The following is a 144,179-nucleotide window of genomic DNA, read 5'->3' on the forward strand; positions in this document are numbered from 1 at the left end:
ATAATAAAATATTACAACAACCTGTGTCTTTATTTCATTAAAATACTTTTAAATAATGTGTGTTTTATTAACCATTTTGTACTATTGGATTAATAATGGATAGGTGTCATAATTGACGCCTCTCCATTATTAATCTGGCTTAATGTCACCTTACAATAGCAAGGTGACATTAACCCTTCATTACCCCATATCCCACCGCTACACGGGAGTGGGAAGAGAGTGGCCAAGTGCCAGAATAGGCGCATCTTCCAGATGTGCCTTTTCTGGGGTGGCTGGGGGCAGATGTTTGTAGCCAGGGGGGGCCAATAACTATGGACCCTCTCTAGGCTATTAATATCTGCTCTCAGTCACTGGCTTTACCACTCTGGTGGAGAAAATTGCGCGGGAGCCCACGCCATTTTTTTCCGCGATTTAACCCTTTATTTAACAAGCTACAGCGCCCAAATTTTGCACATACACACTACTAACATTAGTAGTGCGGAATATGCAAAAAAAAAAAAAAGGGCTATGAGATGGTTTACTGTATGTAAACCATGTCTCATATCATGTCGGGTTTGTGAAGGAGAAATGAAAAGCCGGCAATTGAATTGCCGGCTTTTCTATAGAACACTGCTGCGTATTTCTCGCAAGTCACACTGCTGGTCCGTGTGTAATCCGTATTTTTCTCGCCCCCATAGACTTTCATTGGCGATTTTTTGGCGCAATACGGTGACAAACGCAGCATGCTGCGATTTTGTACGGCCGTAGAAGACCGTATAATACGGATCCGTAAAATACGGCTGATAGGAGCTGGGCCATAGAGAATCATTGGGCCATGTGTTATGCATATTTTACGGGTGTATTTTCTGCGCTCATACGTCCGTAAAACTCGCCAGTGTGACGCTGGCCTTACTGGGGCACTGTGGATGGGGCGCAGGCTATTACTGGGGGCACTGTGGATGGAGCGCAGGCCATTACTGGGGGCACTGTGGATGGAGCGCAGGCTATTACTGGGGCACTGTGGATGGTGCGCAGGCTATTACTGGGGGCACTGTGGATGGGACGCAGGCTATTACTGGGGCACTGTGGATGGTGCGCAGGCTATTACTGGGGGCACTGTGGATGGGGCGCAGGCTGTTACTGGGGGCACTGTGGATGGTGCACAGGCCATTACTGGGGCACTGTGGATGGTGCGCAGGCTATTACTGGGGCACTGTGGATGGTGCGCAGGCCATTACTGGGGGCACGGTGGATGGGGCGCAGGCTATTACTGGGGCACTGTGGATGGTGCGCAGGCTATTACTGGAGGCACTGTGGATGGTGCGCAGGCCATTACTGGGGGCACTGTGAATGGGGCGCAGGCCATTACTGGGGCACTGTGGATGGTGCGCAGGCTATTACTGGGGGCACTGTGGATGGTGCACAGGCCATTACTGGGGCACTGTGGATGGTGCGCAGGCCATTACTGGGGGCACTGTGGATGGGGCGCAGGCCATTACTGGGGGCACTGTGGATGGTGCGCAGGCTATTACTGGGGGCACTGTGGATGGTGCGCAGGCCATTACTGGGGCACTGTGGATGGTGCGCAGGCCATTAGTGGGGGCACTGTGGATGGGGCGCAGGCTATTACTGGGGCACTGTGGATGGGGCGCAGGCTATTACTGGGGCACTGTGGATGGGGCGCAGGCCATTACTGGGGGCACTGTGGATGGGGCGCAGGCTATTACTGGGGGGCACTGTGGATGGGAAGCAGGCTATTACTGGGGCACTGTGGATGGTGCGCAGGCTATTACTGGGGGCACTGTGGATGGTGCACAGCTTATTACTGGGGGCACTGTGGATGGGGCGCAGGCTATTACTGGGGCACTGTGGATGGGGCGCAGGCTATTACTGGGGGGCACTGTGGATGGGAAGCAGGCTATTACTGGGGCACTGTGGATGGGGCGCAGGCCATTACTGGGGGCACTGTGAATGGGGCACAGGCTATTACTGGGGGCACTGTGGATGGGGCGCAGGCTATTACTGGGGGCACTGTGGATGGGGCGCAGGCCATTACTGGGGGCACTGTGGATGGGGCGCAGGCTATTACTGGGGCACTGTGGATGGGGCGCAGGCTATTACTGGGGGCACTGTGGATGGGGCGCAGGCAGGCCATTACTGGGGGCACTGTGGATGGGGCGCAGGCTATTACTGGGGGCACTGTGGATGGTGCACAGGCCATTACTGGGGCACTGTGGATGGTGCGCAGGCCATTACTGGGGGCACTGTGGATGGGGCGCAGGCCATTACTGGGGGCACTGTGGATGGTGCGCAGGCTATTACTGGGGGCACTGTGGATGGTGCGCAGGCCATTACTGGGGCACTGTGGATGGTGCGCAGGCCATTAGTGGGGGCACTGTGGATGGGGCGCAGGCTATTACTGGGGCACTGTGGATGGGGCGCAGGCTATTACTGGGGCACTGTGGATGGGGCGCAGGCCATTACTGGGGGCACTGTGGATGGGGCGCAGGCTATTACTGGGGGGCACTGTGGATGGGAAGCAGGCTATTACTGGGGCACTGTGGATGGTGCGCAGGCTATTACTGGGGGCACTGTGGATGGTGCACAGCTTATTACTGGGGGCACTGTGGATGGGGCGCAGGCTATTACTGGGGCACTGTGGATGGGGCGCAGGCTATTACTGGGGGGCACTGTGGATGGGAAGCAGGCTATTACTGGGGCACTGTGGATGGGGCGCAGGCCATTACTGGGGGCACAGGCTATTACTGGGGGCACTGTGGATGGGGCGCAGGCTATTACTGGGGGCACTGTGGATGGGGCGCAGGCCATTACTGGGGGCACTGTGGATGGGGCGCAGGCTATTACTGGGGCACTGTGGATGGGGCGCAGGCTATTACTGGGGCACTGTGGATGGGGCGCAGGCCATTACTGGGGGCACTGTGGATGGGGCGCAGGCTATTACTGGGGCACTGTGGATGGGGTGCAGGCCATTACTGGGAACGCTGTGGATGGTGCGCAGGCTAGTACTGGGGGTACTCTGGATGGGGCGCAGGCTAGTACTGGGGGCACCGTGGGTGGTACTCGGGTCACTACTAGGGGGCACCGTGGGTGGCACTAAGGCTTTTAGTGGGGGCACCGTGGGTGGTGCTCAGGACACCGTGGGTGGTGCTCAGGCCATCACTGCATATGTTCGGCCTATTGAGCGGTCCGGTGGCTCCGGTCACGAACAGACAGCGCCGAGCACCGGACTCCAGGACCAGACTGTCTCCATCTCTTCCATGCGCGCCCCCGCAGCGGCCTCCACTCCCGGCAGGCGCGCCCCCGTCGCTCGCAGTGGGAGGGGTCAGAGCGGGTCACGTGGGTGGACGTCTGTCTCCACGTCTAGTCCTCAGGTTTGAACTGTTAAAAAAAAAAAAAAAAAAAAAAGTGCGGCGGCGGTGTCGCCCGGGCCTGTGTGTGCGGAGCGGCCCCAAGCAGGTGAGTGCCGCAGTTGTCTGCCCCCACCTCTTCTTATGGCCGCCGCTTAACCCTTTGTGCGCGCATGTCTCGCACACTGACGGGTTGCCCACACACCGGCGGCCTCCCGCGGTCACTGGGTCGCGCACACTCATTCCTGCGGGATGAGCTGGTCAGCAGTTGACGCATTTTGGCCAGACGGGGCAACATGGCGGCCTCAGGAGCCGAGCAGCTGGCGGCGGAGGGGAGCGGCGGTCCCGGCTTTCCCTCCCGGCGGAGTCTCCGGGGAGCCCGGGCTCCCATCCGGGGCCTCTCGCCACAAAGCGGCGGCCGCAATTATCTGTGGACAAAGGGTTCATTTTAGGTTTAGCTGTGACGGTTTTGTTTAATCACGTGACGCGGCGCAGCCAATCCGCATGCACGCTGGGAAAGAAGGGCAGAAATACCAGGCGGACGGGGAGCCAGGCTGCCGCCATTGCTGCATATATTTGGGGGGGACGTCTGGGGACGAGAAGTAAGTGCTGAGTGTGAGTGTGGCGCGGTGTGACGTGTCGCGGGCCTGGAGCGCCAGCCCGGGCCCCGGCACCGCTCGTCCCCGTAGCTGTGAGTGCGGCCTAGTGCGTGTGGACAAGCCAGCAGAGGGGAGGATTAGGGCTGGTGACATTGTGCTGGCCTGCAGCAGCCATGGCTGAGCCCGAGCATGGGCCGGGCCACTGTCCTGGCCCCCACTGAGTGCCGGCACTGGGCACCATGGCTCCCACTGCTCCTCCCATTGTCTCCTGCTCACACCCTACGCCAGGGACCTGTCCACACATGGCTGTCAGGATGGCTGTGGGCTCAGGGATGGCAGCACCTCCTGGCCACACTCCATCACAGATCACAACGAATGGCTGCTACCAGAGAACAATAGAGCACATTCCTCTTACTAATAAACTCATGTGCTGGTTACATTATATCTGGTGGCCTGACCCCCTGGAAGACCAACTTGTGATCTCTTCTATTTTAGTATTTTGGGGTCATCACATGGGTGCAGTAGTAGACAACAAGTTCCCATACGGCATCCCAACTTCAAAAGGATATCATCGCTGAGAAAATCTGCCACCAGGTTGTTGCTGCTCCACCTCAGATCATAATAGGGACAAAGACCCTTATTTAGGCGATATATCACTTACAGAGCTGTTTGGTTAAAATTCCCGTTTTTCTGCCACAGATCTACCCCGCCCACACCCCCGATTGGCAGCTTTCTGCCTATGCACAGTGCAGACTAAAAGCTACCAATCAGTGGTGGGGTCATACAGAGCTCATGAATAATGAGGACTACATGACAGCAGATGTTCTAGTTTTCTAGTGATAATCTGTTGAGATTTTATCAAAGCTACAACAAACTGCTCAGTAAGTGAGAGCTCCTGGAATCAGGGTCTTTGCCCATACATCATCCTGCTCTCGGACTAGGTAGCAAAAACCTGGCGTCACCTGTCAGCAGGATTGTGCCGAGTAACCTACAGACACTGTCATGTCAGCGCCGTTATACTGATTAGAATGATAACCTGGTGATTAAATCCATCTTGTGATTGTTTAGTCTTTATTTTCAGTTTTCAGTTAATGATATGCTCGTGCTCTGGGGCAGGGCTGTGGGGGTCTTCATGTGGTGCTCTGATTAGCTATTCATATGTGTGGCTTCTGACAGGTCACTGATCCCTCAGTGACCTGATTGATAGATATATCTCTCACTGGCAGCTGTGCTGTAGCATGATCGCATGTGTAATGTGCAGCTCATTTTTTTTTTTTTTTTTATATCCTGCCATAAATAAATCAGGAAAAAAATGTCTGAAAATGGTGCTGGCACAGTAGCAGCTATCGGCGATGCTAGAGAGAGAGAAAAAAAAGTCCTTTAAGGAATTTTATTTTTCACTAGCAAGATCACCGATAGCTGCTACTGCTGGGTAGGTCCTGCCGGCACCATTTTCAGACACTTTTTTCTGATTTTTTTTATAGCAGGATATAAATAAAAATGAACTGCACATTACACATGTGATCATGCTGCAGCACAAGTGATTTTTTTCTTTACAATATAGTATTATGTAAACTATGGGGTAGGTCAGTGAGGGATCAGTGACCTGCCAGAAACCATACTGGTGAATACCTAATCAGAGAACCATATGAAGACCCCCCCCCCCACAGGCCGCCTCGGAGCACGGGCATATCATTAACTGAAAATCAGAACAACCACAAGATGGATTTAATCAACCAAGATTTCATTTTAATCAGTATAATGGCACCGATCTGACGCGGTCTATAGATTACTTTGCACAATCCTGCTGACAGGTTCGCTTTAAGTCTTTATGTAAATCGGGCTACAAGTGCACAGAGGGCAGGGTGATTCCTGATGAGTGCACAGATCCTTGTCGCCACACCCATGTACTGGATTGACCTCATCTGTGCTGAGGATGTAGCGGCCCTGAGCAAGCAGCAATAAAGCACATAAGTAGGTGCAGAACGATACTGCCTAGAAATGGCCCACCCGCAGTGCACGCTGTGTGGAGTCAGGGTTTGTGCACACGTGGATTTGGCCCTGCGGATTCGCAGCTGTTTTCCATGCTGTGTACAGTACCATGTAAATCTATGGAAAACCAAATCCACAGTGGCCATGGTGTGGAAAATACAGCGTGGAAAAGCTGCGGTTTATTTTCCTCAGCATGTCAATTCTTTGTGCGGATTCCACAGCGTTTTTCACCTGTTCAATAATTGGAATCTGCAGGTGAAATCCACACGAAATCCGCAGGGTGTTTTACCTGCTGATTTTTCAAAGTCTGTGCAGAAAAATCCGCACACGAATCCGCAACGTGTGCACATACCCTCAGACTTCAGTAAGACGCAGTCTCTACCATCGCCTAAGCGCGTTTAGAAAATGTTCCAAATTAAAGGCTTTTTTTTCCCCCCCCCATCACGTGTTCTAATAGTAAGTTGGTGTAAAGCTAGACAGTGTGTAGGAATGTGCCAAACTTACCATTCAGCATAGGGCACAGTTCACACAGAGTTCTCGAGCCTCTCGCTGCCACACATGACTACTTCCATGTGCATCTCTGTGCTCCCTTCTGCATCATGGAGGAGGTAATAGGCTGAGTGCCATTGAAACTAGCACTGTCATGTCTGCAAAACTGGAGTCTCGTGCATGCTGTGATTTTATATTTTTCCCCCCCATACACGCTAAGGCTACTTTCACACTAGCGTTAACTGCATTCCGTCACAATGCGTCGTTTTGCCAAAAAAACGCATCCTGCAAAAGTGTTTGCAGGATGCGTTTTTCACCATTGATTTACATTAAGCGACGCATTGTGACGGATTGCCACACGTCGCACCCGTCGTGCGACGGATGCGTCGTGCAGTGGCGGACCGTCGGGAGCAAAAAACGCTACATGTAACGTTTTTTGCTCACAACGGTCCACTTTTTCCGACCGCGCATGCGCGGCCGGAACTCCGCCCCCACCTCCCCGCACCTCACAATGGGGCAGCGGATGCGCTGGAAAAATGCATCCGCTGCCCCCGTTGTGCGGCGGAGACAACGCTAGCGTCGGGAACGTCGGCCCGACGCACAGCGACGGGCCGAGCCCGACGCTAGTGTGAAAGTAGCCTAAGCTTACAATGTTTAAAAGCCCCTTAACATTAGATAAGTCAACTATTCGCTAATTCCAACAGGATGGCAAGCTTAACTGTTAAAAGGCTTAGCAAATTTACCTCCTGCCAGTTTTTTTTCATTGTGTTGGTGTAGAAATTTCTCCTGCAAATATTTAATGTGCGCTCATACCGGCTTCTTCCCAGCAATGCTCTGGGTTTTGTCTGCAACTCAGCTGATCTGAGTCCTGTGAGAGCTGACGTAATGTTAAGGGGTGGAGACTCATTCAATGCTTGACCTCCTAACAGGAAGTAGTGGTGTGTGCTGCTAACTAAGAGGAGCAATGTGCTGCAGGATGGGGCTGTATATCGAAGGGCTGAAAGAAATGATACACTGCAGGATAGGGTGTATATAGTGGGGCTGAGAGTAGTGATGAACTGCAGGATAGGGTGTATATAGAAGGGTTGAGAGGAAAGATGCAAGATGGGGCTGTATATAGAAGGGTTGAGAGGAAAGTTGCTGCAAGATGGGGCTGTATATAGAAGGGTTGAGAGGAAAGTTGCTGCAAGATGGGGCTGTATATAGAGGGGCTGATAGAAATGATGCACTCTTGTACATAGGAGGCTGAGAGGTGTGATATGCTACTGGATGGGGCTGTATATAGGGATATGAGAAACTTTATGTAATGCAGGATGAGGCTGTATATAGGGGGCGGAAAGGGATTATGTACTTCAGGATGGGGCTGTATATAGGGGACTGAGGAGTGATGTACTGCAGGATGGGGCTGTATATAGGGGACTGAGAGGAGTGATGTGAAACTCCAAATGTGGCTTTGTTGATGCATATGGAAGAAGACTGAGGCCGGCGTCACACTAGAGTTTTACAGACGTATGAGAGGCGCAAAATCAATGCATTGCACACCGACTAATGTTTCTCTATGGGGCAGCTCCTATCTGTTGTATATTTCGCATCCGTATTTTACGGGCGTAGAAAATCGCAGCATGCTGCATTTGTCAGTATATTGCGCAAAAAATCCGCCAATGAAAGTCTATGGGGGCGAGAAAAATACGGATTACACACGGACCATCACTGTGACTTGCGAGAAATGCGTACCGGTGTTCTATAGAAAAGCCGGCAATTCAGTGCAGTGTACAGTAAAATCACACTGACGTGTTAGAATAGAGAAAATAAATGTCTACACATACAGCGCTAGATAGTATAAAAGCCGGTAATTCAATTGCCGGCTTTTGCTATCTCTTTATCAAACCCGACAGGATATGAGACATGGTTTACATACAGTAAACCATTTTAGATCCCTTTTTTTGGCATATTCCTCACTAATAATGTTAGTAGAGTGTGTGCGCAAAATTTGTGGGCTCTAGCTGTTAGAATAAAGGGTTAAATCACGGAAAAAACTGGGATGGGCTCCCGCGCAATTTTCTCCGCCAGAGTGGGAAAGCCAGTGACTGAGGGCGGATATTAATAGCCTAGAGAGGGACCATGGTTATTAGCCCCCCCCCCCCCCCCTGGTTAAAAACATCTGCCCCCAGCCACCCCAGAAAAGGCACATCTGTAAGATGCACCTATTCTGGCACTTAGCCTCTCTCTTCCCACTCCCGTGTAGTGGTGGGATATGGGGTAATAAAGGGTTAATGTCACCTTGCTAATGTAAGGTGACATTAAGCCTGGTTAATAATGGAGAGGTGTCATTAAGACACCTATCCATCATTAATCCTATATTGATAAAGAGTTAATAATACACACACACATTGTGCATACAGTATTTTAATGAAATAAATACACAAGTTGTTGTAACCCATGTCTTCTGTAAAAAAGGTAAAAAAACAAACAACAATAACCCATACCTCTCCGTCGGTACAGTCATGTCCCACGCTGTAAATCCATCAGAAGGGGTTAAATAATTTTACATCCAGATAATGCAGCTGTGCTCCTGGCTGTAAAAACTGGGGAATGAATGGAAAGCAGGGGAACGTAGCTACCTAGACTTGCGGTGCTGCACCTCCTGCTGGCACAACCTCATATGAACTCGAGCGTGAGAAAATATTCTCAAAAATTCCTACCCTCGAGTTCATATGAGGTTATGCCAGCAGGGTGCGCAGCACCGCAAGTCTAGGTAGCTACGTACCTCGGCTTTCCATTCATTCCCCAGTTTTTACAGCCAGGAGCACAGCTGCATCAGCAGGCTCCTGGATGTAAAATTATTTAACCCTTCTGATGGATTTACAGCCTGGGACATGACTAACGACGGAGAGGTATGGGATATTGTTGTTTGTTTTGTTTGTTTACAGAAGACATGGGTCATAATTTGGATTGAGCGTGTAATAAACATATTACAACAACTTGTGTATTTATTTCATTAACATACTTTATTCACACTGTGTGTATTATTAACCCTTTATTAACACAGGATTAATGATGGATAGGTGTCTTATTGACACCTCTCCATTATTAACCAGGCTTAATGTCACCTTACATTAGCAAGGTGACATTAACCCTTTATTACCCCATATTCTACCGCTACTCGGGAGTGGGAAGAGAGAGGCTAAGTGCCAGAACAGGCGCATCTTACAGATGCGCCTTTTCTTGGGTGGCTGGGGGCAGATGTTTTTAGCCAGGGGGGCCAATAACCATGGTCCCTCTCTAGGCTATTAATATCTGCCCTCAGTCACTGGCTTTACCACTCTAGCGGAGAAAACGCCATTTTTTTCCGTGATTTAACCCTTTATTTTAGCACCTAGAGCCCCCAAGTTTTGCACACACACTCTTCTAACATTATTAGTGAGGAATATGCAAAAAAAAAGGGATATGAAATGGTTTACTGTATGTAAACCATGTCTCATATCCTGTCGGGTTTGATAAGGAGGTAGCAAAAGGCGGCAATTGAATTACCGGCTTTTATGCTATCTAGCGCTGTATGAGAATATATGTGTGTCTCACTGACATATATATAATATATACTGTATGTATGTTTTCACGAATATTTGAGCCCATGGATCCATTATATGTCCATTTTGCAAGGTTGCGAGAAAAAAACGCAGTACGGATGCCATACGGATTACATACGGAGGTTTACATGCGTAAAATACGCTGCTACACCCTGCCTACGGATGACATACGGATCACTGTTTTTGAATCATTTCTGCGTATTATGCCTGTAAAAAAAAACGGACCGTATTTTCATACGCCAAGTGTGACGCCGGCCTGAGGTTGAGGCTTGTAAGAATTATACGAGGGAGGGGTCTTCAGCATTGAGGAGTGGCAAGTGCTGTTGGGAAATGTAGTTTTAGCTGTGTAAGAATAGGACCGCCCATTTTGCTACGTGAAGCTGGTTGTACAGGATAGTTAGAGATGAAAAAAGACACAAATGGTACACTAAAAAAAAAAAGTTCTGATGGGCATAGTTTGTATATTAACATAAGTATGTGTTTAGTGTGCTATGTGAAAACTGTGATTATGGAATAACCCTTTTAAAGGGAGTCAATCATCGCCAAAATACATTTTAAATGCCCTTATACAGTGTTGTAGGATACTTAGCCCCTATATCAACCATACAAGCACTGAACCAGTTACTGGTACAATGCCTGAGAAAATAACTACGGTAAATATATATGCAGATGAGTAGATTTTTGTGCACCCTTGGAGTGGCTTAGAGTTTGGCACACTGTTACGCCTCCTCATTTGCATACAAATTCAGTTATTTTCTTAGGCCCTTTACCAGTAACAGGTGCGATTTGTGGCTGCCTGCATTATAACTTTAAGGCTGTGTACCCACATTGCGTTTTTATGCGTTTTTGCTGCAGCAGAAACGCTTAAAAAAACCTCATTCCCATGCAATCCTATGGGATTCCGCAGTTGCTGTGCCCATGCTGCAGATTTTCCCGCTGCGGAATCGCATAGCAGTAAAATCCGCAGCATGCTCATTATTTCTGCGGAATCACGGCTATTCCGTTACCATAGGATTGCATTGAAATGCTCACATTTTACGCATGTGGCTATGCCCACCATGCGTAAAGTGAGCGCTTCATGTGTGGATGATACCCAGGGTCTGGAGGAGAGGAGACTCTCCTTCAGGCCCTGGGATCCATATTCATGTAAAAAAAAGAATTAAACTTAAAAATAGGGATATACTAATCATCTGATGGCCCCCGGAGTCCTCCCGCCTCTCAGCGGTGCACGTGGCGGCTTCTGTTCCCAGGGATGCATTGGACGAAGGACCTGGGATGACGTCGCGGTCACACGACCGTGACGTCACAAAGGTCCTTCGCGCAAAGCATCCCTGGGAACAGAACGTACGGGGAGCACCGCTGAGGAGATAGGGGACTGTCGGAAGGTGAGAGTAACCATATTTTTTATTATTTTTAAGATTCTATCTTTTACTAATGATGCTGCATAGGCAGCATCAATAGTAAAAAGTTGGTCACACTTGTCAGGCACTATGCTTCACAAGTGTGACCAACCTGTCAATCACTTTTCCAAGCAATGCTTCAAATCTCTTGTAAAAGCGCAAGCATTCTGCAAGCTAAAAATGCTTGTGTTTTGCGGGAAAACGCATGCGAATTCTGCATGCATTTTGCCCGTGGCAGGGAGTTGCAGAAATGCGGACATTTCCACAGCATTTCTGCAACGTGGGCTCATAAGCCTAAAGAAGTAGAAAGTGGCTATTGTAAAGTGACTGCTCTGATCATATTTCTTTCTACTCAAAGATAATCTTATAAAAGATGTATACAATAGTCTTGTGAGAATAATAGGCTTCAGCATAGTGGTGCTCAACAGGTGAAAACTGCAGTGCCCAGCATGCTCAACCACAGTGCAGACCACCAGTGGGAAGGGTCAGACGGTGCTGCTGGCCGCATGTGGTAGAAACTCTGCCCACTGCTATTACCAATTGCTGTGTGATTATGTTTTACATTAGTGTGGCCTTTATCCCACTGTGGGGTGACCGCACTGGGATAAGCTCCTGCAATCTTGCAGCAGTGGGTCAGGTGTCCAACAGGCAGGACACAGCCGGGGCCCCAGGGAAATATTGCTTCTGGTTTTTATATTGCTGGTTACACAGCCCAATGAGCACTAAGTAATGAACAAAAGCATCGGCACTGATGGCGCTCCTGTAGGCCCTGACCATCACGTGATCGCCGGATGCCTGCTGGCATGACAAAGCTCCAGGGTAGACCCAGATCACCTGTACCAGTGACTTTTATAACCTCAGTGGGCTGTTTAACCCAGTAAGTAGAGCTACCGTGGATGATTTGGTCACAGCGTAAAAAAAAATAAAAGATCAATAAAGGAATAAAATGTTCCCCAGAGATCTTTGATGATCTCGGGTAGGGGGACAAATTTAGTTAAAAAAAAGTCATAACATTTATACCGTTTACACACAAATAAAAGATCTGCAAAAAATATAAAATGTGCAAAGTCCTCACCTAAAAAAATACTTTTGTTTTGCAAATAAAAATACATTCAATACTTGTATTCATTTAGCTTAAAAAACAAAACAAATACCGTATATACTCGAGTATAAGCCGACCCCCCCTAATTTTGCCACAAAAAACTGGGAAAACTTAATGACTCGAGTATAAGCCTAGGGTGGAAAATGTAGCAGCTACTGGTAAATTTGAAAAATAAAAATAGATACCAATAAAAGTAAAATTAATTGAGACATCAGTAGGTTGTGTTTTTGAATATCCATATTGAATCAGGAGCCCCATATAATGCTCCATACAGTTTATGATTGGCTCCATAAGATGCTCCATGTTAAAATATGCCCCATATAATGCTGCACAAATGCTGATTATGACCCCATGTGCCCCGTATGATGCTCCACAGATGTGGATTATGGCCCCATACAGATATTTGTCCCCATATCATGTTGCACATGGCCACATAAGATGCCCCATACAGATATTTGCCCCCATATCATGCTGCACATGGCCCCATACAGATATTTGCCCCCATATCATGCTGCACATGGACACATACAGATATTTGCCCCCATATCATGCTGCACATGGCCACATAAGATGCTCCATACAGATATTTGCCCCATTTGCTGTTGCTGCGATTAAAAAAATTAAAAAATTACATACCTCTCCGGCACTTGCTATAGTCACCTGCTCGCCGTTCCACCGCTGACCGCCGCTGTGTCTTCCCCGTCCTCTGCACCGACGTTCAGGAAGAGGGCGGCGCGCACTAATCGCGTCACCGCGCCCTCTGACCTGAGCGTCACTGCGGAAGACAGCGGCGCCGACGGTGGAACGAGGACCAGGTGAATATCGCGCACTGCCCCGCCATACTCACCTGCTCCCGGCGAGGTCCCTTCACGTCTGTTCCCCGGCGCCGCATTTTCTTCCTGTACTGAGCGGTCACCGTTACCGCTCATTAGAGTAATGAATATGCGGCTCCACCCCTATGGGAGGTGGAGCCGCATATTCATTACTGTAATGAGCGGTACCATGTGACCGCTCACTACAGGAAGAAACTGCAGCACCGGGAAGCAGGGACCGCGCCAGGAGCAGGTGAGTATTATTAGACAGCCCCCACTCCCCCTCCCCTGCCGACCCCTGGGTATGACTCGAGTATAAGCCGAGAGGGGGACTTTCAGCCCAAAAAAGTGGGCTGAAAATCTCGGCTTATACTCAAGTATATATGGTACATTTGATGTCAACACAGCTGTAATTACCTTGAGTTAATGCAATAGGTTAAAACAGAACTAAAAACTGCTTTATTTCCATATTTGTGTTGCAAATAAAATATTCTATGTACCGGTATATATCTTTAAATCCACCATATGGTTCCAGAGATATGGGTGTTTTTTTAGTGCTAATTTTTGGGGGTTTTACACGGGGCACTGCTCAAAGGATTCCCTGGGGTGTGGTCTTTAGTTTGCTCTGCATTATTACCTTGTGAGGTTGGTAAAGACCTGCACAATTAGCAGTAGATAAAAAGGACCACATTTCTGGAACTGTATGGCGGATTTTCCATAAACAAAAAATAAATTAGTGGAGCAGCAGGATTATATAAACATTTTTTTTTAATTATTTTTTTTAATTTACCAATGTTTAGGCCAAAGTGAAATATTAAGTACACCCCATGAATCAGGAGCTTGTAGAACCACATTTAGCAATAATTTGATGTAATAGTTATGCGTATGACTGTCAGTCTCTGACATTATTGTGAAAGAATTTCGGATGCCCCTTCTTAACCCCTTCATGACCTTGACGTTTTTTGCAATTCTGACCAGTGTCCCTTTATGAGGTAATAACTCAGGAACGCTTCAACGGATCCTAGCGATTCTGAGATTGTTTTTTCGTGACATATTGGGCTTCATGTTAGTGGTAAATTTAGGTCGATAATTTCTGAGTTTATTTGTGAAAAAAACGGAAATTTGGCAAAAATTTTGAAAATTTCTCAATTTTCACATTTTGAATTTTTATTCTGTTAAACCAGAGAGTTATGTGACACAAAATAGTTAATAAATAACATTTCCCACATGTCTACTTTACATCAGCACAATTTTGGAAACAAATTTTTTTTTTGCTAGGAAGTTATAAGGGTTAAAATTTGACCAGTGATTTCTCATTTTTACAACAAAATTTACAAAACCATTTTTTTTAGGGATCACCTCACATTTGAAGTCAGTTTGAGGGTTCTATATGGCTGAAAATACCCAAAAGTGACACCATTCTAAAAACAGCACCCCTCAAGGTGCTCAAAACCACATTCAAGAAGTTTATTAACCCTTCAGGTGTTTCACAGCAGCAGAAGCAACATGGAAGTAAAAAATGAACATTTAACTTTTTAGTCACAAAAATGATATTTTAGCAAACATTTTTTTATTTTCCCAAGGGTAAAAGGAGAAACTGGACCACGGACGTTGTTGTCCAATTTGTCCTGAGTACGCTGATACCTCATATGTGGGGGTAAACCACTGTTTGGGCGCACGGCAGGGCTCGGAAGGGAAGGAGCGCCATTTGACTTTTTCAATGAAAAATTGGCTCCAATCTTTAGCGGACACCATGTCGCGTTTGGAGAGCCCCCGTGTGCCTAAACATTGGAGCTCCCCCACAAGTGACCCCATTTTGGAAACTAGACCCCCCAAGGAACTTATCTAGAAGCATAGTGAGCACTTTAAACCCCCAGGTGCTTCACAAATTGATCCGTAAAAATGAAAAAGTACTTTTTTTTCACGAAAAAATTATTTTAGCCTCAATTTTTTCATTTTCACATGGGCAACAGGATAAAATGGATCCTAAAATTAGTTGGGCAATTTCTCCTGAGTATGCCGATACCTCATATGTGGGGGTAAACCACTGTTTGGGTGCACGGCAAGGCTCGGAAGGGGAGGCGTGCCATTTGACTTTTTGAATGGAAAATTAGCTCCAATCGTTAGCGGACACCATGTCGCGTTTGGAGAGCCCCTGTGTGCCTAAACATTGGAGCTCCCCTACAAGTGACCCCATTTTGGAAACTAGACCCCCCAAGGAACTTATCTAGATGCATAGTAAACACTTATAACCCCCAGGTGCTTCACAGAAGTTTATAACGCAGAGCCGTGAAAATAAAAAAATAATTTTTCTTTCCTCAAAAATGATTTTTAGCCCAGAATTTTTTATTTTCCCAAGGGTAATAGGAGAAATTGGACCCCAAATGTTGTTGTCCAGTTTGTCCTGAGTACGATGATACCCCATATGTGGGGGTAAACCACTGTTTGGGCGCACGGCAGGGCTCGGAAGGGAAGGCACGCCATTTGGCTTTTTGAATGGAAAATTAGCTCCAATCATTAGCGGACACCATGTCGCGTTTGGAGAGCCCCTGTGTGCCTAAACATTGGAGCTCCCGCACAAGTGGCCCCATTTTGGAAACTAGACCTCCCAAGGAACTAATCTAGATGTGTGGTGAGCACTTTGAACCCCCAAGTGCTTCACAGAAGTTTATAACGCAGAGCCATGAAAATAAAAAATAATTTTTCTTTTCTCAAAAATGATTTTTTAGCCCACAATTTTTTATTTTCCCAAGGGTAATAGGAGAAATTGGACCCCAAAAGTTGTTTTCCAGTTTCTCCTGAGTACGATGATACCCCATATGTGGGGGTAAACCACTGTTTTGGCACACGTCGGGGTTCGGAAGGGAAGTAGTGACGTTTTGAAATGCAGACTTTGATGGAATGCTCTGCGGGCGTCAGGTTGCGTTTGCAGAGCCCCTGATGTGCCTAAACAGTAGGAACTCCCCACAATTGACTCCATTTTGGAAACTAGACCCCCAAGGGAACTTATCTAGATGTGTAGTGAGCACTTTGAACCCCCAAGTGCTTCACAGAAGTTTATAACGCAGAGCCGTGAAAATAAAAAATGTGTTTCCTTTCCTCAAAAATATTTTTTTAGCCCAGAATTTTTTTATTTTTGCAAGAGTAACAGGAGAAATTGGACCCCAAAAGTTGTTGTCCAGTTTCTCCTGAGTACGCTGATACCCCATATGTGGGGGTAAACCACTGTTTTGGCACACGTCGGGGTTCGGAAGGGAAGTAGTGACGTTTTGAAATGCAGACTTTGATGGAATGCTCTGCGGGCATCATGTTACGTTTGCAGAGCCCCTGATATGCCTAAACAGTAGAAACCCCCCACAAGTGACCCCATTTTGGAAACTAGACCCCCCAAGGAACTTATCTAGATATGTGGTGAGCACGTTCAACCCCCAAGTGCTTCACAGAAGTTTACAACGCAGAGCCGTGAAAATAAAAAATCATTTTTCTTTCCTCAAAAAAGATGTTTTAGCAAGCAATTTTTTATTTTCACAAGGGTAACAGGAGAATTTGGACCCCAATATTTGTTGCCCAGTTTGTTGTGAGTACGCTGATACCCCATATGTGGGGGTAAACCACTGTTTGGGCACACGTCAGGGCTCGGAAGGGAAGTAGTGACATTTTAAATGCAGACTTTGATGGAATGGTCTGCGGGCGTCACATTGCATTTGCAGAGCCCCTGATGTGCCTAAACAGTAGAAACACCCCACAAGTGACCCCATTTTGGAAACTAGACCCCCGAAGGAACTTATCTAGATGTGTGGTGAGCACTTTCAACCCCCAAGTGCTTCACAGAAGTTTATAACGCAGAGCCGTGAAAATAAAAAATAATTGTTCTTTCCTCAAAAATTATGTTTTAGCAAGTAATTTTTTATTTTTGCAAGGGTAACAGGAGAAATTGGACCCCAACAGTTGTTGCCCAGTTTGTCCTGAGTACGCTGGTACCCCAAATGTGGGGGTAAACCACTGTTTGGGCGCACGTCGGGGCTTGGAAGGGCGGGAGCACCATTTGACTTTTTGAACGCAAGATTGGCTGGAATCAATGGTGGCGCCATGTTGCGTTTGGAGACCCCTGATGTGCCTAAAACAGTGGAAACCCCTCAATTCTAACTTCAACACTTACCCCAACACACCCCTAATCCTAATCCCAACTGTAGCCATAACCCTAATCACAACCCTAACCCCAACACACCCCTAACCACAACCCTAACCGCAACACAACCGTAACCCTAATTCCAACCCTAATCCTAACCCTAATCCCAACCGTAACCCTAATCCCAACCCTAACCACAACTGTAACCCCAACACACCCCTAACCCTATCCGTAACCCTAACCACAAGCCTATTCTTAACCCTATTTCCAACCCTAGCCCTAATTCCAACCCTAACTCTAAGGGTATGTGCCCACGTTGCGGATTCGTGTGAGATTTTTCCGCACGATTTTTGAAAAATCTGCAGGTAAAAGGCACTGCGTTTTGCCTGCGGATTTACAGCAGATTTCCAGTGTTTTTTTGTGCGGATTTCACCTGCGGATTCCTATTGAGGAACAGGTGTAAACCGCTGCGGAATCCGCACAAAGAATTGACATGCTGCGGAAAATACAATGCAGCGTTTCTGCACGGAATTTTCCGCACCATGGGCACAGCAGATTTGGTTTTCCTTAGGTGTACATGGTACTGTAAACCTGATGGAAAACTGCTTCGAATTCGCAGCGGCCAATCCGCTGCGGATCCGCGGCCAATCCGCTGCCAATCCGCTGCGGATCCGCGGCCAATCCGCTGCGGATCCGCGGCCAATCCGCTGCGGATCCGCTGCGGATCCGCGGCCAATCCGCTGCCAATCCGCTGCGGATCCGCGGCCAATCCGCTGCCAATCCGCTGCAGATCCGCGGCCAATCCGCTGCCGATCCGCTGCCGATCCGCTGCGAATCCGCGGCCGATCCGCTGACAATCTGCTGCGGATCCGCTGCGGATCCGCGGCCAATCCGCTGCCAATCCGCTGCAGATCCGCGGCCAATCCGCTGCGGATCCACTGCGGATCCGCTGCGGATCCGCGGCCGATCCGCTGCGGATCCGCGGCCGATCCGCTCTGTGTGCACATGCCATAACCCTACCCCTAACCCTACCCGTAACCCTAACCCTACCCCTAACCCTACCCCTAGTTCTAACCCTAACCCTAGTGGTAAAAGAAAAAAAAATATTTTCTTTATTTTATTATTGTCCCTACCTATGGGGGTGATAAAGGGGGGGGTTTATTTATTATTTTTTTATTTTGATCGCTGTGGTAGAACCTACCACAGCGATCAAAATGTACCTGTAACGAATCTGCCAGCCTGCAGATTCGGCGGGCGTACTGAGCATGCGCCCGCCATTTTCCAAGATGGCGGCGCCCAGCGAGGAGACGGCCGGACACCGGGAGGATCGGTAAGTATGAGGGGGTGGTGGGGGGGTGGATCGGAGCACAGGGGGGGGGATCGGAGGACGGGGGGAGCGGACAGGAGCACGGGGGAGCGGACAGGAGCACGGGGGAGCGAACAGGGGGACGGAGGGGGGTACCTGACAGAACGGACGACTGGGGAGGAGATCGGGGGCGGTGGGGGGGGCCAGTACATGATTTCCAGCCATGGCAGATGCTATTGCAGCATCGGCCATGGCTGGATTGCAATATTTCACAATTTTCATAGGTGAAATATTGCAAATTGCTCTGATTGGCTGTTGCACTTTCAACAGCCAATCAGAGCGATCGTAGCCACGTGGGGGCAAAGCCACCCCCCCTAGGCTGAAGTACAACTCCCCCTCTCCCTGCAGATCGGGTAAAATAGGAATTAACCCTTTCACCCGATGTGCAGGGATGCGATCATTCCATGACGCCGCATAGGCGTCATGGGTCGGGAAGGGGTTAAAGGGAACCTGTCACCCCGTTTTTTCGGTATGAGATAAAAATACTGTTAAATAGGGCCTGAGCTGAGCATTACAATAGTGTAGTTTGTGGACCCCGATTCCCCACCTATGCTGCCGAAATACGTTACCAAAGTAGTCGTTTTCGCCTGTCAATCAGGCTGGTCTGGTCAAAAGGGCGTGTTGTCTTCCCCCAGATTTTGCGTAGTTTTCCGTTGGTGGCGTAGTGGTGTGCGCATGCCCAAGGTCCCGAATCCTCTGCCAGGGGATTTAAAAGAGCGCGCTGTTCGTTATTTCATTGGTGATCGGTGGGCGCGGCCATCTTCCTTTGGCCGCGCGTGCGCAGAAGCGGCGCTCTGCTGGCCGCGGCGCTCTGCTGGCCGCGGCTTCAGGAAAATGGCCGCCGCGATATCCATCTGCGCACGCGCGGCATCCCGCGGCCATTTTCCTGAAGCCGCGGCCAGCAGAGCGTCGCGGCCAGCAGAGCGTCGCGGCCAGCAGAGCGCCGGTTCTGCGCACGCGCGGCCAAAGGAAGATGGCCGCGCCCACCGATCACCAATGAAATAACGAACAGCGCGCTCTTTTAAATCCCCTGGCAGAGGATTCTGGACCTTGGGCATGCGCACACCACTACGCTACCAACGGAAAACTACGCAAAATCTGGGGGAAGACAACACGCCCTTTTGACCAGACCAGCCTGATTGACAGGCGAAAACGACTACTTTGGTAACGTATTTCGGCAGCATAGGTGGGGAATCGGGGTCCACAAACTACACTATTGTAATGCTCAGCTCAGGCCCTATTTAACAGTATTTTTATCTCATACCGAAAAAACGGGGTGACAGGTTCCCTTTAAGGCCTCATTCACAAGTTAGTTTTTCACAGATGGCACACTTACCTGTGATAATTTATGGGGCTGTTCACATCTCCGTGACTTTTTTGCAGAATGAGTGGTCTGTGCAAAATCACAAAGGCGTGCCTGATATTGATCCAACTAAAAATAACTGATGAAAATCACTGATGAAGCCCTGTGTGTTTTTTCTCATACAGGAGAAAAACTGACATCTGAATGAGGCCTTGGCTGAGTTCCCTTCATGAGTTTTTTTTTTTTATGCAGCATATTTTTGAAAATAATCAAGTAACCTATTTTACTTAATGGGTGTAGGAAAGGTGCGAAAATCGGCAACAACAAAAACTCACCCAAAGCTCATTGTGGGAACGTAGCCTTACAGTATTGTTCCACTACTTTTATATTGATGCACTGTGAGCTGTTAGGCCGGGTGCAGACAATCCGGAAGCAGCAGCGCTTTGGGCACGGTGTATGTTCACTGCGTCCAAAGCGCTGCCGCCTATTGAACGCAAGTGAATTTGCACGTGTTCACTGAACCGTGTGGATTCACCGCGTTCAATCCATTGTATGGGTGACATTTCTCTTGCGGAGACTAACGTCCCCGCAAGACAAATAGACCACCTGCGGTCTGGAGTGTCGCGCCACATGTCAGTGTCGAGGCTGTTTTGCAGGCGTCTGTGGACATGGAATTTCTTGACATCCCATCCACTATACTGTAACATCTGGCTGTTGTGGGTTTGACGCTGCATAAGTATGCAGCGGCAAACCCGCAGCAACTCTAGATCGTGTGCACATACCCTGGAAGTCCTGGGCCGTGCTTACAGCGCAGCTCACTGTGTGCTGAGTGGTGACTGAAGCCACACTTCTGTGACTGAACGCCCTCGGCTCCTGCGAGGCATAAAGTTAATTTTCTCCTGGTAGCCGTGTAATCAGTACAGTGGCCGGATAACATCGGTACGCTGTTCACCCTATATCTGCAGGTTATTTGGGGACATCAGAAGTCTCTTTAAAGGGAATCTGTCACCTCATTTTTCGCATATAAGCTGCGGCCACCGCCATTAGGGGCTTATCTACAGCATTCTGTAATGCTGTAGATAAGCCCCCGATGTAACCTGAAAGATAAGAAAATCAAGTTAGATTTTGCTCACCCAGGGGCGGTTCGGTACGGCCCGGGTCCTATGGGTGTCGCAGGTCCAGCGCCTCCAATCTTCATGTGATGACTTCCTCTTCCTTGACTCTGTCGCAGCTCCTGCCCAGGGGTACTGATTTGCCCTGTTGAGGGCAGAGCAAAGTACTGCAGTGCGCAGGCGCCAGGGAAAGGTTGGAGAGGCCCAGCGCCTGCGCACTGCAGTACTTTACGCTGTCCTCAACAGGGCAAATCAGTAGGCCTGCGCATGAGCCACGACACGAAGCGGACGTCATTGCATGAAGATGGGAGGCGCCGGACCCGTGACACCCATTGGACCGGACCGCCCCCTGGGTGAGTATAATATAACTTGTTTTTCTTATCTTTCAGGTTACATCGGGGGCTTATCTACAGCATTACAGAATGCTGTAGATAAGCCCCTAATGACGGTGGACGCAGCTTATATGCGAAAAATGAGGTGACAGATTCCCTTTTAAGATCATTGAGGTTTGTGGGCATTAGTTTATACACAGCTCTTTTAAAGAGAACTTGTCACTCAATCCACGATCATCAAACTGTGGGTAGCATGATCCAGAACCTAGCTGGGTGATTGCAGCCAGGTATGTCCCACTTTGCAGTTCTTCAGGATTTTGGAGAAAACAGTTTGATAAGGTCCCCAGCTGGCTTCTCCTCACCCTGCTCCATGTGATTGACAGGTCTCTGGTCATGTATATACATCAGTGACACCTGTTGGCCAACCGGGGCAGTGAAGATCCAGCTTGGGACCGCATCAGACTCATCCCGTCTTTGCCATACCGACTGCAGCCCTGTAACCAGTTTCTGAATCCTGCTGCCCGAGGTTTGGTCAACATAAATTGAGTGAAAAGTTCCCTTTAACCCCTTCCTTACTGACATAATGTACCGTTACGTCATGTCAACTCACTGATGTCGGCTTAGTTTCTGAGCCTTCATCTTTGCTGGCAGATGATGTCTGTTATTCAGCCATCATCTGCGTCTAATAGACACATGTGGAGTGAACCGTGGCTGATAACCTGCTAAATGCCACTATCAATCTCAGACTGTGGCATTTACAGCACATGTTTTGGAGGGTGCGCCATTTTAACCTCCCATCGACGCTCCCGCAACGCAGTTGCACTTTGCAGGGCACTGACGGGTTGCGAGTCAGCCAGAGGTCTGCTGAAGACACTCACGCTTGTCATGATGGTACTCCTGTGATAGTCAGCCTGTGGATTGCATTCATAGAAGACTGTTATTTTTGCTATACACATGTACTGTACATGTGTACTGCTATAAATAGCACAATTGATCAACATATCACACGTTCAAGTCCCCTAAGAGGATTTATAGAAAGGGCTTTGGCGTCTGAGTCGTGGAGGTGGAGTCAGATAAAGTAGACCAACTCCTTAAAATATATAATAATTGGGTACAGTAGTACAATGCGAGATGTGCTGTAAATGTTTTCATAATTTAGGAAAGTTATGAAATGTCCTATAAATGTCTGTTCTGTTCATGATCTTAGGATCTCTGCTTTTAGTTGAGATGAATCTGTGCTGCACTTTATGTACATGCTCAGTAGTGACCAGGGCTGGGGGGCCAGCATTGAGATGAATCTGTGCTGCACTTTATGTACATGCGCAGTAGTGACCAGGGCTGGGGGTCGGAGGAGAGATGAATCTGTGCTGCACTTTATGTACATGCTCAGTAGTGACCAGGGCTGGGGGTCGGAGGAGAGATGAATCTGTGCTGCACTTTATGTACATGCTAAGTAGTGACCAGGGCTGTGGGGTCGGAGTTGAGATGAATCTGTGCCGCACGTTATGTACATGCTAAGTAGTGACCAGGGCTGTGGGGTCGGAGTTGAGATGAATCTGTGCCGCACTTTATGTACATGCTAAGTAGTGACCAGGGCTCTGGGGTCAGAGTTGAGAGGAATCTGTGCTGCACTTTATGTACATGCTCAGTAGTGACCAGGACTGTGGGGTCGGAGTCTGGGAAATTGAGTCGTTGGAGGTTTTTTAAATAAAAAAACTAAAAACACAGTATTGCAATATTTGTAAAAGTCCTATCAAAATATACAAATAACTCAATCAGTAAATTGTGTAACAAGAAAGAAAATCAAAACACCAGAATAGGTGTTTTTCAGGTTCCGCAACAGCGCAAAAATGCAGTAAAGGCCCCGTCTCACATAGCGAGGTCGCTAGCGAGATCGCTGCTGAGTCACAAGTTTTGTGACGCAACAGCGACCTCAGTAGCGATCTCGCTATGTTTGACACGTACCAGCGACCAGGCCCCTGCTGTGAGATCGCTGGTCGTGTCGGAATGGCCTGGACCTTTTTTTGGTCGTTGAGGTCCCGCTGACATCGCTGAATCGGTGTGTGTGACACGGATTCAGCGATGTCTTCACTGGTAACCAGGGTAAACATCGGGTTACTAAGCGCAGGGCCGCGCTTAGTAACCCGATGTTTACCCTGGTTACCATCGTAAATGTAAAAAAAAAAAAACACTACATACTCACATTCCGGTGTCCGTCAGGTCCCTTGCCGTCCGCTTCCTGCACTCACTGACTCCCGGCCGTAAAGTCAAAGCACAGCACAGCGGTGACGTCACCGCTCTGCTGTTAGGGCCGGCGCTCAGTCAGTGCAGGAAGCGGACGGCGGGAGACGCGAAGGTGAGTATGTACTGTTTGTTATTTTACATTTTACGCGGCCCTGCGCTTAGCAACCCGATGTTTACCCTGGTTACCCGGGGACCTCGGCATCGTTGGTCGCTGGAGAGCGGTCTGTGTGACAGCTCTCCAGCGACCACACAGCGACAAAACAGCGACGCTGCAGCGATCAGCATCGTTGTCTGTATCGCTGCAGCGTCGCTGTGTGTGACGGGGCCTTAAGATCAAAACATCATATCTTTCCTGAAATATCAGTAAAAATGTCTGCTCAGAAAAGCCCTCACTGTCCCAACAGGCACAAATTGAAAAAGTTATGGCTATCAGAAAATGGCATTGCAGGCAATATATATATATATATATATATATATATAATTTTAATTCCTGAATTTGTTTTTGACACTTACAAAAATATTCCTGTTCAGTATCGAACCAATTGTGCAGATCTAGAGAATGATATTGGCAGGTCCTTTTTACCTTATAATGAACTCTGTAAATAAACACAAAAGACAATTGCAGAATAGTGTTTTTTCCTCTATTTTGGTGTGCTTGGAATTTTTGTTCCCTTTTCGACGTGCATAACATGATAAAATGAATGGCACCATTCAAAACCACAACACGTCCCACAAAAAAACACGTCATATGGCTATGTCGTCGGAAAACTAAAAAGGTTTGGCTCTTGGAAGAAGGGGAGAAAATAAGTGTAAGCTCATGAATGGAATATTGCTTGGTCAAGAAAGGGTTAAGGTCTGGATTCTTGAGTCATTGCAACACCTTAATTTCTCAGCCGTGCTAATATAGGTTTGCTGGTGTGTTTGAGACCATTGTTCTTTTTTGTGACCCAGTTTCGGCCAAGCTTTAGCTTTTTGCTGGCCTCACATTTGCACGGTTGAGTGTGACTGCAAAACAAGCCCAAATAGTTGGCCCTGAACCATCATGCTTGGTACGAGGTGTCTGTACTGATTTTTGTGCTTGGCTTACCCAAAATGTGGTGCAGGGTATTTTGGATAAATATAGACGCTTTGATCTCGTCTGTTTAAAACACATTGAGCCCGATTCATCAAAGTTTTCACACCAGAATTCTGGTGTAAAAGCTTTGAAAATTCGCAAAATTTGGTGCAACTCGAGAGTTTTCTCGTCTTCATGCCAAAATGGGCAGAGCTGTGACTGGGCCGGGACACCACAGCCCTTCTAATTCATGATGAGCTGTGGTTTTTCTTACCCCAGAAATATCACTCTAGTCCCTGATTGGAGTGAGATATCTTGCATAGCGCCTGGAGAACACCACTCTTCAAGACGCCCCAGGTTCATGAAGAGTCGTGCACCACTTTATGAATCAGGAGCGTCTCATCCAAGCACGCCCCCTCACCAAGACCAGCATGAACAACACTGGTGTTGATGAAGCAGGGCCCATTGTTCCAGAAGTCTTGTGGCTTGTTCAGATGCAACTTTGCAAGCTTTATTAGCCATGGTGTCTAGTGGAGAGCGAACGTGCTCGGATAAGGTGTTATTGGAGCATGCTCATGTGCTAACAGAGTGTCTTGCGCGTTCTCTAATATTATGTTTGAGTCCCCGCGCCTGCAAATCTTGCTGCTGTTGGACATTCACAGCACATGCAGGGATTGCTTAATAAACAGGCACTCTTCTGCATGTGTTGTGACTGTCGAACAGCCGCAAGATATGCAGGTGCGGGGACGCAAACATATTATTTGAGCATTACTCCGTTAGCACACGAGCATGCTTAGATAACACCTTATCCGAGCACGTTCACTCATCACTAATGGTGCCATGTTATTTTTAGAAAGAGTCTTTCTCCTGGCAACCTCTCCAAGCAAGCCATACTTGTTCACTCTTTGCAATTGCACGGTCAGTTTTAACATGCTGACTAAGCCTTTTGGCTGCATTCACACATCTTTCACACATCCTAGTGCTGGCTGTTTTTTTTCTTGGACAGCACACTGACCCATAGAGTTTCATTGAGCCATAAACACATCTGTTTTAAAAACGGTTCCTTGTCTCCAGACTCAGATCACATACTATTCTCATCAGTTTTGCGGATTAGACTCTGCTGTAAAACCGATAACAGACTGTTCTTCAGCGATCCATCAAAGTTTCATCTGTTTTTTAACTCAATTACAAAGTTAATAGATAATAAGTTCAGATAGTCTACTTGCTTCAGTGGAGAAAAAAAATGCAACTAGGATGATGCCAAGCAATCAAATTGGACTTTTTCTCTCCTTGAGAAGAGTGACATGCCAGTGTAAGGAGACTTATAGGCAATGCAACGCTCCTCTTGAAAATTTTAAAGGGATTTTCCAGTCAAAACCAATAAGTTTTCAGTAATTCTGACTGCAGATTTATGAATCTTCCCCTCAGTGCACTCACTGTGTGCTGCGGGGATTTGCCGGTTTCAGACACAGGACCGGAGGGTATGTATGAGTTATACATGTCAGTGGGCATTGCTTCACTCCATACACTTGCATTGAGCCGAGGCAGCACACTGTCAAGCGTATGGAGAGCGAGGCTATGCCCACTGTCTGCGAGTATGTATAAGGCCAGAGTCACAGTAGTGTATAGCATCCAATGCGATATGCTAATGACCCTCGGCTCCTGCTCTGCTGCAAGCGGGAGCCAAGTGTCAGTGCTCCGTCTGACAGGATCGGAGCACAGCTGCGGAGGAGATGGAGAAAGTAATTTCTCCATCTCTTCTGCTGCTGGCGTTGGTGGGAATTGCACTACATTTGGGTGATATCCGAGTGCAGTTCGGTGTTTCACTTGTACCCATAGACTTGTATGGATGCGAGGTAGCGGAGTCTCACTGCCAATCGCTAGTTCTCTCATTCTGAATTGGCATGAGAAAATAATTGCAGATCTGAGCTGTCCCTTAGAATAAGGCCGGCGTCACACTGGCGAGTTTTACGGACGCATGAGCGCAGAAAATACACCCGTAAAATACGCATAACACACAGCCCAATGATTCCCTATGTCCCAGCTCCTATCAGCCGTATTTTACGGATCCATATTATACGGTCTTCTACGGCCGTACAAAATCGCAGCATGCTGTTTTTGTCACCGTATTGCGCAAAAAAATCGCCAATGAAAGTCTATGGGGGCAAGAAAAATACGGATTACACACGGACCAGCAGTGTGACTTGCGAGAAATACGCAGCAGTGTTCTATAGAAAAGCCGGTAATTCAATTGCCTTCTTTTCATTTCTCCTTTACAAACCCGACATGATATGAGACATGGTTTACATACAGTAAACCATCTCATATCCCTTTTTTTTTTTTGCATATTCCACACTACTAATGTTAGTAGTGTGTATGTGCAAAATTTTGGCACTGTAGCTTGTAAAATAAAGGGTTAAATCGCGGAAAAAATTGGCGTGGGCTCCCACACAATTTTCTCCGCCAGAGTGGTAAAGCCAGTGACTGAGGGCAGATATTAATAGCCTAGAGAGGGTCCATGGTTATTGGCCCCCCCTGGTTAAAAACATCTGCCCCCAGCCACCCCAGAAAAGGCACATCTGGAAGATGCACCTATTCTGGCACTTGGCCACTCTCTTCCGTGTAGCGGTGGGATATGGGGTAATGAAGGGTTAATGTCACCTTGATATTGTAAGGTGACATTAAGCCAGATTAATAGTGGAGAGGCGTCAATTATGACACCTATCCATTATTAATCCAATAGTACAAAATGGTTAATAAAACACACACACATGATTACAAAGTATTTTAATGAAAGAAAGACACATGTTGTTGTAATATTTTATTATACTGGTAATCCACCTGATGACCCTCGTTCTGTAACAAAGGAAAAAAAAACAAAAACTATCTCATACCTTCCGACGCTCAGGTCAAGTCCCACGAAGTAAATCCATCTGAAAGGGGTTAAATCATTTTACAGCCAGGAGCTGTGCTAAAGCAGTGCTCGTGGCTGTAAAACCCCCGGGAATGAATGGATTGCAGGGGAGTGACCTGTAGTTACCTTGAGTTGCTGTGAGGCGCCCTCTGCTGGATGTCCTCATATGAACTCGAGCGTGTGAACTTTTACCAGGCTCCAGTTCATGCCTAAATCACAGCAACAAGTATTAGACACCAGCTGTATGATTCGAGCCAGGTATTTGACTCAAATGCTTTGGTGATTCAGAGAGAAACATACTTTAAAAGCCACCGGGGACCATCCAGCATGGTAGACTCGTCAGGCAGGCGGGTGCCCAGTGGCTTCTCGTAGCCCGCTCCCTTGGAGTGACAGGTCTCTCCCTATACACACAAAGCATGTGGTTCAGGCAGCATGTATCAACTGTAGGGTTGTCCAGGCTTGGGATAAAAGTCTGCAGTCACTCTGTGACATCAGGATTCTCCAGCATTGCTGGTGAGAGTGGGCTGTCACGTGACAGAAATTTGCATACTTGCAGTCACGTGCTGACTAGACATGCTCGTCCTCATTAGAAATGCACAGAGATGACGAGCATGTCTAGTTGGAATGTGAGCGGACGTATTCAAATGCATATATATTGCCACATGATCGTACAGCCACATGATCTCCTGCTCACAGAGTAACTAGACTTTCATCTCAGGCCTGGACAACCCCTTTAAAAATTGTATTGAAATGTGTTTTTTTTCTCTCTGGCTTCTATGGGGAGAACGAAAATAAAAACGTAGAAAAAACGTTATGTAATATGTGAATAAAGAAAGGGAAAAACAGTAAAAAAAAAAAAAAATTCTTCAAAAAATCGCAATAATCAAAGAAGATTGTTGTTGCGTGTTTTTGTTTCGACACCTGCACAAAGCAGACAAGGACCCCATAGCATTACACTATGTGTGGACACAACCTTAGAGCTGGGCTGTAGCGCTCAGGTTCCTGGCAATCTCTGAGCATGTTCCAGTCTGACCTTGGTGTGAATCTGCTGGGATGTGTCCACTCTTGGGAAGATTGGCAACGGTTTTGAATGTTTTCCACTTATGAATAATATTTCTCACTGTACAATAACTTCCTCCAAATTATTTGGAAATGACCTTATAAACTTTCCTTGATTGATGAACATCAACAACTGCTTCTCTAAGTTCATTGCTGCTGTTTTTCCTCCTTTGTGCTGTGTGAACACATAGCTGAATGCTACAGACTAGCAAACTCCCCAAGCCTCAGCTTTTATAGAGGTGGTATCACTTCCTGATGAACAATTTATTAAGGACATTTGATTAGCAGCATCTGGCAGCCACTTAACCCCTTCATGACCAGGCTGTTTTCTATTTTTTTACTCTTTCTTTTTTTCCTCCCCTTCTTCCAAGAGCCATAACTTTTGTATTTTTCTGTCTACTTAGCCATTCGAGGGCTTACTTTTTGTGGGACAAGTTGTACTTTTAAATGACACCATTAATTTTATCCTGTGATGCACTGGAAAGTGGGAACATTTTTTCAAGTGAAAAAAGTGCAATTCCACTTTTATTAAATTTACCCTTTATGGTAAAACTGACTGGGGAAATATGATTCTCCATGTCAGTACGATTGTGCAGATACCCAAGATGTATACCGTATATATTTCTTTTAATTGAAAAGGAATTCGGAAATGAAAAAAAAAAATTGCTTACAAGTGTCGCTATTTTCCAAGACCTGTAACATTGCCTTTTTAGAGTAGATTCAATGTTTTGATTGCCTCTTATTTCACAATGTTGCAGCAGCCAAAAAAACTGTAATTCTGGCATTTTTAATTTTCTCGTTACGCCGTTTACCGATCAAATCAGTTTTATATTTTGATAGATTGGGCATTTCCAAACACATCGATACCAGATAGGTGTATTTTTTATTTCTTTATTTTAATGGAATTTTGCTTTAATGGGACAAATGGGGAGTGATTTTAACATTTGTATTTTTTTATTATTATTATTCATATTTTTTACAACTTTGTTTCCACTTACTATATTTGTTAGTCCCCTTAGGGGACTTGAAGCTGCAATCATTTAATTTCTTGTACTATATGTAGGCACTGCATAGTGAAAATCACGATCTATGATCTGCAGCTGAACTCTGGCTTTCACTGGAGAATTGTAATGACAACGAGATCTTCAGCGGACCCCTGGCTGTCATGGAAACTCAAGGGCCGATGAACTCATGGAATGACGTGCACCCCTGTTGGCGCAAGTTAAAGGAACCTGCCCCCAGGCGTTTGTAACTAAAAGAGCCACCTTGTGCTGCACTAATGCTGCATTCTGACAAGGTGGCTCTTTTAGTTCTTGTTTCTGCTACTGCTGAAAGAATCGTTTATCAAATTTGTCCCTCATACCTTGAAATCATCCCGGGGGGCAGGTCTTTCCCCCCTAACACAGACGCACCACGGCCGTCACTCAGGGCCTCTGCGCGCCTGGCTCTGCCGCCTCATCCTTCATTAGCGTCCCCGGCGCCTGCGCTGTAAGTTCGAAGAGCAGCGCAACTGCACATGCCCGAAAAAAAAACTTGGATATGTGTACATAGCCGGAAAGTATGCAGAAATTTCCTGAGAAAATCCTGAGGTTTTCTGCAGGAATTCTGCATGCGTTTTTATCGCGTATTTTGTGAGGTTTTTTGTGCGGATTTTTCGTGTTTTTTCCCGGAGGTTCCCAATGCAATAATATAGTGGGAAATCCACTTAAAATCTTCAAAATTAATGAACATGCTGCGTATTTTTCCGCATGTTTTTTTTTTGTGGAAAAATACGCAACATGTGCACAAAAATTGTGGAAAATTGCGGCAACCGTTATAGATGATTTTTTAAGTGTTTTGGTTGCGGAATCACGTGTAAAAAATGCGAAAAATCCGTAACGTGTGCACACAGCCTTACAGCGCAGGCGCCGGGGACGCTAATAAAGGAAGAGGAGGTGGCGTGCAGAGGCCCTGAGTGACGGCCGTGGTGCGTCTGTGTTAGGGGGAAAGAGCTGCCCCCCTGGACGATTTCAAGGTATAAGGCTACTTTCACACTAGCGTCGTACTCGGCCTGTCGCAGTGCGTTAGGCCGACGTACCGATGCTAGCGTTGTATACGCCGCACAACGGGGGCAGCGGATGCATTTTTCCAGCGCATCCGCCGCCCCATTGTGAGGTGGGGGCGGAGTTCTGGCCGCGCATGCGCGGTCGGAAATGGCAGTCCGTCGGGAGCAAAAAAGTTACATGTAACGTTTTTTGCAGCCGACGGTCCGCCACAACACGGCGCAACCGTCGCATGACGGTTGCGACCTGTGGCAATGCATCACAAATGCGTCGCTAATGTTAGTCAATGGTGAAAAAACGCATCCTGCAAGCACTTTTGCAGGATGCGTTTTTTCGCCAAAACGACGCATTGCGATGTATTGCAAAAAACGCTAGTGTGAAAGTAGCCTAAGGGACAAATTTGATAAACGATTCCTTTAGCAGTGGCAGAAACAAAAACTAAAAGAGCCACCTTGTCAGAATGCAGCATTAGTGCAGCACAAGATGGTTTTTTTAGTTACAAACGCCGGGGGCGGGGGGGGGGGGGGGGGTGACAGGTTCCCTTTAAGGCTATGTGCACACGTTGCGGATTCTCTGTGGATCAGCAGCGCTTTTTGCGGGTCCGCAGCAGTTTCCCATGAGTTTACATTACAATGTAAACCTATGGGAAACAAAAAACGCTGTGCACATGCTGCGGAAAAAAACGCGCGGAAACGCAGCGGTTTACATTCCACAGCATGTCACTTCTTTCTGTGGATTCCGCAGCGGTTTTACAGCTGCTCCAATAGAAAACCGCAGTGAAATCCGCAGAAAAACCGCGGTAAATCCGCGATAAATCTGCAACAAAAATGCAACGTTTTTGCCCTGCAGATTTATCAAACCCACTGCGGAAAAATCCGCAGTGGACCATTCTACGTGTGCACATACCCTTTAAAGAAGTAGCATGTCACTTCTTTTTTGCGGATCTGCAGCGTTTTTGTACCCATTCCATTATAGAAATCCGCAGGGGTAAAAAAACGTAGCAAAAATGCACAAAAAACGCTGCGGATCTGCACAAAAAACGCGACAAATCCGCAGCTGCGTTTTTTGCCAGGAGAGGCAGAATCCACACCAGAAATTCCTAAGGCTAATCCGCAACGTTTGCACATAGCCTCAATATTGCTCACAGAGATAGACAGCAGTATTTAACATGTCAACAGCCATCTGCAGCTATAAGGGGATGTGCCCACCATCAGGAATAGCAGCGGTTTCCAAAATGCTGCGCTGTACGATACAAGCACAGTGGATGGCATTTATAGAAATCCTATGCCCTCTGTGCTTCTATTTGACGCTGTGTAAAGTCACCCGCGGCACGGGTTCACAAGTTGCAGCATGGCCGTATCTGTTGCGGAGACTAAAGGCCCCGTCACACTTAGCGACGCTAAAGCGATCCCGACAACGATACGACCTGTCAGGGATCGTTGCTGCGTCGCTATGTGGTCGCTGGTGAGATGTCAAACAGTGAGATCTTCCCAACGACGCAGCAGCGATGTAGCGACCTGTACAACGATGTCACATGGCAGCTATTATGACGATTCAGACCTCGATGAGGGTATTCCTGTGTGACGTTGTAGTCAACGAGGTCGTTGGTAAGGTGTCAAACACAGCGATGTGTGCTACCCAGCGGGACCTCAGCGATCAAAAAAAGGTCCAGGCCATTCCGACACGTCCAGCGATCTCACAGCAGGGGCCTGGTCGCTGCTACGTGTCAAACATAGCGAGATTGCTACTGAGGTCGCTGTTGCGTCACAAAACTTGTGACTCAGCAGCGATCTCGCTAGCGACCTCGCTTAGTGTGACGGGGGCTTTACATCTCCGCAACAGAAATTTACACAAAATGGATTGGATGCGGTAGATCTGCATCGTTTAATAAACACCTGCGGATTTAACTGCGTGATTGAACACAGCACAAATACGCTACTTCCAAAGCGCTGCTATTTCCTGATCGTGGGCACATACCCTTAGACCGGTTTCACACGTCAGTGGCTCCGGTACGTGAGGTGACAGTTTCCTCACGTACCGGAGCCACTGACACACGTAGACACATTGAAATCAATGCATCTGTGCAGATGTCATTGATTTTTTGCGGACCGTGTCTCCGTGTGCCAAAAACGGAGACATGTCAGTGTTCGTGGGAGCGCACGGATTACACGGACCCATTAAAGTCAATGGGTCCGTGTAAAACACGAACCGCACACGGACGTTGTCCGTGTGCCGTGCAGGAGACAGCGCTACAGTAAGCGCGGTCCCCCCCACATGGTGCTGAAGCCGCCATTCATATCTTCTCTGCAGCAGCGTTTGCTGTAGAGAAGATATGAATAATCCTTTTTTTTGTTTGTTTCCCGTGTTTAACATAAAGATCCATGTCCCCACCCCCTGTGTGCCCACCCGCTGTTATTAAAATACTCACACGCCTCCCTCGCAGTGTCCTGTCCTGGCCTCAGCTTCTACTGTATGATCGGTCACGTGGCGCCGCCCATTACAGAAATGAATATGCGGCTCCACCCCTATGGGAGGTGGAGCCGCATATTCATGACTGTAATTGACGGCCCCACTTGACCGCTCATACAGTAGAAGGTGCGGCCAGGACAGGAAGCAGCGCCAGCGAGGGAGCCGGGTGAGTATTTTAATAACAGCGAGCGGGCGGGCGCACAGGGGGTGGGGACATGGATCTTTATGTTAAACACGAGAAACAAACAAAAAAAAGGATTATTCATATCTTCTCTACAGCAAACGCTGCTGCAGAGAAGATATGAATGGCGGCTTCAGCACCACGTGGGGGGACAGCGCTTATCTCTAGCGCTGTCTCCTGCACGGTGCGTGTGGTACCCAGTCGGCACACGGGCAGCACACGTGTGCCACACTGATGTGCCACAGAAACGCACGGGCACACGGACACGGATAATTCCGGTACCGATTTTGCCGGTACCGGAATTATCTGGACGTGTGGGACTGCCCTTAGAGAAAGATGATGGCTGAATAATTCAGCCATCCTCTGCCGGGAAAGATGTAGGCTCGATAATGGCATGAAACCTAAGTGACTGTGTAAATTATGCCTTGCCATACATAGGAGACACAGTCACAGTTTAAGAAATGTAACAGATTGGATTGCCTTCAAAATGACAAGCCAGAAGTACTTTACTTGTGGTCTGTATAGGAGACTTCCCTGCAAGAGTATGAGGTTACAGATGCTGCACAAGCAGGGCTGTGGATTCGGAGTCGGTATATGGACTGACTCCTAAAATATATAATAAATTGGGTTCAGTAGTACAATGCAGGATGTGCTGTAAATTTGGGGAGGTTATGAAATGTCCTATAAATGTCTGTTCTATCCCTGATCTGTGCTGCTCTTTATGTACATGCTCAGTAGTGACCAGAGCTGTGGGGTCGGTGTCCATTTTGCTGCAGTGGGAGTTGGTATAAAATGGACCAACTCCTAAAATACATAATAAATTGAGTACAGTAGTACAATGCAGGATGTGCTGTAAATTTTTATAAGAATTTGGGAAAGTTATTAAATGTCCCATGAATGTCTGTTCTTTTCCTGATCTAAGGATCTGGGCTTTTTAGTTGAGATCAATCTGTGCTGCACTTTATGCACATGCTCAGTAGTGACCAGTGCTGTGGAGTCAGTCTGGGAAATTGAGGCGTCGGAGTCGGAGGTTTGGCTAATGACTCCACAACCCTGTGCAAAAGACACATCGGGCCAATTTATCAAATCTTTTAACACCAGAAAACTAGTGAAAAACCTTTGAAAAGTCGCCTCAAAAATGTGGCATCTCTTGGCATTTCCAAAACCAGTTTGAATCGGTTTCACTAAAATGGGGAGGAGCCACATAAAGTTCAACAAATTTGGAGACATTTTCGACTGTTGCAGTAGGTTGAAGATCGCAATGCAGCACCATAGGAAATAATTAGACTGAGATGTTGCAATGCGACCCTGCGATCTCAGTATGGAGTGACACGTCTCGCTGTCGCCATAATCGTCTCCTTACAGGACCGAGGCACCAAACCCTCCCAATAACACCCCAGCTCCTCGCCGCAGTTGCTTTACACCAGATGTTGGTTGAATTTCACATGGAAATCTCTATGTAGAACCTGGTCTTAAGCAGCGAGTGATTGTCCTGAAGGCTTTATTATACAAATGGGTTGTTACTCTGGGAAGGTGTTTTTTTTCCTTACTCTTCGCACAGATTGATTGACCTGTCTCCATATCACTGTCAGGCCATGAATACTGACCCACAGGGGTTGTCCTGGATTAGAAAAAGAAAAACCTTTCCAGAAGCACTTTTCCTTCTCTTAATTCTGGACAATTGCCTAAACTAAGGTCAGTGATTTTTTAGATGTTACTGTGAGGCTTTTTTATTTTTCTGGGCTTTCAGGATAAACTATGACTAAATTCTTGTAGTCGTTTTTGTTGGCCAGCAGTTCCTGGAAATACGTGACACTGCTCCAAGTCATCTTTGTTAGGGGATAAAGCTCTCGCTGATGTTGATGAGGTCCCGGAAACTTGTCACTTGCTTTGCAAGCTTTTCTAAAACTGTTCTTTTCTTACCACTACTGTTATTAAAGGGGTTGATTTATCACAACATCTTTACTTCGGAACATTAAGACCACCCCAACAAGTTAGCGACTGGTTTATTTATCCGTTTCTGGAATTAGAAAAAAAAACCTAATAAAAAGTTCCCAAGCTTCTTGTAACAGTGAAAAAATGCTACACTGATGGCATCTGTGTTTTTTTTAACCTATTAACTTAGTGTTATTTCCACAATTCAAATGCAGAGAAAAAAAATCCGTTTTCAAGTGTCCTATAAAAACTGGAATTTATTGTCAAAATTTAAAAAAAGGAATAATAGCATAAATGTTACAACTCCATGGAAGGAGGGAAATTGTTTCAGACCAGACCAGATGCAGTGACTAAGGACCCTGTGGTCTGAAAATCGTCTGCTAGACAATTTCCATCCTTCCATGCCGTTGTGACATTTATGCTATTGTTCCTTATTTTTAACAATAAATTCCAGTTTTTATAGGATCCTTTTAGCTGGATTTTTTTTTTCTCTGCATTTGATTCGCATTCCTGCTGCACTGCTTGTTCTCCGAGCTTTTGATCCTTCTATGGGTGAGCTGACTTATTTTGCACTTTTTACTTATTTCCATCACAGTAAATTCATACTTATTTTTAACCCCTTAATCCCATATGACGTACTATACCGTCGAGGTGGGGTGGGCCTTAATTCCCACCGACGGTATAGTACGTCATACGCGATCGGCCGCGCTCACGGGGGGAGCGCGGCCGATCGCGGCCGGGTGTCGGCTGCATATCGCAGCTGACATCCGGCACTATGTGCCAGGAGCGGTCACGGACCGCCCCCGGCACATTAACCCCCGGCACACCGCGATCAAACATGATCGCGGTGTACCGGCGGTACAGGGAAGCATCGCGCAGGGAGGGGGCTCCCTGCGGGCTTCCCTGAGACGATCGGTACAAGGTGATGTACTCACCTCGTACCGAACGTCTTCTCCCTGCAGGCCCCGGATCCAAAATGGCCGAGGGGCTGTATCCGGGTCCTGCAGGGAGCACTTCCGGGTCGGAGCAGGCTACAGATGAAAGCTGCAGCCTGCTCCGATGAAAGTATGATCGCAGATCTGATAGAGTGCTGTGCACACTATCAGATCTGCGATCTGTGATGTCCCCCCCTGGGACAAAGTAAAAAAGTAAAAAAAAAAATTTCCACATGTGTAAAAAAAAAAAAAAAAAAAATTCCTAAATAAATAATAATAAAAAAAAAAATATTATTCCCATAAATACATTTCTTTATCTAAAAAAACCAAACAAAAACAATAAAAGTACACATATTTAGTATCGCCGCGTCCGTAACGACCCAACCTATAAAACTGGCCCACTAGTTAACCCCTTCAGTAAACACCGTAAGAAAAAAAAAAAAAAAACGAGGCAAAAAACAACGCTTTATTACCATACCGCCGAACAATAAGTGGAATAACACGCGATCAAAAAGACGGATATAAATAACCATGTTACCGCTGAAAACGTCATCTTGTCCCGCAAAAAACAAGCCGCCATACAGCATCATCAGCAAAAAAATAAAAAAGTTATAGTCCTCAGAATAAAGCGATGCCAAAATAATTATTTTTTCTATAAAATAGTTTTTATCGTATAAAAGCGTCAAAACATAAAAAAATGATATAAATGAGGTATCGCTGTAATCGTACTGACCCGACGAATAAAACTGCTTTATCAATTTTACCAAGCGCAGAACGGTATAAACGCCTCTCCCAAAAGAAATTCATGAATAGCTGGTTTTTGGTTATTCTGCCTCACAAAAATCGGAATAAAAAGTGATAAAAAATGGTCACGTGTCCGAAAATGTTACCAATAAAAACGTCAACTCGTCCCGCAAAAAACAAGACCTCACATGACTCTGTGGACCAAAATGTGGAAAAATTATAGGTCTCAAAATGTGGAGACGCAAAAACTTTTTTGCTATAAAAAGCGTCTTTTAGTCTGGTTTCACACTTGCGTTTTTATCTGCATGCGTTTTTTAAAAAAACCGCATGTGTGAAAAAATGCATGTAAACGCGGTAAAACGCATGCGTTTTTATAGAAAAACACAAGAAAACAAGAAAAAAACAAAAAACCCTAACCCTACCCCTAACCCTACCCCTAACCTGAAATACGTGGCACTGAAATACGTGGCACTGAAATATACGTTTATATACGTATATACGTATATAAGTGCCACGATATTTCAGTGGCCACGTATTTAAGTGCCACGTATTTAAGTGCCACGTATTTAAGTGCCACGTATTTAAGTGCCACGTATTTAAGTGCCACGTATTTAAGTGCCACGTATTTACGTGCCACGTATTTACGTGCCACGTATTTTTCAGTGCCTGAAATACGTGGCACTGAAATACGTGGCACTGAAATACGTGGCACTGAAATATCGTGGCACTGAAATATCGTGGCACTGAAGTATTTACGTGCCACGTATTTCAGTGCCTGAAATACGTGGCACTGAAATACGTGGCACTGAAATACGTGGCACTGAAATACGTGGCACTGAAATAAGTGGCACTGAAATAAGTGGCACTGAAATACGTGGCACTTAAATACGTGGCACTTAAATACGTGGCACTGAAATACGTGGCACTTAAATACGTGGCACTTAAATACGTGGCACTTAAATACGTGGCACTTATATACGTGGCACTTATATACGTGGCACTTATATACGTGGCACTTATATACGTGGCACTTATGACTGTCAGAAAATGTTCAGTAAACGGTTAGGGGTAGGGTTTCAGGTAGAATTGGGGAGTTTCCACTGTTTCGGCACATCAGGGGCTCTCCAAACGCGACATGGCGTCCAATCTCAATTCCAGCCAATTCTGCGTTGAAAAAGTAAAACAGTGCTCCTTCCCTTCCGAGCTCTCCCGTGCGTCCAAAAAGGGGTTTACCCCAACATATGGGGTATCAGCGTACTAGGGACAAATTGAACAACAACTTCTGGGGTCCAAGTTCTCTTGTTATCCTTGGGAAAATAAAAATTTGGGGGGCTAAAAATCATTTTTGTGGGAAAAAAAATATGTTTTATTTTCACGGCTCTGCGTTGTAAACTGTAGTGAAACACTTGGGGGTTCAAAGTTCTCACAACACATCTAGATAAGTTCCTTGGGGGGTCTAGTTTCCAATATGGGGTCACTTGTGGGGGGTTTGTACTATTTGGGTACATCAGGGGCTCTGCAAATGCAACGTGACGCCTGCAGACCAATCCATTTAAGTCTGCATTCCAAATGGCGCTCCTTCCCTTCCGAGCTCTGTCATGCGCCCAAACAGTGGTTCCCCCCCACATAGGGGGTATCAGCGTACTCAGGACAAATTGGACAACAACTTTTAGGGTCCAATTTATCCTGATACCCTTGTGAAAATACAAAACTGGGGGCTAAAAAATAATTTTTGTGAAAAAAAAAATAATTTTTATTTTCACGGCTCTGCGTTATAAACTGTAGTGAAACACTTGGGGGTTCAAAGCTCTCAAAACACATCTAGATAAGTTCCTTAGGGGGTCTACTTTCCAAAATGGTGTCACTTGTGGGGGGGGTTTAATGTTTAGGCACATCAGGGGCTCTCCAAACGCAACATGGCATCCCATCTTAATTCCAGTCAATTTTGCATTGAAAAGTAAAATAGCGCTTCTTCCCTTCTGAGCTCTGCTATGCGCCCAAACAGTGGTTTACCCCCACATATGGGGTATCGTCGTACTCAGGACAAATTGCACAACAACTTTTGTGGTCTAATTTCTTCTCTTACCCTTGGGGAAATAAAAAAAATGGGGGTGAAAAGATCATTTTTGTGAAAAAATATGATTTTTTATTTTTACGGCTCTGCATTATAAACTTCTGTGAAGCACTTGTTGGGTCAAAGTGCTCAACACACATCTAGATAAGTTCCTTAAGGGGTCTACTTTCCAAAATGGTGTCACTCGTGGGGGGTTTCAATGTTTAGGCACATTAGGGGCTCTCCAAACGCAACATGGCGTCCCATCTCAATTCCAGTCAATTTTGCATTGAAAAGTCAAATGGCGCTCCTTCCCTTCTGAGCTCTGCCCTGCGCCCAAACAATGGTTTACACCCACATATGGGGTATCAGTGTACTCAGGACAAATTGCACAACAATTTTTGGGGTCCAATTTCTTCTCTTACCCTTGGGAAAATAAAAAAATTGGGGGTGAAAAGATCATTTTTGTGAAAAAATATGATTTTTTATTTTTACGGCTCTGCATTATAAACTTCTGTAAAGCACTTGTTGGGTCAAAGTGCTCACCACACATCTAGATAAGTTCCTTAGGGGGTCTACTTTCCAAAATGGTGTCACTTGTTAGGGGTTTCAATGTTTAGGCACATCAAGGGCTCTCTAAATGCAACATGGCGTCCCATCTCAATTCCAGTCAATTTTGCATTGAAAAGTCAAATGGCGCTCCTTCCCTTCCGAGCTCTGCCCTGCGCCCAAACAATGGTTTACACCCACATATGGGGTATCAGCGTACTCAGGACAAATTGCACAACAATTTTTGGGGTCCAATTTCTTTTCTCACCCTTGGGAAAATAAAAAATTGGGGGTGAAAAGATAATTTTTGTGAAAAAATATGATTTTTTATTTTTACGGCTCTGCATTATAAACTTCTGTAAAGCACTTGTTGGGTCAAAGTGCTCACCACACATCTAGATAAGTTCCTTAGGGGGTCTACTTTCCAAAATGGTGTCACTTGTGGGGGGTTTCAATGTTTAGGCACATCAGGGGCTCTCCAAATGCAACATGGCGTCCCATCTCAATTCCAGTCAATTTTGCATTGAAAAGTCAAATGGCGCTCCTTTGCTTCCAAGCTCTGCCATGCGCCCAAACTGTGGTTTACCCCCACATATGGGGTATCAGCGTACTCAGGACAAATTGTGCAACAACTTTTGGGGTCTATTTTCTCCTGTTACCCTTGGTAAAATAAAACAAATTGGAGCTGAAATAAATTTTGTGTGAAAAAAAGTTAAATGTTCATTTTTATTTAAACATTCCAAAAATTCCTGTGAAACACCTGAAGGGTTAATAAACTTCTTGAAAGTGGTTTTGAGTACCTTGAGGGGTGCAGTTTTTAGAATGGTGTCACACTTGGGTATTTTCTATCATATAGACCCCTCAAAATGACTTCAAATGAGATGTGGTCCCTAAAAAAAAATGGTGTTGTAAAAATGAGAAATTGCTGGTCAACTTTTAACCCTTATAACTCCGTCACAAAAAAAAATTTTGGTTCCAAAATTGTGCTGATGTAAAGTAGACATGTGGGAAATGTTATTTATTAAGTATTTTGTGTGACATATGTCTGTGAATTAAGGGCATAAAAATTCAAAGTTGGAAAATTGCGAAATTTTCAAAATTTTCGCCAAATATTCGTTTTTTTCACAAATAAACGCAAGTTATATCGAAGAAATTTTACCACTAACATGAAGTACAATATGTCACGAGAAAACAATGTCAGAATCGCCAAGATCCGTTGAAGCGTTCCAGAGTTATAACCTCATAAAGGGTCAGTGGTCAGAATTGTAAAAATTGGCCCGGTCATTAACGTGCAAACCACCCTCGGGGCTTAAGGGGTTAATATAGAAACTGACATAAAGTTTCTTAATTGGACCTCTGTCTTTTTTTCATCTCTACATGCCCCTCGGTGCATCCAGCTTCACATAGCAGGGCAGTCCCATTCTCAGGTTATGTTCACACGTAGCATTTTTGCTATTTTTTTTTTTCCACAGGCAAAACCCTGCTCACTTGGCAGTGAAGAAGCTGCTTACAAAAAGCAGGTTTTGCTGCGTTTTTGTTGTCTCTTGTGCATGCTGATAAAGTTTAGTTCCCCCCAAAAATCATGATGCAACATAATTAGGGTATGTGCACACTTTGCGGATTTGGCTGCGGATCCGCAGCAGTTTTCCATGGGGTGTACAGTACCATGTAAACCTATGGAAAACCAAATCCGCTGTGCACATGCTGCGGAAAATAAACCGCTGCGTTTCTGCCCGGATTTTTCCGCAGCATGACAATTTTGTGCGGAATCCGCAGGGTTTTACACCTATTCCATTATAGGAATCCGCAGGTATAAAAACGCAGGCGAAATCCGCACAAAATCTGCACAAAATCCGCAGAAAACCCGCAGCTAAAATGGAGGTTATTTTACCTGCAGATTCTGCAGAATCCACGCGGAAAAATCTGCAATGGAATCCGCAACGTGTGCACATCCCCTTAAGGTTTTTGCACCAAAATGCAGCAATACCTGACACCTGTGTTTTTTCCTGCATTTTTGCACTTACCTATTACTTTCTATGGGTGAAAAAACGCTGAAAGAAGTGACATGCTGCAGTTTTTAAAAATGCATCAGTTTTCCAAATCAGTAGGAGAAAAAAAACGTGTTGTGTGCATGAGATTTCTGAAATTTCATAGCTTTTGCTGGTACTGTAAAACCCAGCTTAAAATTTGGATAAAAAAGCAAAAACGCAAAACATGTGAACATAGCCTTACACTGCTAAAACTACATTTCCCAGCAGCACCTTGCTTCTCCTCAGTGCTGCAGATCCCTCGCTCCCTCTCCTTTGATGACTCAGCTGCATCCATCACAGATATTTAGCTTATATATGTGTATAATTCACCTATGTTTCTATTTACGGTATTTTCCTGTACACATCTCTGCCAACCCAATGTTACTTTTTGCCATTTACATCAGCATCGCTGCTTATGTGGTTTTACATAATTGCGCTGTAAGGCTATGCTCACACACAACTTTTATTTTAGGCATTTTCTCGAATGGGTCCGCTCAAAAAAAACAAAAAAAAACTAAACCCGCCAAAAAAGACCTCAGAAAACAGGTGAAAACTACATGGTGTACATATATATTCAGGCTTTTCGGAGACGTAACCACTTCAACTTTCCAAAAAATGCCAAACGGTTAACAGAAGTGACCTGACCATTCTTCTTCTGGTGTTTTTCATTAGGATAAAGCTCTATACTCTTTACCACAGAATTCAGTGGGAAGACTAGATAGACGCCCATGTGTTTTGTAAGCGTTTCCACTCTAAAAAAGAAAAAAAAAAGTCCCAAAAACCAGGCTAAAAATTAGCTTAAAAAAAAATCTCCAAAAATGTTAACATAAAATGCCAATAAAAACGTTAAAACACTTCAGGAATCATTTACAAAACCGCATGAAGTTGGAAAGGAAACTTTGTTGTGTTTGCTTTCCTTTAAAAGCAGGTGGTGTGAGCATACACTTAGCTGGTTTCCAGCAGAGCTCAGTTGCCCTGCACTCCTCCACAGCAGAGCTCACACAAGCCAAGTTCAGCTGTGTTTGTTGCCTGCATCAATTTTGCCAATTTCTGAGTTTAAGGCCGGCCTCACACTTGGCGTAAGACAATACGCCACGTATTATACGTCCGTACTACGGCCGTAATACAGAGAAATGTTCCCAAAATATTGATCCGTAGTCAGGGTGTTTCAGCGTATTTTGCGCATGGCATCCTCCGTATGTAATCCGTATGGCATCCGTACTGCGAGATTTTCGCGCAGGCTTGCAAAACCGACATCTAATGGATTTATGTGCTCAAATGTTCGGGAAAACATATATACAGTATATATATATATATATATATATATATATATATATATATATATATATATATATATATATATATATATGTCATTGAGACACATATATATATATTCTGTATTTAGATTTCATTCAGCGCGATATCTGTGAACAGCCGGTAATTCAATTGCCGGCTTTTCATTTCTCCTGCACAAACCCGACATGATATGAGACATGGTTTACATACAGTAAACCATCTCATATCCCACTTTTTTTTGCATATTCCACACTACTAATGTTAGTAGTGTGTATGTGCCAAATTTCAGCGCTGTAGCTGCTGAAATAAAGGGTTAAATGGCGGAAAAAATTGGCGTGGGCTCCCGCGCAATTTTCTCCGCCAGAATGGTAAAGCCAGTGACTGAGGGCAGATATTAATAGCCAGGAGAGGGTCCATGGTTATTGGCCCCCCCGTGGCTAAAAACATCTGCCCCCAGCCACCCCAGAAAAGGCACATCTGGAAGATGCGCCTATTCTGGCACTTGGCCACTCTCTTCCCACTCCCTATAGCGGTGGGATATGGGGTAATGAAGGGTTAATGCCACCTTGCTATTGGAAGGTGACATTAAGCCAGATTAATAATGGAGAGGCGTCAATTATGACACCTATCCATTATTAATCCAATTGTTGGAAAGGGTTAAAAAACACACACACATGATTTAAAAGTATTTTAATGAAATAAACAGCGGTTGTTGTAATAATTTATTGCTCTCTCATTCCATTTTCAGACCCTCGCTTGGCAAAACAATAAACGCACAAGATACATACCTTCTGGTGAACCGTCTCGTCCCACGAAGTAATCCATCTGAAGGGGTTAACTAATATTACAGGCACAGCTGCGATAATCCACTCGCTCGTGCCTGTAATCCCCGGGTGCTGAAAGGAAAGCAGTGATCTATACTTACATTGAGTCGCGGTGATGCGCCCCTGCTGGATGTTCTCATGAACTGCAGCCTGGGAACTTTTTCCCACGCTCCAGGTCATATGAGGACATCCACCAGGGGGCGCATCACCGCGACTGAAGGAAATGTAGGTCAATGACCTATAGTTACCTTCAGTCGCGGTGATGCGCCCCCTGGTGGATGTCCTCATATGACCTGGAGCATGGGAAAAAGTTCCCAGGCTGCAGTTCATGAGAACATCCAGCAGGGGCGCATCACCGCGACTCAATGTAAGTATAGATCACTGCTTTCCTTTCAGCACCCGGGGATTACAGGCACGAGCGAGTGGTTTATCGCAGCTCTGCCTGTAATATTAGTTAACCCCTTCAGATGGATTACTTCGTGGGACGTGACAGTTCATCAGAGAGGGTATGTATCTTGTGTGTTTATTGTTTTGCCAAGCGAGGGTCTGAAAATGGAATGAGAGAGCAATAAATTATTACAACAACCGCTGTGTTTATTTCATTAAAATACTTTTAAATCATGTGTGTGTGTGTTTTTTAACCCTTTCCAACAATTGGATTAATAATGGATAGGTGTCATAATTGATGCCTCTCCATTATTAATCTGGCTTAATGTCACCTTCCAATAGCAAGGTGGCATTAACCCTTCATTACCCCATATCCCACCGCTACAGGGAGTGGGAAGAGAGTGGCCAAGTGCCAGAATTGGCGCATCTTCCAGATGTGCCTTTTCTGGGGTGCCTGGGGGCAGATGTTTTTAGCCACGGGGGGGCCAATAACCATGGACCCTCTCCTGGCTATTAATATCTGCCCTCAGTCACTGGCTTTACCACTCTGGCGGAGAAAATTGCGCGGGAGCCCACGCCAATTGTTTCCGCCATTTAACCCTTTATTTCAGCAGCTACAGCGCTGAAATTTTGCACATACACACTACTATCATTAGTAGTGTGGAATATGCAAAAAAAAGGGGATATGAGATGGTTTACTGTATGTAAACCATGTCTCATATCCTGTCGGGTTTGTGCAGGAGAAATGAAAAGCCGGCAATTGAATTACCGACTTTTCACTAACAGCGCTGCGTATTTCTCGCAAGTCACACTGCAGGTCCGTGTGGAATCCGTATTTTTCTCGCCCCCATAGACTTTCATTAGCGATTTTTTTGCGCAATACGCTGACAAACGCAGCATGCTGCGATTTTGTACGGCCGTAGAAAGCCGTATAATACTGAACCGTAATATACGGCTAATAGGAGCAGCCCCATTGAGAATAATTGTGCCGTTTATTTTGCGAGTTTTACGGACGTAATTTCTGCGCTCTTACGTCCGTAAAACTCGCTAGTGTGAGGCCGGCCTAAGACGACCCCTTTAAAAAGAGCTGTTAACGACATAAAAAAACAAAGATAAAAAAGTAGCAAATTATGCAGTCAATAAGGTGTCATCAATAATTTTTTATGCCAGTTTTCTGTAGCAGGTGCTAAGTCCCCAAAGTATCAGTGTGCTGTCAGTAAGGCTACTTTCACACTAGCGTCGTACGACGAATTGCGTCGTTGCGACGTACCGACACAAGCAGTGAAAGCGCCGCACAACGGGGGCAGCGGATGCTGTTTTTCAACGCATCTGCTGCCCCATTGTGATGTGCGGGGAGGCGGGGGCGTCGGAAAAGACGGTCTCGACGCACCAAAAAACGTTACATGCAACGTTTTTTCGTGGCGACGCAACCGTCGCACGACGGTTGCGACATGTGGCAATGCGTCGCACTGCGTCGCTAATGCAAGTCTATGGAGAAAAAAGCATCTGCAAGCACTTTTGCAGGATGCGTTTTTTCTACAAAACGACGCATAGCGACGTGCAGTGCATGACGCTAGTGTGAAAAAAGCCTAAAAAAAACCCATTGACTGCATGCATACGACAAATGGTGGGCTTACCCTACTGCCATGGTCACCTATCGGCGCACTGCCATCGCATATGAGCGGATAAATCGTGTCTTCAATGCCTTTGTCAATTATTGACAATGGAGGGGTTAAACAACAGCAATCGGCGCAAGCTCCAGTTGCTCCTATTACACAGGTCTACAAAAACAAAAATGTTTTTTTCAGGTGCCAAGGTTTTTTGAATGCATTTAGTGTATTTTGAAGGTGCTGAATTAAAAAATCTCATTACTTTTTCTGAATTGTTTTTTTGTTTTTGACATACGGTCATTCAACCATAAAAATAATGCATTCCCCCAATGCTACTTGTGTGTGATAACAAATGCAATAGCGTTTGGTCTGTCTTTTGTCTTTGTAGCAGTGTCTTGGGCAGTGAAATATTCCATATAATTATTTCGTATTTCAATCTGTAAGCGTACAAAGCAATAAAAGCGACTTTTTGAAGGCAGAATTCTGCTATAATGAATTATTACCGTAAATATCTCAGAAACTAGATCGAATCTGGCAAAAACAAATTCATATTCTTAATTCGCACCATAAACTTAATATAAAACCATTCAGACATCGTTGGCGCCAAAATGGCTGTATACCAGTGTTATCTGTGGGTGTCGACTATGTAACACGGCCTACTCCGTACACCTGCACCCGACCTAGGACGTACTGTTTCGTCCTATGTCAGGAAGGAGTTCCCAACATGAAGTCATCAACTATCCAAGATAGGTCATACCTTGCAGTTTGATTGGGTCTAACCACTGAGACCCTCTGCGATTCTGATAATGGTGCACTGGAATAGAGCGATGGCAGCCCATGTAAAGGCAGAGTCTGTCAGAGGCCGCACAGTCCAGGCTGCTGCCACACTGGGCTTTTAGGGTTCATGTACTTGTCGAGCTTTTACCTTTGTTCATACTTATAGACTCCAGTTCTCGCCATTCATGCATATGACCTTTGCTGTTACCAGTGGACTAGAAAACTCACATTGGCTCCGTGTGTGGACTGATTGGCTCATCTGTGTGACCCTGGTTGTACAGGGTGGGCCATTTATCTGGATAAACCTAACTAAAATGGGAATGGTTGGTGATATCAACTTCCTGTTTGTGGCACATTAGTATATGGGAGGGGGAAAACTTTTCAAGATGGGTGGTGACCATGGCGGCCATTTTGAAGTTGGCCATTTTGGATCCAACTTTATAAATGGCCTACCCAGGTGTATTCATATAAATGGCCCACCCTGTATATGCATAGTGAATGTACTTGATAGGGTGTCGGCGTGCTATGTACTATTATGCACATACATCTATCTTACATTACAGTCCTATCCACATACAATTCAACTTTTTGCAGCACCAGGTTGGCTTAATGTTAGCCCTTAGTTTAGAAGTTATGGAGATATACAAGGGCTTGTCACTAAATTAGAATATCATCAAAAAGTTAATTTATTTCAGTTCTTTAATACAGAAAGTGAAACTCATATATTATATAGAGTCATTGCAAACAGGGTGATCTATTTCAAGTGTTTATTTCTGTTAATGTTGATGATTATGGCTTACAGCCAATGAAAACCCAAAAGTCATTATCTCAGTAAATTAGAATACTTTTTAACACCAGCTGAAAAATGATTTTAAAATCAGAAATGTTGGTCTACTGTAATGTATGTTCAGTAAATGCACTCAGTACTTGGCCGAGGCTCCTTTTGCATCAATTACTGCATCAATGTGGTGTGGCATGGAGGCGATCAGCCTGTGGCACTGCTGAGGTGTTATGGAAGCCCAGGTTGCTTTGATAGCAGCCTCCAGCTCATCAGCATTGTTGGGTCTGGTATCTTTCATCTTCCTGATAATACTCCATAGATTCTCTGTGGGGTTAACTGGCAGTGTGGACAGGTGCCAAGTCCTGCTGGAGAATGACATTTTCATCTCCAAAAATCTTGTTGACAGAGGGAAAAATTTAAGTGCTCTAAAATTTCCTGGTAGAAGGCTTCTCTGACTTTGCTCTTGATAAAACACAGTGGACCTACACCAGCAGATGACATGGCTCCCCAAACCATCCTTGATTGTGGAAACTTCACACTAGACCTCCAGTAGCTTGGATTGTGGCCTCTCCACTCTTCCTCCAGACTCTGGGACCTTTATTTCCAAATGAAATGCAAAATTTACTTTCATCTGAAAACAATACCTTGGACCACTGAGCAACAGTGTAGTTCTTTTTCTCCTTGGCCCAGGTAGGACTCTACTGGCGTTGTCTATTGATCATGAGTGCCATAACACAAGGAATGTGACACTTGTAGCCCGTGGCCTGGATACGTCTGTGTGTGGTGGCTCTTGAAGCAATGAGTCTAGCAGCAGTCCACTCCTTGTGAATCTCCTGCAAATTTTTGAATGGCCTTTTCTTAACAATCCTTTCAAGGCTGCGGTTATCCCGGTTGCTTGTGCACCTTTTTCTGCCACACTTTTTTCTTCCACTCAACTGTACATTAATATGCTTGGATACAGCCAGCTTCTTTAGCAATGACTTTTTGTGGACTGTCAGTGACTGCCTTCTGGACATCTGTCAAGTCCGCAGTCTTCCCCATGATTGTGGAGCCTACTGAAACAGACTAAGGGACCTTTTTTAAACACCTAGGAAGCCTTTGCAGGTGTTTTTTGTTAATTATTCTAATTTACTGAGATAATGACTTTTGGGTTTTCATTGGCTGTAAGCCATAATCATCAACATTAACAGAAATAAACACTTGGAATAGATCACTCTATTTGTAATGACTGTATATAATATGAGTTTCACTTTTTGTATTGCAGAACTGAAATAAATTACCTTTTTGATGATTTTCTATTTTAGTGAGACACAATTGTATGTATATAGTGTTTACTGCGCATCTATGGGTCTAATAGTATGCCAACTTAACAGGAAAATTGACTAACAAGAATATCTTCAAGCTTCTCTTAAATCGCAATCATGATTTGTTTCTAAGCAACCGTTCCCTCACATGATGGTATTGCACAGCACGATTGCATTGTGTCAGACCTGTTGTAAGTAACGTACGATGGATGTTCAGATCTCGTTTGTACTTTCTGCTTTCTACGGTCAAGATTTTACTTATTGAATTATATATTGATCTATTGATGTAAACGCTTTCCTTTGGACCCGCTGTGAAATAGCCATGCTTGGGAATATTGAGCCCTTGTTTTTATATCCAAGACTGGCCATTAATTACTTATGTTAATGTTTGTTTATTGGAAAATCTAACCGTGTAATGCCATGTACTAACCTGGTGGTACTACCCATACAGCCTGCTTCCATGCGCTTCTTAAGGGCATACAGTGGGGGAAATAAGTACTTGATCCCTTGCTGATTTTGTAAGTTTGCCCACTGACCGACATGAACAGTCTATAATTTTAAGGGTAGGTTAATTTTAACATTGAGAGATAGAATATCAAAAATAAAATCCAGAAAGTCACATTGTATAAATTATATAAATGTATTTGCATTTTGCAGTGAGACATAAGTGTTTGATCCCTCTGGCAAACAAGACTCAATACTTTGTGGCAAAACCCTTGTTGGCAGGCACAGCAGTCAGACGCTTTTTGTAGTTGATGATGAGGTTTGCGCACATGTCAGGAGGAATTTTGGTCCACTCCTCTTTGCAGATCATTTCTAAATCGTTAAGATTTTGAGGCTGTCGCTTGGCAACTCGGAGCTTCAACTCCCTCCATAAGTTTTCTATGAGATTAAAGGGAAGGTGCCACCAGTTTTCTTGTAGTTTGTTTTTTTGTGAAATTAAGCTTAAAATAGTAAATAAAATGTATTAATGCAATGTTTGCACTGTTTGCAAACATTTCTATATGAAAAATATTATATATTTTCTTACAAATATATATATTGACCACTAGGGGGAGCATTTTCCGTTTTAGACCTCAAGCAGCTATAGTGAGACTTACCAGCTTTACTGATAGCTGGAAAATCTGGGCAGTAACTGCTGACATCACCATTTCCCTCCCTTTTGGGTGGTCTAATATCCCTGGGGAAGAATGAAGAGCAGCATCACAGGGCAGAGCCATTTTGTGTGTGACTGCCCTGTGATCTGCTATCACCAGCAGTTACTGCATCAGAAGCACAGTTAGTTTATGTGGTGTGTATGGAGCAGCATTGTCTGTGCAGAGCTGTCTGTGACTCATCCCTCAGTAAGATAAGAAGGAGCTCCAGGTCTGCAGTGAATGGCCAGGCATTGTGGAGGGAGGGGAGAGATACATTGTATGGCACAGAGAGGTGTCAGATGTCACCTCTCCCTGCAGGCTGGGAATGCAGCTTAATGGAGTGAATGGAGCTCCTGTGATAGAGAGTAAGTGGAGCTCCGCAGAGAGCACTGGGCTATAATAAAATGGCTGCTAGTCACACCTACAGCAGTGAGTTGTGCAGCCCACAGAGGCGTGCCCAGCTCACTGCTAACACCTCTCCAATGCTATAGATAGGGTCAGCGCCGGTCTATTATCTCCTATGTCCATGGGGTGCTGTAAAATGACACTGTTAGTGCCCTGCTACTGCTGCAAAACCAAGATGTCAGCCCCCAGTTCCTTCTTTAAACACATATAACACACGAAATCTGTTTCACATGCATTTAAAACTTGGTTATAGCAGCATGTTATGCTACATTACAGTGATTTATTAATGATCTACAAACGCGGTACCTTACCTTTAAGGTCTGGAGACTGGCTAGGCCACTCCATGACCTTAATGTGCTTCAGTGACCTACTGAAGGTCCCTAGGTATGCCATCTTTCCAGGGCTTTATTCACCCTAATCCCTATGGACATCCCGCTGCAAAAAAAACCTGGAGCAAAAAGTTTCAAACTTGTTACAAAAATGCCAGCACTTGAGTGCTGCCTTTGACTTTTCGTTTAGTAGTTACATTGTTGGTATCTCCACCTCCTACTGTTTCTTGGACTTGTCACATCTTTGCAGGATAACATGCTGGAAGGGCCTTGATCGAAATGGTTATTTCAGTTTGCTTTAACTTCTTGTTGGACTTTTTCGAGTACTGATCATCTGAGCGAAGGAATATCTCACCCTGTGAAGACACCTCAATATAAAATCCAGATGTTTAGATTCTTTCCGGGGCTTCTTTCTATACTTGGTCCTCACCACTCATCCCATGCCTAATAAGGTTGGTCCTTTCTCCTTCATATCAACAGCACTGAGTTCATAGAGCGAGCATCAACTGTACATATAGTACATGCGATCACAGAAGCAATACATGGCCCCAATCTACTTGCTTTCATTTTTTTTATGTTATCAAATGAATTACAGACAGTCCCTGTGTTGCAAGCTAGATAGGTTCTTCTGGTTTGTTTGTATGCAAGTTAGAACAAGTATAGGGCCACAAAATATATATATATTTACCAATACTTGCTTCATCGCTCACCTCTTCGGCTGCTTGCTGCCCACTGGTCCTCTCCACCATCTCACGCCACATTTCAGTCGCTCGTCCTGACGTTACAGCCTTACAACATGCAATGACCTCCGGGCCGTGTATGTGACCAGAAGTGCTGTCCGATAGTGAAGAGGCTGGAGATGCGGCGCGCAATGGGGAAAATAAGAGAACCAGACACCAAGCAATAGGGTGGCCGATGAGGTGAGTATTAGTTTTTTCTTTGTTTTGTTTTTATGTTTTACTTTCATAACTACATAAGTGCTTCATAGTCGTACGTAAGTCTTACGTTCATAATTCTGAGATGTTCCTAACTCGGGGACTGCATGTATTCCCCTCTAGAGGACCCCGTACAGATTAAAGTCAGCAGGACATGTTGAACTCCTAATATTTATAGGTGCCGCCAGACTGTCACCTGACGGATGAGGTAGAGCGAGTTGGATCGAGCTTGTTGATTTACAGCACTCCATGTTTTTGTTTTACCTGGCAATGTCACCTGCAGTCTTATCAGCGGCTTACTGCCGATATAGAGGATTGTGCATGTGCATAGGGTGCTCAGATGAAGGCTGGACTGCTATATCAGGTGTACGATGAGCACCTTTAGGGTGGAAATGCTGCCAAAGTGCTGGCTATCAGAGATCCAGTGATCTATTAATTCATGGATTTCATATGGCCAGGCTTATGCTAAAACTGTGTATTTTGGGCGAATGTTTTGGTAATGTGTATTGGCCAAGCCTTATCTCTCTTTATATTAAAGGGACCTGTCAGGCGATTCATTCTGCCCAAACCGTCAGCAGCATGAATCGCTGCCTGGCTGCTGCACAATTGCAGTCGGGTACATTATTTTCTGAAACCCTACTCGGGATAGAAGAGGGGCTCAGACTTTCACACTTCTGCTCAGTGGCCTGCAGAGTCTTTTTTGAGCCAATAGGTAGGGGTCCGGGTCCTGACACAACCCCACTATCTCCTGCATGTTATAGGAAGGTATTAGACATTAAATACCAATATAAAACAAAAGATTGGTTTGTTTGAGTTATAATGAGCAGCTCTGTCGTGATTTTTTCATTTTGATTTTCATTCAGGACAATTTATACTGTGGCAAGGTAGACATCTGCATACGCTCTAAATTACAGGTGACTGAGTCCAGTGATATTGGCAAGTTTAAAGGGAATCTGTCAGCAGGTTCTTGCTACCTAATCTGACAGCAGCAGGATGTAGGGGCAGAGACACTGATTCCAGCGATGTGCCGCTTAGTTTTCTGGGTGCAGCAGTTCTGACACAATCGGAGTTCGTAGATGTATTGTGTAGCAGAGCTGGGAAAGCTGCCCCCGCCCACACCACACTCTATATGTACATTGTCTATAGACAGTAAGGTGCTGTCAGAGGAGGTGGCATGGACAGATGGCAGCTAGTCACAGCAATGATAATGTCCTGGTGATAAAACTTTCACTGACAGTAAAAAACAGCATACATCATAAGTGACACATCGCTGAAATCCGTGTTTTTGTGTATTAACCCCTAACTCATCCTGTCCTGAGATTACATAGAAAAACCTACTGACAGATTCTCCTTAAATGGCCATCTAATAATTATTGGGGTCTCCTGCCTTTACTTTGATAGATGGGTGACAGGAGGGTCAGAACTCCCCAGTATCTTTTTAAGGAAAAAAAAAAAAGCTGTTGAATACAGTCTTGTGTACCCCTAAATGATGCCATTTTAAAGTAAACTTGTCGTCGTGGTTTAATCATATAAACACCGTGCTTGAATGAGTGCCAGTGGTCTCAGACTGGTCCAGGTATAGGGCAGCCTGGGATTAAGCTTTATTTTTATAGCCTGTGATTGGCTGCTGCGGGCAGGTGACTTCAGCAGCATGTCATCAGAAAAACATCTGATTATTCACTGCTCAAGTCAGCTGACCTCTGCAGCTAATCACAGGCCGCAGCGATCCTGCTGCTGGTGGATCGGTGACCTCTCCTCTTCATTTGTCGGCACAGACTACTGACCAACCTGTGCTGGATGCAGGTGAGCAAGCACCAATTAGTTTGTTATTTTTTACAGATCCTAGCCTCTAGGAACGTTTTCTTTTCATCTGGGGAACCTCTTTAAACTGTAAAGGGGTTGTCCCATCTGAGACGCTCCTGGCACATCCCCAGGATACGTCTTAAGTGTACAATAGACGCAGTCCCACCTCTGATACCTGTAAGGCTGGGGGTCACACTTGGCGTAAGACAATACGCCACGTATTATACGTCTGTACTACGGCCGTAATACGGAGAAATGTTCCCAAAATATTGATCCGTAGTCAGGGTGTGTCAGCGTATTTTGCGCATGGCATCCTCCGTATGTAATCCGTATGGCATCCGTACTGCGAGATTTTCGCGCAGGCTTGCAAAACCGACATCTAATGGATTTATGTGCTCAGATGTTCGGGAAAACATATATACAGTATATATATATATATATATATATATATATATATATATATATATATATATATATATATATATATATATATATATATGTAATATGTCATTGAGACACATATATATATATATATTCTGTATTTAGATTTCATTCAGCGCGATATATGTGAACTGCCGGTAATTCAATTGCCGGCTTTTCATTTCTCCTGCACAAACCCGACAGGATATGAGACATGGTTTACATATAGTAAACCATCTCGTATCCCCATTTTTTTTGCATATTCCACACTACTAATGTTACTAGTGTGTATGTGCAAAATTTCAGCGCTGTAGCTGCTAAAATAAAGGGTTAAATGGCGGAAAAAATTGGCGTGGGCTCCCGCGCAATTTTCTCCGCCAGAGTGGTAAAGCCAGTGACTGAGGGCAGATATTAATAGCCAGGAGAGGGTCCATGGTTATTGCCCCCCCCCCGTGGCTAAAAACATCTGCCCCCAGCCACCCCAGAAAAGGCACATCTGGAAGATGCGTCTGTTCTGGCACTTGGCCACTCTCTTCCCACTCCCTGTAGCGGTGGGATATGGGGTAATGAAGCGTTAATGCCACCTTGCTATTGTAAGGTGACATTAAGCCAGATTAATAATGGAGAAGCGTCAATTATGACACCTATCCATTATTAATCCAATTGTTTGAAAGGGTTAAAACACACACACACATGATTTAAAAGTATTTTAATGAAATAAACACAGCGGTTGTTTTAATAATTTATTGCTCTCTCAATCCATTTGCAGACCCTTGCTTGGCAAAATAATAAACGCACAAGATACATATCCTCTGTTGAACCGTCACGTCCCACGAGGTAATCCATCTGAAGGGGTTAAAATATTTTACAGGCAGGAGCCCTGCTAATGCAGCTGTGCTTGTGCTTGTAATTCCACGGCGAATGAAGGAAATGTAGGTCATTGACCTACATTTCCTTCAGTCGCGGTGATGCGCCCCCTGGTGGATGTCCTCATATGACCTGGAGCGTGGGAAAAAGTTCCCAGGCTGCAGTTCATGAGAACATCCAGCAGGGGCGCATCACCGCGACTCAATGTAAGTACAGATCCAGCTTTCCTTTCAGCACCCGGGGATTACAGGCACGAGCGAGTGGTTTATCGCAGCTCGTGCCTGTAATATTAGTTAACCCCTTCAGATGGATTACCTCGTTGGACATGATAGGACATCAGAAGGTATGTATCTTGTGCGTTTATTATTTTGCCAAGCGAGGGCCTGCAAATGGATTGAGAGAGCAATAAATTATTAAAACAACCGCTGTGTTTATTTCATTAAAATACTTTTAAATCGTGTGTGTGTGTGTGTTTTAACCCTTTCAAACAATTGGATTAATAATGGATAGGTGTCATCATTGACGCCTCTCCATTATTAATCTGGCTTAATGTCCCCTTACAATAGCAAGGTGGCATTAACCCTTCATTACCCCATATCCCACCGCTACAGGGAGTGGGAAGAGAGTGGCCAAGTGCCAGAATAGGCGCATCTTCCAGATGTGCCTTTTCTGGGGTGGCTGGGGGCAGATGTTTTTAGCCACGGGGGGGCCAATAACCATGGACCCTCTCCTGGCTATTAATATCTGCCCTCAGTCACTGGCTTTACCATTCTGGCGGAGAAAATTGCGCGGGAGCCCACGCCAATTTTTTCCGCCATTTAACCCTTTATTTTAGCAGCTACAGCGCTGAAATTTTGCACATACACACTACTAACATTAGTAGTGTGGAATATGCAAAAAAAATGGGGATATGAGATGGTTTACTGTATGTAAACCATGTCTCATATCCTGTTGGGTTTGTGCAGGAGAAATGAAAAGCCGGCAATTGAATTACCGACTTTTCACTAACACCGCTGCGTATTTCTCGCAAGTCACACTGCTGGTCCGTGTGGAATCCGTATTTTTCTTGCCCCCATAGACTTTCATTGGCGTTTTTTTTTGCGCAATACGCTGACAAACGCAGCATGCTGCGATTTTCTACGCCCGTACAACGCCGTATATTACGGATCCGTAATATACGCCTGATAGGACTAGACCCATTGAGAATCATTGTGCCGTATGTAATGCGAGTTTTACGGACGTAGTTTCTGTGCTCTTACGTCCGTAAAACACGCATGTGTGACCCCGGCCTAAGAGTGACCGGGCATGCAACGCTTTCTCCATTTATTCCTATGAGAGCTCTGAGACTGCCAAGCACCGATCAGCTCTATCATTTCTATATAATTATGTATTTGGTTGTGTTTCTTATCTTTATATGCTGCTCAGTCAAGTAAGTAAATCTTTGCTACGAGAGGGCCAGATCTTTTTTTTTTTTATATGGACACTACTTAATATTGCTGTTTTTTTTTGTTTTGTTTTCAGGTTCTGTGAGCAGCCATCTGAATTTGGTTGACTTCAAAAGTAAACCATTGTAAGTAAAGTTTATTCAGAATTTGCCTTTGCAACATATTTTACAGTTTAAAGGGAGTCGGTCAGGTGTGAAATCTGCATCATCCACTTTGGGAGTAAGAGATGACAAAAGGAACCCGTCATACTTCCTGAGAGCCCAGAATCCATACAGATCCAGCTTAATCTTACAGTAGACATCCATGGCAAGAGAAAAAGGCCCGTGTTGCAATGTACATTTTTTAAATTATGTAATATTTTGGACCAGTCCTCATCATAATTGGCAGAACGCAGTCACTCATTGTTTTAGGGAGCTTCCTGGGACTGGAGGTGTACAAGAAGCTTGTCACCTTCCTGAACATGAATACTGATTTCGCAGATATCCATGACCATAAGTGTACGATAGGGGAAGTATGGAATGCCATTTAATTTACAACCCTGGATAGGTTCATCTCCTTGTTCTGCAAAAGCTGTAGGCAGTATCTCTCACCCTCTTCCTTCAGACAACTAAAATTCCACTGTATGTAGTTGCTGTCAAACCCTCTAATCAGCTATGACACACAGCTTTTTTTTTCTAAGTATCAATGGCGTGCACCACAATGCATCGTACTTTAGACCAGAGGTGCACAACCTGCAGCCTGGGATACATGCTGCCTGTAATACCAGTCTGTGCTCCCCTCCCAGCCATGTCTTTGTGCGGTATCATAAGGTATGGTGATCGGTGCAATCATCATATGGTTATATGGACTCCTTTTTTCTTAAGTGCCAAATAGATGGAGCGATGAACCTTCTTTGTATACAATAGTGGAATGTTTAGTACCGTTGATATACAGCTCTGGCAAAAACTAAGAGACCACTGCAAAATGTTCAGCTTGTCTGATTTTTCTCTTTATAGGTATATTAGATGGTGGCCCGATTCTAACGCATCGGGTATTCTAGAATATGTATGTCGTTTATTTATGAAGATTTCAGAATAATGCAATGAATACACAGGATTCGGCCGGACGTGACCAATTAGCGAAGTGTGGTTCAAATCCTGCGCCAATTCGCGGCCGGACTGCATCTGTCGCTGATTGTTCGCGGCCGGACGCGACCAATCAGTGAAGCCAGGGCCGGCTCCAGGTTTTTGAGGGCCCCGGGCGAAAGAGTCTCGCAGCCCATGTAGCATATAACACAGCCCACGTAGTATATAGCGCAGCCACGTAGTATATAACACAGCCACGTAGTATATAACACAGCCACGTAGTATATAACACAGCCACGTAGTATATAGCACAGCCACGTAGTATATAGCACAGCCCACGTAGTATATAGCACAGCCCATGTAGTATATAGCACAGGCACGTAGTATATAGCACAGGCACGTAGTATATAGCACAGGCACGTAGTATATAGCACAGCCACGTAGTATATAGCACAGCCCACGTAGTATATTGCACAGCCCACGTAGTATATTGCACAGCCACGTAGTGTATTGCACAGCCACGTAGTTTATTGCACAGCCACGTAGTATATTGCACAGCCACATAGTATATTGCACAGCCCACATAGTATATAGCACAGCCCATGTAGTATATTGCACAGCCACATATTATATAGCACAGCCCACGTAGTAAATAGCACAGGCCACGCAGTATATAACACAGCCCACGCAGTATATAGCACAGCCACGTAGTATATAGCACAGCCACGTAGTATATAGCACAGCCACGTAGTATATAGCACAGCCACGTAGTATATAGCACAGCCCACGTAGTATATAGCACAGCCCACGTAGTATATAACACAGCCATGTAGTATATAGCACAACCACGTAGTATATAGCACAGCCACGTAGTATATGGCACAGCCCACGTAGTATATGGCACAGCCCACGTAGTATATAGCACAGCCCACGCAGTATATAACACAGCCACGTGTATAGCACAGCCACGTAGTATATAGCACAGCCACGTAGTATACAACAGCCCACGCAGTATATAGCACAGCCACGTAGTATATAGCACAGCCACGTAGTATATAGCACAGCCACGTAGTATAGAACACAGCCCACGCAGTATAGAACACAGCCCACGCAGTATAGAACACAGCCCACGCAGTATAGAACACAGCCCACGCAGTAAATAACAGCCCACGTAGTATATAGCAATGTGGGCACCATATCCGTGTTAAAAAAAAAAATTAAAATAAAAATTAGTTATATACTCACCTTCCGGCGGCCCCCGGATCCAGCCCAGGCCTTTAGCGATGCGTTGCATTGCGAGGAGCCGGAAAAGCTGCCGCGGAAGGTAAGAATACAATGATTTTTTTTTATTATTATTATTATTATTTTTAACATTATATGTTTTTACTATTGATGCTGCATAGGCAACATCAATAGTAAAATGTTGGTCATACTTACATGGTTAATGGCAGTGTTAACGGACTGCGTTATGTTGCGGTGTAACGCAGTCCGTTAACGCTATGTGGGCGCTGACTGGAGGGGAGTAGGGAGGGGCGAATTCGCAGCCGCGACCAATTAGCGACGCGGGATTTCCGTGACAAACAAACAGACGGAAGTGGACCTTAGACAATTATATAGATAGATTTTTAAGTAAAATAAATTGTTTTTTTAGTCTACAAACTTCTGACAACATGTCTCCGAATTTCCAAGCAATACATTTTGTTTTGTTTTTTTCTGAAAAGGAGAAATGGTCAAAAAAACAAAATAAAACAGTGCTTTCAGACCTCAAATAATGCAAAGAAAACAGATTCATGATAATTTAGAAACAACAATACTAATGTTTTAACTCAGGAAGAGTTCAGAAATCAATATTTTGTGGAATAACCATGATTTTTAATCACAGCTTTTATGCGTCTTGGCATGCTTTCCACCAGTCTTTCACACTGCTTCTGGCGCAAAAATGTAAGCAGTTCTTCTTTGTTTGATGGCTTGTGACTATCCATCATCCTCTTGATTACATTCCAGAGGTTTTCAGTGGGGTTCAGGTCTGGAGATTGGGCTGCCCATGACAGGGTTTTTGCCAGAGTTGTGTGTATGTGTATATATATATATATATATATATATATATATATATATATATATATACATACATACATACATACATACATACATACATACATACATACATACATACATACATATATATAATGTGTGTGTGTGTATATGTATGTATGTATGGGTGTGCTAAAGGCATTGATGTGGTGGTCTCTTAATTTTTGCCAGAGCTGTATATACCTTAGATCTGATGACCCCTTTAAATTTTATGCTGCCCATGTGAGTGGTGGAATCACTTCATTTAGCACTTAGACCAAAAAAAGGTTGTGCCTCTCGGCTTTAGGGCAGAGACAGACTGCCGTATTTCTCGTGCGAGAATTGCATGGTAAACCTCATACTGGCTGTCGGCTCTCCTGTCCTGAGCTTGACAGCTGCATAGAAATACGTCATACAGTCTTGCTCAGGTCAGAAGAGGTGCCGGCCAGTGCGTGCAGTGCGATGCAATCCTCGCTCGAGTTATGCGGCAGTCTGAGTCAGCCCTTAGACCAAGTATCTAGATGAGGTAACTTTCATTGAAGGGGTACTGCAGCTTGCTGAATCGTGTGCTATGCATACTGTTGGGATTAGGCTCTGCTTGCTGGGTTGACCGGATGTCACATGACCCTCATGTGATTTGTATATTTGCAGTAACATGTTGACTAACTTCTTCTTCTTAGTGTTCCATTAAAGGTACCTTCACACTAAACGACTTTGCAACGAGAACGAAACGATCCGTGACGTTGCAGCGTCCTGGATAGCGATATCGTTGTGTTTGACACGCAGCAGCGATCTGGATCCTGCTGTGATATCGCTGGTCGTTGCTGAAAGTCCAGAACTTTATTTGGTCGTCCGATCGGCGTGTATCGTCGTGTTTGACAGCAAAAGCAACGATGCCAGCAATGTTTTACAATGGTAACCAGGGTAAATATCGGGTTACTAAGCGCAGGGCCGCGCTTAGTAACCCGATATTTACCCTGTTTACCATTGTAAAAGTAAAAAAAAAAACACTACATACTCACCCTCTGATGTCTGTCACGTCCCCCGGCGTCCGCGCTGCTGCTCAGAGCTTCCTGCACTGAATGTGTCAGTGCCGGCCGTAAAGCAAAGCACAGCGGTGACGTCACCGCTCTGCTTTAGGGCCGGCGCTTACACAGTGCAGGGAAGCTGAAGGCAGGGGACGCGACAGACACGGCAATGTAAGTATGTAGTGTTTGGTTTTTTTTACATTCACACTGGTAACCAGGGTAAACATCGGGTTACTAAGCGCGGCCCTGCGCTTAGTAACCCGATGTTTACCCTGGTTACCCGGGGACTTCGGCATCGTTGGTCGCTGGAGAGCGGTCTGTGTGACAGCTCTCCAGCGACCATACAACGACGAAACAGCGACGCTGCAGCGATTGGCATCGTTGTCGATATCGCTGCAGCGTCGCTTAATGTGACGGTACCTTTAGGCTGTGTTCACACGTTGCAGATTATTCGCGGTTTTTTTCCTATAAAAACGCTATAAAACCGCAAATAATCTGCTTATATTATGCATCCTATCATTTTTAATGAATTCTGCACTTTTTGTACACATGATGCGTTTTTTTCCGCGGTAAAAACGCATCGCGGTAAAAAACGCAGCATGTTCATTAATTTTGCGGTTTTTTTTGCGGATTTCCCACTTAAAATGCATTGGGAAGTGTCCGGAAAAAAACGCGGCAAAATCGCGGCAAAAACGCACGCGGTTTTCTTGCGGATTTCTTGCAGAAAATGTCCGGAATTCTCCAGAATTTTCTGCAAGAAATCCTGAACGTGTGCACATAGCCTAAGAGACGTAGGAGGAGTAGCTAATCCCCACAAGTATGCTAATCTCATATGAGTGGCAAACAGTGGAAGTGTGCATATTGCAGACTGTCAGGATTCGGCAAGCTGCAGTGAGATAAGCTGTTGGAAAACATGCCTGTCCTCTCAGGTGAGGATACCAAGACATTACGGTTTAAACTTGGGAAAATCTAAAAAATAAATGGGTTTCACATACTGCTGTGCCTGTTTTTTCACTAAAAACACAGCAAATCCTGATACCTGCGTTTTTTGCTACATTTTATACTTACCGTATATTTTGGATCATAAGACGCACCCCAAATTTTCAAAAGGAAATTAGGGGAAAAAAATGTGTCACATGGGGGTACGTCTTACAGTCAGAATTCAGCTTACGGGGAGGCACAGGTGCAGGAGTGGTCACGGGTTGTTCGGTGGTTCAGGCTGGTGCGGTGGCCTCCGGGAAATCCCATCCAAGGCTGGTGCGGCAGCAGTGCTCTTTGCTGTGGTGGCGGTGCTCTATGCTGTGGCGGCAGTGCTCTGCGCTGCGGTGGTGGCGCTCTGTGCTGTGGCGGCGGTGCTGTGGTGGCGGTGCTTTGGGCTGTGGTGGCGGTGCTCTGGGCTGTGGTGGCGGTGCTGTGGCGGCGGTGCTCTGTGCTGCGGTGGTGGCGCTCTGTGCTGTGGCGGCGGTGCTGTGGTGGCGGTGCTTTGGGCTGTGGTGGCGGTGCTCTGGGCTGTGGTGGCGGTGCTGTGGCGGCGGTGCTCTGTGCTGCGGTGGTGGCGCTCTGTGCTGTGACTGCAGGGGTCCTCTGTGCTGGGGGCGGCAACGCTCTTCTCAGTGCCGAGATCTCAATCTCAGTATACGCCACCCCCAGCGGCCATTTTCCCGGAGGCCACCGCATCGCAGCAATGGAGCTGCGGGGGCCTCTGGGCTTTGACAAAATGCCGGCGGAGCCCCCCCACCTCCCCCCCACCGCTGCCGCACCATTTGTAAGTATATTCTGACTATAAGACGCACCCCCATTTCCCCAAAAAAAATTTTTGGGAAAAAAGTGTGTCTTATAGTCCAAAAAATATGGTACTTATTGCTTTCTATAGATGAAAAGATGCTGTAATTTGCATAAATTTTGTATAAAAAAGGCAGTAAAAATGTAACGTCTGAACATAGCCTAAGGGTTTGCTCACATCTGCGTACATAAAATCGCTGAGATTCTCAGCCAGAAATGGTGAGTTTCTTGCTGCGGTCTTTCTGTATGTCATGCATTTTTTTTTTCCCATCTAGTATCCGTATGCAATGCATTTTTAACATAATCTTTTATATACTATAATAATAATACTAAAATAATAATAATAAACTAAAGCTAGTTGTCATAAATAATAAAGCAACCTAATATAATATAATTATATAGATAGATGATAGAAGGATATTAGACACCATATTTTTTGGACCGTAAGATGCACTGGACCTGATATATATGATCCTTATCCTGGTATACATGGCCCACTCATCCTCATCCTGGTATACATGGCCCCCTCATCCCCATCCTGGTGTACATGGCCCACTCATCCCCATCCTGGTATACATGGCCCACTCATCCTTGTATACATGGCCCACTCATCCTCATCCTGGTATACATGGTCCCCTCATCTCCATCCTGGTATACATGGTCCCCTCATCCCCATCCTGGTATACATGGTCCCCTCATCCCCATCCTGGTATACATGGTCCCCTCATCCCCATCCTGGTATACATGGTCCCCCCATCCCCATCCTGGTATACATGGTCCCCTCATCCTGGTATACATGGTCCCATCATCCCCATCCTTGTATACATGGTCCCATCATCCCCATTCCTCACATTAAAACCTACCAACTGCAGACCAATGACGGATGGTAGGCAAAGGTTCTGATGCTAACACAAAAATGTGCGTTGTAAAAAAAGACCCTATCTTGGTCGAGATCAAAAAAGTGAATTGAACCGCATAAAACCTTATAGAATTTCTTTATTGGACGGCTGGAAATAGCTGAGCGCTCTACTCAGTATCTTCTGCAGTCCCATAGAGATGTCAAGTGAATTTGTCACCCATCCAATCTGGAAGCAGATAAAAATAAGGGCAGAGACCCTGATTCCAACGATGTGTCTCTTACTGGCTGCTGCTTGATGTAGTTGTTATAACATCACTGTTTTATGCGCTGTAGATTTGGTAGTCCTGTGATGAGCTCTGTCTCCCCTCCCTTCCCCATCACTGACTGACAGCTTTCTGCCTATACTGCTAGAAAGCTGCTAGTTGGTGGTGCAGGGCAGGGATAGCCAGAGGTCATGAACATTGCAGAAGCTCCTCACTGAGAGGACTAACAGAGCTGCAGCAGTTGCACTTAGACAAGAAGCCGAGTAAGTGACACTCTGCCGGAATCGGGGTCTGTTATTCTCAGATGGGGCAACAAAAACCTGATGAGTTCTCTTTATATAGTGGCAGTGCACACATGAGATTATTGCTCCATTCAAGCTAGACACACCAGTAAAGTCCCCAGTTCTGGAAATTGGTGGGGGTCTCCGTGGCTGGGACCCCACTAGTGATCTAGTAGTTATCACATATCCTTGTGTGTAGCTGACAACTGAATATCTCTAGAGCTGGTTTCACTTGGTTCATGTTCACGTGACTTAGTGGTCGAATACGGTTAGTTCAGGTGTGAAGATCTGGTGGTCCGGCCCAGTATTCCGATCTGAGCATGGTCTGTGTTTCATGGATGTGTTAACCCAACCTAAGTGGTTAGGGTCTGTTAGTTGGTGCTCCCTATTATCTCCTTAAAGGGAATCTATCAGCATGTTTTTTGCTATTTAATCTAAGAGCATGAGTTAGGTGCAGAGAGCCTGATTCCAGGGTTGTTACTTGCTCAGCAGCTTTCTGTTCTTTCAATAGAATCAGTGATTTATCAGCAGGAGATTATCACTGCAGGACTAGGTGTCATGTGCCAGGCAGTCCAGCTAATCTGTGTAACCCGCCCCCACCACTGATTGGCAGCTAGCTGACAATGTACAGTGGACACAGGAATCTGCCAATCAGGGGTGTGGGCGGGGTTATACACAGCTCTTCATTCATAGCACTGCTACATCTACAGCAGCGAAAGCAGGGATTCTATCAAAACAGCACCATGGAGCCCTGTAAGTGATGAATTCCTGGAATCAGGCTTTCTGCCCCTGTTTCATGCTCCTCTCAGATTCCAAAAACCTTCTGACAGATTCCTTTAACAAATGAACCTGTACAACCGTTTCCCTGCCCCTTCCTTTTTGAGTTTGGAAATTTCCATATTTTAAAATTATCAACAGAAACTATATAGCAGTTGAAGAGTAGCCAAACCGTTGTGATTTTATTTTAAATGTTTGACAGATACTTTAATTGCCTGCAGATCGGGGCGGTTCCTAGTCCTGAGACCCCCACTGATCCCTCAAAAGACCCCCAAGCAGTGTGCAGCTCATCAGACAGGAGCGCACAGCACTGAGTGGACTGCGGAGTTAATAGACAGCACAGACTGGCGGATAATTAAAGTGCCTGCCATATATGATAAAAACATACTCAATGATTAGTTACGGTACTCTTTAAACATCCATGGTGGTGCCAAGGGGATCTATTTTCCTGGCCCCCTATTAATGATATCTCGTGATGAAAAGTTGTTATAATCTGTGAACATTTATTACCAGCATATTAAATGTTTGTTAAAAAAACTTTTAAAGTTTCATGTTGGACTAGAGAGCACTGATATTATACTGTGCAATATTTCTAGTTTTATTAGGGTCGCACACATCTGTACTTTGAGGCAAGTATTTTATTTAGAGTAGAACTCTGTTGTATTTTGCGTTGTCCACCGGGTGGCAGTGTAGTCCACGATATGTGTAAGTCTTCCTGTACCTGAGATTGATTGTCACATTCCGCCTTTAAACTGTCAGACGCTAGATGTCTGGTTATCAGGCTCCGTTCACAACACTTGTGCTGGATCTGTGGCATGACAGACCCCAGCTGCTCACAATACCATTGACCATAATGGTTATGATTCGTTAAACAGTTTGTGCCAAAAAAGTGGCTTAAAACCGTTGCAAATGGCACAGAATTTTTGCGCATCTTGCAGCTGCTCAACATTTTGCATATATTAGCATTTGTATACCAGCTCTGCAAACTTTTTGAAAAGTGGACGTAAATTAGTTTGAGGGGCTTGTTTGTGCGCAGAACAAAACATTTTTTTTTTTGCATTTTTATTTGTGAGTTGCCTTTGTCAACGACACCATTTTTTGGGGTACATATAAGGCGTGGCTATTAAACACTGGGAAAATGATGCAAGTACCGTTTCCATAGTTTTCAATGAGATCACTCACATTCATCCAGGGCATCAACTGTTGCTACCCTTCAAGGAGTTGGATTAGAAAGCAAGAAAGCTGATCCTGATGGTGCGGATATAAGGTTTTAGGCAGGTATGGTAAAAATGCTGCAAAACTAAGGCCTCCTTAATACATCAGTGTTTTCCCTGTGCGAGAACAACGGCCAAGTTTTATCAGTGACTTTCATCAGTTTCCTCCAAGTTTAGTCCCAACGTTTTTTCTCATACGTTAAATTGAAAAAAGTCTCCATATTCTCCTATGTAACTATCCCTGAAAATCAGACCACACTCGGCTGTTACCTAAGTGCTGTCTAATTATTTTCACAGATCCATAGACTTGCATTACAGATTTTGGTCTAACACTCAGATCAAAGTTGGACACGTCCCGTGAACACTTGGTTTGTGAAAAATCACAGACCTGCCAATGCTAAAATACAGATAGTACTCACACGTGAAAAACGGATGTCTGAATGAGGTCTAGAAATTCTTTCAAAACCGTTATTTATTTATTTTTTTCTTCTAGTGTTATCAATCAGTAATTTGTGTTTGTAGTTTGTGCATTAAAATACTTTCCGGTTGCTTTCTTCTGCCACTTTTTTTCTTTCTTAATGTAAGTCTTTGAAAGGCTTGCACAGGGTCTCTAAACTTACTATAAACTTACATTGAGAAAGCGACTTCTGACCACACAGGAGATGATGTATGAACCAGCAGAGGACAGGAGCAGCGCTGCAAACTGCAGAGAACACACGCTACTGATTGGTAAGGGAGTGAAATATATATATATATATGTATAAAAATCACCAGAGTGGTACTTTAACAGTTCACTTTCATCATGTAACAAAATGCAAAGTGGAAAAACAAAACCGAAACCTAAATAAAATCAGTATTGCTCTAGATACAGTTGTGCTCAAAAGTTTACATACCCCAGCAGAATTTTTGCTTTCTTGGCCTTTTTTCAGAGAATATGAATGATAACACCAAAACTTTCTCTCCACTCATGGTTAGTGGTTGGGTGAAGCCATTTATTGTCAAACTACTGTGTTTTCTCTCTATACATCATAATGACAACCCAAAACATCCAAATGACCCTGATCAAAGTTCGCATACCCTGGTGATTTTGGCCTGATAACATGCACAGAAGTTGACACATCCTCACCTGTGACCTGATTGCTTGTAATCAGTGTGTGCATAATAGCTGAGTGAGTTTCTGGGATTCAGACAGACTCTTGTATCTTTAATCCAGCCACTGACGTTTCTGGATTGTGAGTCATAAGGCCCCGTCTCACTAAGCGATTTACCAACGATCACGACCAGCGATACGACCTGGCCGTGATCGTTGGTAAGTCGCTGTGTGGTCGCTGGGGAGCTGTCACACAGACCGCTCTCCCCAGCGACCAACGATCAGGGGAACGACTTCGGCATCGTTGAAACTGTCATCAACGATGCCGAAGTCCCCCTGCAGCACCCGGTAACCAGGGTAAACATCGGGTTACTAAGCGCAGGGCCGCGCTTAGTAACCCGATGTTTACCCTGGTTACCAAAAAAAACAAACAGTACATACTCGCCTTTCGGTGTCCAGGTCCCTTGCCGTCTGCTTCCTGCTCTGACTGAGCCGCCGTACACTGAGAGCGCAGCGGTGACGTCACTGCTGTGCTCTCACTTCTCACTGTACGGCCGGCAGTCAGTGAGAGCAGGAAGCAGACGGCAAGGGACCTGACGGACATCAGAAGGCGAGTATGTAGTGTTTGTTTTTTTTTACATTTACGCTGGTAACCAGGGTAAACATCGGGTTACTAAGCGCGGCCCTGCGCTTAGTAACCCGATGTTTACCCTGGTTACCAGTGAAGACATCGCTGGATCGGTGTCACACACACCGATTCAGCAATGTCAGCGGGGCCTCAACGACCAAAAAAAGGTCCAGGCCATTCCGACACGACCAGCGATCTCGCAGCAGGGGCCTGATCGCTGGTACGTGTCACACATAGCGAGATCGCTATGGAGGTCGCTGTTGCGTCACAAAACTAGTGACTCAGCAGCGATCTCGCTAGCGATCTCGCTATGTGAGACGGGGCCTATAGGGAAGCAAAAGAATTGTCAAAGGATCTATGGGAAAAGGTAGTTGAACTGTGTAAAACGGGAAAGGGATACAAAAAGATATCCAAGGAATTGATAATGCCAGTCAGCAGCGTTCAAACTTTGATTAACAAATGGAAAATCAGGGGCTCTAAAAAGACAAAACCACGTTCAGGTAGACCAATAAAAATGTCATCCAAAACTGCCAGGAAAATTGGATGCAAAACCCCCCCCCCACAAATAATAGCTGAAATACTGGACTCTCTGAAAACTAGCGGTGTGGCTGTTTCAAAATGCACAGTAAGGAGGCACTTGAAGAAAAATGGGCTGCATGGTCGAGTCGCCAGAAGAAAGTCCTTACTACTCAAATGGAGCAAAGTATCTCGCCTACAATACGCAAAAAAGCACAGAGACAAGCCTCAAAACTTCTGGAATAAGGTAATTTGCAGTGATGAGACCAAAATTGAACTTTTTTGGCCACAGCCATAAACGTTACATTTGGAGAGAGGTCAACAAGGCCTATGATGAAAGGAACACCATTCCTACTGTAAAGCACGGAGGTTGATCGCTGATGTTTTAGGGATGTGTGAGATACTAAGGCATAGGAAACTTGGTCAAAGTTGAAGGAAAGATGAATGCAGCATGTTATCGGCAAATACTCGTTATCAGCAAATAATGGAGGAAAATTTGCACTCATCAGCCCGGAAGCTGTGCATGGGACGTACTTGGACGTTCCAACATGACAACGATCCAAAACACAAGGCCAAGTCAACCTGTCATTGGCAACAACAGAACAAAGTGAAGGTTCTGGAATGGCCATCTCAGTCTCTTCACCTCAATATCATTGAGCCACTCTGGGGATATCTCAAGCACGCAATTCATGCTAGACAGCCCGGAAATTTACAGGAACTGGAGGCTTTTTGCCAAGAAGAGTGGGCAGCTTTACCATCTGAGAAAATGAACCTCATCCACAACTACCACAAAAGACTAAAAGCTGTCATTGATGTTAGAGGGGGCAAAACACACGGTATTAAGAAATGGGGTATGTGAACTTTTGATCAGGATCATTTTGATGTTTTGGGTTGTCATTATGATTTAAAAAGAGAAAACACAGTAGTTTGACAATAAATGGCTTCACCCAACCACTAACCATGAGTGGACAAAAAGTTTTGGTGTTGCTGTAACATCTGGATGCTGCAGGTTGCACAAATATACAGTGTCCAACCTGCAGCGTTTACCGATTGTCTGCACATTCCCTGACAGCAAAGATGAATAATAATAATAAAAAAAAACTCAATTTTTTCTTTTTTAATCCTTATTTTTTACATCATTAAAGGCATTGTCCAATAGTAAAATGATTATTTTTTAGGCCTGGGGTTAATTAAAAATAATAAATGACTGGATACTCCCCTTACAACCTCTTATCTAGCACAGCTTGCTCTAGAGGTCTATAACCGCCCTGGGAGTGGTGTCACATCACCAGTACAGCCTGTGATTGGCTGCAGAGAGTTATCGGTGCGCTCTTCTGGTCACGTGACCACTGCAGCCAGTTATAGGCTGCAGCAATGATGTGACTTCCGAACAGTAAAGTCACCGCTTCCAGAGCTAGTATAGACCTCCTGAGCGTATTGCGCTGGATTCCTGGGGGGTACTGGAAGGTGAGTGTGCCTAATTTTTAACCCCTTCTAGGCCGGGTGATTTTCTGCTTTTATTCTTTAGTATCTTCCTCCTCTTCTTTCAAGAGTCATAATTTTTCCTCCTTCAATATTTTCTAAGGGCTTAAAAAATAAAAACATTCCCAGTTCAGTGAAATTGTGCAAACCTCAATTTCTCAAATTTTTTTTTTGGGGGGTGTATGAGCTGCTGGCAACATGATTCTTCAGGTCAGTATGATTAACACAACACCAAACTTGTTTGTGTATACATACCGTATATACTCGAGTATAAGCCGACCCGAGTATAAGCCGACCCCCCTAATTTTGCAACAAAAAACTGGGAAAACTTATTGACTCGAGTATAAGCCTAGGGTGGAAAATGCAGCAGCTACCGGTATATGTCAAAAATAAAAATAGATACCAATCAAAGTAAAATTAATTGAGATATCAGTAGGTTAAGTGTTTTTGAATATCCATATTGAATCAGGAGCCCCATATAATGCTCCATGCAGTTATGGCCCCATAGATGCCCCATATAATGCTCCATACAGTTATGGCCCTATATAATGCTCCATGCAGTTATGGCCCCATAGATGCCCCATATAATGCTCCATACAGTTATGGCCCCATATAATGCTCCATACAGTTATGGCCCCATATAATGCTCCATACAGTTATGGCCCCATAGATGCCCCATATAATGCTCCATGCAGTTATGGCCCCATAGATGCTCCATATAATGCTGCATGCAATTCTTTATGGCCCCATAGACGCTCTATATAGCATTGTGCCACATGTAATGCTGCTGCAATAAAAAAAAAAATCACATACTCACCTCTCGTCGCTGCCCGCTGCTCCTCAGCGTCCCGTCTCTCCGCACTGACTGTTCAGGCAGAGGGCGGCTCGCACACTAATACGTCATCGCGCCCTCTGACCTGCACAGTCACTGCAAGAGGACGGGAAGACTGAGCGGCGCCCGGCGGATGGAACGCGGACAGGTGAATATGAAATACTCACCTGGTCCTGGCGCTCCTGACGCTGTCCCTGCCTGTCCCATGGTACCGCAGCTTCTTCCTGTAATGAGCGGTCACCGGTACCGCTCATTACAGGAATGAATATGCGGCTCCGCCCCTATGGGAGTGGAGTCCATATTCATTACTTTAATGAGCGGTACCACGTGACCGCTGAATAGAGGAAGAGCTGCAGCGAGGGAGACCATGGGACAGGCTGGGACAGCGTTAGGAGCACCGGGACCAGGTGAGTATGCGACACTTCTCTCTCCCCCTCACCCGCCGACCATGACTCGAGTATAAGCCGAGAGGGGCACTTTCAGCCCAAAAATTTGGGCTGAAAATCTCGGCTTATACTCGAGTATATACGGTATATAGTTTTTCATGTCCCGTAATGCTTATGCTGTTTATTGATCTCTTCAATGAATGTTATATTTTAATTGGCTGGACTTTTACATGGGGATGTGGAGTCAGTAAGCCAAACCACCCACTCCAGCTCTGACTCCATAGCACTGGTCACCACGGCTGTGGAGTTGGAGCCCATTTTGGTGGAGTCGGTGTCATGGAAATTGAGGAGTCAGAGGTTTGGCTTACCGACTCCATAGTTCTGCTGGTCACTACTGAGCATGTACATGAAGTGCAGCACAGATTTATCTTCACTAAAAGCTGACATTTATAGGACATTTCATAAGTTTCCCAATTATTCTGAAAAGTTTTAACAACACACCCTACATTGAACTACTATACACAAATTACTATATATTTTAGGAGTCGGTCCATTTTATACCGACTAACTCTACAGCCGTAGTCACTACTGAGCATGTACATAAAGTGCAGCTCAGATTCTTCTCAACTAAAAGCCCAGATCCTAAGATCAGGAACAGAACAGATATTTATAGGACAGTTCATAACTTTCCCAAGTTATTATGAAAACATTTACAGCACATCCTGCATTGTACTACTGTACCCAATTTACTATATATTTTAGGAGTCTGAGTCGGTCCATTTTATACAGACTCCAACTCCACCAAAATGGAGGCACGACTCCAAACCACAGCCCTGCTTTTACTGATGCCATGATAACAATATGTCTATTTTAAAAAATATATATACATTTCTCTATTTTTAATGGGGTATAAGAGTGGAGAGGTGTTTTTTTAAATGTATGTGTATATAATATACAATTATTTATTATTTTTAACATTTTTCTGTGTTTTACTACTTGCCTGTTCTACCCAGCGCTGGCACAGAGCGGTCACCAACTGCTCTTGCTGGTGATTTAGTTACTCCACACCAACAGAGCAGCCCATCTTCTTCCAGGCTGTTCTAATGATTGGGTGTGACTTCTGACATCATGCTGATTGACAGCCTTTTGCCGGATGTGATGCCTCGTCAATAGAGCAGAGCGTAAGAGAAGCCGCTGCTCTGTCAACATGATGCAGAGGAAACTGCTGAATCTCCTGCTGGAGTAGTCAGTGACCCCTCTGATCCGGTACAGATTGGCGACGGGCGCAACAGGCAGGTAGTTAGCAACTATTTGCATGTTCATTTTTAGGCCCATCGTTAAAAAAAATTATATAGTTCTGGATAATTTTTCTTTAAACCATGCCTAAAAAAATATATTACTGTATGACAACCCATTTAGTCATGAAGTAAATTTGAAGTATGCACTTTATTTTCTGTGTTGATAAAATTATAGCGATAACCACATTATATCTGAGTGGCATATGATTTTTACAGATACAGTTTCCTTTGTTTATAATAAAGTATTTGATTGTGTACATTTTTTTAATATACGTAATAGAAAATGAATCTCACAAGAGCATAAAAACAGAACACGAGAATGTAAAAAAAGTCTGGACACACGAATGTAACAAGGACATAAAAAACGGACACAAGAACATAACAAGGACGTAAAAAAACACACAAACGTCACAAGGATGTAAAAAACGGACACACAAACGTCAAAGGGACGTAAAAAACACATGAACGTCACAAGGATGTAAAAAGCACACACGAAGGTCACAAGGACATAAAAAAACACACGAACGTCACAGGGACGTAGAAAATTAACAGACGAGTGTCACAAGGACATAAAAATTGGGCACAAACGTCACAAGGACGTAAAAAGCACATACGAATGTCACAAGGACGTAAATAGCACACGGACATCACGGACGTAAAAAAAAACTGCTCGGACACATGAATGACACAAAGATGTGAAAAATGGACACACACACACGAACCTCACAATGACACAGATGAAAATTGTGCGGATTTTATGATTGAAACGCACGGAATTTTTCATATGCTTATCTTCAGCCCGTCTTAGACTGACAAGCAGCCTACTAGGTTCTTCCTTTGGCAAGACCAAATATGCTTCCTAAGTACTTGGCAAACACAGAGACGATTTATTAGTCCTGCTACTGCCATAGCAACCTGTCATCAGCCTGCTGCGCTCAGCCGATGGGTAGCAGAAGGAGTGATCGCCCTCTGTCAGACTCTTCAGATGCTATGATCGTTGTTCACTGTTGAATCTAAGGAGTCCAATGGCCTGGACCTGTACAGAGCTGCGATTCTGGGCACTGCAGTCGGAGCCCAATTCTGTATCAGCTGGGTCTTGCTGCCGATGGCATGGGCACAGCCGCCAATGCTCGATCCATGACTGTGACGTATAGGTACATCAGGATGCGGTAAATAACACTTCACCACAAATGTACATGTACGAATGGGTTAAAAGAGTTGTCCAACTTTGTGGTTTGTTTTTTAAGCAGTTCACTACTGGTGCTCCTTTTGAAATGCCACCTATGGTGCAACACACCGAAAGGGTTAACATGGCTAAAAAAAAATCTTTGCAATTTTGTGGCGACACACGACCTTTTAAACAAATGTGTGATTTGGTAATTATTGAAGTGTATTCTTAACGGATGTCTCCGCGCTGGTAAATGTAACTTTAAAATTGAGTAGTAATAAGCAAAAACTTGTTAGCAGCTTTAATGAGTGTTGAATCACAGCTAGAGGAAACCGCTAGTTATTTGCAACTGCAAAAATGTATTCGTTTGGTAAGATGTGATAGAAAAAAATGCATACTAATGATTCAGATTCAGCGTAAATGTTTGTTTTCAAAACTTTTAGGCTTGTAAAAATCCGCTTTAACAAATTCTAATTTTATGACATTACATATTGGGTTTTAGACGTTATAATAACGGGAGATGTGTTTTTAATTTCAACACGCAAAAGCAATTTGCTGGAAAGTATTAAGTCAGTAATGCCCAAAATGAGTACAAAAAAATCATAGCAAGTAAAAAAAAAAATACTTTAAGAGGATGCCCGGCTGGCATTTTCAGCTCTCTAAACCCATGCTATAATACATGACACGTTCAGAGATGCCCCTGTTTATACTTGTAAATGCAGCAGCAGCATCTCCCTCTCCCCGTCGTAAATGTGTTCCTACATTTCCAGGAAGAGTAACAAAGGAATTGCACAACATAGTGACTAAACAGATTCTCCAGAATTGATATTTTATGGGGAATGCAAGTACTAAAACGGGCAACTCAAGAGTTGTCAGGCTTTCTTTAAGCTAGTCATAGATTTCACCTCCAAACTTGGGTTCAAGTCTGCAGTCACCTTGTGTGAATCCTCACAGCTTGCACACTGTGCGCTGTCAGTATTCTTTGGTTCCGGGAGCGGGCATGCGCGTGACTGCAAGTATTCAATTTGAATACATGCAGTTACAGGCCAACTAGACATGCTTTAACGCCAGTGTATTTAGTTAGGCTGGACATATGTAGTTGAAAAGTGGCTGACAGTGTGCAAATCACATACGGTACTTGCGGTCACATCATCTCTCTTGTACTGTGTTAGCTCTCCTGTACTGTGTTAGCTCTCCTGTACTGCGTTGGCTCTTCTGTGCTGTGTTAGCTCTCCTATACTGTGCTGGCTCTCCTGTTCTGTGCTGGCTCTCCTGTACTTTGCTGGCTCTCCTGTGCTGTGTTGGCTCTCCTGTGCTGTGTTGGCTCTCCTGTACTGTGTTGGCTCTCCTGTGCTGTGTTGGCTCTCCTGTGCTGTGTTGGCTCTCCTGTGCTGTGTTGGCTCTGCACATCTGTGTTGGCTCTCCTGTGCTGTGTTGGCTCTCCTGTGCTGTGTTGGCTCTCCTGTACTGTGTTGGCTCTCCTGTACTGTGTTGACTCTCCTGTACTGTGTTGGCTCTCTTGTACTGTGTTGGCTCTCCTGTACTGTGTTGACTCTCTTGTACTGTGTTGGCTCTCCTGTACTGTGTTGGCTCTCCTGTACTGTGTTGGCTCTCCTGTACTGTGTTGGCTCTCCTGTACTGTGTTGGCTCTCCTGTACTGTGTTGACTCTCCTGTACTGTGTTGGCTCTCCTGTACTGTGTTGACTCTCCTGTACTGTGTTGACTCTCCTGTCCTGTGCTGGCTCTCCTGTACTTTGCTGGCTCTCCTGTACTGTGTTGGCTCTCCTGTACTGTGTTGACTCTCCTGTACTGTGTTGACTCTCCTGTACTGTGTTGGCTCTCCTGTACTGTGTTGGCTCTCCTGTACTGTGTTGGCTCTCCTGTACTGTGTTGGCTCTCCTGTACTGTGTTGGCTCTCCTGTACTGTGTTGGCTCTCCTGTACTGTGTTGGCTCTCCTGTACTGTGTTGGCTCTCCTGTACTGTGTTGGCTCTCCTGTACTGTGTTGGCTCTCCTGTACTGTGTTGGCTCTCCTGTACTGTGTTGGCTCTCCTGTACTGTGTTGGCTCTCCTGTACTGTGTTGGCTCTCCTGTACTGTGTTGGCTCTCCTGTACTGTGTTGGCTCTCCTGTACTGTGTTGGCTCTCCTGTACTGTGTTGGCTCTCCTGTACTGTGTTGGCTCTCCTGTACTGTGTTGGCTCTCCTGTACTGTGTTGACTCTCCTGTACTGTGTTGACTCTCCTGTCCTGTGCTGGCTCTCCTGTACTTTGCTGGCTCTCCTGTACTGTGTTGGCTCTCCTGTACTGTGTTGACTCTCCTGTACTGTGTTGACTCTCCTGTACTGTGTTGGCTCTCCTGTACTGTGTTGGCTCTCCTGTACTGTGTTGGCTCTCCTGTACTGTGTTGGCTCTCCTGTACTGTGTTGGCTCTCCTGTACTGTGTTGGCTCTCCTGTACTGTGTTGGCTCTCCTGTACTGTGTTGGCTCTCCTGTACTGTGTTGGCTCTCCTGTACTGTGTTGGCTCTCCTGTACTGTGTTGGCTCTCCTGTACTGTGTTGGCTCTCCTGTACTGTGTTGGCTCTCCTGTACTGTGTTGGCTCTCCTGTACTGTGTTGGCTCTGCTGTACTGTGTTGGCTCTCGTGTGCTGTGTTGGCTCTCCTGTGCTGTGTTGGCTCTCCTGTGCTGTGTTGGCTCTCCTGTGCTGTGTTGGCTCTCCTGTGCTGTGTTGGCTCTCCTGTGCTGTGTTGGCTCTCCTGTACTGTGTTGGCTCTCCTGTACTGTGTTGGCTCTCCTGTACTGTGTTGGCTCTCCTGTGCTGTGTTGGCTCGGCTCGCCTGTGCTGTGTTGGTTCTGCTCTACTGTGTTGGCTCTGTTCTACTGTGTTGGCTCTGTTCTACTGTGTTAGCAGGTTAATATGCCTTACTAACCTGCCCAGCACCCACACTAAACCAAACGCTATGGGGAGAAAATTAACTTTATTTCCTCCGCAGCATTCTAGTTGCAGTGACGGGGGCGGTGCCAGCGTGATTCAGTCACCGCTCTGATTATACCAGGCGGTGGCTGTAACCACACCACCACCCTGACAGACACTCACTCTGCATTGGGGCCGGCTCTCAGTTAGGACCAGGGGCACCGTTACAGACGTTGTTCTGTATACTTAGAGCATGGGTCCCCAACCTGCAGCTCGGGAGCCACATGTGGCTCGCGGTCCCATGAATTGTGGCTCGTGGCTGTCTGCCAGCTTGGTGCATTAGCTGCAGATTTAGTAAACTGGTATGAGGAGCACATCTCAAAATGGTGAACTTTGTGAGTAGCCCTGCACAGAAGAGCAGATCTGGGTGCTCATCTACAGGTCTTGGGGGTTTAGAGATAATTTAAGTATGGTATGCTGGAGACAAGATGATACTACCGTTCAGAGAAGATGCTTGAAGCTGGATGTGACTGTGTTGGGATTGTGTGATGGGAGAATGCTGAATGGGGGTTTGGTGGAAACCCCTGGATCTTGGTATACTGCTTCAGGGTGATTTGTGTAGAAAATCTTTGGTTATCATTATATCCGTAATGGTGGCTTTGGTTGCCACTACTGTGAGGTGGGACAGGAGCTGGATGTGGCTCACGACCCTCTTGCAGAGCTGAATGTGGCTCTCGGTCAGAAAGGTTGGGGACCACTGGCTTAGAGCAATGAGACTGAACCTGCGCTGGCGCCGCCCCGTGACTGAAACCGGGACGCTGCAGGGGGGATGGGGGTGATAAAATTTATTTTCTCCTGGCAGTGTTTGGCAGGCGCCGGACAGGTTAGTAACACCATATCTGCAGGTTAATAGTGTTTTTTCTGCTGATAGGTTCCCTTTAATAACATTTTAGTCTTTCAAGGCCAAGACTAACCTTAAGAGGACTTGACAGCTGATCGGTGGTACATATCCATAGTCCAGTGTTTGGGAATGATTACACTGGTCAACGCAATTTTTCTGGCAAAAGGTTTTAAAACATACTTTAAGTCAATTTTGGCTGCTGATTACGAATGTGAACTCCGTTTTTGGCTATCACATCAGGATTTCGAGATATTTTCAATTTTTGATGAAAATTACTCCTAATGTTTTATGATAAAAACACATGATTTTCGGGACTACATTTTGTATATTTTTAATCAAGAAATAACAGAGATTACAAAGTCTGTGTACAGCAAATCAAATATATTTCCAGAATTAAACTACAAAATATAAAAACACATATATATGGCACACAGATGAATGACAAATGGCAGTTATTTGAACTTTCTTTTCTTGGCTGATCTGTGATGTACAGCTTCTGGGTTGTCTCTCATCAAGCTCCAGCAATAGTCAGCCATCATATGTGACTCCCACCGGCCTTGATACCGTTCTTTCATTGTTTTAATGTCCTGATGAAAACGCTCCCCTTGTTCCTCGCTCACATCCCCAAGGTTCTCTGGAAAAAAGTCCAAATGGCTGTGTAAATAGTGAATCTTGATACTCATTCTACATCCAAGATTTCGCAGACTCATTAGTAGCTCTTCCACAATCTCTTCATAGTTGTCTGCTTTCTTATTCCCTAGAAAATGCTGCACCGCATTACAAAATGCATTCCAAGCTCTTTCTTCTGTCTCATTCATTGATGTGATAAAATTTGGGTCTCTCATAAGTGTTCTTATTTGAGGTCCATCAAATATTCCAGCCTTTTTCTTCTCTTTACTAAGACCAGGAAAAGTTGAACATGTATAGTTAAAGAATTCTCCACTGTGATTGAGAGCTGTGACGAACTGCTTCATCAATCCAAGTTTTATGTGTAAGGAAGGAAAGACAATGTCCTTCCTATCCACTAGAGGATCATGGATGACATTCTTATCACCAGATGCCAAACTCTGTCGCTGAGGGAATTCAGTTTTCACCCAATGCTCTGCTGTAGCTCTACTGTCCCAGTAGCATAGAAAACAAGGGTGTTTTGTGTAGCCTCCTTGCGGACCCAAAAGAAAGTTAACAATTTTCAAGTCAACACAAATTAACCACCCAAATTAAACTAAATTTACCTTAGTGAACCGTATAAACCGGCACTTTTCATACACTACTTAAATTTATCATGAAATTCATGAAAATGGGCTATATACATATAGCGCAAAAACGTGATGTGATAGAGAAATTATAAGATCAGATTTGAATTCAGCACCCTCAAATTAGTCTAAAACTGTTCTTAAAGTCCATGCCAGAATGTTTTTCTTTTTTGTAGACCAGTGTTATCGGCCATGCGAGAGGGCCTATACTTTTGTCACCCGTGACTCTTGGCAGACGGGGCGCTCTTCTGATTTCTAAGTGCACCATACAGGAATATGAAGAACCATACAGGAATATGAAGAACTGTTGGCTGAAAGCAGACAACCCCCTCTAAGTGACCTAATCAGTTTCTTTTGAGGCATTATAGAATAATTATGTTAATATGCAATTATCACCTAATTTTCCTCTGTGATAACCTCAGGGGGTAGTATACAGAAGTGTGATAACAAGTGCTGTTAGTTTGCAAAAATACTGATGTAGGAAATCTTGTAAATAAGGATAGCTGGAGGCGCTCATATGATCTGTCATTTATGGTAAAAAAAGAGGAAAGGTCACACTTCTCTTACTGAAGGCTCTCCTGAAAATTGCAACCCGATTTCAATCATATGTATTCATGTGTACCTGGCATTTCCTGTCCGTGATATCTGCATGGACTAGATGTTGGCGCCAGCTCCATTTTATAAGTTTGTGCGTACTTATGCCTTATTTTTCTCTCTCCAATTTATAGCATTTCTTAAAGATTTTTTTTTTATTATTATTATTCTTTCAACAATGTAACGGAAGTATAAAACCTTTTATTAAACATGTAAATATTGTCACCCCCAGAGCACCTATGACAGTAAATCACGTCCTCGGTTCTCCCCGCCGGTTTCACGTTACCCGACTGCTATGGTGACGTCCCGTATACCTTTTTGTGCGTATTAGGGGCTTACCTGTGCTATAATTGTTCCCGGAATGGCTGTTCTCTCCAGTTCTGACAGCTGTGTGAGAATACTGTAGGGGCTGTCATGATGGCGATCGGCACGTGACCTGGGCAGTATACAGGCACTAACTTTCTACTAATGGCAGTGAGGAGTTTGATTTCCCCGCAGCTACTGTCGACTGTTCGGTAATAGGGAATTTGCTTAGGGTGAACTCTTGATTTGAGCCACTATTACGTTATGTGAGGTCGTGGTGCAGCCCTGCAAAGGTTTAACCTCGTACCCTTTATCCCCTTGTCCAGCTGGCGGTAATAATTTCTCATTTTCAGTTGCTGTGGCAAGTTGGATAAGTGTGTCTTGAAAGAAACCTGATATTCCTCTAGTCGGTCCCCTGCTGGTTGGGGGGCACCAGTAAACTTGTTTAAAATGGGAGAAGCGTCTGTTCTCTCTTGCAACCTCTAACACTAGAACAGATGGATGGAGCATGTAAGGTTTTACCTCTGAGGTGGTAAGAGTGCAGCCACTCATTAACACTGAATTTACCACTTCGTTAGCAACATTGCTTCCTGTTGAGAAACGCTAATATATAATCTCAAACGGAGGGAGCGTACATTTGTCTACCTCTGATTCATAATAAGTTCTGACATTCACTTGTATCCACTCCACTTTGCAGACACGGAGCAGTTTTATTTCTTTGTTTTAATGAAATGACTTCTTTGTGCAATGTTACTTACTGTCCCTGCGAGCAGCGGTCTGCATTTTCGGTCCTGCTGGGCGCTGCTTTAGCACCATTTTAGGGTGCTAAAATTGACTATAATTTTATTTTTTTGTCACTGTGGAAACATGCCATTGTGCGCTGTGAAATATTCAAGGGGAGTCGCACGCTAGAAATGAATTCCTTTGTGCCTTTAGCACATGTAATTAGGGTTAGATCATAAATATCTTTAATCAACACATTACCCCAATAAAGTGTTATATATATATATATATATATATATATATATATATATATATATATATATATATATATATATATATATATATATATATATATATATATATGTATATACTGTATATACACACATACCGTATATAGCTCAAAAGGGGGCTTCTGCTCAATACTGAGCAAAGGGTCTGAATACTTATGAACATGTGATATTTCAGTTTTTCTTTCTTTTTAAAAAAATTGCTACATTTGTTTTCTCTGCAAGGTGGAGTGCAGAGTGTACATTAATGAGAAAAAAATGAACTTTTTTGATTTTACCAAATGGCTGCAATGAAACGAGTAGTGAAAAATTAAAAGGTGTTAAAAAATACTTTCCGTACCACTGTTAGTAATCAAAAGTAAGTGAGTGCTGCAACTGGCCGCTCACTTCCTGTAAATTATTTATACTTCTGAATGCGAGGAAAGTGACACAAGCGGTGATTGGGCGCAGGGTTCACGTGATATAACAATCTGATATGATCACTAGGAAAGTGAATGCCGACAGCAGCGCTGGAGGCGAGTATCAGCATTTTCATTTTAACGGGGCCAAACACGGGGAATGAGAAGGGGTTGATCAAGTAGTGGACTGGACATCTCCTTTAAAAAAAAATCTACTCTCCTTTTTACGTCCTGTCGATCCTGTGTTGCTCCCCTATGCTGCCCGATCATTTTAAGTTTATCTCGGCTGCGGATGTCATAGCCTATATCTCAAACAAGTGCAGCGACTAGTGATTGGCTACAGCAGTCAGGTCATGTATATTCACTGTAATGTCTTCAGCCCGCGATCTATAATTTTCAGTTATCTCTGACCTATTGTGTGTAGACTAGCTGCTATTTTGTCTTCCATACACAGTACACACACATACATTGGGAATTCCTGCTCCTCTTTCTTTGTATCACACAGAAAGGAGCATGGAGGGCACTTTACAGCAGTACTAAGCAGTGTGGCTGTGAACCCAGCACTGAAGTGAAAATATATTTGCAAGCTGCAACACAATCTGAATGGTCTCACTATGCTGACAACTTCTCACTCCTCCACCTCCATTTAGGCCCTACTTAACATAGATCTCTTGTTTTCAAATTCTATTTTGTTTTACTTGTTAAAACTTTTGTAATCTAGGTTGAATTTAGAAATTCATGTATAATGGTCCAAGTCCAGACCATGATGGACTGTCCAAGGGACTCCTAAAGCGAATATTACAGCCTCATAGGCAAGTATGAGGCTTCTGAGTTTGGGTCAGGAGACCATACGTGTATTACGATGGGACCATGATACACGAACATCTGTATTCTGCCTTAAAGGGAACCTGTCACCCCCCCCCCCCCAGGCGTTTGTAACTACAAGAGCCACCTTGTGCTGCACTAATGCTGCATTCTGACAAGGTGGCTCTTTTAGTTCTTGTTCCTGGCACTGCTGCAATAATCGTCTTTGAAATTTGTCCCTCATACCTCGAAATCGCCACGGGGGCAGGTCTTTCCCCCCTAATCCAGACGCACCACAGCCATCACTCATGGCCTCTGCGCGCCGGGCGCCGCCTCCTCTTCCTTTATGAGTGTCCCCGGCGCCTGCGCTGTTATTTTTTTTCAGGCATGTGCAGTTGCGCTGCCCTTCGCACTTACAGCGCAGGCGCCGGGGACGATAATGAAGGAAGAGGAAGTGGCGCCCGAAATCGCCAAGACCTGCCCCCTTGGCGATTTCGAGGTATAAGGGACAAATTCCAAAAACGATTATTGCAGCAGTGCCAGGAACAAGAACTAAAAGAGCCACCTTGTCAGAATGCAGCATTAGTGCAGCACAAGGTGGCTCTTTTAGTTACAAATGCCTGGGGGGTGACAGGTTCCCTTTAACTGTTATGCCGGAAAAAGCTCCTGCTATATAAGAGAGCCTGTGACATATTTAACCCCTTCATGACCTTGGACGCCCCCCACAACTATATTTGCTGTAATTGGCTGTTCAGAATGAAATTGCCTGAAACACTGATGTCCAGCCTATGATCGGTGCTGTAACTGCACCGATCATAGACTGGAGCCGGCAATGCCGGCATCACCAGGGCCAGCTCTGATTGGTGCGATCGGATGATGATGTTGATCACACCAATCAGAGTGCACAGATCTGACCTCGGTATGACCAGCCTGCACTTCCTGATTGGCACCCGTGCTGGCTTTTGGCCAGGACTTTGTTTCCGTTTTTTTTTTTTTTTTTTTTTTTTGGGGGGGGGGGGGGGGGGGGGGTGTTTAACCCTTTCACGACATGCACCGTACATGTACTGCGCATGCCGTGAATCCCCCTTTGATGTGGGCTCCGGCGCTGAGCCCACATCAAAGTCGCGACATGTCAGCTGTTTTGTACAGCTGACATGTGCGCGCAATAGCGGCGGGTGAAATCGCTATTCACCCGCCGCTATTAACCTGTTAAATGCCGCTGTCAAACGCAGACAGCGGCATTTAACTAAAGCTTCCGGCCGGGCGGCCTGAAATGACGTCATCGCCGACCCCCGTCACATGATCGGGGGTCGGCGATGTGTCAGGACAGTAACCATAGAGGTCCTTGAGACCTCTATGGTTACTGATGCCGGCCTGCTGTGAGCGCCCCCCTGTGGTCGGCGCTCACAGCACACCTGCATTTCAGCTACATAGCAGCGATCTCCTGATCGCTGCTATGTAGCTGAGCCAATCGAGTTGTGCCAGCTTCTAGCTTCCCATGGAGGCTATTGAAGCATGGCACAGGTAAAAAAAAAATGTTTTTAAAAATATGAAAAAAACGTAAAAAACATAAAAGTTTAAATCACCCCCCTTTCGCCCCATCCTAAATAAAACAATTAAAAAAAAAATCAAACCTACACGTATTTGGTATCGCTGTGTTCAGAATCGTCCGGTCTATCAATATAAAAAAAGCATTAACCTGATCGCTAAACAGCGTACCGAGAAAAAAATTCAAAACGCCAGAATTACGGTTTTTTTTGTCGCGGCGACATTGCATTAAAATGCAATAATGGGCGATCAAAAGAACGTATCTGCACAAACGTGATATGATTAAAAACGTCAGCTCGGCATGCAAAAAATAAGCCCTCACCCGACCCCAGATCACGAAAAATGGAGACGCTTCGGGTATCGGAAAATGACACTTTTTTTTTTTTTTTTAAAGCAAAGTTTTGAATTTTTTTCACCACTTGGATAAAAAATAACCTAGACATATTAGGTGTCTATGAACTCGTAATGACCTAGAGAATCACAATGGCAGGTCAGTTTTAGCATTTAGTGAACCTAGCAAAAAAGCCAAGCAAAAAACGAGTGTGGGATTGCACTTTTTTTGCAATTTCACCGCACTTGGAATTTTTTTCCCGTTTTCTAGTAAAAGACATGGTAAAACCAATGGTGTCGTTCAAAAGTACAACTCGTCCCGCAAAAAATAAGCCCCCACATGGCCACATTGACTGAAAAATAAAAAAGTTATGGCTCTGGGAAGGAGGGGAGTGAAAAACGAAAATGCAAAAACGAAAAAGGGCCGCAACTTGAAGGGGTTAAATCCCCTTTTTGCGCCACATCTGTGCTTGCGTGGCACAAATCATTGATCGGCCTTCGGTTGTTGTTATTTTGATATGACTGGATTAGCGACTGTAAAAATATACTGAAGCAATCTGTGTCTACTACAGTATCTATTACTGAATTTAGTCATGGTTAGTGTTGGATATCAAAGTGGAAAAAAATTTAGAATTCCTTGATAGGACTAGATTAGAGACAGTAAAAATATACCATAGTAATTAGCATTTACTACAGGTTTTTTTTTTTTTTTTGCAAAATTGAGTCCGGGTGAGTGCCAGATAGCACAGAAAAAAAGAATCACATCCGTGCGTGCGTCCTACAGCCGTCCAGCGCTAATCAGCGACACATCACTGATCGGCATGCGGTTCGTTTTTATTTTCTGTGTGAAAGTGAATTTAAAAATAAATAATTTGGATTAGGTGACAGGACTAGACTAGGCACAGTAAAAATATGCTATAGTAATTGATGACTGCATTTTTTACTGAATCTAATCAGGGTTAGTGTCAGATGCTTGCGAGCGCTCAGTGATTTTTGTTTTGTTTTTTACTGACTTCTGTTTATAGAGTTTGTTTATTATTTTACCAAATTTTTATATTTTTTTATTTTATTTTTATCTTTTTCTTTCTAGATTCTTTATTTTTCTGTTCTAAATAAAAACAAAAGTTTACATCAAACACTAACACCTGAATAAAATTTGGTACACATAACAAACCCCACATACGTGAAAAAATGTCATGCTTGTCCCAATCAAAGTAATCATCAGAGGAGGCATACGCTTTCCTTGCCTCCGACACTGATACTGGGGGAGAGGATGCCATCTTCCTTTTTTTTTCATCCTCCTCCTCTTCCTCAAGTGATACCGAACTGCCACGCAGACCCCTCAGGATAGAAAATAAACCAGCGCCCACTGTTACTGACTTGCGAATGCCAACTTGACATACACTGCACAACTCGCGTATGCCAACCTGACATACACTACACAACTCACATATGCCAACCTGACATACTCTGCATAACTCACGTATGCCAACCTGACATACACTGCACAACTCTCGTATGCCAACCTGACATACACTACACAACTCACGTATGCCAACCTGACATACACTACACAACTCACATATGCCAACCTGACATACTCTGCATAACTCACGTATGCCAACCTGACATACACTGCACAACTCTCGTATGCCAACCTGACATACACTACACAACTCACGTATGCCAACCTGACATACACTGCACAACTCACATATGCCAACCTGACATACACTACACAACTCACATATGCCAACCTGACATACACTGCACAACTCATGTATGCCAACCTGACATACACTGCACAACTCATGTATGCCAACCTCACATACACTGCATAACTCACGTATGCCAACCTCACATACACTGCATAACTCACGTATGCCAACCTGACATACACTGCACAACTCACGTATGCCAACCTGACATACACTGCACAACTCACGTATGCCAACCTGACATACACTGCACAACTCACGTATGCCAACCTGACATACACTGCACAACTCACGTATGCCAACCTGACATGCACTGCACAACTCACGTATGCCAACCTGACATGCACTGCACAACTCACGTATGCCAACCTGACATGCACTGCACAACTCACGTATGCCAACCTGACATGCACTGCACAACTCACGAATGTCAACCTGATGCATGCTACACAATCTACTCAAGCCACCACATTGTAAAATTCACATACCAGGAAAACACTTGATCAGTTCCAATATAGGGTCACTTTCTACTTTTTTGGCACATTAGGGGCTATCCAAATACGAGATGATTCCCACAAACCATTCCATCAAACTCCGCCTTGCAAACAGTCACTCCTTTCCTTCCTAGCCCTGCTGTGCTGTAATTGCACAACAAATTTTGTGGTCTGTTTTCTCCGATTATCTTTGAAAATGAAAAAACCTAGGGCCATAACAACATTTTTGTAAAATAAGTTAAAATTTTTCACTTTCACAGTTCAATGTTGTAAAATTCTGGGAAGCACCTCTGCGTTCAAGGTGCTCACCACACATTTAGATAAATTCCTTGAGGGGTCTAGTTTCCAAAATAGGTCACTTGTGGGGTAGTTTAGGCACATCAGAGGCTCTCCAAAGGCGACATGATGCCTGCCGACCAATCCATCAAAGACCACCTTCTTAACCGCCACTCCTTCCTTTTCAAGCCCTGGAGTCCATTTTCTCCTATTACCCTTGTAAAAATAAAAAAATGGGGCTAAAAGAACATTTTTGTGGAAAAATTAGATTTTTTTTATTTTCATAGCTCAGCATTATACATTTCTGTAAAGTACCTGGTGGTTCAAGGTGCTCACCACACTTTTTGATAAGTTCCTTGAGGGGGTCTAGTTTCCAAAATGGGGTAACTTTCTGTGGGGTTTCCACTGTTTAGTCATATCAGTGTCTCCAAATGCAACTTGGCGTCCACTCTCGATTCTAGACAATTTTGTGTTAAAAAAAGTCAAACGGTGCTCCTTTGCTTCCGAGCACTGCAGTGCGCCCAAACAGTAGTTTTCTCCCACATATGTGGTATCGGCAAACTCAGGTGAAATCGCACAACAAATTTTGGGGTCCATTTTCTCCTGTTTCCCTTGTGAAAATAAAAAAAAATTGGGTCAAAAGTAAATTCTTTGTGAAAAAAAGTTAAATGTTCATTTTTTACTTGCTTTAGTGCCTATGAATTACCTGAAAGGTTAATAAACTTCTAATGGCTTTGAGGCACCCAGTTTTTAGAATGATTTCACTTTTGAGTATTTTCTGTCATAGGCCCCCCAAAGTCACTTCAAATGTGATGTGGTCCCAAAAAAATGGTTTTGAAAATGTTGTTGAAAAAATAAAAAATTGCTTGTCAACTTTAAACTCTTCTAAATTCCTAACGAAAAAAAAATATTTTTCTAAACTTGTTCTGATGTAAAGTAGACATATGGGAAATGTTATTTATTAACTATTTTGTGTAACATACAGTAACTCTCTGGCTTAAGGGCATGGAAATTAAAAGTTTGAAAATTCTGAAATTTTCACCAAGTTTCCGATTTTTTCCACAAATAAATGCATGTCATAAGGAACAAATTTTTACCACTGTCATGAAGTACAATATGTCACGAAAAAAACTATCTAAGAATCAGTGGAATCCGTTGAAGCGTTTCTGAGTTACCACATAAAGTGACACGGGTCAGAATTGTAAAATTTGACCTGGACTTGAAAGTGAAAACAGGCTTGTGGGGTAAACGGGTTAAAGTATAACCAACGTTTAAATTTTTATTTTATAAATCAGTAGTCTACATGAAAATAAGCAACTTTGTATTATATCTTATCAGAGAAATCGTTCTCCTTCTGTTCTGATCTTTCATTCTCAAAAATCTCAATTACTGGGTAAAATCTATTCACTGTAGACAGATTTTTACATTATTGAGATAAGAAAAGACAGTTGCCAATACCGAAGCTCTGAATAGAATCTTATTAGTATCAACTGTAATGTATCAATCTTGTGATTCGAGGATTTTGATAATTCCCGTAAGTGATCAGTCTTGACGGACGAACATGATTTTTCTGATAAAATATATTATAAAGTTTAATTTTTATTGTGCAGTATTGATTTATGGCAAAAAAAACCCTAAACTGACAATTACCCTTTAACAGTAGCCTCTGTAAAACCAAATTTTTTTTTATCTAGTACAAGACTGGGCCATTTACCCGCGTTCCTGACAAAGCACGTTTTATTTTATTTATTTTTTTCGTTTCGTACATGTAAAGAGCTTTTACATTTTATTTTTTTTATTTGGATATTCAAGTAATTTTTTTGTACTTTTTGTGATATATAGGGATTCATTTTTATGTCAATGTCATGGTCTTTTTTTCTTTTCTTTTTTTTCTCTTGCTGATATTGTTGGAGAAATAAGCTAAATAAGTGTCTGTTTTTCCCATCTTGTATGACCACTCAGAACCACTAAAATACATTGGAAAACTTGTTCCCCACTCTGTAAGGCCCCCTCACACGTCCTGGTGATTTTGGTACTGAAAAGAACAGTACCGGTGAGATCAGTGGTCCATGTACATGTGCCATCCGTGTGAGACCATCAGACCATCCTTGTGACATACGCATGTACGTGTCCTTGTGTACGTTTGTCGTTCATATGCACGATCAGTGTGATGTACTGGAATACAATGAAGAATAGAAATGACAGATGTTTAGGTGTTAGATGTGCAAAGATAGAGATAGAGACAGATTGAGAGATACCGGTAGCTGTCAGATATTTAATAAGCTCTGTGGAGCTTATCCGGCTTTTTAGGAATAAATGTTAAAAAATGGTGTGTTGTTCCCCCTATTTTAATAACCAGCTAAGGGAAAGCAGACATTTGAGAGCTGATCTTATTATGTGGGGAAGGGATGAATAATGGAGCTTCCCTGCCTATTATTATCAACTCACAGCTGTCTGCTTTGCCTTTGCGGGTTATTAAAAAAATGGGGGAACCCTAATAAAAAAAAAATGGGGTTCCCCCTATTTTTAATAACCAGCTAAGGCAAATCAGACAGATGCCGGCTGATATCAATAGGCTGGAAAGGCCCCTGGATATTTTCCCCTTCCCTGCCTAATAAGACCAACCCTCAGCTTCCCTAGAAATGGCGCCAGTCTGGATAAAATGTGCGCTAGAATAAGAGGCGCTTACTTCATTATGAAGCATGGGCCTTGTAATGAATTTAGCGCATCCTTCAACTGCCATGCAACTCATACAGTACAGAAAACCACCGCAAACTGCTTAATGAATCTGGCCATTGGACTGAAGAGTAGTTTTGTAAGATAACACAAGCGCTCCAAAAAGGAGCAAGCTTTCACTAAACTTTAGATTCATAAATATGACTAAGATATAATAATAAGACTAATGAAGATAAAGTGATGTTATGTCCGGGTGTAGGCTGGTGGTGGTGAGCAGGTTAGCTTATTTTATTGGTATTCTTTAGATCTTATTAACATTCAGAAATAGGGAAGGCAGTGATGGTAATAAACCATCTCTGCCTTCTCTATGAGGAGTCTGGCTGTCTCTGACAGCCGGCTCCCTGCTTCTGACTCTGCATGAGCTCATCCAGCTTCTTATTATACAATGACCTTTTGCAACATCATTTCAGAGCAATATTTGGACCAGACTAGACATTTCAAATCTATGAGCCGTCCAGAAGTAGTTCTAAACCTTCCTGATATAAGTTGTTTACCAAGAATAGGACATTTTTCTCATACTTGGTTGCCTGTAAAAAGGTTCCGTATTTTTTTGGATTGATCTCATAGGCCTCCTGTTTGTGGTAGCTGGCAATGAAACATGAACTTAGAGAAATAGGTTATGTGCCTATTTCTGTTTCACTAAAAGACAATCAATTTTTGAGGTGTCTGGTAGCCATTAAAGGGTGGTGCCATAGTATTAAATGGGTAAAATTGCAAAGTGCTTGTAACAACAGGCAATTTTGCAATTTACCCCCTATAGCCTCTGTGTTGCACTGGACTACAGCTTTAGTTAACGGAGTATCCATTAGTGAGCTGACAGTCTGACAGGGAGTCTGTAGCTTTTTAATATGTGTTTCTCTGAACTGATTTATCACCACAAACCTTATCAACGTTAAATGTGTAGGGAAACAAAGAGGTTGTAAAAGCCAAATGGGGCAACATTTTTAATAAAAATTGAATTGCAAAAATTATTTTTAGACCCAAATACATCTATTGAAGTGGAAAAAATTAAATATCCTCAAGGTGGACAGCCCCCTGTATTCCAAGCTAAATGTAATACATGAATATTGAGGGAGTTGTGGGACTGTAGCTTCTGTGGACGTCTTATATGTTGTGACTGTTCTTTCTTCCTAGTATTTGATATACTTGCACATATATATATTTTTTTTAAATATAGCAGTCATTTTCAGAACATTATTAGCCTTCATAATGGTAGGTATATGCTGCCACAGCTTTAAAATGTATTAAAATGTTGCATATGCAAGTAGGATGTTTATCCTTAAAGGGGTTGTCCCATATTTACAAATAAATAGAGCATTCGTGCAACCCTCACGCCATTCAAATGGGCACACAGCCACGTTCTCGTTATTTGTGGGACCCCCAGCAATTCAACTCTTATAGTTTGCAACTCTTATTATGTTTTGCGTAGTTTATTAGATGTAATTGTGGGACAACCCTTTAAATATATGGCTGGTATTTGCTTGACTGTTAATAAACAACTATATTCTTAAGCCGTTTCTCTTTTTATTTTGTAGAAATTGTTTAATGGGAAGAATAACAACATGGAGGAGTCCCAGATAAGTGCTGAGAGTACTGATGCAAATGAACGCCTCAAAGAGGATTTCAATTTCAACAAAGTTGAAGATGATCTAGTATTTCATAATATACAAGAAAGTCCATCCTCTTTCCAGAAAAGTAGTTCATTGCCTGTGCCTGAAGAATTATCGAGAGACAGGTCTGAAAAAGCCTTAAACAATGTCCAGGGTCCGTTCTTAACACACGATGGTGCTGCCACTGTTTCTAGTGAAAATCGTATCTTACCTAAAGGAACTATTAATGGACCAGTTTCCCACTCCTCAAATCAGACTTCCAACCTGAATGCAGACAGTATTTCTTTATCCACAGAGGAACCTGTGGAACCGCAAACCAGTTTGTGTTCAACATTGAAGGTGGTTTATGATCTTCAACAACCTGCAAAGAACACTTTACAGATGTCAAGTCAGCAAGTTTTATTCTTGCTACCTGATGTAGCACATGCCAAGAAAGAAACTCATTCCATACATATACCTCCTACCTCCTCTTCTGTTGGGTGTAAAACATCTAATGGGAATAGTTTCAGATTGGATAGCACTTTAGTAGGGTCGGGAGATGATGCTTGTAATGACAGTGACCTGTTGCCCAAGAATGAGTTATATAATCGGACCCAAGATTGTTCTGGTGGTGATGGTGGTGGTGATACTGTAGCAGGAATAGAAGAAAATTTGAGTACTGAGAGAGACTCAGTAAATAATGAAAAAACCGAAGAGCCCGAAAAGAACTGTGTTGTAAAGGTAGAGAAAAAGCGCAAACGGAAAATGGATGGTAGTAAGATAACTCGATGCTATTCGGAAGATGCTTATAATGATGTGAATTATATTTCCAAGAAATCTAAGCTATTAAATTTAGATATGATGGAGCAGAGTGATGAAGAGCACGTGATAGCGCCACACAAGTATGAACTGATGAAGATCAAGTCCGAATCTTCTATGGATGAATCTTCTATTGATCATCTTCCAAAAGAAGCTATAGAAGCGATCAATCATTATATGTATAGTCCAGTTTGTGACTATTCTGATGAAACTTCTCCTGTTCACGTTGACCCATTCTTTCCTGGTGATGTGCAAAGTGGTGATTCTCAGTCACCGCCAACATGCGCTAGCGATCAAGAGCCATCGTTCTATCCCTGCACAAAGTGCAATGTGAATTTTAGGGAGAAGAAACACCTTCATAGGCATATGATGTATCATTTGGATAGTAATAATCACTTTCGCCACCTTAATGTTCCAAGGCCATATGCTTGTAGGGAGTGTGGTCGAACATTTAGAGATCGAAATTCACTTCTTAAACATATGATTATTCACCAGGAACGCCGCCAGAAACTGATGGAGGAGATCCGCGAATTGAAAGAGCTCCAAGATGAAGGTCGAAGCGCACGGTTACAATGTCCACAATGCGTGTTCGGAACCAACTGTCCAAAGACTTTTGTTCAGCATGCCAAAACCCACGAGAAAGACAAACGATACTACTGTTGTGAAGAGTGCAACTTCATGGCCGTTTCTGAAAACGAATTGGAGTGTCATAGAGGTATTGCTCATGGGGCCGTGGTCAAATGTTCTGTTCTGAATGCAGAGGTCCCCAAAAGAAAATATCAGAAAAAAACATCGAAAAACTCTTATTTCCTTTCGTCCAAAAAGCCTACAACCTACATTTGTAAGATGTGTCCATTTACCACGTATGCCCGTAACATTTTAAAGAAACACATTCAATATGCACATTCGCCATCTATGGACCAGTTTAATGGTCCTGTTGTTATTAAACAAGAACGTTTCTCAGATAATGAGATTGTAGATAGCGATACTGAGGCTAAGGAGTTTGTCAGACAGCCCCATTCTTTTCCAAAGAATTCTGTTTTGAAGCAGGATATGAAAAGACCATATGGCTCTCTTGGGCAGAGCAACACTTTTACCAGACTGTACAGAAAACAGAAAATACAAAAAGCTAGGAAAAGTGCTGCACAATCTTTTGACTGTGGTCCTGCAATTTCTCCAAATAAATCTTTGCTTTTCAGCAGTAATGACCAAAAACATAAGTATTTTCTGATGAAGCAAAAGCCTACAAAGATGAACTATGCTTACAGATACAGTCAGAAATGGGATGGCTATAAAACCTTAAAGAAATCCAACAATTTATACCCACTGAACTTAAAAAAGGAAGACGATGATTCTGCTAATTCTTTAGACTTGGTTTCTAAATCACCCAGCTTTCAAGATGAATGCTTGATCATGGATCCTCATAACCGCCATCCAGGTAGACTTGTTGGCTTCAAAGACCGGGTGGCGGTCAAAAGGGTACGCAAATCTGATCTTGAAAGGCAAGTCACTGAAGAAGACATGGATAATTACCCTGATTTCCTCCAGAAAATGACCTACGTTGTGCTGAAAAAACTCGACTCATCTGGAAAAGCTGATTATGAATCATGGGAGAATAGCGAGCTTTGTGATTATAGCACCGAGTCACAGGACGACACATACAACAGTCCACCAAAAAAGGCAGTTTACCCAATTTTCAAAGATAAATCTAAAGCTAATCAACACAATGAAGAAAATTTGCATTTTAATGATGATGATGGATTTTATTTTGAGTATTATGATGATCTGGATGGGGATGATTACTTACATGACATGTCTGGTATTGATGCAGAAGATGCAGACTCTGTATTGCCAAGAAATAGTTCTATATTCCACTGGAGTGACTTGACTCTCGAAAAGAAGTCCTGTCCATATTGTCCTGCAACTTTTGAAACTGGGGTCGGGTTATCAAATCATGTTCGTGGACACTTGCATAGAGCTGGATTAACATACGAAGCTCGCCATGTGGTGTCAGCAGAACAGATAGCAACAAGTGATAAAATGCAGCACTTCAAGAGGACCGGAACACCAACGAAGCGCGTGAGAAAAGGTAAGCGATGGTCATGTTTTTCATCTTGTTTTGTTGTGTGCTTATTCTCTAAATATGATTGATGACTATAAAAATGGAAGGCTGCGAGAGTGCCATTCATGTTGGAGAGCTTTGTTTACCTGGGCAGATAGTCATGTGGACACCGTGATAAGAAAGACTTGACATGGGAAAATTGGTTCTGTGCAGAGGTTTTAGAAGATGTTTTAATATATAATCTCAAAGCCACTTGAAATACTTAGTTTAAAGGATATGTACACCTTTTGGAATTTTATTTTTCTCTAAAGGGAATCTGTCAGTAGGATTTATCAACCCGAACTATTTATATGCTCATGTAGCTGTTTCAAAGACAAGTCCAACAATACATTTTTATGGCCAGTCCATTCAGGTATTTGTAGATCTGAACTTCCATCGCTCTAACACTTCCCGGCCTAAAAGACAAGAAAAAGACCTTTATTATGCTTACCTATGGGGCGGACCGATCCGTTCTGATGAGCCGCTCTGGTCATGATCCAGCACCTACTCTCTTCTTGCGATCACCGTCCTCCTTTCCTGCTGCGTGTGAATGATGCGTCCTACATGATCCACACAGTTTACAGCATCAGTCTCCTGCTCATGCATACTTCTCTCTGCCCTGTCAAGAGCAGGGCAATGTACTGCAGTATGCAGGAACAGGTCAAAGAGCAACCGCGCATGCGCACTGCAGTACTTTTACTATGCTCTCGACAGGGCATAGAGAAGTATGCCTGCGCAGGATACCGATGCTGGCTGGCACTGTCTGGATGACATAGGATGCATCATCCACACGAAGCAATGCAGGAGGACTGCGATCACAAGAAGAGAGGAGGCGCTGGATCAAGACTAGTGACGCCCATTGGACCGGACCGCCCATTAGGCGAGTTTAATAAAAGGTATTTTTCTTGTCTTGCAGGCTGGCTTGGGGGCATATATACAGTATATTAGTGTGCTGTATATGAGGGTTTATGGGTACTGGCTTTACCCGATATGGGAAAAATCTGGTGACAGGTTCCATTTAAATGGGTTGTCTGGTCCGAAAATACTGCACAACATCATCTAATCAAATAATGGGAGGAGTTCTGTAGCTCCTGGCAGCGGCCACTACACATACAATGGAGCTTTCTTTTGTCAATGCTGACGTTGGAGCTTGAAACATCTCATTGGTTGGGGTGACAGGTGTTGGACTCCCACCCATCTAATGTTGATAACCTATCGTCATCAATATTTTCTGACCCTTTTAAGTTTAAAAAATGCCCCAAGAAGTGTCTGTATCATTTAACCATTGACCATTTTGTTTAAGCATGTAATGTTTGGTCTAAATGTGGAGAACGTTATTGGGTTGTCTTAGACAAAGTGACATAAATGATGCAATGATGTTTATACCTTTTGGTGAAGCTTGACTAACTGGTCAGCATTACTGATCATGTACCGTATTTTTCAGACTATAAGCAAAAAATGTGGTCAATTCTGTAGTTAATATCCCCTATTTTGTTATATATGGCCCCCTCATCCCAACCCTGGTATGCATAGCTCCCTTATCTCTATCCTGGTATGCTTGGCCCCATCCCTATCCTGGTATGCAGGGCGATCTCGTCCTGGTATGCATGGCCCCCATCGTTATCATGGTATGCAGGGTCCCCATCTCTTCCTAGTGTGCATGGCCCCATCCCTGTCCTTGTATGCAGAGCCCACATCTCGTCGTAGTATGCATGGCCCCATCCCTATCCTGGTATGCAGGGCCCCCATCTCATCCTAGTATGCATGGCCCCATCCCTATCCTGGAATTAAGGGCCCCCATCTCACATCTCATCCTAATATGCATGGCCCCATCCCTATCCTGGAATAAAGGGTCCCCATCTCTTCCTAGTGTGCATGGCCCCATCCCTATCCTTGTATGCAGAGCCCACATCTCATCCTAGTATGCATGGCCCCATCCCTATCCTGGAATAAAGGGCCCCCATCTCATCCTAGTATGCATGGCCCCCCATCGTTATCCTAGTATGCAGGGCGGCCATCTTGTCCTAGTATGCTTGGCCCCATTTCTATCCTGGTATGATTGGCCCCCATTCTGGCCCTGGTATGCATGGCCCCATCCTTTTTTTTTATGTTTTCTGATGGGGCCAGTCATAAGGATTTGGCCATGTATACCAGGACCGGGGTTGGGTGCCAATCATACCAAGATGCTATTAAAGAGAAATGAATATTCATTGCCCTCCACGCCCATGGGAATGCAGTGAATATTAATTTCTCTTTAGCAGCGGACACAGGAGTTAGCCGCAGCAGCCGGCTCCTGCCTCTGTGACCCGCTGCTCCGCCAATGCCGCTCCCCCACCTCCCCAGCCGGTACATGCGGGACTATAAGGCGCACCTCCCATTTTCCTCCACATTTTTGGAGGAAAAAAGTGCGTCTTACAGTCAGAAAAATATGGTACATTACAACAAGTCACTTTCCCATTTTGGAGTCGTGGAATATTTGCAGTTATGTTTTCTGTATACCCTGTAGCTCCATGGCAGATGACTTCAACAGTATCAATCTTGGGGTTCGCTCATATCAACGTATATAAAATCACTGCAATGTTCATGCCAAAAAGTTGGACAGGTGTCATGCGTATGCCATTCCGTATGTCCATCTAGTGTGTGAATTTTTTTTTTTCTCACCTAGCATCCGTGTGACATGCTTTAATATCATCTTTTACATACTATAATAATACTCTATGTAAATTGAATCTAGTTGTCATAAATATTAAAGCAATCGCATAACAAACATTGACAGAAATGTATTAGATATGTAATAAATATAATATATAGATATATAGAAAGATAGATTGATATCCTGAAGGCTATGTAATTTCACAAGCCCCCTCTATATAATAAACTTGTGCCCTTTAGGGCATTTCATGTGGAACTAAAGGGTGTTTAGGCTGGTTTAACCTAATAAATAAATAATTTAAAAAAATGATGTGGGGGTTGCCCCTACTTTGATAACCAGCAAAGGTAAAGCAGACAGTTTTGAGCCTATATTATCAGGCTGGGAGGTCCCTGGTTATTGGGCCCTTTCCAGCCTAATAATACCAGCCCGCAGCCGCTGTAGAAATGGTGCATCCAATGTGATGCGCCAATTCTGGCGCTTCAGCCATTCCCAATTGCCCTGGTGCGTTGGCAATCAGGGTAATTGGGCTTGGGGTTGATGTCAGCTGTGATTTGTCCCAAACTCATAGCTGGCATCAAGCCCTGGTGTTAATAATGAAGGTTCAGGCTGTGAACTTTGTGTGCTTGGCTGATGAAATATTGTGGTTCCTTTGAGATATGTGCGTAAAAATCCAATGACATAAGGATGGATGGTCCATGTGTTGTCCATTTTGTCTCTCGCACCCATTGACTTTCATTTGCGAGTCGTCCGATATACATGGCCACTCGCAATGTCTGTGATTATTCTTCCTCAGCCTGATACAGCTGAGGAAAAACTCACAGATCAGCACTGACTCATTGAATAACATTGGTCGGAGTGCAGTGCAGTTTTCTTTCTCGCACTGCACGTGTCCCATTTATACGCTGATGTGAGCGACACCTTATTCAAGAAAGAGGTGAAGCCTTAAGTTATTTCAGCTTCCAATAGTTATCAGATTAAATCAATTTTGACCATTTTACCTTCCTGCTAATTGTATATTTCATTTCTTTGTAAAATGTATCAATTTCTGTACAACTGTAAACAAATAATTATGTTGGGGTTATTTTTTTTTACCTTAGTTGTAGAGAAGTCCGAGAGTCCTTCTGAGCACACTTGTGCACTCTGTGGAGGATGGTTTGATACAAAAATTGGATTGTCAAATCATGTTCGAGGTCACCTGAAAAGACTAGGCAAAAATAAATGGGATGCACACAAATCACCCATCTGTGTCCTGAATGAAATGCTGCAAAATGAAGAAAAGTATGAGCAACTCCTGAAAGTTCTCAATAATAGGCGCACTGTTCACAGGTCTTACTCCCATCACAAATCTTCCAGTAATAACTGTTCAAGGTCCAATGCTGTACATCATGAAGCACACCGTAATGGCCTCAAACATGAGACTTTGTCTGGGCAGATGGAGGAAGGTCTCCACCTAAGTGAATGTGATGAAGCCGGTGGCCATGATGACAAGGATAAACCTCTTTCCTTAATCGAACTACTTAAATTGAAAAAGTCAGGTGAGGAGAGGAATGAGGAATCTTTTCAAAAAGTCAATCAAACCGCAAGGAAGAGGTTCATCCAAAAATGCCTTCATCCACTTAATGAAGACTGTTCTTTAATGTGCAGTTCCCACAGAGGCGTGGACTTTGCTTTACAGTCAGGTAAGAATAGAAATTCTAACATTTCCTTTTGCATGTTCTGTCTTTTAAAATCCTATAAGGCTCTTTTTACACTACCATCATGACTTTCTTTCTTGTGAGAGTGATGTCTGGTATGCGGGATCCTCTTGACCTATTCCATGATCCTGTTGGATCCCATTGACCTATTCCATGATCCTGTTGGATCCCATTGAACTATACCACAGCCCTGATGGACATATTTTGCTGTAGGCCATGGCCTTGATGGATCCCGTTGAGTTAGACCACGGCCCTGATGGATCCTGTTGAGCTAGATCACGGCCCTATTGGGTCCCGTTGAGCTAGACCATGGCCCTGATGGATCCCGTTGAGCTAGACCACGGCCCTGATGGATCCCGTTGAGCTAGACCACGGCCCTGATGGATCCCGTTGAGCTAGACCACGGCCCTGATGGATCCCGTTGAGCTAGACCACGGCCCTGATGGATCCCATTGACCTATACCACAGTACTGTTGGGTTTCATTGACCTATACCATGGTCCTGATTAATCCCACTGACCTACACTGATGAACCTATTTTCCCCCAGACCACAGCCCTGATGGACATATTTTACTGTAGGCCATGGCCTTGATGGATCCCGTTGAGTTAGACCACGGCCCTGATGGATCCTGTTGAGCTAGATCATGGCCCTACTGGGTCCCGTTAAGCTAGACCACGGCCCTGATGGATCCCGTTGAGCTAGACCACGGCCCTGATTGATCCCGTTGAGCTAGACCACGGCCCTGATGGATCCCGTTGAGCTAGACCATCGCTCTGATGGATTCTGTTTACCTAGACCACGGCCCTGATGGATCCCGTTGAGCTAGACCAGTGTTTCCAAACTCCAGTCCTCACGGACCCCAACAGGTCATGTTTTCAGGATTTCCCTAGCATTGCACAGGTGATGGAAGTACCAGTTCTCTCACTTGTGCAGCACTATGGAAATCCTGAAAACATGACCTGTTTGGATCCGTGAGGACTGGAGTTTGGGAAGTACTGAGCTAGACCATCGCTCTGATGGATCCCATTGACCTAGACCACAGCCTTGATTGATACTGTTTACCTAGACCTCGGCCCTGACGGATCTCACTGACCTATAATGAAGTCCATCAGGTACTTGTTGGTATTTTAGTGGTATTTTCATAATTACAGTGTGAACCATGCCATTTTTGCCTCAAAAACCCTAAACCTTGACATAATATAATGTGATATGAAAGAGAACCCGTCAACCATTTTTAATAATATCCCCAACATGGGTTTACTCAAGTTTAATAATTCTAATTAAATGTGTCCTGCGACTTGTCCAGGCATTGTCTGCCTCCATCTGCACGTCACGTTACCTGCACCCATGATTGTACAGATTGTCACTTTCCAGGCTTACACTTTTTGCTTGTTGCACGAGAAAACATTGGAAGTTTGTTGATCATTTGCTTAGCACAAAGATTTTTTTGCAAGTAACTTCAAATCATTAACTTTCATTATTGGTTGCGCATCGAGAGTAATGAACATAAAAGGCAGTGAATAAAATGTTTTGTCTAACAGCTGTTTGGTGGTGTGTTATACCACCTTTTCTCCCAGTCTTCATCAGCAACCTAATTTAGTGCTGCGCCTTTTTACAGTCTTGTGGGTAAAACACTTTAATTACCACTTTGTCAACTAGACTTTTAATTCTGTTCATGAGCATTGTGGAAACGCCTGTGTACTATGTACCGGCAGGGTCACATTACTTTACATGATGTGACTATGAAGGGTTTGTGTAGTCTCGCCTTCAGTGGCCTAAAGCTTCATGTGTAGACTGTGCCTAATATTGTGTGTGGGTCAGAATCGGTTTGAGATTGATTTTCTTTTGAGCTAAATGTGGTATTTCTATTGTTATTTTTTTCGGTTAGGATTGTCCGCAAAGCACAAGACGTGTGTGAATTGCAATACGACCTTTACAAGCGGAGTTAGCCTGTCTAACCATATGAGGGCTTATTCAAGGAAGAAGAGCGCTGGACTGTTGACAGGAACAGGTATGCCTTTACAAAGTAAGCCATCTTACTTCTTTACTTAGTGTTGTACTCTGCCGTCATTGTGATCTTCCCTGCATGGCCAAAGTCTCCCATTAGTAAATGTGCTGATGCATCAGTTGGTTCCATGCTTAATCATCTGCTTTATGACCTCTGCTTATATGTCTAATTCTGGTATAATTAGTTTGTAACGGCCTAAGAACTGTGCTTTTGACATTGGTGTGAAGGATGAAATGTATGCCATTGTCTCCTGACCAGTTTTCTCTTTCCCGGTGGTCCCAGATTAGTGTTTGCTGCTCATCCTTCATTCCTGGAAGGAATGTGCCCAATAACAAAAAGTCATTTATTACACACGTATATATGTGTATGTCAGGGATTGAACTCGAAACCAATTAATCATTTATGTATTTTTCATCTTATAGAATAAAATATTATTGTTGATTAAACAAAACAAAAAAAAGTGTATTGGTTATCTGTCCATTGGTTTCTCTAGTGACCTCTCTTGTATTTTATAGCCTTGGCTACATGGTGATTTCTTACATTTGTGTGCTAGTATTAGATTGCAAGCAAAGGAAGTCCAGATCAAGATCTGGGAGTAAGAAGAAGGTATTGCCATTGCCACACAGCGCTGAGGAAGTTTATATCCTGAGATGCAGGTATGTTCAGGTTTATTTATTTTTTTGCACAAATAATTTAGTCAAGGTAAAGAATATATATTGTGATTTCAAGGGTTTTATCATCTCAAAGACCCTATCCCAATATGTAGTATGTGTAATAATAGTATTAGCAAATACCTCCAATAACTAATGCAGCATAGTTCTTCTGATTCGCTATATTTCTTACCCATGTGCAGAGCATTGCAGTAGCTTAGGTGTCCATGGTTACAACCACTCATAGTGACAAATAGTTATTAGTGGTTGTAGCCATGGATACGTAAGCTGCTGCATATAAGGTAAGCGAAATGGCAAATCAGAAGAACTATACTATATTTCTAATTGAAGGTGTTTGCTAATATTCCATCCACTACATAGCTTAAAAGGAACTTGTCACATTGTACATGAGGTCTGATGTGTGAGAAGCACTGTATAGAGCAGGAGAAGCTGATAAGAGTGATAAAGGGAAGACTGTCAATCACTGAATAGGACTCCGCATGGACTCTTACGCATGCAAACACCAGGAATTTTAACTTATAAAATGCAAATTTTACTGAAAAATGTCTATCAATCTGATCAGCTCCTCCTGCTCTTTAACATCCTGCCTGCGTATCAGATACCATCTTCAATATGACAGGTTCTCTATATGTTAGGTTACAGTGAACAAACAACACTTTTAAGTTACCAAAGTAAAATCTGGGAATTAAATCTTCCTACATTATTTACAAAGTGTGTAAAATTAGTCTTTTAGTTTTTATTGATGTATGTTACGAATGTAGTGATTAGGAACTGAAAAGCCTGTCGTAAAACCCAATACTTTCAGGTGGGACATAAAAATTAATTTTAAGTGGATCTGTCACTAGTACCATTTGAGAATGACAGCGTAGAATGAGAATTCAGAATCCCATGTGTATTCAGTTTCCACCTGCTCAGCTAGACGGACAGCTGCAGCTTATACTGAGTAGTGTGAGACCTTAGTAGCAGCAGCAGGGAGGGGGGACACTGAGGAGCTGTCAGTCAAGATAGATGGGTGGAGGTTGAGTTCCAGTTTCATAAAGGATTATACAGCCATTCTGACATGGAATTTCGAAGTAAGTACAGCAGCATTACCTGGTCTAGGAGTTACATATAATAATGTATATAGATTGTATTGTGAAATCTGGTGGCATACTCGCTTTAAGGCTAGGGTCACGCAACCCTATTGTGTCTTATCTGAGAAAATCAGTCTGATTAGAGCTGGTGTGGACAAGATCTGAAAAAAAAAAAAAAAAATTCCACATATTCTCCATTCTGTCAGTCCGTGAAAATCGGACCGAACTTGGATGTAACCCATTGACTTGCATAACCAAGTGCAATCCAGTAATTGGATTCAAAACAAGCATGATGCAATTTTTTACCTCCGAAAGACTTGGTCCGAGAAAACAAAAAGTTGTAAATGTGCACAGCCAGATTAAATAACATTGGTTCGAGTATGATCCAATGTTTTGTCAGATCACACTCAGACCGAAAATACAATCATCTGCTCTAATCCAAAAGGTAATTTCTTTGCCTATGAATTATGTTGTGTTCCTGCCCATTACGTAGACTTACACATTAGTTCCTTTTTGATATATCAGTACATTAAGATTGTATTGTGCTAGGAAAGCACTGTGCCATTTTATCTCCTGTCATCTCTGCATGGTCTGCTCGCTATAGTTAATCATTATAGTGTTCACCAGGGGCCAAAGTGGTCACTCCAACACCCATGGAAAAATTATATTTTTGCATTTAATATATATTTTTTAGTTATATTCCTATTTGTTTTCATCAGGTTTTGTGGGCTTATCTTTCGAGGGCCTTTGTCTGTACAAGAAGATTGGATAAAGCACTTGCAGCGTCACATTGTCAATGCAAATCTGCCACGGACAGGAGCTGGTATGGTAGAAGTGGAGCCTATACTAAAGTCCCCCTCAATTACTGAAACAAACTTCTCTTTAATAATGACAGAGGCGGCTTCATAAGAGGAGATGCCATACAAACGAACATGGCTCTTTTGGATGTACTTTTGGACTATTTTCTCTTGTGTTTTTGATTTTTTTTTTCCTTTTTCTTTTCCTTTCTCCTTTTTAAAGACCACATTGCTACACCTGTTTATAGTTGAAAGGACAGAACAAATACTGATGTGACGTAACGTTTTGAGCGAACCCTTGCAGACGTCACCATCTTTACACCATGCTTCCTGTACGAAGCACAACTTAATCCTTACATATATGCCTTTTTCCCACTTGTTAGATGAGATCAGAGATACAAGTCCATAGTCACGAAATCATTGATGAAATATATTTATACGGTGCATTTTCTACAAGATCAAGGACAACTCCTGAAATCGGTGAATTTAGGGCATTAAGTGTTACCATCGTCTGCAGAGTTCCGAAGACTGTTCCATTCAACGTAGGGCACTCGGTATATTACTGTACAGAATAACGTATGTGTTTTTTGTTTTTATTACACAATGCTTTTCTACTAAAAAAAAAAAACGAAAGTGGAGGGTGGATTGTTTTAACGGCTATTTCTGAGAAGTGTATATAGTACTGGAAATTATTTGTTGTAAGAAAAACTCTTTATTTCAGTTGCGTTTCTCACTAACTTGGTGCATCCATGCTACCTCCTACTTTGTCAACAAAGATGTATTTACCCAATGACATTTCTTTTTAAAATGTAGAATTTTAGTATATTAATTTTTTTTTTTTTTTAACTAGTGATAAGTCACCTGTTCATTTCTCTTTTTAATGATGTTCTCTTAAGTCATTTCTTCTCCCTCGTATTTTATTAAACCTGTTTCTGTACAAGTAGCTCTCTCACCACACCGTTTTTCAATTTATTTTTTTTCTTTTCCAGTTTCGCTCCACACTTGAGCATTTTTAGCAAGCGTTTAATATTTCAACATATGAGAATGTTTACAATTGAAATTTTAGAATTTGTTTTGGATGTGATTGTGTATGAAACTGTGTAACACTATGCTCATGCTAAAGGGCCTACTTACAGAAATATTGAAATAAATGTGTTGTGAGGATGGAATTTTGTCATTCAAATGCCTTCATACAGAAGAAACTAGGTCACCCGGATAAGGTATTTTCAACATATGTTTTATTATTTTTTTTAAAATGACTATTTTACTCTTCTATTGTACCTTGACCTAGAGTGTTATACTGTTCTGAAGGTCACATCCATTTTTACATTGCTTTTTTTATCAGTAGACCTTTACGTAAACTCATTCTCAGAATTGTGGAAAACCATAGTTTATTTTCTTACCAATCACTTTTTTTAGTTTTCTTTAACGGGAAGCTGTCAGCAGTTTTTGTTATTTAAATTACCAATCACCATTTAGCCCCAATATAAAATAACAGCAATACTTTCCTCTGGTGCGGGCGTCATTCTAGCGACGTACGCGCCTGCTTTCTCGGGACATAGCATTATGTCACGCGAGCCGTGTAGCCAGTCATTCTGACTTCCTTCAGACGTAACCGACATTTGGAGGAAGTTGCGCTCTCATTTCTTCCGGGTGTTTGTTTCATTCGAAGAAAGTGAAAGTGAAGCTGCCACTGATTGGCTGCAGGGCTCACATGAGTGAGCGCCAGGAGAGCAGGCGCCGATATTGCTGGAACGGCACCCCCTCCGGAGGAGACTATGTGTTACTATTTTACCTGGGAGAAATGTGGTGATTGAGAAGAGGTAGTCCAAAGTAGTGGACCACGCCATAAATCTGAGAGCAGCATGATGTAGAAGAAGAGGCCTTGATTCCAGCGATTTCACTTACTAGTCTTTCTCTCTATATACTGTGTACACAGGAGACTGCCAATCAGTGGTGTGGGTAGGGTTATACATATACCTTCAGAGAACTGGTAGATCTGCAGCAGAGAAAGCAGTGATTTTATCAAAGCTGCAGCCCAGTGAATGATACATCAATGGAATCCGGACCTCTGTCTGTACAGTATGTTGCTCTCAGATTACATAGCAGAAACCTGGTGACAGATTCCCTTTAAAGAATGTTCACATGGGGTGTATCTGCTGTGGGTTTTCTGCAGCAAAAATATGCAAAGAAATCCACAGCAAATAAAACACAAAGATGAGATGCTACAGAATTATTTAATGAAGCATAAAAATATTTACTATGTGAGGAGTGGTGACAGGTCTAGTGATGAGCGAGTATGCTCGTTACTCAGGTTTCTCAGCATTTCAGCGTGCTCTGAGATTTAGTTTATGTTGACGCAGCTGCATGATTTGAGACTGCTAGACAGCCTGAATACATGTGGAGGTTGCTTAACAAGCAGGCAATCCCCACTTGTATTCAAGCTGTCTAGCAGCCGCAAATCATGCAGCTGCGTCAACATAAATTAAATCTCCAAGCACGCCGAAATACTCCGAGACCACCCGAGCATGCTCAGAGAAACCCGAGTAACGAGCATAATCGCTCATCACTAGAAAAGTCCCCTGCAAGCCATGCAAAGGAAATTTTCTCTTGACAAACATTTTGGCCCTTTACTTAAAATTCTAAAGAGGAAAGCGCGGTGTTACATGGGACTGCCAGCAGGGCTGTGGAGTTGATATAAAATGGACTGAATGCAACTCCTAAAATTTCTTATAAATTGGGTACAGTAGTACAATGCAGGATGTGCTGTAAATGTTTTCATAATAATTTGGGAAAGTTATGAAATGTCCTATAAATGTCTGTTCTGTTCCTGATCTAAGGATGTGAGCTTTTAGCTTAAATGAATCTGTGCTGCACTTTATGTACATGCTCTGTAGTGAGGCTAGGCTGTGGGGTCGGAGTCGAGATGAATCTGTGTTGCACTTTATGTCCATGCTCAGTAGTGACCAGGGCTGTGGAGTCGGAGGTGAGATGAATCTGTGCTGCTCTTTATGTACATGCTCAGTAGTGAGGCAGGGCTGTGGGGTCGGAGGTGAGATGAATCTGTGCTGCTCTTTATGTACATGCTCAGTAGTGAGGCAGGGCTGTGGAGTCGGAGGTGAGATGAATCTGTGCTGCTCTTTATGTACATTCTCAGTAGTGACCAGAGCTGTGGAGTCGGAGGTGAGATGAATCTATTCTGCTCTTTATGTACATGCTCAGTAGTGAGGCAGGGCTGTGGAGTCGGAGTTGAGATGAATCTGTGCTGCACTTTATGTACACGCTCAGTAGTGAGGCAGGGCTGTGGAGTCGGAGTTGAGATGAATCTGTTCTGCACTTTATGTACATGCTAAGTAGTGACCGATGCTGTGATGTCGGGAGTCAGGGAAATTGAGGCATCGGATGTTTGGCTTACCAACTCCACAGCCCAGGCTGCCAGGTCCCAGGAATAATCGATTCAAAAGGGAAAACGGAACCAGCTTTATTGACAACGCGTTTCAGGAATGCTCTCTTGTTTTATTTAAAAAATTCAAAAGCTCAAAAAAAGCAAATGCTCCTATTTTTCAGTGGCAATGCAAAGAAAATGTGAATCCTTCCTTTTAAGAAGTTAACTGTCTTAATTTCTTATATATTTACCTCAGTGTAAACCTTTCTGATCTAATTTGCAGAATTATTTTTATTTTCAGTTTTCTATTTTTTTATGTTACATCCCACTTACCTTCACAGGGTTAATTTGGACCTAGACACCGATGTAGGTACATATACATTATGCAATCTGTGGCGTTAAGGACCGCTGCTCTGTACTTATTTGTACACAGAACTTTCTGTAATAGGTCATACAGTGCACATAGCTTGCCATATTTCTTGCCAGTGCTGGTCATTGTTTGCATAGGACAATGTGCTGCTGAGAGCAATGACGCTGTTCTACAGCCAAATTGGTTCAGAGACTAAAACAGTTGAACTCAACTAATTTTTTGGTGCTGAAAAGAAATATGGTTGTAATTACTTATGACACTTTTGATGCAGGCTTATAGAAAAATTGTGTCTTTATTATTTCATTATTGCATTGTTATTAGCTTGTCTATTACATCATCTATTTAGTCTATTGAGCCTTCAGCATTCTATCATCTTAGGCTGAGTGCAGTCAGCTCAGCTCCGATGACGTAATCCTAATTACAGCTGCATTTCCTACTTGTATAATTGTTCTCTGTGTAAGGTATATAGTTTTGGGATTTCTTAGCTTAGTTTCTTATCGTATTTACATATTTCTATATGTATTTTCAGATTTGCCTCATTCTTGCATTAACAAAGCGGATAGTTTTTGTTACATATGTGGAGAAGACACTTTTGCATCACAAAGGCAAAAATTGACAACCATGATTAGGAAAACCTATAACCTGTATTTTGGCTGTAGAATATGAGATCAGGACAAGAGTTGGACTCCACACATATCCTGCAAAAGATGTGCATCACATCTTACCCAGTAGTTGTATGGGAAGAGGAAATCTATGCCTTTTGCAATTCCAATGATCTGGAGAGAGCCAACTGATCACACTACCAATTGCTATTTCTGCATGGCGCGCCCCCATTAGGAAAGGAGTTTCATGGAAGAAGTGGACGTGACAGTAGCCAAACATTCCCTCTACAATACTTCCATTACCACATACAGAAGAACTGCCAGTTCCAAAAGCACCAGAAACATTTTTTTAGTCGAGTCAAGTGAGGTAGAAGAGGGCGCTTGGTGTCATGAAGCATCTTCCTCCCAGGACCCGGACTTTGTCAATAACCTTAACTGAACGACCTCTTATAACACAAAGTGAACTGAACGATCCTGTTAAGAGATTTGGATGTACTCAAGAGTAAGGCTGAGCTCTTAGGTTCCAGGCTACAGCAGTGGAATCTTCTAGTGAGCGATGTTCATATTTTTTTGTCCCACAACAATGATAAAGATTTTGTCCAAAACTTCTTCATAGAGGGCGATATCGTGGCATACAACAACATCAACAGTTTCCCGATATGGAAGCTCTGAAGATAAATCATAGTCCAAAGGAATGGAGGCTCTTCATCGATTCTTCCAAAACAAGCCTAAAATTTGTCTTGCTGCATAATGGCAATGCGCTACCTTCAATTCCAGTTGGTTATGCAGTCCACATAAAACAAACTTATGACAACATGAAACAGCTGTTGGGTGCCTGAACTATGACCAACATTTGTAGCTCTTCTGTGGTGACCTAAAGGTTGTTGCCCTCTTACTTGGTCACCATGGTGGATACACAAAGTACTGCTGCTTTCTTTATGAGTGAGATAGTCATGCAAGAGAATATTACTACAATAAGAGACTGGTCTTTCCGAAATTCATTTCAGCCAGGAAGTAAAAATGTCCTGCATCCAGCACTTGTTGACCCACATAAGATTTTGTTACCATGTTTGCATATCAAGTTGGGCCTAATGAAGAACTTAGTAAAGGCAATGGATAAAAATGCAAGGGCATTCAAATATCTCATTGATAAATTTCCAAGGTCGAGTGAAGCAAAGGTAAAGGAATCAGTCTTAATTGGACCTCACATTCGAAAGCTTCAAGATGAGGCATTTCTCTGTTTGTTGCAGTGAAAGGAAAAGCATGCATAGGTAGCAATTGCATTAGTGGTAACTAATTTTTTGGGAAACTCGCAAGCAAATAACTATGAAGAGTTGGTGGAAAATCTCAAAACATATAAGGATCTTGTCTGCACTATGTCCTTAAAGATTAATTTCTTACATTTGCATACAGACTTTTTTTTCCACCAAACTGCGGTGCAGTGAGCGAAGGGCACAGTTAGAGATTTCACCAAGATATTGCAGCTATGGAGAAAAGATCTCAAGGAAAATGGAATCCATCAATCTTTCAAATTACTGTTAAACAATTGTAAGAGATAATCTGATACAGGAGTACAAGAGACAAGCAAAAAAAGTCACTGAGGATGAAATTTTGTAGTGCAATTTCTGTATTTGTTTATAATTTGCAATATTGTTTAGACATGTTTTAGTTATTTGAATTGTTGCTAAGTTTCCTCTAAATAAATATCAGAAAACTGGCATAACAAAATATTCTGCATCTTTATATTTACAAAAAATAATAATGTTTCAAATTATTGAAACTTTTATGCATTAATGATATATAGCAGTAAAAGGAAAGCTCTTTGAAATCATAGAAACAAGAGCCAACTAAAAATTTTCTTTCTCAGATTTGAATTTAGGAGGTCAAAATATTTAAGAAATGACTCGTTTCACAGCTGAACCTGACAACTTTTGAAAATATGTAGAACAGTGTGATTTTTAAAGCAAACAAAAAATAATTTCACCCAATGAATGAACATTTTGCTCAATCGTCGGATGATCAACAGACTGTTTATATTGCATGATAATTGAGAAAAGAGCATTGCTAGAACGCACGTTCTAGATAATCGGACAATCTAAATGTTTCTTATGAAGGCGACCTAATCTAAATGGCTTTGTCTCTAAAATGGTTGATGGTTTTAGACTAGGCACTTTGAAAATGTACCAAACGTTTTATTTAATATCTTGATCCACAACAACTTCTAGAGTTTACAAAGAATGGTGAGTAAAAAAAAACTCTCTGACTATGGCAGACATGAAGATATGAAGCCAAAATGGTCCAAGCTGAAGAAGGCAACAGTCAAATAACCATACATTACAACACTGGTACCAATAATGTACATCACATCAAACAGAATCAGGTAGATATGGAGAAACGGAGAACAGAGAGTCCATGCTAATCAATAAATGATACATTTTTCCGCACATTTTTTTGTGCTGAACCCCCCCCCCCCCCCCCCCTTCCTAGGCTTATACACGAGTCATGGTACAGAAAGCCGGCGGGGGAGGGGGTGGCGGAGCAGCGGGTGACAGGAGCTGGTGGCTTCCAGCACACATACCTACCTGCGTGACTGCTGGTACTGCATCCTGTTCTCGCCACCGGCGCCTGCAGCTCTTCCTGCTGAGCGATCGCGTCGTACCGCTCATTAAGGTAATGAATATGGACGCGTCCCCACTCCCATAGGCATGGAGGGCATATTCATTACCTTAATGAGCGGTTACATGTGATTGCTCGGCAGGAAGAGCTGCAGGCAGGAGCCGGCGGCCGGAACGAGATGCAGTGCCAGCACTGAGGGCGCGCAGGTAGGTGAGTAAGATGTTTTGTTTTGTTTTTTTCAATAGGAAACATGCACACAGGGATAGTGGATAAGGAGGCATGCATACAGGGATGAAACGGGGGAGGCATGCATACCAGGACAGGGATGGGGGAGGCATGCATACCAGGACAGGGAGGGGGGAGCCATGCATAGCAGGACAGGGATGAGGGGACAATGCATACCCGGCTTATACTCGTGTCAGTAAGCTTACCCAGTTTTCTGCGGCAAAAGTAGGTGCCTCGGCTTATACTCGAGTATATACGGTAGTGCATCAAAATATTTTTTAAAAGGTACAGATCAAAAACAAGTGCAAAAGGATGAGTGAGACAGTTACCCCGTTACTGGGCAAGGATTACTGCCAGAACAAGAAATATATATATATGCATGAGAATATACTAGTATTCTAAGCCTGAATGGAATTGTATATACAAGCCTGAAGGATTAGCCTGAATGTTGATTAAATTAAGGAGGCATGACCAATTTCTAAAAATATCAATGGTACATGCGTAATAGCCTAAGTTTGGTTTGTCTTCCTAATACTCTGCTGAATATCATGTAGCAGGTGTGGGTCATGGGTAGCACTTTCAAAAGTAAAAACTGTACATCAGCGCAATTTCCATGTCTCACAAACATGTTACAATATAATACAAAGCATTGTAAGATGTTAGTAAAAGGAATAAATACCCATTACTGTGGTGTTGGCAGTGCAGCGGCCCACACTCCCCAATGTACGTTTCACATATTGCTTCTTCAGGGAATTGTGGTCAAGCGTGATACATGGCCTAGTTTATATTCGAGGACCTTCCAATCATGTGATCGATTAAGGTCAATCACCTTGGCGCATGTGTTGACTACACATCGGTGCCACGTCCCCACCCATCTACATGTCAATCACCATCGTGGTCACGTGAGGAGCCCGGTGCATAGCCACACATTACATGAGCCCAATGGATCAGGAGACTGCGAGATGCCCGGCACAAGACACCACGGAAGCCACGTATGGGCAGATACTGTGAAGTGTTGTGCTTTAAGGAGATGGATCCCAACATTAAAGTACAAACATTGCAAATGTAAGCATGTCGGTAATTGGTACCATATTACATATATAGTATTTACGTGTATGGACATCGGCTTATTACAAATTTAGAAGTTGAATCTGATACTTAAATATCCATACTGCATCTCTTACCTCCAATTACCAAAGGATGAAGCACATATACACAACAGATGTTACATCACTAACTGTATATTGTGCAATAAAAGAATATATGAATGAGAGATGGTAACATGTAGTAGACATAATCATAATAGACATATAGAAAACATTCAATAGTGAAATATGTTGTGTTCTCTTCAAACAGGAATATCGTCAATGTATTTGATGGTCTTCTGACCAAGTTTACAAAAATTCCAACTCTGTATTTCATACCTAAGAGTCACAAAAATCTTGGGAAACGCCAGGGCGTCCGAATGTGTCCATCATCGAGGGTTTATGTGACCCTATCTGTAAATTTATAGACTACTATAGGCATGTCACTCACCGCAAGGAGAAACGTTACCCCTTGGATCCCGGTCAGACACCTCTCATAGAGCCAAACCAGATCTCACACTTTGCACTGATGAGGGGCAATACCCCAAAACACAGTGTCTGCAAATTGAGATTCTGGTTTTGGCTATTATCCTAAGTCATGTGACAAGGCTTGTTAAAGGGTCGACATTGACTTTTAGGATTTCTACTTCCAATAGGTGGCACTAGAGTTCTAGTCCTCTTCCTCTCTGAAGAGACAATTTACATAGACTGCTATCTAAAACCCATAGTTGAATCATTGCCATTGTTACATTCTCTTTAGTCAAGTAGGGTTGATCGAATAGGTTCGGATAAGAGCTTATCCGAATAGCTACAGCACTTACCGAATAGCTGCATCAGTAACCTGGATCGCTGCCGATAATTAGCTGTTCAGCGTTCATTGGGCTCTCTATGCATGAGTTGTGACTATCACTCAGCCACGACACATGCAGCTATGACACCGGACAGCTGATTAGCGGAAGTGCTCCAGGTATCCGGGTTCCCGATGCAGCTATTCAGTAAGCGCCATAGCTATATGGATAAGTGTTTATCTGAAGCTATTCAATCAACCCTAGTCATAAGTAATAATACTAATATACATTATGATTCTAAACTTGAATAATTTTGGAATAGATATAGGTAGATTTGATAGAGAAGCAGAAGATCCCACTAATGACACAATCATGCAGGAATCTTAGAATAAAGGTATAAGTTGAAAATTGAGATTTGATCACTTGCTTTAGTTGTTTGCTTTATGCCTCTATTTTCTACCTGGCTGGGGAAACGCACATACACATTACACAGCTCGTTTTTTATGACATCTTCGTGGAACCAGCTGCTTGGTAGATGAATATATGGTAAAAAAACAACTGGTAAAAGCACAGCCGAAAATGCAATGTTTGCCAGAAATTTAAGTAATAAAGCGGAGTATCTTGCCCAGTCCGAGAGTGTTGGAACTAATAAGGAGCGTATGTTGGCTTTTTTTTTTTTTTTTACTACAACCATTGTTCATACAAGTTAAGGCACGCAATTTTTGTAGTACATATTTTAGATTAATTGTCTGAAAGCCTCATGTAGTTTTTCTCTGCTTTAGGCTTCTTTATTCACTAATTTTCTTTTTGCTTTGAAATGTGTGATTAGAATAGTATTGACCAGTGATGGCGAACCTTTTAGAAACAGAGTGCCCAAACTGCAATCCAAAACCCACTTGTTTATCGCAAAGTGCCAACACGGCATTTTAACCAGAATACTGAGGTTTTAGTTTAGAAAAACAACTCATACATTAGCACGCTATGTAGTCTATAGTAGGAAAGAGCTTGTAAGCGCTGCACTCCAAGCCTACTATACTAGCCACCGATTGTAGTGAAGGTCTGTTCTTGAGAATGGAGAGTATTTTTAATCAAAAGTAAAATTGTTTGTTTTTACAACCTCTTTGCAATTGTAACCCTTTATCATGATGAGAAGCCAGGGATGTAAAACTCAAAACACACAGAGGGACAAAATGAAAAGCTTCTACAAAGTCGTGTGCCAACCTTGATATTTGTTAGAAAAATGTCTACAATTGAGGAAGTTTTGCCTTATCAAATAAAACAATTAACTTTTGGAATTATGTTGGAATAATATATTACACTGGTCAACGCAATTTTTCTGGCAAAAGGTTTTAAACCATATTTTAAGTCAATTTTGGCTGCTGATTACGAATATGAACTCCGTTTTTGGCTATCACATCAGGATTTTGAGATTTTTAATTTTTTGATTAAAATTACTCCTATCTAATGTTTTATGATAAAAACGCATGATTTTCGATACTACATTATATATTTTTAATCAAGGAATAACAAAGATTACAAAGTCTATGTACAGCAAATCAAATATACTTACAGAATTAAACTACAAAATATAAAAACACATATATATGGCACACAGATGAATGGCAATTGGCAGTTATTTGAACTTTCTTTTCTTGGCTGATCTGTGATGTACAGCTTCTGGGTTGTCTCTCATCAAGCTCCAGCAATAGTCAGCCATCATATGTGAGTCCCACCGGCCTTGATACCGTTCTTCCATTGTTTTAATGTCCTGATGAAAACGCTCCCCTTGTTCCTCGCTCACATCCCCAAGGTTCTCTGGAAAAAAGTCCAAATGGCTGTGTAAATAGTGAATCTTGATACTCATTCGACATCCAAGATTTTGCAGACTCATTAATAGCTCTTCCACAATCTCTTCATAGTTGTCTGCTTTCTTATTTCCTAGAAAATTCTGCACCACATTGCAAAATGCATTCCGAGCTCTTCTGTCTCATTCATTGATGTGATAAAATTTGGGTCTCTCAAAAGTGATCTTATTTGAGGTCCATCAAATATTCCGGCCTTTTTCTAATCTTCACTAAGACCAGGAAAAGTTGAACATGTATAGTTAACCCCTTAATCCCGTATGACGTACTATCCCGTCAAGGTGACCTGGGACTTAATTCCCGGTGACGGGATAGTACGTCATACGCGATCGGCCGCGCTCACGGGGGGAGCGCGGCCGGGTGTCAGCTGCCTATCGCAGCTTACATCCGGCACTATGTGCCAGGAGCGGTCACAGACCGCCCCCGGCACATTAACCGCCGGCACACCGCGATCAAACATGATCGCGATGTGCCGGCGGTATAGGGAAGCATCGCGCAGGGAGGGGGCTCCCTGCGGGCTTCCCTGAGACCCCTGGAGCAACGCGATGTGATCGTGTTGCTCCGAGGGTCTCCTACCTCCTTCCTCGCTGCAGGTCCCGGATCCAAGATGGCCGCGGCATCCGGGTCCTGCAGGGAAGGAGGTGGCTTACCGAGTGTCTGCTCAGTGCAGACGCTGGTAAGCCTGCAGCCCTGTCAGTGAGATCGGTGATCTGATAGAGTGCTGTGCACACTATCAGATCATCGATCTGTCATGTCCCCCCCCGGGACAAAGTAAAAAAGTTAAAAAAAAATTTTTCCACATGTGTAAAAAAAAAAAAAAAATTCCTAAATAAATAATAATAAAAAAATATATATTATTCCCATAAATACATTTCTTTATCTAAATAAAAAAAAACAAAACAATAAAAGTACACATATTTAGTATCGCCGCGTCCGTAACGACCCAACCTATAAAACTGCCCCACTAGTTAACCCCTTCAGTAAACACCGTAAGAAAAAAAAAAAAAAAGAGGCAAAAAACAACGCTTTATTACCATACCGCCGAACAAAAAGTGGAATAACACGCGATCAAAAAGACTGATATAAATAATCATGGTACCGCTGAAAACGTCATCTTGTCCCGCAAAAAACAAGCCGCCATACAGCATCATCAGCAAAAAAATAAAAAAAGTTATAGTCCTGAGAATAAAGCGATACCAAAATAATTATTTTTTCTATAAAATAGTTTTTATCGTATAAAAGTGCCAAAACATAAAAAAATGATATAAATGAGGTATCGCTGTAATCGTACTGACCCGAAGAATAAAACTGCTTTATCAATTTTACCAAACGTGGAACGGTATAAACGCCTCTCCCAAAAGAAATTCATGAATAGCAGGTTTTTGGTCATTCTGCCTCACAAAAATCGGAATAAAAAGTGATCAAAAACGGTCACGTGTCCGAAAATGTTACCAATAAAAACGTCAACTCGTCCCGCAAAAAACAAGACCTCACATGACTCTGTGGAGCAAAATGTGGAAAAATTATAGGTCTCAAAATGTGGAGACGCAAAAACTTTTTTGCTATAAAAAGCGTCTTTTAGTGTGTGACAGCTGCCAATCATAAAAATCTGATATAAAAAATGCTATAAAAGTAAATCAAACCCTCCTTCATCACCCCCTTAGTTAGGGAAAAATAATAAAATTAAAAAAAATGTATTTATTTCCATTTTCCCATTAGGGTTAGGGCTAGGGTTCGGGTTGGGGCTAAAGTTAGGGTTAGGGCTAGGGTTGGAGGTAAAGTTAGGGTTAGGGTTGGGGCTAAAGTTAGGGTTAGGGTTGGGGCTAAAGTTAGGGTTTGAATCACATTTACGGTTTGGATTAGGGTTGGTATTAGAATTATGGGTGTGTCAGGGCTAGGGGTGTGGGTAGGGTTACCGTTGGGATTAGGGTTAGGGGTGTGTTTGGGTTAGGGTTTCAGTAAGAATTGGGGAGTTTCCACTGTCCAGGCACATCAGGGGCTCTCCAAACGCGACATGGCGTCCAATCTCAATTCCAGCCAATTCTGCGTTGAAAAAGTAAAACAGTGCTCCTTCCCTTCCGAGCTCTCCCGTGCGCCCAAAAAGGGGTTTACCCCAACATATGGGTTATCAGCGTACTCAGGACAAATTGAACAACAACTTCTGGGGTCCAAATTCTCTTGTTACCCTTTAGAAAATTAAAAATTTGGGGGGCTAAAAATCATTTTTGTTAGAAAAAAAAAGATGTTTTATTTTCACGGCTCTGCGTTATAAACTGTAGTGAAATACTTGGGTGTTCAAAGTTCTCACAACACATCTCGATAAGTTCCTTGGGAGGTCTAGTTTCCAATATGGGGTCACTTGTGGGGGGTTTGTACTGTTTGGGTACATCAGGGGCTCTGCAAATGCAACGTGACGCCTGCAGACCAATCCATTTAAGTCTGCATTCCAAATGGCGCTCCTTCCCTTCCGAGCTCTGTCATGCGCCCAAACAGTGGTTACCCCCCACATATGGGGTATCAGCGTACTCAGGACAAATTTGACTACAACTTTTGGGGTCTAATTTATCCTGTTACCTTGTGAAAATACAAAACTGGGGGCTAAAAAATCATTTTTGTGAAAAAAAAAAAAAAAGAATTTTTATTTTCACGGCTTTGCGCTATAAACTTTTGTGAAACACTTGGGGGTTCAAAGTTCTCACAACACATCTAGATAAGTTCCTTTGGAGGTCTCGTTTCCAATATGGGGTCACTTGTGGGGGGTTTGTACTGTTTGGGTACATCAGGGGCTCTGCAAATGCAACGTGACGGCTGCTGACCAATCCATTTAAGTCTGCATTCCAAATGGCGCTCCTTCCCTTCTGAGCTCTGTCATGCACCCAAACAGTGGTTCCCCCCCACATATGGGGTATCAGCGTACTCAGGACAAATTGGACAACAAATTTTGGGGTCCAATTTATTCTGTTACCCTTGTAAAAATACAAAGCTGGGGGCTAAAAAATCATTTTTGTGAAAAAAAAATAAAATATATATTTTCACGGCTCTGTGTTATAATCTGTAGTGAAACACTTGGGGGTTCAAAGCTCTCAAAACACATCTAGATAAGTTCCTTAAGGGGTCTACTTTCCAAAATGGTGTCACTTGTGGGGGGTTTCAATGTTTAGGCACATCAGGGGCTCTCCAAACGCAACATGGTGTCCCATCTCAATTCCAGTCAATTTTGCATTGAAAAGTCAAATGGCGCTCCTTCCCTTCCAAGCTCTACCATGCGCCCAAACAATGGTTTACACCCACATATGGGGTATCAGCGTACTCAGGACAAATTGCACAACATTTTTTGGGGTCCAATTTCTTCTCTTACCCTTGGGAAAATAAAAAATTGGGGGCGAAAAGATAATTTTTGTGAAAAAATATGATTTTTTATTTTTACGGCTCTGCATTATAAACTTCTGTGAAGCACTTGGTGGGTCAAAGTGCTCACCACACATCTAGATAAGTTCCTTAGGGGGTCTACTTTCCAAAATGGTGTCACTTGTGGGGGGTTTCAATGTTTAGGCACATCAGGGGCTCTCCAAACGCAACATGGCGTCCCATCTCAATTCCAGTCAATTTTGCATTGAAAAGTCAAATGGCGCTCCTTTCCTTCCGAGCTCTGCCATGCGCCCAAACAGTGGTTTACCCCCACATATGGGGTATCAGCGTACTCAGGACATATTGTACAACAACTATGGGGGTCCATTTTCTCCTGTTACCCTTGGTAAAATAAAACAAATTGGAGCTGAAATAAATTTTGTGTGAAAAAAGTTAAATGTTCATTTTTATTTAAACATTCCAAAAATTCCTGTGAAACACCTGAAGGGTTAATAAACTTCTTGAATGTGGTTTTGAGCACCTTGAGAGGTGCAGTTTTTAGAATGGTGTCACACTTGGGTATTTTCTATCATATAGACCCCTCAAAATGACTTCAAATGAGATGTGGTCCCTAAAAAAAAATGGTGTTGTAAAAATGAGAAATTGCTGGTCAACTTTTAACCCTTATAACTCCGTCACAAAAAAAAATTTTGGTTCCAAAATTGTGCTGATGTAAAGTAGACATGTGGGAAATGTTACTTATTGAGTATTTTGCGTGACATATGTCTGTGATTTAAGGGCATAAAAATTCAAAGTTGGAAAAATGTGAAATTTTCAAAATTTTCGCCAAATTTCCATTTTTTTCACAAATAAACGTATGTTATATCGAATAAATTTTACCACTATCATGAAGTACAATATGTCACGAGAAAACAATGTCAGAATCGCCAAGATCCGTCAAAGCGTTCCAGAGTTATAACCTCATAAAGGGACAGTGGTCAGAATTGTAAAAATTGGCCCGGTCATTAACGTGCAAACCACCCTCGGGGCTTAAGGGGTTAAAGCATTCTCCACTGAGAGCTTTGATGAACTGCTTCATCAATCCAAGTTTTATGTGTAAGGGAGGAAAGACAATGTTCTTCCTATCCACTAGAGGATCATGGATGACATTCTTATCGTCAGATGCCAAACTGTCACTGAGGCCATTCAGTTTTCACCCAATGCTCTACTGTCCAGTAGCACAGAAAACAAGGGTGTTATCATAACAAATGGGAATTATGCATGTTCAAAGAAAACAAAGATATTCTCACATTTATCGGGAGACTAAATGAAAACTAAATTTACAGTTATATGAAAAAGTTTGGGCACCCCTATTAATCTTAAGCTTAATGTTTTATAAAAAAAATTGTTTTTTTTGCAACAGCTATTTCAGTTTCATATATCTAATAACTGTTGGACGCAGTAATGTTTCTGCCTTGAAATGAGGTTTATTGTACTAACAGAAAATGTGCAATCTGCATTCAAACAAAATTTGACAGGTGCATAAGTATGGGCACCTCACCAGAAAAGTGACATTAATATTTAGTAGATCCTCCTTTTGCAAAAATAACAGCCTCTAGTCGCTTCCTGTAGCTTTTAATGAGATCCTGGATGAATTTATTTTGACCATTCCTCTTTACAAAACAATTCCAGTTCAGTTAAGTTTGATGGTCGCCGAGCATGGACAGCCCTCTTCAAATGATCCCACAGATGTTCAATGATATTCAGGTCTGGGGACTGGGATGGCCATTCCAGAACAGTGTAATTGTTCCTCTGCATGAATGCCGGAGTAGATTTGGAGCGGTGTTTTGGATCATTGTCTTGCTGAAAGATCCATCACCTGCATAACTTCAACTTTGTCACTGATTCATGAACATTATTGTCAAGAATCTGCTGATACTGAGAGGAATCCATGCGTCCCTCAACTTTAACAAGATTCCCGGTGCCGGCATTGGCCACACAGCCCCAAAGCATGATGGAACCTCCACCAAATTTTACTGTGGGTAGCAAGTGTTTTTCTTGGAATGCTGTGTTTTTGCACAACGCCTTTTTGTATGACCAAACAACTCAATCTTGGTTTCATCAGTCTACAGGACCTTCTTCCAAAAAGAAATTGGCTTCTCCAAATGCGCTTTTGCATACCTCAGCCGACTTTGTTTGTGGCGTGCTTGCAGAAACGGCTTCTTTCGCATCACTCTCCCATACAGCTTCTCCTTGTGCAAAGTGCGTTGTATAGTGACCGATGCACAGTGACACCATCTGCAGCAAGTTGATGCTGCAGCTCTCTAGAGGTGGTCTGAGGATTGTCCTTGACTGATCTCACCATTCTTCTCTGCCTTTCTGAAGTTTTTCTTGGCCTGCCACTCCTGGCCTTAACAAGAACTATACCTGTGTTCTTCCATTTCCTTACTATGTTTCTCACAGTGGAAATTGACAGGTTAAATCTCTGAGACAGCTTTTTGTATCCTTCCCCTGAACAACTATGTTGAATAATCTTTGTTTTCAGGTCATTTGACAGTTGTTTTGAGGAGCCCATGATGCCACTCTTAAGAGGAGATTCAAACAGGAGAACAACTTGCAAGTGGCCACTTTAAGTAGCTTTTCTCATGATTGCCTACACCTGGCTATGAAGTTCAAAGCTCAATGAGGTTACAAAACCAAAAAAAGTGCTTTAGTAAGTCAGTAAAAAGTAGGTAGGAGTATTTAAAACAAGAAAATGATAAGGGTGCCCATACTTATGCACCTGTCAAATTTTGTTTGAATGCAGAATGCACATTTTCTGTTAGTACAACAAACCTCATTTCAAGGCAGAAACATTTCTGTGTCCAACAGTTATTAGATATATGAAACTGAAATAGCTGTTGCAAAAAAAACAATTCCTCCACATGCACAGTATGATGATCCTACTGTACCCCTCTCCCTCAATCCCCCCAGCAAAGAATGGTGACCTCATCACCGATCCTCCACCAGATTTCACAGTGAGTGGAAGACACTGGCTTGTACGCCTCTCCAGGTCTAACCATTAGACCATTTGTTGATCTGGGGATGCTTCAGCAAGGCTGGAATTGGGCAGGTTAATCTTTGCCAAGGAAGTATGAATCAAGCCGCATACAAGGTTATCCTGGAAAAACAGTTGATTCCTTCTGCTCAGGCAATATTCCTCAACTCTGATGACTGTTTTTTCCAGCAGGACAATGCACCATTCCACACAGCTAGGTCAATCAAGGTGTGGATGAAGGACCACCACATCAAATCCCTGTCATGGCCAGCCCAATCTCCAGACCTGAACCCCATTGAAAACCTCTGGAATGTAATCAAGAGGAAGATGGATAGTCACAAGCCATCAAACAAAGAACTGCTTACATTTTAGTACCAGGAATGGCGTAAGGTCACCCAAAAGCAGTGTGAAAGACTGGTGGAAAGCATGCCAAGACGCCTGAAAGCTGTGATTAAAAATCATGGCTATTCCACAAAATATTGATTTCAGAACTCAATACCTGAGTTAAAACATTAGTATTGTTGTTTCTAAATGATTATAAACTTGTTTTGTTTTTTGTTTTTGCATTATTTGAGGTCTGCAAGCAATGCAAGTTTTTGTTATTTTGACCATTTCTCATTTTCAGAAAATAAATACAAAATTTATTGCTTGGAACTTCGGAGACATGTTGTCAGTAGTTTATAGAATAAAAGAACAATTTACATTTTACTAAAAAATATACCTATAAGGAGAAAAATCAGACAAACTGAAATTTTTGCAGAGGTCTCTTAATTTTTGCCAGAGCTGTATATGCCCAGCAGGAGCACAATGGGTCCAATTCATCAAGCTGGTTAAACTCTGGTGTAAAGCTGTTTGGAATGTTGCACAATTCATATTTCTGCAAAAGAATTTGTGACTTTTGGCAGTTTTTTCGCCAGTCCTGGCCAGCTCCACCAAGAATTCAAAAAATGGGAGTAGCCCAGCGGATAGGTGCGTGGCCAACTTGCAGCCAACAAATTCATCATCATTAAAGGGAACCTGTCACCCCCAAAATCAATGGTGAGGTAAGCCCACCAGCATCGGGCTTATCTACAGCATTCTGTAATGCTGTAGATAAGCCGCCGATGTTACTTGAAAGAGGAGAAAAAGACGTTAGATTATACTCACCCAGGGGCGGTCCTGCTCCGATTGGTGTCTCAGGTCCGGTACAGCGCCTCCCATCTTCATTCCATGACGTCCTCTTCTGGTCTTCACGCCGCAGCTCCGGCAAAGGTGTACTTTGTCTGCCCTGTTGAGGGCAGAGCAAAGTACTGCAGTGCACAGGCGCCGGAAAGGTCAGAGAGGCCCTGCGCACTGCAGTACTTTGCTCTGCCTTCAACAGGGCAGACAAAGTGTGCCGGAACCGCGGCGGGAAGACCAGAAGAGGACGTCATGGAATGAAGATAGGAGGCGCCGGAGCGGACCTGAGACACCCATTTGACCGGACCGCAGCGGGACCGCCCCTGGGTGAGTATAATTAACCTCTTTTTCTCCTCTTTCAGGTAACATCGGGGGCTTATCTACAGCATTAGAGAATGCTGTAGATAAGCCCCTGATGACGGTGAACTTACCTCACCATCGATTTTGGGGGTGACAGGTTCCCTTTAAGGCCACAAAAGTGGTATAAATTACAATAATAGAAAGATGCACCAAATTCATCAAGTACAACCCTAGTTCCAGCGCACTCTACATCAACACCGGCATGTAAAAGGCCAGTCTAGATAAATTGGGCCCAAAATGTACAAAAATGAAAATGGGTTCAACCAGTGGTTTCCAAGCGGTTCCCAAATAGACCCATATTCTCTACTCATTGTAAATAAGCAATACCCAAAGGAATGCACTCTTAAGGGAACCTGTCACCCCCAAAATCCAAGATGAGCTAGACCCACTGGCATCAGGGGCTTATGTACAGCATTCTGGAATGCTGTAGATAAGCCCCCGATGTATCCTTAAAGATGAGAAAAAGAGGTTAGATTATACTCACCTGGGCAGGCGGTCCGATCCGGTGGGCGTTGCGGTCCGGTCTGGCGCCTCCCATCTTCATCAGATGACGTCCTCTTCTGATCTTCACGCTGCGGCGCAGGGGTACTTTGCCCTGTTGAGGGCAGCGCAAAGTACTGCAGTGCGCAGGCGCCGGGAAAGGTCAGAGAGGCCCAGCGCCTGTGCACTGCAGTTCTTTGCGCAGAAGAGGATGTCATCTGATGAAGATAGGAGGCGCCAGACCGTGGCACCCATCGGACCGGACCGCCGCTGAGTGAGTATAATCTAACCTCTTTTTCTAATCTTTTAGGATACATCGGGGGCTTATATACAGCATTCCAGAATGCTGTAGATAAGCCCCTGATGACGGTGGGGTTACCTCACCCTCGATTTTGGGGGTGACAGGTTCCCTTTAGAGGGTTGTCCAGTGAAGGTAAGTTATCTATCCAAGGTATAGGTGGTAACTTGTTGGATCGGTGAGGGAACGAGTGCTGGGACCTGCACTGATCAATAAAATGGGGCAATTTTACCACAGAATGAGGTGGCATCTGTGCATACTCAACTATGGGGCTGCTGAGTGCTGTGCTCTGCTTTTTTCAGCAGCCCCGTAGAGAATGAATAGATCAGCTGTTGGTCATGTGCCATTCCATTTTGATGGGTATAAAAGTATCTTGTCTGGAATTAAAATTCCCCATTTTGCCGAACGATCTCAATCGTCGAATCCCTGCCAATCAGTACGTCATCACCTATCCTGTTGATAAGTCATAACTTTTTTCATCCAAGGACCCTTTTAAGACTCATTCATAGGCCCGCATCAATTGCACAAAGGCTACATGGAGATATATAGCGTTTGTTGGGTTGTGGTATGGGCAAAGTAAGGAGACCTATTAGGTCTGCATACATATGGAATTTGATGGAGCAAGTTTCAATTTTTATTTTTTGTCAGTTTTATACAAAACCTGCCAAAATATAACTACGTGTCTGCATATGGTTTCAGAGACCTGTAGAAGTTCAGTAGAGACTTTATGTACCTCGATGTGAGCTCTATTACAGCACCATAAAATATTGAGCCGTAATGCAGCCATGATGGATGGTCATGCTTGGATATTCTACTAGGAGATCTACCCCTGGAAGTGGTCAATCATAACACAACCATCTAGAAAACTAAATGCCTATACTCGAACGCTCTTTATATGGATTACACATTTATCTAATATTACGGTTTTATTTTTTTTTTACTTCTAATCTATCACGCCACATTTCCTCTTCATTTTTGTCATACGCCGAGCACTATCCTTAAGACAAATTAAAATGAAATCCTTTTATTTATAGTTAGAAAATGTTCTGTGTTGTTTTTCTTGGCTCAGGACAAATGTCGCCAATAGTACTGAATCTTAGCTTTTTAGTTACCTTATGTCGTCTTGATGATAGTGAAGGAAATAGGACGGGAGTTTCTGGAAACTGGAGGGCACAGCATAACACCATAAATTACGTTTGGCATCTTCCATGGCTTCAATACCTCTGTTCTTGTCAGCGTTGTCATCATGCATCCATGTCCTTGCGAAAGGCTTGTTTAGGCTTTGTTTTTGTGAATTAAAGTATGTGGGTTTCATTGTGAAATAAAGGAGAACCAGTAGGAAAAGTAGGGTAAAAAGAAATGAACAAACAGCTTCTGATGCTAATTCATGGTGTCTACTCACGTTTTATAATTTGTTATAGCCCACTCTAGTTTTTCATTTTTTTTTATCACTCCTCAACATTAAAGTTGCAGTACCAAGAAGGAATGTGAAATAATGGAAATCACAGTCTGGATAGATATGTTAATGATATGCATATGATGGAAAAAGGAAACAACGTTTTCAAAACATCTCGATTTATTCTTTATTGAGTATTAGCCCCACATGCAGAAATCTCCACACTTAGACGTCTTGGCTGCGATCCATGAGTTTCATTGACCTCTTCACCTCTCTCAAAAGCTACCATGGTGCAGAACAAGATGGAAATGGAGGTCTATCTTCTTTAGCGATGAGTCCTGTTTTTGTCTTTTAAGCGATAATAGTCAGAAATTAGTCTGGAGACCGTGTGGGCAATGCCAAGAAGAGGCCTTCACAAAGGAACATCACACAGGTCCTACTCCTTGGATTATGGCATGGGGCGCTATATTGTACAATTGCCAGACCCCTATAGCCTTAATTCCAGGTACACTAACAGCTCGGCGTTACATTGATTTGGTCAAAGAACAGGTGGTATCACCATTTCTCCAAAGTGTCTTAGGAGCCATTTTTCAACACGAGACTGCCAGGCCGCCTATTGATCTTGCTACTGTGAGCAGCCTGGTAAACATGCTGCTGTTGCGCCAGCATCCTTGCGTGCCTCTGCTCCCTTCCCCCCAGCAAGGAGGCTAACTTACAACCCCTGCGGCCTGTTTGTGTTTGCATGCCTGGCAGATCTACTGATAGTGTGCTTAGTGCGCACGCTCCCTGTCTCTTAAAGAGACAGCGTGCACGGTTCTAAAGTTCCCAGCCAACAGCTGGGAGACTACTTAAGGCATCTCCACCTGTTGGGAGGTACCTGAGCAACGTTTGTGCAAAGTTAGTACTTACCTGCCTGCTGATAGGGCCCTTGACTTTACCCTGAACTATCTGCTCTTCCGAAGTTGCACCATCTGTACCAGTTCCAGTGGCCGTCCTGTCTGCTATCTAGAGCTGAACAGTCTACCAGTGGCCATCCTGCCTTCTACCTTAAGGCTGAACATTCTGACTCTACCAGTGGCTTACCAATCCAGTGTACTGCTCGGACACTGCCCTGGAGTGGTTCCTGACAGCTACCTGCCAATCAAGCATGATCTCACCATCAGAGGCTCCAGTGACTATCAGGCAGCTGCTTAGCTAAGCCCGGCCATAGCGCAGTGAGTCCATGATCCACAGGCATTACAGCTATCATGGTCTACAGAGTCTCCAGATTTGTCTTCCATTGAGCACATCTGGGACATCATTAGTCGGCAATTGATAAGGGAGCTGCCAGCAGCGGATCTTGATGATTTTCGTGCCCAAGTACATTCAGAGTTCATTCCTCAAACAACCATTAATAACCTCCCTAATAGCAGCCAAGGGGTGTAAGTGTGGGGACTTCTATGTCTGGTGCTCATACTGCTCTAAAAAGTCCCTTTAACCATGTTTCAGGCTAGAGGAGCCACAATATCAAATCCATTATAGCATTCCACTATTTATTGATTGTTAAAGGGTTTTTTTGACTTCGACAATCACTATAATTATAATGGTCTTCTAATAATAAACTGATACTAGGATGTTTATCTAGCAAATTGCTGTTATCTATGGATGCACCTGACACTACGTTGTGCATGAGTTTTTAAACTTATGCAAATTCCTGCTTACAGAATAATTATAATTTGGTTCTAACATCTGGGTGTATTGATTGGTCGAATGTTATTCATTATTTGGTGACATGCTATCCTAAGTCTCTTAGGGCATCCTGCTGTAATGCTACCTTTAACCATAGAGAATTATAGTTTAGGATTAGTGATAAATGCATGAGCATTGAGGGTCCAACCACTGAGACCTCCACCAATTATGAGAATGTGGGTTGCATAGTCCCATGTGAATGGAGTGGTAGTGACCCTCACTTCATACTCTTCTGGATGTTTGGGAGCAGTAGTGATCACTGTTCTCATTGACAGTTCTTGTGATCTGTAGGGGGTGCTGTGGTCTGACCCCCCAACAACCATACATTTATTTTCTATCCTGACAAATGTTGGTGGAACCCCTTTAATAAAACAGTATACATACAGTAGACTTCTAGTAGTGCAAATTACTACAATATCACACAGATAGTTGCTGTATTCTTTCCCAGCACAGTAGCATTATTTCACATCTGTATAGTGCAGCAGTGTTTGAAGAAACCTGTCCTTCTGAGAATACTTCCGAGCATTGTATCCCTGTCACTCACGTACTCTGAGTGCTGCAGACACATGCTTATCATAAGGTCTGCTGTTTTTATCATGCACAAAGGGTCTAATTATGCATCATATAGTTTATAAAAACATGGCGCTTTCCTCATTTTCGCATTCTCCACTTGTCAAGCTAGAGCGCCGAAGAATGCTCTGATTGCCAACATTGAAGTAAAGGAATATAAATTGAATTTAGCAATCAGAAAGATTATTTATGTGATCAATCATAGGACATAAAACAGAATTTTGGACATTATATGCATGAGATGGAGCTAGGGTCCCCAAAGGGATTAAAATCACCTACTAATTCTAGCGTATCCTACAACTGGTCGTAAGCTCGCACATTCATTGTAGCCAGACAAAGTCACATTGGGTATATGAATAAAAGAAAGCTTAATGTGATTTAAATACCATGGAAGAGTTATATTGACAGCCGGGGATAGAAAATAGAGTGCAACATCGTCCTGAATAGAGATGTTTTTCGGCAGAAGATTCTGCATCAGCCATCTGGCTTACATGCTCCAAGCACTATTCACATAGCCCAGTGGGAAATACCTCATTCTCATATCACCACCTCCTTCTACAAGTAGAACTTCAATGCATCCTTACATTAAACCAAGAAAAATAGGAAAAAATCAATTAAAATAAGTATCTTCAATAAATCATCAGCATTTTCTAGGTTAAAAATGAATCTATCATATTTCTATCTATGTAATTTATGTCATAAAGTTCTCTATTTATCAATATCTATTCAATAAATATCTATCAATCTATTTATCCATCCCGCATCCACCATTTATCTATCCATCTATCAATCCAGCGTATTTCTATTCATGTATTTATCTAATATAGCTGTAATCTATTTATCTTTTTTACTCATTTCTTTATACTATCTGTTGTGAATTCTGCTCTTGGGCTCCCTCCGGTGGTTATAAGTGGTAGCGCTGCTGTCTGTGGATCGCAGCATTCATCAGGTGTGTCCACTTATTGCAATTCTGACTGGGCTATTTAGTCTTGCTTGACCCTTTAGTTAGTGCCAGTTGTCCATTGTTTCCTGGAGGATTCACTTCCCTGCCTGGTCTCTCTTGCTTGCTGTTCATTTCAACAAAGATAAGTTCTGGCTTTGTTTTTTGCAGTCCACATGCTGTGGGCCTGATCATTTAAGTTATTTTCCATGTTTTGTCTTGTCCAGCTCGGTCTGTATAAGGATTTGTTCAGCCAAGCTGGTATCTCTGGAGATGCAGATATACCCTCCATGTCTTTAGTTAGATGTGGAGATTTTGAGTTTTCTGTGGTGGATATTTTCTAGTGTTTTAATACTGACCGCATAGTACTCTGTCCTATCCTTTCTATTTAGCTAGAAGTGGCCTCCTTTGCTAAATTCTGATTTCAGTCTGCGTATGTTATTTCCCTCTCCTCTCACAGTCAATATTTGTGGGGGGCTGTCTATCCTTTGGGGATTTTCTCTGAGGCAAGATAGTTTTCCCTTTTCTATCTCTAGGGGTAATTAGTTCTCCGGCTGTGTCGAGATGTCTAGGGAGTGATAGGTACATTCCACGGCTACTTCTAGTTGCGGTGTTAAGTTCAGGGTCTGCGGTCAGTACAGGTACCACCTTCTCCAGAGTACGTCTCATGCTGCTCCTAGGCCACCAGATCATAACAACTATCCTTATCTGGAGGCTGGCAGATAACACTTGAGTGTTGCTTTAGCAGTATGCTTTAGGTCATCGTCTTGTTGGAAGGTGAACCTCCGTCCCAGTCTCAAATCACAGACAGACTGAAACAGGTTTTGCTTAAGAATCTCCTTGCATTTTGCACCAATTATCTTCCTCTCGACTGGGACCATTTTCCCTGTTCCTTCTGCCGGAAAACATCCCCACAGCATGATGCTGCCACCAACATGTTTCACTGTGAGGTTGGTGTTTTTGCAGTGATGAGTTATGTTTGCTTGGTGCCAGACATAGCATTTATTTGGTGGCCAAAAAGTTCAATTTTGGTCTTATGTAACCACAACTCCTTCCTGAATATATTTGGGGAGTCTCCCACATTTTTTTTTAGCAAATTCAAAACGAGCCTTACAATTTTTGTGTGTAAGTAAAGGCTTTTTTTCTGCTCACTCTTCCATAAAAGCCACCTCTATGGAATATACAGATTATTGAGTATGAACAGATACTCAAGTCTCTGCTTGGGAACTCTGCACTTCCTTCAGGGTTACCTTTGATCTCTGTTCTGCCTCTCTGATTAATGTCCTCCTTGCCCGGGCTGAGAGTTTTGGGGGCTGGCCGTTTCTTGGCAAGTTTGTTGTGGTATCATGTTCTTTCGATTTGATAATAATGGATTTAATGGTGCGACTGGGAATCATCAGAGATTGGGGTTTTATTTTTTTCTATAATCCATTGCTGACTTGCACTTCTCTACAACTCTGTCCCTGACTTGTTTGGAGATCTCCTTGATCTTCATGGTGTTGTTTGGTTTATGGTGCTTCTTGCTTAACCTCTTCAGCCCCCAAGCCTGTTTTCAAGACCAGGTCAAAGTTTACGATTCGGACCAGTGTCACTTTTGTAATAACTCTGGAACGCTTCATTGGATCCCACTGTTTCTAAGATTGTGATCTTGTGACATATTGTACTTCATGATAGTTTTTAAATTTCTTTAATATAAATTGCATTTATTTATGAAAAATGGAAATTTGGCAAAAATGTAGAAAATTTGGCAATTTTCAAACTTTTAATTTTTATGCCCTTAAATCAGAGAATTATGTCACACAAAATAGTTAATAAATAATGTTTCCCACATGTCTACTTTACATCAGCACAATTTTTGAAACATCGTTTTTTTGTTAAGTTATAAGGTTTAAAAGTTAACCAGTGATTTCTCACTTTTCCAACAAAATTGACAAAACCATTTTTTTTAGGGACTACATCTCATTTGAAATGACTTTAAGGGGTATATATAGTTACATAGTTACATAGTTTTTAAGGTTGAAGGAAGACTTTAAGTCCATCTAGTTCAACCCATAGCCTAACCTAACATGCCCTAACATGTTGATCCAGAGGAAGGCAAAAAAAAACCATGTGGCAAATAGTAAGCTCCACTTTGGGGAAAGAAAATTCCTTCCCGACTCCACATATACGGCAATCAGACTAATTCCCTGGATCAACGCCCTATCAAGGAATCTAGTGTATATACCCTGTAACATTATACTTTTCTAGAAAGGCATCCAGTCCCCTCTTAAATTTAAGTAATGTATCACTCATTACAAAATCATACGGCAGAGAGTTCCATAGTCTCACTGCTCTTACAGTAAAGAATCCGCATCTGTTATTATGCTTAAACCTTCTTTCCTCCAGACGTAGAGGATGCCCCCTTGTCCCTGTCTCAGGTCTATGATTAAAAAGATCATCAGAAAGGTCTTTGTACTGTCCCCTCATATATTTATACAATAAAATAAGATCACCCCTTAGTCTTCGTTTTTCCAAACTAAATAGCCCCAAGTGTAATAACCTATCTTGGTATTGCAGACCCCCCAGTCCTCTAATAACCTTGGTCGCTCTTCTCTGCACCCGCTCTAGTTCAGCTATGTCTTTCTTATACACCGGAGACCAGAACTGTGCACAGTATTCTAAGTGTGGTCGAACTAGTGACTTGTATAGAGGTAAAATTATGTTCTCCTCATGAGCATCTATGCCTCTTTTAATACATCCCATTATTTTATTTGCCTTTGTAGCAGCTGCCTGACACTGGCCACTGAATATGAGTTTCTAGTTTACGTAAATCATCCTGTAATATAAAATTGTCCTCCCCTGTATTGATTACCCTGCAGAGTTTAGTGTCATCTGCAAATATTGAAATTCTACTCTGAATGCCCTCTACAAGGTCATTAATAAATATGTTAAAAAGAAGAGGGCCCAATACTGACCCCTGTGGTACACCACTGCTAACCGTGACCCAGTCCGAGTGTGCTCCATTAATAACCACCCTTTGTTTCCTATCCCTGAGCCAGCTCTCAACCCACTTACACATATTTTCCCCTATCCCCATTATTCTCATTTTATGTATCAACCTTTTGTGTGGCACCATATCAAAAGCTTTTGAAAAGTCCATATACACTACATCTACTGGGTTCCCTTGGTCCAGTCCGGAACTTACCTCTTCATAGATGCTGATCAAATTAGTCTGACATGAACGGTCCCTAGTAAACCCGTGCTGATACTGGGTCATGAGATTATTCCTCTTCAGATACTCCAGTATAGCATCTCTTAGAAAACCCTCCAGGATTTTACCCACAGTAGAGGTTAAGCTTACTGGCCTATAATTTCCGAGTTCAGTTTTTGTCCCCTTTTTGAATATTGGCACCACATTTGCTATACGCCAGTATATATATGACAGAAAATACCAAAAAGTGACACCATTCTAAAAACTGCACCCCTCAACATGCTCCAAACCACATTCAAGAAGTTTATTAACCCTTTAGGTGCTTCATATGAATTTTTGAAATGTGGAAGAAAAAAATGAACATTTGTCTTTTTTTTAACTTAAATTTTACTTTAGACCCCAATTTTTTTTATTTTCACAAGGGTAACAGGAAAACGTGGACCCCAAAGTCTATTATGCAATTTCTCCTGAGCATACTGAAGCCCCATATGTGGGGGGAAAACTACTGTTTGGGTGCACAGCAGGGCTCAGAAAGGAAGGAGCACCAGTTGACTTTTTGAAGGCAAAATTTCCTGAATTAATTACCGGATGCCATGTTGCATTTGGAGAGCCCCTGATGTGCCTAAACAGTAGAAATCCTCTCATTTCCACCATTTTGGATCTAGACTCCTCAGTGAACTTATCAAGATGTGTGGTGAACACCTTGAACCCCCAGATAATTCACAGAAGTTTATAACATAGAGCCGAGAAAATAAAAAAATCAAATTTTTTCACACAAAAATGTTATTTTAGCCCCTATTTTTTAACTTTCACTAGAATAACAGGAGAAAATGGAACCCAAAATTTGCTGTGCAAGTTCTCCTGAGTATGCTGATGCCCATATATTGGGGTAAACTATTTGGGTACACGTCAGGGCAGGGCTGGTGGGCAGAGGGGGCCTGCATCAGGCCCCATCTCATCTGCTCACCGGACCCCTACCGGCGCTGCGGCAGTTTAAAGCTATCGACATGCGGGTGCGGGCCCGCGTCCGCACATCAATAGTTAACAGCCACCAGCCAAATGGAGGCAGGCAGCTGACATCGGCCACAGCGCACATGTCGCTGGCGTCTGATGTCATTGTCAGTAGCAGGCAAGTGCGTGCTTCAGCTGCGTGGATGGAGCTTCACCGCAGGAGCGCGGCCAGATATGAAGAACTCGGGGTTTTTTTTGGTTTTTTTATTGAGAGCGGTGATCCGGGGCAGAATGCTGGACACACTGAGGGCAGAATGCTGGACACACTGGGGGCAGAATGCTGGAGACACTGGGGCAGAATGCTGGACATACTGGAGTCAGAATGCTGGACACACTGGGGGCAGAATGTTGGGCACACTTGGGGCAGAATGCTGGACACTTGGGGCAGAATGCTGGACACTTGGGGCAGAATGCTGGACACTGGGGGCAGAATGCTGGAGACACTAGGGGTAGAATGCTGGAGACACTGGGGCAGAATGCTGGAGACACTGGGGGCAGAATGCTGGAGACACTGGGGGAAGAATGCTGGAGAGACTGGGGGAAGAATGCTTGAGACACTGGGGGCAAAATGCTGGAGACAGATGGGGCAGGATTGGAGACATGGGCAGAATAGAGATACGGGCATGATTGGAAACACAGGGCATGATTGGAGACACGGGGCAGAATGAAAGACATGGGGGCATGTTTGGAGACACTGAGGGCAGGATTGGAGACAGATTGTGCAGGATCATGGACCAGGATGAATACGATGGAGACAGATGGGGCAGGATGGGGAGATCATATGGGGCAGAATGGATACTCATAAGGGCAGGATGCGAGAACATATGGCTGAAGCCAGGAATGACACACGGGGGCTAGGATGGGGAACATTATTACCATAGGGGCTAATTAAGGGATATTATTACTGCAGTGATGTATTTATTTTATTTTTTGAGTATATCGTTTTAAATGGGGGGGCGGTCCTGTTACTGTGCAGAGTGATACTATGTTGCCTTTTTTTCTACATGTGTAAAGTAGAAGTTGAGAAAAATTAATGTGTTCTGCAAGCGGAGCTCGAGATAACTGTGTTATTTCCTGCAAAGAGAAGTCCTGGCTGGAAGAAGTGATGGCGGTCTGTGCTGGATGAAAGATGAAAAGGAAAGATCAAGGACTTCACCTAGAGACGTCACTGGTGAGTCACTGTGTTACCTATACACTGACACTATACACTGTATACTATATACAGAGGTCCTGTGTACAATGTCACCAGTGATCACTGTATTGCCTATACATTATAAACAGAGCTCCTGTGTATAATATCACCAGTGATCACTGTCTTACCTGTACACAGACACTGCATATTAAGTACAGATCTCCTGTGTATAGTGGCACTTAAGGTGATAGTATTGGTTTTTTTTTATTACTGATCAGTATTGTAGTATTCAGTCACTATGTGGTGGTAATATGTGGTCTGGACATGGTGTTGCGGTATTTGTCCCTTGTATGTGCTATTTGGTCACTTTGTGGTGGTAATATGTGGTCTGGTCATGGTGTTTTTCCTTGTATGTGATATTATTGGTCATTTTAAAAATTGAAAAATAAATAAAAATATACCTAAATTGTATTGCATATTTTAACAAATATTTAATAGGTTACAGTCATGTAGGGTGTGGCCAAAAGTGTCTACCGTGTTATGGTGGCGACTTAAAAAAATCTTTTGGCCAAAACAAAAGCTGCCGGCTATATATGTGATCTGGTGATGGAAACTGTTAATGTGTGATAGGTGAGAAGTGGAGTTTTTCCAAGAGAGAGCGGTGGGACTGTGGACAGTTCAAGGGGTGGAGCGTGGAGACGGGGCTGGGGTGGAGCCTGGGCGGAGTCTCAAGGGGGCCCCGAAAATTTTGCTAGTATGGGGCCCTGATATTTCTAGTGGCAGCCCTGCGTCAGGGCTCAGAAAAGAAGGAGCGACTTTTTGAATGCAAACTTTGATGCAATGGTCTGCAGGTGTTATGTGACGTTTGGAGAGCCCCTGATGTGCCTAATGAGTGGAAGACCCCCACAAGTGACCCTATTTTGAAAACTAGACTCCTCAGGGAACTTATCTAGATGTGTGTTGAGCACCTTGAATCCCCAGGTGCTTCACAGATGTTTATAACGTAGAGCCGTGAAAATAAAAAAATCAAATTTTTCCCACAAAAATGTTATATTAGACTCTATTTTTTTTACATTCATGAAGGTAACAGAAGAAAATGGAACCCAAAATTTTCTGTGCAATTTCTCCTGAGTACACAGATACTCCATATATGGGAGTAAACTACTATTTGGGTGCACAACAGGGCTCAGAAAAGAAGGAGCGACTTTTTGAATGCGGACTTTGATACAATGGTCTGCAGGTGTTATGTGACGTTTGGAGTGCCCCTGTGTGCCTAAACAGTGGAAAACCCCCACAAGTGACCCCATTTTGGAAACTAGATCACTCAAAGAATGTATCTCGTTGTGTGGTAAGTAGAGAAGAGCAAATATCTTCAACTCCCTCCTTATTTGGCAAGCTATAGCTCTTACCAAATAAGCTGCATCAGGAACCCAGCTAACTGGAGCGCTCCCGATAACCAGCTGTTCCGAGCCATAGCTGCATGTGTTGCGACTGTGTGACAACCACAACACATGCATGGAGAGCCCAACAGGCTCTCACATCCTTTTTCTGTACTCTATCTATTTATCTATCCATCTATTTGCCTGTTTATCAAATTTCTACCTATGTATCATTGTTTATGGTGACAAATATTTGGATATGTGTGTAAATCGAAGAATATAGTGGATTAATGATAGCTGTGGCAACTGGTTCACATTCAGAAATCATGTCAGGTCAAGAGCCAGAGGCCAAAGCTAGATGTAAAATGTTCCCTTAAGCTGCTGCAGAAAGAAATCTTTTCTTCCTCTTGTCTCTGGGGAAAGACCAATTTTCCTTTCTTAGAAAAGAAGACATGGTATTGACCCTTCCGTTTACCAATATGAACTCCTAGCGAAAAAAACAGTTCTCAACGGATACAGCTTTGTCACCCCATGCTATAAGAAGTAAAAGTATATCTCTATCTATCTATCTATCTATCTATCTATCTATCTATCTATCTATCTATCTATCTATTATTAAGCTATGTGTCTATTATCTATCTATCTATCTATCTATCTATCTATCTATCTATCTATCTATCATCTATCTATCTCTTATCTATCTATCATCTATCTATTTATCTATCTCTTATCTATCTATTATCTATCTATCTATCTATCTATCTATCTATCTATCTATCTATCTATCTATCTATCATCTATCTATCTACCTCTTATCTATCTATCATCTATCTATTTATCTATCTCTTATCTATCTATCTATCTATCTATCTATCTATCTATCTATCTATCTACCTATCTATGTTATTGTGTTATTCTTCATGGAGATGAATTAAATCAAGACATTGAAGTCTAATTTAACAACAGCTGTTCAAATAAAGAATCCATTATCTGCATTTTCCCTTTATTCCCTTTTGCACGTGTTTGCAGAAGATTAGAAGTAACGTGTCACTTTTTCATTCTAGAGCAAACAAAGAATACAAAATGGCCAGGGAATTTTTGAAATCTTCAAATATTTAGCGTCCTTTGGCCTAGAGCGGCTCATACGTTTGCCTTATTTTATTGGTGTATTACGAATGCCCTTTGTAAGGCTCCTTTTGGTTTTCTTAATGTAGATGTGACAATATTCGAAACATATAGACTACGGTAATTTAACCAGGAAGAATAGCACGTGGCACATACGTGTTGGACTTTACTGTATGTATACATTTGTCTATGGAAGGTCTCCATGATTAATTATGTTCATAAAGATAATTTACCTGAAATAACTAATTTGTAAGAAAGTTTTGATCCCATCCAGCCCTATACTAAACTATCTAAATAGTTACTTTGTATTAGATGTTTAGCTTTTTAATTTAAAAGTGGAAACAAGGATGAATAGATTTTTTTTCCTCCCAAAACAGCTCCACTCTTGTCCACAGGCTGTGTCAGGTATTGCAGATCAGGCCCATTATAGTAAAATAGTATAAGCTATCTGCTCTGGACGGGACTTCTGCTTTGAGAAAAAACAGAAATTTTTTTATTATCATATTATCCCTTTATATAGTTTTTTAACAATTTTTTTTCCCATGAAAGGAGTTTACTAGGATTATATAAAACCGTCTCTCACGCAGAAAATGTTAAAAAGACATAACAATTCCCTATTATATAATTCACTGTTCATATCTCATCCATCAGTCACCTGACAGCTGTAGCCAATCACTGGCCTCAGTGGTCACATGTCGTACATGCACATGTCATGGCTGCAGCCCATGATTGACTGCAGCAATTAGATGGCTGATGGACAGGATATCGTCACTTCCAGTATCGTCCACTGCTGCGGTATGGGATTTAGGAGGTTATTATTACTTCTTTATTATATAATGTTCTCTATCATCGGGCCATTTTTTTTACTAATCCCAAAAACCCTTTTAATCATAATGGTGCCTCCTGGCAGACAGCTGCTGCAGAGACAAATAGGGGAGCAGATGTCCAAGATCAGGCATATGCATAATGTTTGCTAAGTACCAGCCAGGACCACCCATTTTACAGTTCTGGACTTGCACCTATTACCAGTACCCTAGGTACTGGCACCAGTGGCGGACATATCATAGGTGCAGCCTGTGCAGCTCCATCGGGACACGAGCTAAGGGGGGCCACATCAATCTCCAAAACAAGTGGAATAGTGCATTATAATGACATATTAGACTGCAAAGGGCCCATATATTATTCTTGCACAGGAGCCTTCTTCAGTCTGTATTCGCCACTGACTGTCACCCAGGTGCCCAAAGCAGGGCTTGGACAAATCACTGATAAAGCATGCAAACATGCATAATATTTGTGCACTAAAATACCCCATCTAGCTATAAAAATATGTACAACTTTCCAAAATGTAAATATTTAAAAACAAAATTTTCGAAAAAAAAAAGGTTCTAAAATCCTCCAAAAATGTAATTAAAACCCCCAAAGTCTGAGCTTTCCGCTTGTAACTACAGTAATAATAAAGCAAGGATTACCATTTAAAAGACTGAAAATCTCTATAATATCTATTCTGTCTCTGCTGAAAAAGGCGGATAATCCCCCTACATGCCAAATCCAGGAGCCATTGTCCAGTCCAAATACTCTTTGAGTTCTAATCAGACTCTCACTGAGGAATACACAAATAAGGGTCTCGGGGGAGCAGAATGCAACTGCAAACGGGGAAAAAAAAATCCTACGCATCATCTGTGTATAAAAGAAGGTCAACCTTTCTGTTAATAATTGAGATAACGCTGCATTCCCGTCCCCCGAGTATCTAAGTAAGTGGATTAATGTAGAGGTTGAATAAAAATGAAATCAAGAATACAACCTTGTTGAACCCTGTGGGTGTACATATCAGACCTGTCAATTAAGGGATCTTATAACACCTGCTGTCGTGCTTCTACGTATATCTACCAGTAAGAGTCGGACGTGTCAAAGATTAAGAATTGTGACCGGAAGGACGGTGGATAGTGTTTAAAATATCCATTGTTCCGTATTGGGAAATTGGGCTAAAACGGGTTTGGCCAGACTAGTGGGACACAATACCACAACGGTGGTCACCAGTAAGTATATGTGTACATTCCAGCCTTATGGCATATGTCTACTTAACTAGAAAATGTGAGTTTGTTCTAGTAAAGTTTGCTGTCACCTGCCCATAGATTATATGTTCTATCATAAATTAATTTTGTAAACACTTAAAGGAACAAACGGGGTTTAAAAAAATAACCTACATAAAAAATTGACTTTTCTTAGCTGATTTTTGGGTCACATCATAGGTCACATGATTCTCTTTGTTAGCAATCTGTTGTGATGTCATCCTAAGTAATGTCATAGCATCTTCCCCAGGCAGCCAATAGGCATTCAGCATGGTGACTTCAACTAAAAATACCACCAGTCACAATGACGATCAGCAATCTTTAAATATTTTCAACATTTCCTAAACAGTCTACAGTTTCAACCAATCTAATATATAATTGCCTAGAATACTACTTCCTGCAATTTGTGCCAACTTCCGTGGCTTTGTCCGGAGCTATTGTCCGGAGCTATTGTCCGGAGCTAATGTCCGTAGCTAATGTCCGGAGCTAATGTCCGGAGATAAGTGACGTCACCAGTGTCCTACACCCAGGCAGAGCACAGTGGCCCCAGGCAGAGCACAGGGGCCCCAGGCAGAACATGGGGCCCCAGGCAGAGCACAGGGGCCCCAGGCAGAGCACAGGGGCCCCAGGCAGCATATGGGGCCCCAGGCAGAGCACAGTGGCCCCAGGCAGGGCACACACCAAATCGGAGGCCGAGGGGCCCCGCCAACCAAATCGGAGGCCGAGGAGCCCCGCCCACCAAATCAAAGGCCGAGCGGCCCCGCCCACCAAAGCAGAGGCCGAGGGGCCCGACCCCGCCCACCAAAGCGGAGGCCGAGGGGCCCCGACCACCACATCGGAGGCCGAGGGGCACCGCCCACTACATCGGAGGCCGAGGGTCCCCGCCCACCAAATCGGAGGCCGAGGGTCCCCGCCCACCAAATCGGAGGCCGAGGGTCCCCGCCCACCAAATTGGAGGCCGAGGGTCCCCGCCCACCAAATCGGAGGCCGAGGGGCCCCGCCTACCAAATCGGAGGCCGAGGGGCCCCGCCTACCAAATCGGAGGCCGAGGGTCCCCGCCCACCAAATTGGAGGCCAAGGGTCCCCGCCCACCAAATCGGAGGCCGAGGGGCCCCGCCCACCACATCGGAGGCCGAGGGGCCCCGCCCACCAAATCGGAGGACGAGGGTCCCCGCCCACCAAATCGGAGGCCGAGGGTCCCCGCCCACCAAATCGGAGGCCGAGGGTCCACACCATCCAAATCGGAGGCCGAGGGGCCCCGTCCACCAAATCGGAGGCCGACGGGCCCCAGCCACCAAAGCGGAGGCCGAGGGTCCCCGCCCACCAAATCAGAGGCCGAGGGTCCCCGCCCACCAAATCGGAGGCCGGGGGTCCCCACCCTCCAAATCGGAGGCCGAGGGGCCCCGCCCACCACATCGGAGGCCGAGGGGCCCCGCCTACCAAATCGGAGGCCGAGGGTCCCCGCCCACCAAATTGGAGGCCAAGGGTCCCCGCCCACCAAATCGGAGGCCGAGGGTCCACACCATCCAAATCGGAGGCCGACGGGCCCCACCCACCAAAGCGGAGGCTGAGGGGCCCCGACCACCACATCGGAGGCCGAGGGGCACCGCCCACCAAATCGGAGGCCGAGGGTCCCCGCCCACCAAATCGGAGGCCGAGGGTCCCCGCCCACCAAATCGGAGGCCGAGGGGCCCCGCCTACCAAATCGGAGGCCGAGGGGCCCCGCCTACCAAATCGGAGGCCGAGGGTCCCCGCCCACCAAATTGGAGGCCAAGGGTCCCCGCCCACCAAATCGGAGGCCGAGGGTCCCCGCCCACCAAATCGGAGGCCGGGGGTCCCCACCCTCCAAATCGGAGGCCGAGGGGCCCCGCCCACCACATCGGAGGCCGAGGGGCCCCGCCCACCAAATCGGAGGACGAGGGTCCCCGCCCACCAAATCGGAGGCCGAGGGTCCCCGCCCACCAAATCGGAGGCCGAGGGTCCACACCATCCAAATCGGAGGCCGAGGGGCCCCGTCCACCAAATCGGAGGCCGACGGGCCCCACCCACCAAAGCGGAGGCCGAGGGTCCCCGCCCACCAAATCGGAGGCCGAGGGTCCCCGCCCACCAAATCGGAGGCCGAGGGTCCCCGCCCACCAAATCGGAGGCCGGTGGTCCCCACCCTCCAAATCGGAGGCCGAGGGGCCCCGCCCACCACATCGGAGGCCGAGGGGCCCCGCCCACCAAATCGGAGGCCGAGGGTCCCTGCCCACCAAATCGGAGGCCGAGGGTCCACACCATCCAAATCGGAGGCCGAGGGGCCCCGTCCACCAAATCGGAGGCCGACGGGCCCCACCCACCAAAGCGGAGGCCGAGGGTCCCCGCCCACCAAATCGGAGGCCGAGGGTCCCCGCCCACCAAATCAGAGGCCGAGGGTCCCCGCCCACCAAATTGGAGGCCGAGGGGCCCCACCAACCAAATCGGAGGCCGAGGAGCCCCGCCCACCAAATTGGAGGCCGAGAGTCCCCGCCCACCAAATCGGAGGCCGAGGGGCCCCACCTACCAAATCGGAGGCCAAGGGTCCCCGCCCACCAAATCGGAGGCCGAGGGTCCCCGCCCACCAAATCGGAGGCCGAGAGTCCCCGCCCACCAAATCGGAGGCCGAGGGGCCCCGCCAACCAAATCGGAGGCCGAGGGGCTCCGCCAACCAAATCGGAGGCCGAGGAGCCCCGCCCACCAAATCGAAGGCCGAGCGGCCCCGCCCACCAAAGCGGAGGCCGAGGGGCCTGGCCCCGCCCACCAAAGCGGAGGCCGAGGGGCCCCGACCACCACATCGGAGGCCGAGGGTCCCCGCCCACCAAATCGGAGGCCGAGGGTCCCCGCCCACCAAATCGGAGGCCGAGGGTCGCCGCCCACCAAATCGGAGGCCGAGGGTCCCCACCTACCAAATTGGAGGCCGAGAGTCCCCGCCCACCAAATCGGAGGCCGAGGGGCCCCACCTACCAAATCAGAGGCCGAGGGTCCCCGCCCACCAAATCGGAGGCCGAGGGTCCCCGCCCACCAAATCGGAGGCCGAGGGTCCCCGCCCGCCAAATCGGAGACCGGGGGTACCCACCCTCCAAATCGGAGGCCGAGGGGCCCCGCCCACCACATCGGAGGCCGAGGGGCCCCGCCCACCAAATCGGAGGCCGAGGGTCCCCGCCCACCAAATCGGAGGCCGAGAGTCCCCGCCCACCAAATCGGAGGCCGAGGGTCCACACCATCCAAATCGGAGGCTGAGGGGCCCCGTCCACCAAATCGGAGGCCGAGGGGCCCCACCCACCAAAGCGGAGGCCGAGGGTCCCCGCCCACCAAATCGGAGGCCGAGGGTCCCCGCCCACCAAATCGGAGGCCGAGGGTCCCCGCCCACCAAATCGGAGGCCGAGGGTCCCCGCTCACCAAATCGGAGGCCGGTGGTCCCCACCCTCCAAATCGGAGGCCGAGGGGCCCCGCCCACCACATCGGAGGCCGAGGGGCCCCGCCCACCAAATCGGAGGCCGAGGGTCCCCGCCCACCAAATCGGAGGCCGAGGGGCCCCACCAATCAAATCGGAGGCCGAGGAGCTCCGCCCACCAAATTGGAGGCCGAGGGTCCCCGCCCACCAAAGCAGAGGCCGAGGGGCCCGGCCCCGCCCACCAAAGCGGAGGCCGAGGGGCCCCGACCACCACATCGGAGGCCGAGGGGCCCCGCCCACCAAATCGGAGGCCGAGGGGCCCCGCCCACCAAATCGGAGGCCGAGGGTCCCCGCCCACCAAATCGGAGGCCGAGGGTCCCCGCCCACCAAATCGGAGGCCGAGGGTCCCCGCCCACCAAATCGGAGGCCGAGGGGCCCCGCCTACCAAATCGGAGGCCGAGGGTCCACGCCAACCAAATCGGAGGCCGAGAGTCCCCGCCCACCAAATCGGAGGATAAGGGGCCCCGCCAACCAAATCGGAGGCCGAGGGGCCCCGCCCACCAAATCGAAGGCCGAGGGTCCCCGCCCACCAAAGCGGAGGCCGAGGGTCCCCGCCCACCAACTCGGAGGCAGAGGGACCCCGCCCACCAAATCGGAGGCCGAAGGTCCCCGCCCACCAAATCGGAGGCCGAGGGGCCCCGCCCACCAAATCGGAGGCCGAGGGGCCCCGCCCACCAAATCGGAGGCCGAGGGTCCCCGCCCACCAAATCGGAGGCCGAGAGTCCCCGCCCACCAAATCGGAGGATAAGGGGCCCCGCCAACCAAATCGGAGGCCGGTGGTCCCCACCCTCCAAATCGGAGGCTGAGGGGCCCCGCCCACCAAATCGGAGGCCGAGAGTCCCCGCCCACCAAATCGGAGGATAAGGGGCCCCACCAACCAAATCGGAGGCCGAGGGTCCCCGCCCACCAAATCGGAGGCCGGTGATCCCCACCCTCCAAATCGGAGGCCGAGGGGCCCCGCCCACCACATCGGAGGCCGAGGGGCCCCGCCCCCCAAATCGGAGGCCGAGGGGCCCCGCCCACCACATCGGAGGCCGATGGGCCCCGCCCACCAAATCGGAGGCCGAGGGTCCCCGCCCACCAAATCGGAGGCCGAGGGTCCCCGCCCACCAAATCGGAGGCCGAGGGTCCCCGCCCACCAAATCGGAGGCCGAGGGTCCACGCCAACCAAATCGGAGGCCGAGAGTCCCCGCCCACCAAATCGGAGGATAAGGGGCCCCGCCAACCAAATCGGAGGCCGAGGGTCCCCGCCCACCAAATCGGAGGCCGAGGGTCCCCACCCTCCAAATCGAAGGCCGAGGGTCCCCGCCCACCAAATCGGAGGCCGAGAGTCCCCGCCCACCAAATCGGAGGATAAGGGGCCCCGCCAACCAAATCGGAGGCCGAGGGTCCCCGCCCACCAAATCGGAGGCCGGTGGTCCCCACCCTCCAAATCGGAGGCCGAGGGGCCCCGCCCACCACATCAGAGGCCGAGGGGCCCCGCCCACCAAATCGGAGGCCGAGGGTCCCCGCCCACCACATCGGAGGCCGAGGGTCCCCGCCCACCACATCGGAGGCCGATGGGCCCCGCCCACCAAATCGGAGGCCGAGGGTCCCCGCCCACCAAATCGGAGGCCGAGGGTCCCCGCCCACCAAATCGGAGGCCGAGGGTCCACGCCAACCAAATCGGAGGCCGAGGGGCCCCGCCCACCAAATCGAAGGCCGAGGGGCCCCGCCCACCAAAGCGGAGTTTGAGGGTCCCCGCACTCCAAATCGGAGGCAGAGGGACCCCGCCCACCAAATCGGAGGCCGAGGGGCCCCGCCCACCAAAGCGGAGGCCGAGGGTCCCCGACCACCAAATCGGAGGCCGAGGGTCCCTGCCCACCAAATCGGAGGCCGAGGGTCCCCGCCCACCAAATCGGAGGCCGAGGGTCCCCGCCCACCAAATCGGAGGCCGAGAGTCCCCGCCCACCAAATTGGAGGATAAGAGGCCCCGCCAACCAAATCGGAGGCCGAGGGGCCCCGCCCACCAAAGCGGAGGCCGAGGGGCCCAGCCCCGCCCACCAAAGCGGAGGCCGAGGGGCCCCGACCACCACATCGGAGGCCGAGGGGCCCCGCCCACCAAATTGGAGGCCGAGGGTCCCCGCCGACCAAATCGGAGGCCGAGGGTCCCCGCCCACCAAATCGGAGGCCGAGGGTCCCCGCCCACCAAATCGGAGGCCGAGGGTCCCCGCCCACCAAATCGGAGGCCGAGGGTCCCCGCCCACCAAATCGGAGGCCGAGGGTCCCCGCCCACCAAATCGGAGGCCGAGGGTCCCCGCCCACCAAATCGGAGGCCGGTCCCCGCCCACCAAATCAGAGGCCAAGGGTCCCCACCCACCAAATCGGAGGCCGAGGGGCCCCACCAACCAAATCGGAGGCCGAGGAGCCCCGCCCACCAAAAGTAAGTGCGGCCCCAAAAGTAAGTGCTCCCCCGGGTGCAAAAGTAAGTGCGCCCCCGGGTGCAAAAGTAAGTGCGCCCCCGGGTGCAAAAGTAAGTGCGCCCCCGGGTGCAAAAGTAAGTGCGCCCCCGGGTGCAAAAGTAAGTGCGCCCCCGGGTGCAAAAGTAAGTGCACCTCCGGGTGCAAAAGTAAGTGCGCCCCCGGGTGCAAAAGTAAGCGCGCCCCCGGCCCCGGGTGCAAAAGTAAGCGCGCCCCCAGTCCCGTGTGTGAAAAGTGCTGCTGTAAAGCTGGTAGCGCTGTTCAAGCACCATGTATTTCCTTCAGGAAATGCCCATCTAATATATAATTGCCTAGAATACTACTTCCTGCAATTTGTGCCATCTTCCGTGGCTTTGTCCGGAGCTAATGTCCGGAGATAATGTCCGGAGATAATGTCCGGAGCTAATGTCCGGAGCTAATGTCCAGAGATAAGTGACGTCACCAGTGTCCTACACCCAGGCAGAGCACAGGGGCCCCAGGCAGCATATGGGGCCCCAGGCATAGGACAGTGGCCCCAGGCAGAGCACAGGGGCCCCAGGCAGCATATGGGGCCCCAGGCAGAGCACAGTGGTCCCAGGCAGAGCACAGGGGCCCCAGGCAGCACATGGGGCCCCAGGCAGAGCACAGGGGCCCCAGCCAGAGCACAGGGGCCCCAGGCAGCATATGGGGCCCCAGGCAGAGCACAGTGGCCCCAGGCAGAGCACAGGGGCCCCAGGCAGAGCACAGTGGCCCCAGGCAGAGCACAGGGGCCCCAGGCAGAACATGGGGCCCCAGGCAGAGCACAGGGGCCCCAGGCAGAGCACAGGGGCCCCAGGCAGCATATGGGGCCCCAGGCAGAGCACAGGGGCCCCAGGCAGCATATGGGGCCCCAGGCAGAGCACAGGGGCCCCAGGCAGCATATGGGGCCCCAGGCAGAGCACAGTGGCCCCAGGCAGCATATGGGGCCCCAGGCAGAGCACAGTGGCCCCTGGCAGAGCACAGGGGCCCCAGGCAGCATATGGGGCCCCAGGCAGAGCACAGTGGTCCCAGGCAGAGCACAGGGGCCCCAGGCAGCCTATGGGGCCCCAGGCAGAGCACAGTGGCCCCAGGCAGAACATGGGGCCCCAGGCAGAGCACAGGGGCCCCAGGCAGAGCACAGGGGCCCCAGGCAGCATATGGGGCCCCAGGCAGAGCACAGTGGTCCCAGGTAGAGCACAGGGGCCCCAGGCAGCCTATGGGGCCCCAGGCAGAGCACAGGGGCCCCAGGCAGCATATGGGGCCCCAGGCAGAGCACAGGGGCCCCAGGCAGCATATGGGGCCCCAGGCAGAGCACAGTGGCCCCAGGCAGAGCACAGGGGCCCCAGGCAGAACATGGGGCCCCAGGCAGAGCACAGGGGCCCCAGGCAGCATATGGGGCCCCAGGCAGAGCACAGGGGCCCCAGGCAGCATATGGGGCCCCAGGCAGAGCACAGCGATATTTTGGACCACTGTGCGGTGTTTCAGACCCCCTGTGTGATGTCTGGGGCCCTGTTCTTAAGTATATTAAAGATTAAAGTAACGTATATTAAAGTATATTATAGATCAAATTTGACACGTTTATGAGCACCATTGAGTGATATACTCAAGAATGACATAATTTTTCAACATTTTATGGTTTCAAACTGTAAACACTCAGAGTTTTTTTTACTTCAACCAGAAAACCTTAACGGTTTATAAAAAACTTGACTGTTCAGGATATGATAAAAGTCATAGTATTCTGAATCTTTAACTTATAAAGATACCTTTACATGGGGTGATTATTGGTTCCAGAGAGGCTTTCGGCCGATAATCGTACACATGGCTGGTGACAGGACAATACAATATAAACGTTCAAAGGTAAACACTGATAACATTAAAATCTAATATATAATTGCCTAGAATACTACTTCCGGCAATTTGTGCCAACTTCCGTGGCTTTGTCCGGAGATAATGTCCGGAGATAAGTGACGTCACCAGCGTCCTACACCCGCTCAGGGTGGACAAAGATATATGCCTTCGTGGTGCGCGGCACTTTTCTGATTGGTTGCCGCCTGCCGCGAGCGACCAATCAGAAATGTGCCGTACTGTCAAGAATTGTCAAGAGCTGGTGAGTGCAGCCATTTTTTGTTCTTTCTTACTATTATTTATTAATTGTATTATTCTTACATTTGAATAAATAAAGTATATATGGATTCTAGACTCCCGATTCTTTAGAATCGGGCTGCCATCTAGTTGTATATAATTGTTGTAGTAATTCAGATGTTATTGGTCGTAGCTCAATAAACTGTTGTTTGATTTTTGATTATTTTTTACCATGAGTAAAATGCCGTGAAACATATACCTCATAGTGTGAAGCGCAGAATGCCCGCAGGGTCTGTAGCCTTTATCTCTCTTCCCCTGAACGTTCTTCCAAACTAATGTATGACTACATCAAAGTTTAGCTTTGATCTGGTCACGAATCAGCCTAGAAGTTCATTCAGGTGAAGACAGAGAGTGACCGGCACTCACTAATTTCACTCTTATCAGTCAGTGTTGGGAATTCTCTCTCTTCCCTTGAATAACCTTTACATTGTTTTTT

General features: G+C 44.5%; 1 protein-coding gene across 7 annotated transcripts; it reads left to right on the plus strand.

The window, feature by feature from the left end:
* The first annotated feature begins 3,309 nt into the window (after window positions 1-3,309).
* Window positions 3,310-102,688, plus strand: ZNF644 (zinc finger protein 644). 7 transcript variants are annotated; one of them, XM_077276434.1, is made up of 7 exons: window positions 3,310-3,456; window positions 56,175-56,223; window positions 89,649-92,610; window positions 96,373-96,954; window positions 98,859-98,996; window positions 99,532-99,634; window positions 101,442-102,688. In XM_077276434.1, exons 3-7 carry the CDS (start codon window positions 89,676-89,678, stop codon window positions 101,629-101,631), a joined length of 3,948 nt encoding a protein of 1,315 aa, XP_077132549.1. In that variant the 5' UTR covers window positions 3,310-3,456; window positions 56,175-56,223; window positions 89,649-89,675; the 3' UTR covers window positions 101,632-102,688. The 7 variants fall into 7 exon arrangements, with proteins under 7 accessions (XP_077132549.1, XP_077132552.1, XP_077132554.1 ...); XM_077276437.1 differs by having other exon boundaries at window positions 3,315-3,456; window positions 98,859-98,981; XM_077276439.1 differs by having other exon boundaries at window positions 3,315-3,456; window positions 98,859-98,981; window positions 99,538-99,634.
* Window positions 102,689-144,179: the final 41,491 nt, after the last annotated feature.

This window comes from Ranitomeya variabilis, chromosome 8, assembly GCF_051348905.1.
Source record: "Ranitomeya variabilis isolate aRanVar5 chromosome 8, aRanVar5.hap1, whole genome shotgun sequence".
NCBI lineage: Eukaryota > Metazoa > Chordata > Amphibia > Anura > Dendrobatidae > Ranitomeya > Ranitomeya variabilis.

Coding starts and splice junctions, on each gene's coding strand:
- ZNF644 (XM_077276434.1), top strand. CDS start 89,676: ATGGAGGAGTCCCAGATAAGTGCTGAGAGTACTGATGCAAATGAACGC. Junction 92,611..96,372: donor AACGAAGCGCGTGAGAAAAG/GTAAGCGATGGT, acceptor TTTTTACCTTAG/TTGTAGAGAAGTCCGAGAGT. Junction 99,635..101,441: donor GTTTATATCCTGAGATGCAG/GTATGTTCAGGT, acceptor TGTTTTCATCAG/GTTTTGTGGGCTTATCTTTC.